The sequence below is a fragment of the Notolepis coatsorum genome, assembly GCF_963971535.1.
Source record: "Notolepis coatsorum genome assembly, chromosome: 10".
NCBI lineage: Eukaryota > Metazoa > Chordata > Actinopteri > Aulopiformes > Paralepididae > Notolepis > Notolepis coatsorum.
The window spans coordinates 5863694-5965612 of NC_140174.1; the positions used below are offsets into that span (position 1 = coordinate 5863694).

Consider the following 101919-nt stretch of genomic DNA (forward strand, 5'->3'; position numbering starts at 1 on the left):
ACGTACCGCTCAACATGTACGAACAAGTCCTAGTTCCGCGTAGGAATCTGGCTACCGCACCACTAACGGTACTATTTGTTCATAGTGCGTATATATACTGCGCTACTAAAGTAGGACTTCCTTTTTAGTCCAGTTTCTTACCCTCCAATAGAGTGACAGACGTAAAGCCTCCCCGCGACGCCACGTGTGGGAGTAAGGCCAAGTTCGGCCTACCATCGGTATTGAGACATCGTGTATATTAATATTTGAATAGTCATATTTGGCACTATATCGTCGAGTTGGACGTAGTCTATTAAGCTAATAATAGTCTATTCATATGTAGTGCTTCGTGCGGTGAGAATACTATCGTAGTCAGTACCCCATCGTTTCGGGCAGAGAACTGGCTGCTTATCCAGGGTGGCCGACCCCATGTGAGGCTGCACCCGAGGAGCCCCAGAGCCGACGAGCGAGTGGACCTGCATACCGGATTATTCTACCGACGACAGCCCGCCTTCCCAGGCACGGATTATGCTTTGTATACAGTGATTATTCTATGGATAAAGACCAACACTGCCGTGTGTTGGAAACCCCCCCCCCGGAGAGGACGACAGGTGAGGAGACGCTCTACACGACGAGGTCGCTTCACGTCTCTCCATCGTGGACCGGAGGAAGCCGGCCCACAGAGAGTCCAACTGCTTTCATCTGTGGATCGAGGATCGCTGAGGCACCGAGCCGCACAACCGTGGGTTCTCCCAGGATACCCTCGGCCAGACGGATACAGCCAGACTCTACCCCCCCCCCCCTTCTCCAGTTGTCTTACAAGCGACCGGAATTCCCCCCTAGTGTATCCAGTTCTATAATCATTAAAGTATCATTGCTATTATTCCTTAAATATTCCAGGTTGTATATTTACCGCCTGCGCCACCAGAGATTGGACGTTCTCTATTGATATACCAACGAATACTCATTTGCCATAAAAGTGCATCCTATTTCAAATCATAAATGTAATTAAGTGATTGCTCTACATACCTTTTGCTATGTATTAATTATTATTAAACGCAGACTTTCGACTTGGTACATTTGTGTTGGATCGTTTCATCTACGTGGGAGTGTTTACCATAATTATTTATGCCTAGTACTGGGTGGCCAGAGTCTAAAGTACAAGAGGTAGTAAGTATCATATCTAACAATACAGTCAGGGAATTGTACCCCTCAGTTACAATTGGTCCTTCGAGCCGGAGGGTAATTAGTGTAATATTAATATAGTGTTATTAATATTGAAATGGCCTATGATGAACACTCCACGAAACGATCCTCCTAACCAACGCCCGCAGCGCGAACGACGGCTCCCTCAGTACTTAGAGGCTTACGCTGTCAGTCAACAACCTAGTCTTCTACTAACAGTAAACGCGGTAAAACTAGAAAGTAAAAGTATGTCTAACCCCAACGCCCAGACTACCCCGACCATAGAGGCCCCTACGGGTTCTAATGTAACTGACCAAGTTCACGGTGGGGACCAGTGGGAACCAGACATGACTTCACACCCCGCCAGTACTGAAGAAGTAGTCCCCGATGAGTCCCGGGAGGAATACAACGCTACCGAGAGAGAACTCGGCACGGAAGAAGACGGGGAGAGCACCGTGGAGATAGAGCTCCAAGGCTCCGCAAGGAGTACCCCGAGGGAAGGCTCCCCTATACAACCGCCTTCTCCCAGCGAGGCAGAGAGGACCCTACAGCAGGCCTTCCTCATCAGCCTGAACGCCGCTGCTGAACGCGACCGACTGCAGATCCAGCAGCGGAGCGAAGAAGAGCATATACGTCTAGAAATAAGACGCATTCAGAGGGAAGAGAATGTGGCCCGAGACCGAGCAGACAGCCAGCGAGCAGCTGCTGGTGCTCTACGGGACGCAGAGCGCGACAGACAGCAAGCGCAACTAATAGAACAGCTGATCAGACGGACAACACCCTCTCCCTCCGCCAGAGGCTCCAGGAACTCGTCTAGACACACCTCCAGGGCGGCATCCCCTAGCCGAGTAAACAACCCTGAACTTGACCAACAGACGAGGTCTATACCCCCCACAGACCACCTCCCCCCACCGGTCCAAGCGAGACCTAGCAACCGGGAAGGAGCAGCATATCCTGTGGAGAGGCTAAACCAGAGACTACAAGCACTGGATGACCTAACTGAAGACGAAGAGGAAGAGGAGGAGAACCACGCCCGACGACAGCACAGTACTCTACCGGACCAGGAGGTCCGGTACAGCCCAGGCTATACTCCCGCGGAGCTGCGCTACAGACCCCCGACTCTATACACGGGTGAGCACGACGCACGACCCGCACCGAGGAACAGCACCTGGACAAGCGGGCCATGGTACACTGCCGGTACCAGCCCATACCAAGGAGCGGGAGGAGACTCGCCTAGGAGGCCTCTCCCCCAACGCTCGCCGATGTATCCACAGTCAGCGTCATACATTGGCACGCCTATGGTACCCGACTTCACCCAAGAGAACCGGGCCCAGTATACAGAACTCCGCATGTGTCTGGAGACCATGTTGGTGGATGTATTGGATGAACGCCATAAATACGCCATCCTACTGAAGCACTTAAAGGTACCCCGCGCACATAATATAGCGCTCGCCTACGCGACTTCCACCACCCCATACACAGCAGCGCTGGTAGCATTGGACCAGAGGTATGGGCGCATATGGGATTACGTGATCCAGGAGATCCGACACATCGACCGCTTACCCCCAGCAATAGACAATCGAGCACTGGACGACCTGTCCATCAGAGTGCAGTCCCTGGTAGGGATGTTGGGAGCGCAGAGAGAGAAGGGGAGGCATGAACTTTACGCCAACTCAAATGTGGAAAGGATCTTGGAGAAGCTGCCGCCCGCTCGACAGGAGCGTTTTAGGCGGCAGAGAGACCACCGAGACCCGAATGGCCCCGAACCGAACCTCCTCGATCTAGCAGACTTCCTGGCGAAAGAAGTCAGCAGCCTACGGCTAGATACATTCGGACGGAGCACCCCTGGCTCCAGAGAAGGAACCAGACGACTAAATGATGGAAGAAGATCGGTGACTGTGATGCACCAGTCGGAGTCAGTACCGAGCAGCAGGAGCCACAGTACCCCCTCCAGAACGGAGAAGTGGAAGATAGTGTGCCCCTACTGTGAGAAAGAACACTGGCTAGCGCAATGTGACTCCTTCCCCAAGCTGAACGCGGAGGAAGCAAGTCAATGGATAAAGTCCAACAAGCGCTGTTTTCGCTGTGCGCGCTCACACATGGCAGCCGAATGCCGCTTAAAGAAAAGGTGCACCAAGTGCGATGGAGCCCATCTGGACATACTTCACGACAGTAACAGACGGCGCCCTTCACTCGCACCATCCAGCAGCAAAGCGAGCGTCATGTACATCGATCCCGCCAGCAGCAGTGGAGCCCGAGTACTCCTAAAAGTAGTGCGTGTGACACTAAGCTACCAGAATAAAGTCCTGGACACCTACGCCGTCCTCGATGACGGGTCAGAGAAGACCCTTCTGCTCGCCTCCGCTGCGGCCCAGCTAGGGCTGCGGGGAAGCGAAACCCAAATGACAATTCGGACAATAAGACGAGATTTGAAGACGATAAAGGGCGAGAATGTCTCATTCTCTATCGCAGCAAGCGGCCAGCCTGAGCGACGGTACCAGATTACAGACGCTTTCACCAGCCAAGAAATAGGACTGTCGCGGTACACATACCCCGTCGCCAAGCTGATGGAGAAATATGCACATCTGCGCAAGTTACCGATCCCGCTCATAGACAATGCTATGCCGACCCTGTTGATAAGCTCCGACCATGCAGACCTCATTGTCCCGATAGACCGGGTTCATACCGGACCCCGAGGCTGTCCTGCAGCAGTCGAGACCCGTTTGGGATGGACTCTCCAAGGCCCGCTCGCCAAATCTCTCAACCGAAGTACAGCCACTAGATGTCTCCACTCCCGAGTCACAGAGGGAGAAACCGCACTCCTGCAACACGTAGAGCGGCTATGGACCTTGGAACAAATGCCCTTTAAGAACGGAAAGAAAGACATTCGCTCTAAAGATGACATTTACGCCATTCACCTCCTCGAGACAGGGACCAAGAGAGTCCCGGTCAACGGCGTGTTGAGATACGCCACGCCACTCCTGCGGCGAGAAGGAATGCCTACTTTCCACGCCAAGACAGACGCCACAGAACGGTACCTGCTGAACACGGAGCGGCGCTTAGCCAAGAACCCCGCCCAAGAGAGTGTATACCGCGCTGAGATTGAGAAGCTCATCACAGCGGGACACGTCACAAAGATGGACATTAAAGAGGCTGACCAGACCACTGAATCGTGGTACGTGCCTCACCACAAGGTCCATCACAACGGTAAAGACCGCATAGTATTTAACTGCAGCTACCAGATCGGATCCCAAAATCTGAATAAAGAGTTACTGCCCGGTCCCACACTCGGCCCCTCCCTACTCGGCGTTCTACTCCGCTTCCGCCAGGAAAAGGTGGCCATCAGCGGGGACATTAAAGGAATGTTCCTGCAGGTGAGATTAGTAGAGGAGGACAAGCCCCTGTTACGGTTCCTATGGAGAGAGAAGCCAGGAGATGAGCACCCAGCCATCTACCAATGGGAAGTCCTCCCCTTCGGAACGACGTGCAGCCCCTGCTGTGCTACATTTGCACTACAGAAACATGTAGCAGAGGACCCAGCAGCGGACGAAGAGGTCCGACACAGCGTAAAGAACAGCTTCTACGTAGACAACTGTCTACAAAGCCTTTCAACCCAGGAAGAAGCCGAGGCTCTCCTGATTAAACTCCGCGCCTCATTGATCAAAGGCGGCTTTGATCTCAGGCAGTGGGCCAGCAGCGATCCGCAAGTACTGCGCAGCCTCTCCTCCGAGGACAAGGCAGCCAGCAGCGAGACCTGGATGGCTACAATCCCGGGAGAAGCCCAGGAGATGACCCTGGGATTGGTGTGGCGATTCAAAACAGATTCGCTTCACTACAGACACAAGCCCCTGACTACGGAGCAGGGAAGGCCGGCGGCGGCGCCGACCACCAGACGGAGTGTGTACACAACACTCGCCCGACAATATGACCCGCTAGGATGTATTCTACCGTACACCACCAGGGCAAAAATGATTGTACGAGCATTGTGGGACAAGGACCAGGGCTGGGACGACCCCATTCCCGCACACCTTGCATCCACCTGGAGAGAGTGGGAGATGGAGCTCCACTCACTCCCAGGCGTTAATATGCGCCGAAGCTACTTCACACCCGCGGTGAGGCCAGAGACATGTAAAATGGACTTACACGTCTTCAGTGACGCCTCAGAGGTCGCATACGGATCAGTAGCCTACTTGCGGGCCCAAGAAGAGGGGGGAGAGATCTACACAGCATTTGTCCTCGCCCGCTCGAGAATAGCCCCACGCAAGCAACAATCTATCCCACGCCTAGAGCTCTGCGCAGCCCTAGTCGGAGCGCACCTAGCCACGCTCATCCAACGTGAGCTCACCATACCGGTGTCTAGAACAATCCTGTGGTCAGATTCCACGACAGTACTCGCCTGGATCAAATCGGACTCATGCAAGTACAAAGTCTTCGTGGGAGTCAGAGTCACCGAGACTCAAGACTTAACCGAAGAGTTAACCGGAGAAACAGAGTGGCGCTACGTTGATACAAAACAGAACCCAGCTGACGTCATCACCCGGGGAACGCCCCTAGATGACCTCACCCGTCGCAATGTCTACAGTGACGGCCCAGCATTCCTAAAGCTCCCGGAAGGAGAGTGGCCCACGCCTATCCCGAGGGAAGCCAGTCAGGAGGAGGCTGAGAATAAGAAGCCTGTGTTCTGTGGATTGAGCACTGTTATCTCCGCAGACCCCAACATAGATGATTGCACTACCATAGAGAGTGCACAACAAAGGACATTCCTACTGCACTACCTACCGTCTCTACAGACCCGCCAGAAGTGGGTAAAGGAGAGAGACAATTTGACAGAAGGAACAGTCGTCATGATTATTGATCAATCACTGCCCAGAGCTATGTGGCCGGCCGGCCGCGTAAGCAAAGTGATCACCGGTGCCGACGGCAAGGTCCGAGCAGCTGAAGTGCTTGTCCAGGGTCGCACTTACACCCGTCCCATGGCGAGGCTCATAGAACTGCCCCGACTCCCAGACACAATCGATGATGACCATGACCCTATAACCCTATGACTTTGTGAAGTTGACTGACCCCTACAGCAAACCCTTATGTGTAAATAGACAACGCGATTAATCTGTCTCTGCTTAACTGATTAGGTCTGGGACCAATCAGGGGGTGGCTGTTGTGAAGGGCCAGATTAAACCGAATATATATATTTATTATATATATATATTTAATTGTATTTGTATATTCTCTAATATTCCTTGATATCCCTTGTATATTCCTTGTACAATATGCATTGAATATCCATTCTAGCCTACTGAACATCCCATAATAGTCTCCATTCTACTATTGGTCGAGACCTTGGTGCCAGGCTGCCATACCCCCCAGACCCAGTTCAAACGTACCGCTCAACATGTACGAACAAGTCCTAGTTCCGCGTAGGAATCTGGCTACCGCACCACTAACGGTACTATTTGTTCATAGTGCGTATATATACTGCGCTACTAAAGTAGGACTTCCTTTTTAGTCCAGTTTCTTACCCTCCAATAGAGTGACAGACGTAAAGCCTCCCCGCGACGCCACGTGTGGGAGTAAGGCCAAGTTCGGCCTACCATCGGTATTGAGACATTGTGTATATTAATATTTGAATAGTCATATTTGGCACTATATCGTCGAGTTGGACGTAGTCTATTAAGGTAATAATAGTCTATTCATATGTAGTGCTTCGTGCGGTGAGAATACTATCGTAGCCAGTACCCCATCGTTTCGGGCAGAGAACTGGCTGCTTATCCAGGGTGGCCGACCCCATGTGAGGCTGCACCCGAGGAGCCCCAGAGCCGACGAGCGAGTGGACCTGCATACCGGATTATTCTACCGACGACAGCCCGCCTTCCCAGGCACGGATTATGCTTTGTATACAGTGATTATTCTATGGATAAAGACCAACACTGCCGTGTGTTGGAAACCCCCCCCCCCGGAGAGGACGACAGGTGAGGAGACGCTCTACACGACGAGGTCGCTTCACGTCTCTCCATCGTGGACCGGAGGAAGCCGGCCCACAGAGAGTCCAACTGCTTTCATCTGTGGATCGAGGATCGCTGAGGCACCGAGCCGCACAACCGTGGGTTCTCCCAGGATACCCTCGGCCAGACGGATACAGCCAGACTCTACCCCCCCCCCCCTTCTCCAGTTGTCTTACAAGCGACCGGAATTCCCCCCTAGTGTATCCAGTTCTATAATCATTAAAGTATCATTGCTATTATTCCTTAAATATTCCAGGTTGTATATTTACCGCCTGCGCCACCAGAGATTGGACGTTCTCTATTGATATACCAACGAATACTCATTTGCCATAAAAGTGCATCCTATTTCAAATCATAAATGTAATTAAGTGATTGCTCTACATACCTTTTGCTATGTATTAATTATTATTAAACGCAGACTTTCGACTTGGTACATTTGTGTTGGATCGTTTCATCTACGTGGGAGTGTTTACCATAATTATTTATGCCTAGTACTGGGTGGCCAGAGTCTAAAGTACAAGAGGTAGTGGTAGTAAGTATCATATCTAACAATACAGTCAGGGAATTGTACCCCTCAGTTACACTTACCAAAAGCACAAGCAGTGAACTCCAAGCCCACATGACTGAACTCAAACTGGAAAGAAACAGACTAAGAAATGACATAAACTCCATGATCAAAACTGCAAAAAAATATTTCATCAATGACAAAACTGAGGAAAACAAAAACAAACCATGTGCACTTTGGAAATTACTCAATAATCAACTAGGCTGCAGTAAAAAACTTAAAACCAGATTCTCAAACATAAACATAAAGACGGACAACACGCTCTTCACAGACAAGCTGGATGTAGCCAATTACTTAAACATTTTCTTCACAAACATAGCCACAACACTGGTCAACAAACTACCCTCCCACTCAGGGCATTATGGGGTAGAACACATAGTAGCATTGTTGTAAATTCCCCACTATTTTTCATACTGTGTATTATTATTTCCATTCAGGCATTACTTTGGACAGCCCAGGGGGTATTCTTGTTCCTAGTCAGGCATCTCTCCAGACAGCCCAAGGGGTTGTGGTTAGGTTTAGGTTTAAGTTTATTAGGTAGGATAGGGAGGTGAGGTTAGGGCTGGGTAGTGTTTGTTTATCCTGGGTTTATGTTTTGATTTGTTTGTTTTGTTATTATTTTCTTTTATTTGCCGGAATCTTGCCTTATTGGCTCAGCGACAGGAGGTGGCGGTATAGGTATAGTTAGGCAGCAATACGCCGGAAGGTGTCTAGACCATAGACTGCCGGAAATCACAAGAAGAAGAAGAAGACAGCCCAAGGGTCCTTAGTCTGTTAATTAAATACAGGTGGTGAATTGCCGGCACCTGTGTTTCCATTTGCAGACTGAGAGTGCGTCCTTGAGGAAGTAAGTTATCACCAGCCTCCAAAATGTAATGCCTGTGGTTTATGCTAGGTAAATGTCATATGCAGCCTGCATTGTGTGTTGTTGGGGCGCTGTGATTTATGTGTATGATTATGGCTTGGGGTTTGCTGCTTTGTGTTGCGTTTGGTCTGTGCCACTAATTGAGCCAGTGCTAGCCAGCTGGCTATGCTATATGGCATATTTCCATTGGCAAAAAACGAAAAAGAAGAAAACTAGAGCCTCGCCCTGGTTAAACTATAATACGGTCAACAAAGAAAAAAGGAAATGTCGTGCAGCAGAGCGAAAATGGAGAAAAACAAAAACCACCATATGCTGTGATATATACAAAGATGCTTTAACTGCTTATAATAAAACCATCCGCTTAGCAAGGAAAGATTACTTCTCTAAAATCATTACAGAAAATGCTGGAAACTCCAGAATCCTCTTTTCCACTATTAATGTACTACTCAACACTGCCCCTACACCTCCTCAGTCATCAACGGTTAAGTGTGAAGAACTTGCACTATTCTTTAACAACAAAATAACCTTGATCAGGGCCAGCATTACTCATGATGGAAATAAAGTTGATTGCGGCAAACCGTGCAATGTAACCATGAGAAGTTTCACATGCATCACATTAGATGTACTCTGCAAAACTGTCTCAGAATGTAACTCCTCCACCTCAGACATTGACCCTATACCTACAGCTTTCTTCAAACGGGTATTTAATAGTGTTTCAAGCCCTGTGCTAGATATCATAAACACTTCCCTTAGGACTGGTATTTTCCCGGATGCCTTTAAAACAGCAGTTGTAAAGCCATTACTAAAAAAACCTAACTTGGATAGTAATGAAATGGCAAATTATCGTCCAATATCCAACCTACCATTCATTAGTAAAGTACTTGAAAAGATAGTTTCAGTTCAAATAAATTCCTTTCTTGAAGAAAACAACATCTTAGAAGAATTTCAGTCAGGATTCAGAAAATATCATAGCACTGAAACTGCCCTCACCAAAATAATCAGTGACCTCAGACTAAACTCTGACGAGAATAAGATCTCCATCCTTATCCTGTTGGATCTCAGTGCAGCATTTGATACAATCGATCATGATATTCTAATCGATCGTCTTGAAAACCATGTCGGTTTCTCAGACCATGTGCTGGGCTGGTTTAAAACATACATCAGAGGGAGGAAATTCTATGTTAAACTAGGAGATCACATGTCTGATATATACGACAACAACTATGGAGTTGCACAAGGGAGTTGCTTAGGTCCTTTACTCTTCTCCCTTTACATGTTACCGCTGGGTGATATCATCAGAGAACATAATGTAGATTTCCATAGCTATGCGGATGATACACAACTGTACATATCTGCTGAACCAAATGATACAGCGATTAGCTCCATTACAGACTGCTTACTGTCAATAAATAAATGGATGAGTAAGAACTTCCTGAAACTAAACGAGAACAAAACTGAAATTCTAATTATCGGCTCCAAAACTAAAAAAGAAACATTAATAAAGAACCTGGGGGGACTAACCCCTTGGATCAAATCTGAGGTCACTAGTCTTGGGGTTATCATAGATTCAGAACTGAACTTCAATTCTCATATTAGCAAAGTGACGAAAACATCGTTCTTCCATCTCAGAAATATAGCAAAAGTACGACCATTTATTAATCAGAACGATGCTGAGAAGCTAATTCATACATTCATATCTAGCCGGTTAGACTACTGTAATGCACTTTTCACAGGTCTCCCTAAGAAAACCACAGAGAGGCTTCAGCTAATCCAAAACTCTGCAGCCCGACTGCTAACTAGAACCAAAAGGAGAGAGCACATTAGTCCAGTCCTAGCCGCTTTACACTGGCTTCCCGTAACATTTAGAATTGACTTTAAGGTCCTTCTCCTTACATACAAAGCTCTAAATGGACAGGGACCTAGCTACATCGCCAACACTCTAATAAATTACACACCAGCAAGAACACTGCGATCATCAGCTGCTGGACTACTAGAGGCTCCCAGAAGCAGTCAAAAGAGGATCGGTAATGCAGCCTTTATCAACTATGCCCCAAAACTATGGAACAAACTACCCCAAAACATCAGGGAAGCCAACTCGCTAGACATCTTTAAAAGACAGCTTAAAACCTCTTTGCTCAGGCATTTCACTGATAATTATCTGCTACCACCTAGTGGCAAGAGGAAACATCAGGGATATCCAGACACAACTTGTATTTATTCTTACCCTGCCTACTCTTTTACACTGCCTATCAAACTCATGTGTCGGTTATTGCACTTTTGACTTCTTACTGATGACTATTTTTAAACTAAATCATTTTAAACTATTCTTATTTATTGCTAGATCCAAATGTGAAACACTGCGGGTTGTGACGCACACACACACAGTCACACACACACAGTCACACACACACACACAATCACACACAAACACACACACACACCGACATACACACATACACACACACACACAGACACACACACCGACATACACACACACACACACACACACACAGTCACACACAGACACACACACACCGAGTTGTAGTAGCGTTGTAGTTGTAGATCTAGGTTAACTGTGTCCTGGTAGAGTAGTAGTAGATCTAGGTTAACTGTGTCCTGGAGTGGTAGTTGTAGAGTAGATCTAGGTTAACTGTGTCCTGGAGTAGAGTAGTAGTAGTTGTAGCGTTGTAGTTGTAGATCTAGGTTAACTGTGTCCTGGTAGTTGTAGAGTAGTAGTAGATCTAGGTTAACTGTGTCCTGGTAGAGTAGTAGTAGTTGTAGCGTTGTAGTTGTAGATCTAGGTTAACTGTGTCCTGGTAGTTGTAGAGTAGTAGTAGCTGTAGTAGTAGTAGATCTAGGTTAACTATGTCCTGGAGTGGTAGTTGTAGAGTAGAGTAGATCTAGGTTAACTGTGTCCTGGAGTGGTAGTTGTAGAGTAGTAGTAGCTGAAGTACAACCACACACACACACACACAACACAATAAACACACATACACACTAAACAACGATGCATACAGGATTATTTATGACTATTTTTAAACTGAATCATTTTATTCTTATTATTTGCTAGATCCAAATGTGAAACACTGTGATTATTTGTTCATGAACTACAGGAGTATTACTGAATAGAGAGCCTATTAAGATGCTAGATCCTAATGTGAAACACTGTGATTTGCCATATCTTGCTATGCTCGCTCATGCCTGTATTTTTTATGTCCGTTCTATTTTATAATTTTTTGACTATTTTTAAACTGAATCATTTTAAACTATTTTTACTATTTGTGTTACTGAAAACTGTAAGCGGAGAGCCTATTGGGATGCTAGATCCTAATGTGAAACACTGTGATTCTACCCGTCTATCTTTTTATGCTCGCTTATGCCTGTATTTTTTACTGTTGTGAAGCACTTTGAACTGCAACCTCTGTATGAAAAGTGCTATACAAATAAAGTTATTATTATTATTATTATTATGTCAGCTCTGGCGCTGGCTCGGTTGGCCGCATGGCACGGGGTAGCGACTAGCCGTGGTCGTGCATATGGGTCACCTACTGTAGCGGCCTAATGCAGGCAGTGGATGGTGCATGATGCATATGACCTTTACCTCTGCTAATTATGTATTGTGTATTATGTATTATAATTCCTTGTTTCTGCTTATGTGTTACAGAAAACCACTCTGAAACACCACCATTTTGAGAGATCACTCTCAACAACGGAATCCTAAAATAAAAATACAAAAGGACTGTTCTCTTGACTCCTGTGTCTGCTCTCTGACCGGGGTACGCTGTTGTGGATGAAGTGGCTCCAGCAAACATTGCAAACAACATTATATCTTCAATAAGCATACTACAAGAACCTAGGGGTCCACAAAGACTACTTAAAACTGGAAATGGTAACAACAGATGAGGTACTCAAAAAACTGAGCGCCCTCCAACCGAACAAGGCCACTGGCCATGACAACATCCCCTCCAAATTCCTCAGACTCAGCAGCCGCCATCACTCCAGTCATCACACACATAATAAACCTCTCCATAAAACACGGACACATCCCCAAGGACTTCAAAATTGCGAGAGTAACACCCCTGCACAAAAAGGGCAGCAAATTAGACCCAAGCAACTACCGCCCTGTTTCTATCCTTACCTCCATCTCGAAAGTCATGGAGAAAATAGTATACGAACAGGTCGAAAAGTACCTTGTGGAAGAAAATCAAATCTATGAATTCCAATCTGGCTTCAGAACATCCCACTCCACTGACGCATGCCTTCTCTATTTGAACGACCACATCAAACAAGAGGTGGACGCGGGCAAATACTGTGGCATGGTCAATGCTGGACCTACAAAAGGCCTTCGACACTGTCAATCACACCATTCTGATTGACAAGCTAAAAGCAATTGGTTTTGATAGTCTATCAGTGAGCTGGATGCAATCCTACCTGGAGGGGAGAGAACAGATGGTGGAGGTAAACGGTACCCTATCCCCCCCCTCCCAGTGAGCTGTGGTGTTCCACAAGCATACTAGGACCTCTACTGTTCCTAATTTATGCAAATGACATGTCGTCAGCTTGTGACTGCAACTAGTTCCTGTTTGCGGACGACTCAGCCCTGCTGGTCTCTGACAAGAACAAGTTACAGGTTGAGAAAACCCTCAGCTCGGAACTAGGCAAAATCTGCATATGGCTCGGTGATAACAAACTATCATTACACATGGGCAAAACGGAGTCCATTCTCTTCGGTTCAAATAAACTCAGCAAGACCGACGGCTTCTCAGTTACAGTGGGTGACAATATTGTCACAAGGAAAGATCAAATTACATACCTAGGTTCCATCCTAGAGGCAAATCTTTCCTGTGACAAAATGGCATCCAATGTAATAAAAAAAAAGTCAACCAACGAACTCGATTCTTGTACCGGATCTGCTCTCTGGTAAACAAGAATACCCTGAAGACTCCGGCAGGAGCACTCATTCAAGGGTACTACGACTATGCTTGCACCTCATGGTACCAAAGCACCTCAAAGGCGCTAAAAACAAAATTACAAACATCTCAAAACAAACTGGTCAGACTTGACCTTACTCCTAGAACCCACCTCACCCCTGCCCACTTTGACAAACTAGGATGGCTTAGAGTAGACGACAGAGTACAGCAACTTGCAATGGGCCTGGTCTACAAGATACACTACACGACCAAGGTACCCATGTACATGTCAAAATACTTCCCAAAGGTCAGTGAATACCACGATCACAACACCAGAGGGAGCTCCACAAATCATGTTAAACCCAGATTCGGCTCAAACAGGGGACTAAACACGTTTAGCAATTATGCCACATTAATGTGGAACGCCCTACCCAAAGCTGTAAAGGAATGTGAATCACTAACCACTTTCAAAACCACTCTCAAAGAACACCTACGGGAGACTGCAATTCGAAACTGGCCCCTGTAAATGTCCTAACCCAACCCCCTCCAATGTACAGTAAATTACCAAGTATGGTTGTCAATATTCCAATGTACAGTTTTGCTTGTACAGTTGTAGTGTCCCCCCCACCTATGTACAGTTTCTACGTCAAATGTATATGCTCTTTTCTGGACCCTTTTTGTATCAAACTACTGTATTTGCAAATCTGGTATGTCATAGATTTATAGATGTAGCAGTACTGCATCTGTATGTCGTGGATGTCATATGTTATGAATTGAAAATGGGGGACCCTGATGTAAACAAGACGGAAGTCTTTCTCTGGTCTGCATCCCCTTAACAATTGTATGTATTGAGCTGTATAAAGAAACTTGTACTGTACTGTACCCATTCTGCAATCTGTTAATAAAGTCAAAACCGCCGAGCTGCTTCTATAGAAAGTAGGTTCGTGGCTGCCACAGGCTTGCCCAGTGAGAGGATTCTCCGGCGCTGCAGCTGGACCCTATTGTGTTTTGTATACTATATAATGTACAACACAAAACTGTTTTAGAAAATGTTTTATTTTTATTTTATTACTATAAAAAATCCAAACATATACTCTAATCCACATAAATGGCATAATCATACTCCCTTATTCAATAACAATGCACTCCTGATTGGAAAACGACCTATAAGATTCCCTAGATGGGAAAAGCAAGGCATACACACATTAAGAGATGTTTTCAACAAACAGGGTTTTTGTAGTTATGATGAAATACACAAAAAATGTAATCTCACCGGTTCCACATATTATTTTTATGCAGTTATTGTTATGTTTGAAGGCTCAGTGTTCCATTAAGGATACCAATTGTACACCACAGATACCACAAATTCTTCTATGAAAGAGAGACATCGAGAGGTTTTGTATCAGATTTTTATCATCAATTACTAACGTCCTCGTATGAAACCCTCCACCTAGACTCAGTCTGGAGGAGGGATATACCAGACCTGGAAAAAGATTTTGATTTGCCCATGGCAAGAAGCCTGGGCAAATGTTCGACTTGCATCAAGGAACCCGGACCATCAACAAATCAATCTTAACTATATTCATAGGACATACTTGACTCCTATAAGACTGAACAGAATGGGTCTTAAACAAGACTCCAAATGCCCCTTATGTACAAATGGGGACGAGGGGACATTTATGCACATGTACTGGGACTGCCCACCAGTTAAGATATTCTGGAAAGAAGTGACCCAGCAATTATCAAATCTCTTAATTCTGAATATACCTGTACACCCCTCTGTATTACTGCTGAATGATGTTTTTGAATATGCAGTACCTATAGAGCTAAAGAGATTGTTTTATCTGGTATCACAGTGGCTAAAAAGCTGATAGCATCACGATGGTTTCAACCGGAAAAAATGTGCCGGAAGGTCTGGATTCTTACATATCTCGATGTGATTTATCTAGAAATATCTACAGCAAGAATTTTGGGTCTCAATGAATCGAAAATGACAATGTGGTTAGAAGTGGTGGAGAGAATAAAAGCTAGCATATAATGGTAGTGTCTGGTTAGGAGCGAATGATAATGGATGGATTATCCAATGGGGGTGCGAGCAAGAGCATGTGTGTAGGGTATTAGATAGCAGGTATTAGGGGTATATCTTGTATAAGACATTTATCTAAATGGTGATTTCATTGGATGTGCACTGTTAATTAATGCTTGTATATCTAATCTTGTGTTGTCATGTTTGTTTATGCGTTCGTTTAAAAAATAATACAAAAATACAAAAAAGAAAAAAATACAAACATGATCAATGAAGCATATAAAACAGTGAAAATGCACCCTCAGATAGCATACATAAACAAAAGAAAACAGAACAGAATTCAATTTTCAAACAATTATTTTCTCCACACACAGGTAATAAACACAGACGCAACTTAGATTCTCAACTGGACATTTTTAACAAAAAAACGAAGTAAAAAAAAAGTAAGTAAGAGTAAGTAAAAAAGTAAGTAAAGAGGAATATACATATATTATACACTACACACACATAGTGAGTGTGTGTGTGAGACACTCAACTGTGCCACTCTGCGAAACAGATGACACAGAGGGCTACGTCACAGCACTTGCATTTCCATGCAGTCGGGCTCCTTTTCCCTCCTAGGTTGCACTGTTGGCAGACCTCTGTGGGCACGGCGACGGGAACAGGCACATGCTCCGTCTTCCTGCCGACGACAGGAACTCCCGCGACGTCCACTCCACACAGCTGGCCCACCAGCTCAGCCAGGAAGTCCTTGTGAGACATCATGTGCTCTTCCTGCTTTGCCTCACTCCTCTCACGGTGCAGGATGTAGGCATTTGTGGTCGCGATTTCCACAAAGTGGTAGAAGATGGCATGATACCAGCGGAGAGTTCCGCGGAGGGTGGAGTGGTACGGGAGCAGCTGGTTGCAGAGGTCGACTCCGCCCACCATGTGCTTATTATAAGCAATGATGGGGGTGGGGCACGGAACCGCCTTCACCGTCCGGCGCCCATCGTCTTCCTTCACTCTCCTCTGGACCGTGTCACCAGGAGTGACCGCTGGGTGGATGGTGGAGCACACCGACACCTCCTGTGTGTCCATCCACTTTACGAATAGCAGGGACTCCTCTCGGATCCATCTAATCGAGCCTCTCTCTGACTTCTTGGTGAGGCCATTTTCTCTCCCCCGGGGACACCCTACTCCGTTGTCCCTGTAGGTACCACAGGCTCCGAACTTCATGCCCATCAAGTCGTGCAACAGCTTGGGACTGGTGTGGAAATCATCTACGTAAATGTGATATCCAGTCCCGAGATATGATGGCTGAATCAAATCAATAACCGCATCATAGCACATCCCGTATTTGGTGGTTTGCTTGTGCGATTTTCTACCGTACACGTTAAAATCAAGCGCGTAGCCGCTATCCGAGTCGGCCAGCACGAACAGCTTTAGCCCCGATGATCGTGTCTCGATTTCGTTGGTTTCAACATTCCTGGCCACCATCGTCTCGGCCACCATCGTCTCGGCCACCGTCCTCTGGGCCACCGACAGGGCCTGCTTCGGGTGATAATGCGCCTGGCAGGCCTCACGGATGTCTTGAATGAGCGGCTTTACGCGGAACAGCTCGTCGTGTTCCGGTGTTCCCCTCCTGGCGTCATTCCGGACGTCCTCCTCGGGATCGCTCGGGTGGAGGTTCCACATGATGGACCTGAATCTGGCCTGCAACATGACCGCGCCAGGTACCGGCACCGAGAGAATGTGTGCGACCTTCCAGTAGTCGCCGAGACACGGCAGCCTGACGAGCTCCGTATACAGTAGTAGACCGATGAACTTGGCCATTTCCTCGGCGTCCACATCCACCCACTTGTACTTCTTCCGCATTTCAATCTTTAGCGCAGCGTGTTTGTTCGTGTTGACACACAGGGTCTCCATGGTATCACTGGTGAAATAGAGCATGAAGAGCTCCTTTGGCGTGTATGCTGCGTGGGCGTCTAGCTGGGGTCCTGGTGGTCTGCGGGGCGTGAACCTGCCGACTTGCGGGGCCGTATCAGGATCCCTTTCGGTCTTCCAGGGTGTCAGACCTTCTGCCTGGGTTGTCCTGGGTTGGACTGTAGCAGGCTGCTCATCATGCCTGCACATAAGTGGCACACGCATTGTACATATAATAAAACACTGCTCATCTATCACACTACAACACACACCGTGTATACGCCCTCAACATTCCATTCTGTATATATTGCACACAAAGTCTGCAAACTGAGGAAGGGGATTGGGAATTGGCATAACGACGGAGGAAAAAAAAAAAAAATAAATAATAATAATAATAAGCCTGTCTCACCTGTCTGAGTCATCTGACCTGGACCTGGCTTGGTTAGCCCGCTGTCCCCTCCTTGCAGGTCTCCTTGCAGGTCTCCCTGTAGCCCCAGGCTGCTCATCATGTCTGTAGTATCAGACGGTATAGATTATAGCATCAGATGGTATAGTATATAGCACATACAGTACAGAGTACAGTACAGTATACAGCACACAGTACATACAGCACAGAGTACAGTACATACAGCACAGCCGTGTAACATTTGTTTAATATTTATAAAATTGGTAAACCTAAGGCCATGTTTAGACAGAAACGTGCACGGGTGAATCCGGAAACACATTTTCTTCGGATGTGCCTTTTGTTCATACGGCAATGGCGTTTTTGCGGGGAGAATCCGCAAAAAAGTTAAACCACCTTCCTGGGTGGAAATCCTAGAAACGATACAGCTTCGCGCTATCATCTGAACAGTCAAACCGCATGAAACTATGACGAAAGGCTCTCGTCGCATACTGCTTACGTCACAGGCATGCGCCAGTAGCCTAGAAGCGTAAACAAAGCGAACAAGCATGTCTGATTCCATCCACGGAGATCACCACAATTTGGCAGTACTTTTAAATACACAAGAGTCAGTCCAGCCAATAGTATGCAACTGCAGAGCCGCAGAGCAGTATTGCGCTGTGCGGGCGTTTATTTAGATCCGCGATGCGTTTATTTATTTTTTATCCACTTTTTCTCCCATTTTCTATATTTTCTCCCATCCCAATTTCGTATCATCCAATTCAACCCTCCCCTGTCACGGACGCCGTTTCTTGCCTCCCACAAGCCGGCTGCAATGTGGACTAAGTCATACATAGCACAAGTCCCCTCCGGTACTTGAGGTAACAGCAGTCGCATCTTTTCACCTGCGCAGCTCGATCTCTCAGTGGCGAGGAGTAACGCGTGGGAGGCTCACGCTGCCCCCGACACTTCCTGATTCTACTGCGCAGGCGCACCAACCGACCTGTAGGAGTCGATGTCCACAACGCCCGATCCCCACCCATCAGTTTCCCACCCCCTAATACGGCCAATGTGTATTAGTACGGACGGCCAGCTAAACTGAAAGCAAATGTGGAGCGCTGGGCTCGAACTGACAAGCCCAGCGTCTCCAGCATTTCGTGGCGAGCGCCTTGCCCACTACGCCACGTAGCCGCCCGCGATGCGTTTATTTAAACTTTATTTAACAGATTGCAGAATGGGTACAATACAGTACAATACACAAAATTGTTAAGGGGATGCAGACCAGAGAAAGACTTTCATCTTGTTTACATCAGGGTCCCCCATTTTCAATTCATAATGACATTTATGACACTCAATGCAGTACTGTTACATTTGTGACATACAGTAAATATATACAAGGGGGAGGGAACTGTACATTTATGATGAATTGAAAATGGGGGACCCTGATGTAAACAAGACGGAAGTCTTTCTCTGGTCTGCATTCCCTTAACACATTCCCTGCCACGCAATTTGAGCATCTTATACCACTCTCTGCCAGCACTGTAAGCCTATGTAATTGGTTCACCTTCTTTGCAGGGCTATAACTTTTTAAATTGTATTGCTAAATTGACATTACTATGGCCCATTCAACATCGATTATCTATCGTTCAGGATGTAGGAACGTTTTACTTTTTCATTCATAGATTCATACAAAAATACCGTCTAGAATATAAATATGTTTTTATCGTTTTCTGCAGTAATTCCTAGAACGGGAGATATAGGCATAAATGCATATATAGATTATCAAATGCCGTTTGTTGGCGATACACGCTATATTAAAAATTTCAACTGTACATGATCCTTATATCATCTCAGAACCATTCATTGGATATACCGAACATTTCCATCTTAGAGGTAGCAGTCACTAGACACTGTTATGGTAAAGGTATAATTTCAATGCTATACGACTTATTTGTATCTGGTTCAGATGAATCATCTGAATCAAAACTGAATCAATGGAACGAAGACATAGAGGAGGAAATATCTTTAGAAGAATGGAGCGTGGCATGTAAAGAGGCACAGAGTCAGACAGTCAGTAGCAACCTAAAACTTATACAATATAAATGGCTGATGCGTACATATATAACTCCTGTTAAATTGCATACGTTTAATGATAATATTCCAGATACTTGTATTAAGTGTAGTGAGGAAAGGGGGACACTGTTCCACTGCATATGGGAATGTGTGAAAGTGAAAACCTTCTGGCAAGATGTTATTGATCTGATCGATCAAATCTTATCAAAGAAGTTGCCATTGAATCCCAAGCTTTTTATTCTTGGTTTATATCCTACCACCCCACATCTACAACGCAAAGAGTTTAGATTTATAGATATGTGCATATTACAAGCAAAACGTGTAATAGCTCTTAATTGGAAAAATGTTGATGGACCAAGAATTGGTATGTGGATTAAAGAAATGGCTTCAAATATGTCAATGGAAAAGATGGTGTATATTGTTAGACGTAAACAAAACATTTTTGATAATGCCTGGGGACCATTTGTGTACTTCTTAAAGCATAATACGAATGTTGGGAACTTGCTTCAACAAGAACGGGATTAGGGGGAGTACTGTGGGACAACTCTTATCATTGTGTAAAAACGACAAGAAACACCCTTTACTTAATGTGTAAAACATTTTGGTTGTATTATTATTTATTTATGTTTATTTTTTATTTAAATCTGTATCCTTCCTATGTGAACCTGTTTTTGAAGTTAATTATTATTTTGTGGGGTGGGGTTAGGGGAGGGAGAACGGGGTGAAAATGTTTGCTGAATACTGCTCTGCTGATATACATGTTGTAATTTGCAAACTAAAACCCAATAAATATATTGTTAAAAAAAAAAAACTGTACATGATCCTAAACGTTATGACTGATAATGCGCGCATGAACGGGGGGGGGGGGGGGGGGGTCGTTTATAATTCCGTGATCGTCAGTAAATGCTTTATGTAGTATGGGTGATATATTGATCAGAGCAGTTTGCAAACTGAGTAATAATAAAAAAGCAATAAACATCCATAATAAGTCCGTCTCACCTGTTTGGGTCATGTGACCTGGACCTGGACCGGGCTTGGCCACCCCCCGCCCCCCTCATTGACCTTGTGGTGGCCCCAGGCAAATCATCGCTGTAGACAATGACATGTAAAAAATTATATATTATTTTCAACTTTTATGAACAGAGTTATAAACTAAACAAAAGCACTAAATGTCCATAATAAGCCTGTCTCGGGCGGCTAGGTGGTGTAGTGGGCAAGGCGCTCGCCACCAATGCAGGAGACGCTGGGTTCGAGCCCAGCTCTCCGCGTTGCTATCAGCTTGGCTGGTCGTTCATACTAACACAATTGGCAGTGTTAGGGGTGGGAACGCTGGTGGGTGGGTCCTGGTCGTTGTAAACAGTGACTCCTACAGTTCGGTCGGGGCGCCTGCTCAGCGAGGATAGGATCTGGGGGGGGGGGGGAGGGGGGGTAGTGTGACCTTCCACACGTTACACCCTCTCAGTGAGAGTCTGCGCTGCCAGGTGAAAAAAAGCGGTTGATTTGGCTACACGTGTGTCGGAGGAAGCACGCGATAGCCTCCACTCTCCCAGACCGACTGTGGGGGGTAGGTGCGCAGCGACCAGGAAGGGGATTGGGAATTGGCATAACGACTAACATTGGGATGGGAGAAAAATGGAGGAAAAAGGAGGGGGAAAAAGATCAATAATTTTTTTTTTATAATAATAATAAGCCTGTCTCACCTGTCTGGGTCATCTGACCTGGACCTGGCTTGGTTAGCCCGCTGTCCCCTCCTTGCAGGTCTCCTTGCAGGTCTCCCTGTAGCCCCAGGCTGCTCATCATGTCTGTAGTATCAGACGGTATAGATTATAGCATCAGATGGTATAGTATATAGCACATACAGTACAGAGTACAGTACAGTATACAGCACACAGTACATACAGCACAGAGTACAGTACATACAGCACAGCCGTGTAACATTTGTTTAATATTTATAAAATTGGTCAACCTAAGGCCATGTTTAGACGGAAACGTGCACGGGTGAATCCGGAAACACATTTTTTCGGATGTGCCTTTTGTTCATACGGCAACAGCGTTTTTGCGGGGAGAATCCGCAAAAAAGTGAAACCACCTTCCTGGGTGGAAATCCTAGAAACGATACAGCTTCGCGCTATCATCTGAACAGTCAAACCGCATGAAACTATGACGAAAGGGTTCTCAAGGCTCTCGTCGCGTACTGCTTACGTCACAGGCATGCGCCAGTAGCCTAGAAGCGTAAACAAAGCGAACAAGCATGTCTGATTCTATCCACGGAGATCACCACAATTTGGCAGTACTTTTAAATACACAAGAGTCAGTCCAGCCAATAGTATGCAACTGCAGAGCCGCAGAGCAGTATTGCACTGTGCGGGCGTTTATTTAGATCCGCGATGCGTTTATTTAACAGATTGCAGAATGGGTACAGTACAGTACAATACACACAATTGTTAAGGGGATGCAGACCAGAGAAAGACTTTCATCTTGTTTACATCAGGGTCCCCCATTTTCAATTCATAATGACATTTATGACACTCAATGCAGTACTGTTACATTTGTGACATACAGTAAATATATACAAGGGGGAGGGAACCGTACATTTATGATGAATTGAAAATGGGGGACCCTGATGTAAACAAGACGGAAGTCTTTCTCTGGTCTGCATCCCCTTAACACATTCCCTGCCACGCAATTTGAGCATCTTATACCACTCTCTGCCACCACTGTAAGCCTATGTAATTGGTTCACCTTCTTTGCAGGGCTATAACTTTTTAAATTGTATTGCTAAATTGACATTACTATGGCCCATTCAACATCGATTATCTATCGTTCAGGATGTAGGAACGTTTTACTTTTTCATTCATAGATTCATACGAAAATACCGTCTAGAATATAAATATGTTTTTATCGTTTTCTGCAGTAATTCCTAGAACGTGAGATATAGGCATAAACGCATATATAGATTATCAAATGGCGTTTGTTGGCGATACACGCTATATAAAAAATTTCAACTGTACATGATCCTAAACGTTATGACTGATCATGCGCACATGAACGGGGGGGGGGGGGGGGGGGGTCGTTTATAATTCCGTGATAGTCAGTAAATGCTTTATGTAGCATGGGTGATATATTGATCAGAGCAGTTTGCAAACCGAGTAATAATAAAAAAGCAATAAACATCCATAATAAGTCTGTCTCACCTGTCTGGGTCATCTGACCTGGACCTGGCTTGGTTAGCCCGCTGTCCCCTCCTTGCAGGTCTCCTTGTAGCCCCAGGCTGCTCATCATGTCTGTAGTATCAGACGGTATAGATTATAGTATCAGATTGTATAGTATATAGCACATACAGTACAGAGTACAGTACAGTATACAGCACACAGTACATACAGCACAGAGTACAGTACATACAGCACAGCCGTGTAACATTTGTTTAGTATTTATAAAATTGGTAAACCTAAGGCCATGTTTAGACGGAAACGCTCATGGGTGAATCCGGAAACAAATTTTTTCGGATGTGCCTTTTGTTCATACGGCAACGGCGTTTTTGCGGGGAGAATCCGCAAAAAAGTGAAACCACCTTCCTGGGTGGAAATCCTAGAAACGATACAGCTTCGCGCTATCATCTGAACAGTCAAACCGCATGAAACTATGACGAAAGGGTTCTCAAGGCTCTCGTCGCGTACTGCTTACGTCACAGGCATGCGCCAGTAGCCTAGAAGCGTAAACAAAGCGAACAAGCATGTCTGATTCTATCCACGGAGATCACCACAATTTGGCAGTACTTTTAAATACACAAGAGTCAGTCCAGCCAATAGTATGCAACTGCAGAGCCGCAGAGCAGTATTGCACTGTGCGGGCGTTTATTTCGATCCGCAATGCGTTTATTTAAACTTTATTTAACAGATTGCAGAATGGGTACAGTACAGTAAAGCTCAATACACACAATTGTTAAGGAGATGCAGACCAGAGAAAGACTTTCATCTTGTTTACATCAGGGTCCCCCATTTTCAATTCATAATGACATTTATGACACTCAATGCAGTACTGTTACATTTGTGACATACAGTAAATATATACAAGGGGGAGGGAACTGTACATTTATGATGAATTGAAAATGGGGGACCCTGATGTAAACAAGACGGAAGTCTTTCTCTGGTCTGCATTCCCTTAACACATTCCCTGCCACGCAATTTGAACATCTTATACCACTCTCTGCCAGCACTGTAAGCCTATGTAATTGGTTCACCTTCTTTGCAGGGCTATAACTTTTTAAATTGTATTGCTAAATTGACATTACTATGGCCCATTCAACATCAATTATCTATCGTTCAGGATGTAGGAACGTTTTACTTTTTCATTCATAGATTCATACAAAAATACCGTCTAGAATATAAATATGTTTTTATCGTTTTCTGCAGTAATTCCTAGAACGTGAGATATAGGCATAAATGCATATATAGATGATCAAATGCCGTTTGTTTGCGATACACGCTATATTAAGAATTTCAACTGTACATGATCCTAAACGTTATGACTGATAATGCGCGCATGAACGGGGGGGGGGGGGGTCGTTTATAATTCCGTGATCGTCAGTAAATGCTTTATGTAGTATGCGTGATATATTGATCAGAGCAGTTTGCAAACTGAGTAATAATAAAAAAGCAATAAACATCCATAATAAGTCTGTCTCACCTGTCTGGGTCATGTGACCTGGACCTGGACCGGGCTTGGCGACCCCCCGCCCCCCTCATTGACCTTGTGGTGGCCCCAGGCAAATCATCGCTGTAGACAATGACATGTAAAAAATTATATATTATTTTCAACTTTTATGAACAGAGTTATAAACTAAACAAAAGCACTAAATGTCCATAATAAGCCTGTCTCGGGCGGCTAGGTGGTGTAGTGGGCAAGGCGCTCGCCACCAATGCAGGAGACGCTGGGTTCGAGCCCAGCTCTCCACGTTGCTATCAGCTTGGCTGGTCGTTCACAGCGTTAGGGGTGGGAAAGCTGGTGGGTGGGTCCTGGTCGTTGTAAACAGTGACTCCTACAGTTCGGTCGGGGCGCCTGCTCAGCGAGGATAGGATCTAAGGGGGGGGGGGGGGGGGGGGTAGTGTGATCCTTCCACACGTTACACCCTCTCAGTGAGAGTCCGCGCTGCCAGGTGAAAAGAAGCGGTTGATTGGCTACACGTGTGTCGGAGGAAGCACGTGATAGCCTCCACTCTCCCAGACCGACTGTGGGGGGTAGGTGCGCAGCGACCAGGAAGGGGATTGGGACTGGTACACTGGCGCTGCTCTGATGGCTGCCTTTCTGATCGCTCCGACGAGACTGTGCTTTATTTTGTTAATTTTTATAGTATTAGGAGTTTTATTTGCACCAACTGTTGGTGCATTATATGTGTATGACCGTCAGTCAATCATTGACATTGGATTAAGAAAAACTTACCGTTTGGATTGCTCTCTGGATCGGATCGCTGAACAGCAGAAATGGCCCGCCGAGATCCTTTGTTATGCCGGCCATGGCCATGACCAGAAACCGCCGCGAAGACGAGGAAAGAGAGCCGGGGTCCGGAACAGACTGAGGTCCAAACGACACAGAACCACATTGCCCAGCATATTGTTGGCCAATGTGCAATCGATAGGAAACAAATTGGACGACATCAGAGCAAGGATCCAATTCCAGAGGGACATTCGGGATTGTAACGTCCTCTGTTTCACAGAAACTTGGCTGAGTCCAGATGTCCCGAATCATGCAATAGAACCGGCAGACCACTTCTTCGTTCTCCGCAAAGATCGGACGGCAGAAGATTCACTAAAGACGAGAGGAGGCGGCATTGCCTTCATGATAAACAAGGAGTGGTGCGATTTAGGCAACACAAAGGAACTGTCTAACCACTGCTCCCCAGACCTGGAGTTTATCACGATAAAATGTCGACCCTTCTTCCTCCCAAGAGAGTTAACGTCCATCATCCTCATCGGAGTGTACATTCCACCACACGCGAACACTGGGGTCGCACTTTCAAAACTTCACGACGAGGTAAACAAACTCCAGGCAGCTAATGTTGACGCTGCCATTTTGGTCTTGGGGGATTTCAACAGCGCGCGTCTTAAAAAGGTGCTGCCGAATTTCTATCAGCATGTGACCTGTCCCACCAGAGGCGAGAACATATTAGACCATGTATACTCGCAATTTAAGAATGGGTACAAGTCACAGGCTCTTAGTCCATTCGGTAAAAGCGATCACGCCGCCATCTTTCTTTTGCCAAAGTACAGACAAAGTCTCAAGCGAACGCCGGTGGTCTCGCGAGAGGTTAAGCGTTGGGCCGTGACGTCAGTGGAGTCACTCCAAGCAGTGCTGGGAAGCACAGAATGGAGTGTATTCCGTGATAACACAGCCAATATTAACGAATACACCGAAACGGTGATTGACTATGTCTGTACTCAGGTAGAAGTAATAATCCCCACCACCAAAATTAATATCTACCCAAATCAAAAGCCCTGGGTAGACAAATCCGTCCGTGAGGCTCTGAAAGTGCGCACATCAGCATACAACACCGGGCTGGTGACAGGCAACATGGAAGAACACAAGATGGCAAGATACAACGTCAGGAGAGCAGTAATAGAGGCAAAACGGCGTTACAGGGATAAAGTTGAACTTCAGTTTGAACAGGCTGACTCTAGAGGCATGTGGCAGGGCCTCAGAACAATGACAGACTACAAAGGAACCCCCCTCAAACTGAACAGTGACATCTCCTTAGCAAATGATCTCAACTCCTTCTATGCGAGGTTTGAGGCTGTGAATAACAACACCAGCCTACAAACCACGGCAATGGGGGGGGGGGGGGTCTGCTGATGGAGACTCAGTGTTCAGGGTAACAGAGCATGAGGTGAGACGGATCTTTAAAAAAGTGGATATCAGGAAGGCAGCAGGACCGGACGGCATCCCCGGCCGCGTCCTAAAAGTCTGTGCCGACCAACTGGCCCCGGTATTCACTGACATCTTCAACCTGTCCTTGGAACAGGCCGTCATCCCCACCTGTCTGAAGAAGTCCACCATCATCCCTGTACCCAAAAAATCTACGCCCGCTTGCCTCAACGACTACCGCCCTGTAGCCCTCACCTCCATAGCCATGAAGTGCTTTGAGAAGCTAGTGAAGGGCTACATCTGTTCCTCCCTCCCCATCAACCTGGACCCTCTGCAATTTGCATATCGCCCCAACAGGTCCACGGAGGACGCCATAGCCCATGTGCTGCACACAGCAGCATCACATCTGGACAAGAGGCAGGGGAACTATGTGAGAATGCTGTTCATCGACTACAGCTCAGCATTCAATACCATAGTCCCCTCCAAACTCATAGCCAAGCTCAGGGACCTGGGCTTGAACTATGACCTGTGCCAGTGGGTCCTGGACTTCCTGACGGGCAGACCCCAGGTGGTAAGAGCCGGCAACTGCACCTCCTCATCCATCACGCTCAACATAGGGGCCCCCCAGGGCTGTGTTCTGAGCCCCCTCCTCTACTCCCTGTACACACATGACTGCGTAGCACAGCGGAACAACAACACCATCATCAAATTTGCTGATGACACAGTAGTGGTGGGCCTGATCTCTGCCAACGACGAAAGGGCCTACCTGGAAGAGGTAGAGAACCTGTCACAGTGGTGTCAGGAGAACTGCCTCTCCCTGAACGTCAGCAAAACAAAAGAGATGATTGTGGACTTCAGGAGGTCGGGGGTCAAGGACTACAGCCCCCTCAGCATCGACGGGGCACCAGTTGAGAGAGTGAACAGTTTCAAGTACCTCGGAGCCCACATATCCGAGGACTTGACATGGACCACACACATTGACAGTGTTGTGAAGAAGGCACGACAACGCCTCTACTTCCTCAGGCGCCTAAGGAAGTTCCAAGTCAGTCAGAAGATCCTTAGGAACTTCTACTCATGTACAATAGAGAGCATCCTGACCGGCAACATCACCTCCTGGTTTGGGAATAGCACTGCACAAGACCGTAGCAGACTACAAAGAGTGACACGTTCAGCCGAACGCACAATTAGAGGGGGGCTTCCCAACCTCCAGAACATTTACAACAAGCGGTGCAAGGGGAAGGCTAAGAGAATTATTAAGGACTCGAGCCACCCGAACAACTGCCTCTTTGAACTGCTGCCGTCAGGCAAGCGATACCGGAGTCTTATGGCGAGCACAGAAAGACTCAGAAGGAGCTTCTATCCCCAGGCCATCAGGCTGCTAAACGAACAATAATCGCTAAACGAACAATAATCACTATGCAACAACCATCAAATGCACACAGCACACACACCCACACGCACACACTCACTCAAACAAACAACACACTGCAGCACCCACTCTCCACACTTTAGATCACACAAACACACTTACACTTTATATTTATTGATAAAGGATTTGCACTACAACTCGTACACCTACTGTGAATTGTACCTAAACTGCACCTCGTCCATTTATGCCTTGCACTATATAGTATTGTATATTAGTACACTGCACAGTATTGAATATTGTATGGTAACTACGTCTACGAACATTGTACATATGTCTAAACTGAACACTGTGACCTCTTTTTTTACTTCTAATTTTTACTATGTTTTTATTTCATACTTATCTTGTCATGCACAGTCTCTGGAGCGCAACAGTAAGAAGCATTTTGTACAAAAGTATTCTGTACTTCTGTATGACAACTATTAAAGAAACTTGAAACTTGAAACTTGAAACTTGGGAATTGGCATAACGACTAACATTGGGATGGGAGAAAAACGGAGGAAAAAGGAGGGGGGAAAAAGATGAATAAATAATAATAATAAGCCTGTCTCACCTGTCTGGGTCATCTGACCTGGACCTGGCTTGGTTAGCCCGCTGTCCCCTCCTTGCAGGTCTCCCTGTAGCCCCAGGCTGCTCATCATGTCTGTAGTATCAGACGGTATAGATTATAGTATCAGATGGTATAGTATATAGCACATACAGTACAGTATACAGCACACAGTACATACAGCACAGAGTACAGTACATACAGCACAGCAGTGTAACATTTGTTTAATATTTATAAAATTGGTAAACCTAAGGCCATGTTTAGACGGAAACGCTCACGGGTGAATCCGGAAACAAATTTTTTCGGATGTGCCTTTTGTTCATACGGCAACGGCGTTTTTGCGGGGAGAATCCGCAAAAAAGTTAAACCACCTTCCTGGGTGGAAATCCTAGAAACTATACAGCTTCGCGCTATCATCTGAACAGTCAAACCGCATGAAACTATGACGAAAGGGTTCTCAAGGCTCTCGTCGCGTACTGCTTACGTCACAGGCATGCGCCAGTAGCCTAGAAGCGTAAACAAAGCGAACAAGCATGTCTGATTCTATCCACGGAGATCACCACAATTTGGCAGTACTTTTAAATACACAAGAGTCAGTCCAGCCAATAGTATGCAACTGCAGAGCCGCAGAGCAGTATTGCACTGTGCGGGCGTTTATTTAGATCCACGATGCGTTTATTTAAACTTTATTTAACAGATTGCAGAATGGGTACAGTACAGCTCAATACACACAATTGTTAAGGGGATGCAGACCAGGGCCCTATTCCCCGTACCTGGTTCAACTAAGTCGATCAAGAGTCCCATTATCCAGATTAAATTAACCCGATGTTTGAATCCGGGATTTTCCTGTTCCTCGAACGCTGATTCAGTCTCGTTCATTCGAACCAGACTTGAGACTCAGGATAATTGCGCGCGCCCGCCTCAGCTGAAAAGACAGCATATTATATTAATACTAATACAAATATAATATTAATCTATTATATTTCTCCCCCGGAGACATTATATGTACTGGTGAGCCCCTGTCAACTCTCTAACGGTTCAAGAGCGCCATCTGGTGGCCGATCGGCAGATCGCCCAGGGCATAAACAGGGAAGTGGACGCTGGTGCTCATTTCAATTTGGTCCGATCACTCGCTATAGGTCCCGGGACTCGAGCTCGACACAATGGATATCGATCCGTTGCCAATAACTCGATAAACATGATTTGGACGTATATACTATTATACAACCTGGAAATGGATCGGGTATTTCTATATCCCATAATAGAAAAAATTCTGTTCCACGCTCATCTCCCAACGGCGCGAGGAAGCTACGGTGAGGTTCAGCGTTATTTTGTAATGTCTTCTATACAAACTGCTCCAATGATCATATCACCCACACTAGATGAATGATATAACGTTGCCCACGGAATTATAAACGACCCCCCGCCCATCATCAGATCATACGTAGTAACTTCTAGAAGTACGTCCATTTGAATTTTTTTATCTCGCGCCGATTGATAAACTGTATACAATCATCAATATAATGCATTTGGGGCTATAAATCACGTTCTGGAGAAAGCTGCAGAAAACGATAAAAACATACTTATACTTTAGACCGTATTTTAGTATGAATATGTGAATGAAAAAGTATAACGTTGCTACACCCTGAACAATAGATATAGGACTATGAATGGGCCATGGTAATGTCAATTTAGCAATACAATTTAAAAAGTTATAGCCCTGCAAAGAAGGGGAACTTCTCCATGTTAAATACGGCTGGCGAGGGATGGTAAATTATGAATTTAACCCCGGCGATCAAAGGGTTAACAGGGACAGCAAACGTATTCAAAACGTATTCAAAACGAAAACAAAAACAGTGTGTGTGTAACAAGGGCCTCAGTCCAGCGGCTATCACAACTAGTGACTGGAGCCACTGTCACTGTGAGTGACTCTGCTTTGGTCCAATCACATTCCCCCCCACCCAGAGTCTGCGAATCAGAGACAGAGTAGGGCGGGTCTTCACAGCAAGATTAGTTGTCTCAACCATAGTTATATGCCGTATTTGCTATCGCGTTCCGCTCTGAGCCGTATGAGATATTCTATCTCCTATGATACCTAATGTATCTCCCTACGAACAAAAAAATACATGCACCACACCTGTATGGGGCTCCGCCCCCATGGTGGCACCGCCCATATAGCAGTGACGGTAGTCACCACACACCCTTCCTCTATTTTCGTCCCAGCGTACTCGGATGCGTGCACCGTACGATAACTAGTAGGATGAAAAGATCAGAGTCATAATGTTGGAAGCTTACCGGAGGTTGCTGGCCCCTGGCATCTTCGACGCATGTTTTCGGCGACACGACGGGCCTGTGTTGATGTTCCTCGTTTGATGACAGCACATCGAGGTTCAGCTGTACAAGGCTGGCTTTCGGGCCAGCTTGTACTCAGGTAGGCCCTGTGTCTTCAGGCATGGGTATTAGTGTTAGTAATGCTGGTTTGTTAACACAACCATGTTGTGTGTTGGCGCCGGGGGCAGGATGGTTTGGTGAACGTTCTCTGCAGGGAACGGTTTCCAAGCTGTCTTGGGCGTGCTGCTAAAACATCTAAAGCTATGCTACATGCTATCGCTAATGCCGCATGCTATTACTACTGCTAATTGCTATGCTGTTTTAATGTCTCCGCCGTGAGATGTTGTCACTCTCCCTCCTCTTGCCCGGTTCATCAATGAAGGTCAGTCGGTAGCTGTAGTGTTTTTTTTTGCTGAGTTCTATTTACCCTTTTCGGGTAAATGGGTTGACAACAGGGTAGGTCGTGGCTAGGTTTCCTAGCCAGGTATTTTACCTTGTGTTCCGGCGGGGTTTGTTGAACGGTGTTCCCATCTGGCTTGGCGTCGGGTAGTGGGGCTATGGGTCCAGCCGACATGGTAAACATGTGGCGTGTCTGTGCACAGGCAATTGTTGTCTTGGGTCCCACATCGCCTGGTGCTAGGCTGCAGTAGTATAAGGGCAGGGCCGCCTGGGAGAAATGTGAGGCCCTGTGCGTTTTTAGACGCGAGGCCCCCCACCTCCTGGGGCGGCCCTGTGTAGGGGGCTATTGTTTCGTTTTGTCACTCTGCTATGAGAAGGCTGTCTTGCTACAGTTTTCTCTCCTCTCAAACCATTCATACTGACGGTCAATCGGTATACTGGGGGAGTAGTGCGGGGGGGGGGGCTTTGTTTACCTTTTTTGGTAAATGGGCTAAACTAGGGCTGGTGTTCTGTTGTGAATATTTTGAATGAAGACTGGTCTGGTCCGTCTCCCCTTAAACTTTGTGTGTATGGGTTTGCTCATTCTACAGTTTTTTGTGGTTTAGCTCTTTTATTCATTTAACCCTTTCATGGTGCACACCACAGTGGAGGGTGCTGTTTGCAATCACTACTGGTGCTCCATGTTAACATCAGTCCTTTGTTTTTGATATATTGAAACAATGCCCCACCCGGCCGACACCATGGGTGGGTCGGCCTGGCGAGTGGCTGGTGGGCTGTTAAGGCTTGTACCGCCACGGTATGGAATTGGCAACGATTAGAACTGTGTTCGAATTGCTGTTTTTTTTCTATTCGAAAAATGGTGTCTGGTGGAGGGGCCTTGAGGGCCAGCCGACGTCGACACATCGCGCGAGGTTGTTGACGTTATTAGCTTTGACCCAGCCGCAAGCTATAACCGCTCAGGGTTCCCCTCTCCGCAGGGGATTTTGGTCTTCTGCTGGAGCGCGGGCGGTATTGTCCTAGGCCCTACACCGCCTCACACCGCGCAGCCAGAAGAAGAGAGAGCACGGCCTCGTCAGCGGCGATGACGGGGCCCTCGACAGGCGGCCATGTTTTTCCCCCGCCAGAGGTATCCTGGGCGTCGATTCGACAGGTGTCCACAAGGCCGACAGCCTTGGCGGCCGAGGGATCGGCCATGTAGGATGGGTTCGGCTTGAACAAACAAGCCGTCACCGTCCTGCCGCGAGCAGCCCGCTCTCCGATCGCTCCCTTCCCCAACACCAGCGGAAGAAGTGGGCTCTGATTGTTTCCTTTGGCTGCGGGCCGCGTGCCTTCGTTGATGCGCGGGCGGCCCCTCTTTTCGCTTCTCATGGGGACAGGGGCTGACACCCAGTTTATGGCTGAGCCTGGGTCTGTCCGTGAGAATGTTGTGCTGTCAAGCGGCTCCCACACCTTGATCTGTGTTGGTTGAGCCTGGTGTTACGTCTGTCAACTTAAGTGTTGTCAGCAGGGGGGCTCGAAACCTTTTGAGGCACACAGTGCGGGCTTCCCCGGCCTCGCCTTCGCCAGGCCTGGTATCATGTTGGTGCCTCCCACTCCTGGAATATTGGCAAGTGGTCGCAGCTCACATGATTTGGGGTGGTAGTAATATCACTGCAGGGCTACGGTGTGTAGGAACCCATGGGGGCCTTACACCTTGCATGTCCGGCTGCAGAACTCCTTCAGCATGTTCTGGAGGGGTGTTCAGTGGGGGGGGGGGGGGTTTTCATCGGAAGCCCCCCGTATCAGACCGGCCCTTTCTGTCGGGGTTCCCCCTTGGGTGCGATTGCCTCGTGGGTGGTGCCAGGGTCAGGTGTTCCGACACGGAACGCGCTCCTCGCACGGTTCCAGGTTTGGCTACGCACAGCGGGGGGACCGGGCCAACTATCTACGGTTCCTAGCGGACCTGCGCCACGTTGGGAGTGTCGTCACATATGACTACGGCAGTATCATATGTCGAGGTGGATGGAGAGAACGCTGAGGCGGGGACTTGTGTTTACACAACCCCACCCGTTTTCAGGTTTGGTACAGACCCTATTGTCGGGGTCTCCAGCTGTGACAGCTCTGGTCAACGAGATCCAATCTCTGTGGACGAAGCAAGCCATCGTCGTGGCGTTCTCCTCCCGGTGTTCTCTGCCCGAGAAGTCGGGAGGGAGGGGTGTAAGACCCAGGCTGGACCTGTCCCATGGGAAGGTTCAGCATTTTTTGGATCGTCTCCTACCTGTTGAACACTGTCAGGTGGGGGTCTGGTTCTCCTCCATAGACCTGTAGGATGCGTATGCGCATCCCCGATCTTCCATCCTACGGCTTACCTACGCTTCCTTTGCAGGGTTAGCGTATGAGTACCAAAGGCTGCCGTTCGGTTTTCTCTGGCTCCCCGCATCTTCACCAAGTGCGTGGAGGCCGCACTGGGGCCTCTGCATCGTCCGGGGTTACGGAGTGTTCTGCCCTGATGACGTTCTGGTCCTTCGCGGTCAAGGTGGATCGTCAGGTCTCGTACCAGGCAGGTCTCTACCAGCCTGGGGTTGCTGTAGACTGGTTGTAGAGTATTCCTCTTCCCAGTCAACGGTTGGAGGGCTATGGGCATCCATCTCAGAGCGTGTTGTCAACACGCTCGGGAGGTTCCGTCCTAGGACGGTTACGGCGCTGTCTCACGTCGCGTTTTCACCGACGCCTCCCTCGCTGGTGATGCGTCGGGCCAACGCAGTAGGGGGCAGCTGGCAAACCATGCTGCCCGGTCTGCGCTACGTTCAATGTGTTGGTGTTGAAAGCGGTCCTTCTGGTCCACAAATGGTGTTGATCAGGACGGACGATACGACGTCAGTGTCGTGTATCGACAGACAGGGAGGAGTACGCAGCAGCTATATCCTCCTATCATGAGGGGTTTGAGGGGATGTCTTGTTCAGCCACCCTCTTGTGAAGCGTTTCCTGCTTGGAGCTTCGCTTACGCGGGCAGATGACGTATGTTCCAAGTGTGGTGTAAGGCGGGGGGCCGGGACTCAGTCTCCTGCCCCCTGGATGCTGTCCTTAGTTACCTCCGGTCTCTCCTTGATAGACTGTCGGCTTCGACGGTGAGGGTATATGCAGCAGCTATATCCTCCTATCATGAGGGGTTTGAGGGGATGTCTTGTTCAGCCACCCTCTTGTGAAGCGTTTCCTGCTTGGCACTCGACGCGTTAAGCCGGTGCAACGCTCCTTGGCTCCGACTTGGGATCTTCAATTGGTCCTCGGTCGGTTGTCCTTGGCCCCGTTTGAGCCGCTCGAGCAGGCGCCGTTGGGACAGCTGTCCTTCAGGACCGCGTTCCTTCTGGCTGTCACTTCCGCTAAACGCGTAGGTGAGCTCTGTGCTCTCTCGGTACGTCCAGAGTGCCTGTCTTTTCGGACCGATTGCGGTGTCACTCTGCGACCTGATCCTGCTTTCGTGCCTAAGAATATCCGGAGTTCCTTCCGCTCCCGGGATATTGTGGTTCAGGCGTTTCGTCCTCCTCCTCACACTAGTGAGTTAGATGCGGGCCTTCACCTGTCATGTCCAGTCCGTGCTTGGGGATTTACCTCAGCCGTACTCAGGATTTCAGGGTTACCGACCAGCTTTTTGTCTGTTACGGTGGGGCTCGTGCTGGTAAGGCACTGTCGGAGCAGCGCCTGTCCCATTGGTTGTGCGAGGGTGTTACCCTCTGCTACACGTTGGCTGGGCAGGATCCCCCTGGGGGCGTCAGGGCGCACTCCACTCGTGGGGTGGCTGCCTCTGCCGCTCTCCTGGGTGGGGCCTCGGTGGAGGCCATCTGTGCTGCAGCTTCATGGTCCTCCCCGGGCTCCTTTGTAAGGTTTTTCCTCATGGACATGACCGGGGGTTCTGTCTCCCAGGCGGTTCTGGGGTCTGTGGCCTTTCAGTGTATGGGTATGGGCCACAGTGTGTTGAGTCACACGTGGTTCCGCCTGTACGGTGTGTTCAAGGGGTTCTAGTTTCCCTCTTGTTCGCATTCAGGTGGAGTTGACTGCGCCCCCCCTTCATTAGGGAGGATGGGGTGACAGGGCTCCCCGCACCCCTTGATGTGGGCTGACGGGTCCTCAGGGGGTACATTTGTCGGGCTTCGCGTCCGCTCTTCCCCATATCTCATACGGCTCAGAGCGGAACGCGATAGCAAATACGGCATATAACGGTAGGTTATGTAGATAACCTAGTTATATTAGTATTGGCTGAGCGTTCCGCTCTGCGCGGCCCTGAGTTCCCTCTTGAGGAATCTTTTCCTGGGACGGGTTTTTTGGCGAGGAAGGGTGTGTGGTGACTACCGTCACTGCTATATGGGCGGTGCCACCATGGGGGCGGAGCCCCATACAGGTGTGGTGCATGTATTTTTTTGTTCGTAGGGAGATACATTAGGTATCATAGGATAGAATATCTCATACGGCTCAGAGCGGAACGCTCAGCCAATACTAATATAACTAGGTTATCTACATAACCTACCGATATCTATAGTACACTAGATAGCTTAAGGCGGAGTCACCAGCGTCACTGAACCGCCGCCATCTTGCTCCAGTTAGCCTTGAGTGAGAGTGAGTGAGCTGCACAGACAAAAATACTCATAACTCGCTGAAATATTGACGGATTTACAAACGGGTTGGTTTGCTATAAACATCAAAGATGTAGTTATGATACTGCATACGTATAAAAAAAAAATAAAGATGTTTTTTTTTACAAACCGCTTGAATCATAGCCACGTTAATAATGCTTGTAATAAACCAAACCGTTTGTAAATCCGTCAATATTTCAGCGAGTTAAGAGTATTTTTGTCTGTGCAGCTCACTCACTCTCACTCAAGGCTAACTGGAGCAAGATGGCGGCGGTTCAGTGACGTCGCTCTCCATTGGCCGGCAGCGCGGGCAAGCTATCTAGTGTTCTATATATATCTATGGTCTCAACTACCTGAGGCAGTGTAGCGGGGCTTTTTGGGCGGGAATTATTCGTGCAGACGAGGCTCACTTTTACAGCCTTGTCTGCACGAATAATTCCCTCCCAAAACACTAGTCTAAACGCAAAATTAAAAGTGAGACCGCAAGACGATTTCTGCGGTTTCTGTTGAGACTCTCTCCGTCTAAACATGGCCTTGTCTTTGTGGTCAGAACTACAACCTATGCCTTTGTGTTTTTTTTTGTGAGATTTTGAAGATGTTGAGAATGTGCTTAGGCTAAGGTGTTTATGTTTTTATAGTTTGTTACTGTAATGTAATGTTGTAGGTTGTGTGTTAGGACCCCAGGAAGAATCCATAAAGGGGACCCATAAATAAACAAAACATACAGCAGAGTACAGTAGAGTTTCAGCGACTTCGGGTTACTGAGAAGCACTTTATAAATGCAATGAATTATTATTATTAGTACATACAGCACAGAGTACAGTACATACAGTACAGTATATACAGCACATACAGCATATGACAATAACACATAAAAAGACAGTTTACAAAGTCTGCAAACTGAGTAATGATACAAAAGCAAGCAACCCTTTTCTTTTTTATCTTACCTGGTCGTCCCGTTGTGGTCGTCAACACAGAGAGAAGTGGTTTGGCCACCCCGACCGCCCGCCATTGTCCTCGTGGTGGTCGATGTCGCAGGCAAATCATCACTGTAAACAACGACATGTAAAAATACATTATTTTCAACTTTTATGAACAGAGTTATAAACTAAACAAAATCACTAAAGTCCGAAATAAGTGTCTTACCTCTCGTTGTCGCGGACAACAAAGAATGGGTCCTGGTCCTCCGACTCCTCCTCATCAGAGGACGACTTTGAGGATGAGGAGTCCCCCGATTCTGTGTCCGACGTCCACTCCGACTCTGCTCTTACCCTGTTTTCGTCTTCGTCTTCATCAAACATACTCTGCCGCATGGACAGCATCATAAAACGGGGGTCATTGACACCTCGCCACATATTCGAACGCAGGGACGTGCACAGGACTTTAGAAAGGCAGGTGCCCGGAATCATAAAAGGGCATTAATTAGTAAATGTAAGGCGAGCGCGCGCAGCGCGCGAGCCCGATTTTTGGGGTTAATACAAGTCTATCATGGTACATTCAGTTTCACCGATAGATGTCACCAAAACTACATAGCTGCGAGAGAGAGAGAGAGAGAGAGAGAGAGAGAGAGAGAGAGAGAGAGAGAGAGAGAGAGAGAGAGAGAGAGAGAGAGAGAGAGATCGCATCATCGCAACTATACCTTGTTAAGTTGAAACGCACAGTGGTCCAGCAGGGCAGAATGGCTTGATAAAGTATATCCACTCCACTCCACTGTCCAGACTGTGTTGATGTCCATTGTCCATGCATGTCCAGTTGTCCACACTGCATCCATATAGCTTGTTGTTAGCCAACAACGGCAACAAGTACTGTGCAGAGCTGTGTCTTTGCCCATTTCCTCATCAAACAGCCTGCAAACTACCTGGCGTTCTATCGCCCTGCTCTAAGACAAACTCTAACCTTAACCAACTTTGAAAGAGTGCCTAAGCTTAGTTAACCGTCGAAAGAACTTGCCTTCACGCTCTAAGACAAATAGCTGCATCTCACAACAACACAGCCAGAAAATGGTGTTGGCCAATCAGAGAGAACGTCTCCGCGAAATACGGCTAAGGAAAAAAATGAGAGAGAGAGAGAGAGAGAGAGAGAGAGAGAGAGTATGCTGCGTAGGCTGGAAGGACCTATTATTTACGAGAGGGGTGGCATTTCTCTCTCTTTCTTTACCTAATATTTAGATTCTATCGTGACATATTTCATTTGGAAGGGCAGGGCAGTATATATATATGTGCAACTGTAAAAAAAAAAAAAAAAAAAGAGGGTGGCATAAAAAGGGCACTTTCTAATGAGAAATGAAAAAGGCAGGTGCCCGGGCACCCCTTCACCCCTATGTATGCACGTGCCTGTTCGAACGTAGAAACGGCTCAAAAAAAAATCCAAAAACTCCAAAAACGATCGTGCTGTTCAAAAAACACGTCTGCTTCTTACCATGAATTCTTCCGAACAGACCACGCTGAAAGAAATCCCTAAAATGGCCGACAATTCCCACGTGAGCGGCAAACAAATGACGTCACTTGATCACGCCGGCGTGATGGGCGACTCCACCTGTGCATCCTGCTCCATGCGAGTGTAACCTACTAACCTCGTTCCCAGCTTTATCTCGATGCTCCATGCGTTGCTGAGAGAGCACCCAAGCTCTGTGAACCTCCCCTCATTAAAAATAAAATGTTTGTCCACAAGGGGGTGGTGCTGGACAGGATGAGGGACCTGCTTGGAGAGAGAGAAAGAGTGAATGAATGAATGAATGAATGAAAACTTTATTTAACAGATTGCAGAATGGGTACAATACACAGTACGGCTCAATACACACAATTGTTAAGGGGATGCAGATCAGAGAAAGACTTTCGTCTTGTTTACATCAGAGTCCCCCATTTTCAATTCATCATAACATTTATGACATATGCCTATACTGTTACATCCAGACATTTATGACATACAAGATATACAAATATGCAGTACTGTTTAAGAGACAGAGTTTCTAAAAGAGAATATACATTTGAGGGGGAAGAGACTGTACATTGGAGGGGGTTGGGGGTTTGGACATTTACCGGGGCCAGTTTCGAATTGTAGCCTCCCATAGGTGCGCTTTGAGAGCGGTTTTGAAGGTGGGTAGGGGTTCACATTATTTTACGGCTGTGGGTAGGGCGTTCCACATTGTTGTGGCATAATGGCGAAACGTGTTTAGTCCCTTCCTTGTTTGAGCAGAATCTGGGTTGAACATGATTTGTGGAACTCCCTCTGGTGTTGTGATCGTGGTATTCACTGACCTTTGGGAAGTATTTCGACATGTACATGGGTATCTTAGTGGTGTAGTGTATCTTGTAGACCAGGTCCATTGCAAGTTGCTGTACTCTCGTCTACTCTAAGCCATCCTAGGTTGTCAAAATGGGCAGGGGTGAGGTGGGTTTTAGGAGTAAGGTCAAGCAGTAATCTGACCATTTTGTTTCGTGATGTTTGTAATCTTGTTTTTAGTGCCTTTGAGGTGCTTTGGTACCATGAGGTGCAAGCATAGTCGTAGTACCCTTGAATGAGTGCTCCTGTTAGTCTTCAGGGTATTCTTGTTTACCCCCTCCAATGTACAGTAAAAATGACCAAGTATGGTCTTGTCAATATTCCAATGTACAGTTGTAGTGTCCCCCCCCCACCCAACCACCTCCAATGTACAGTATCCCCCACCTCCTCCAATGTACAGTTTCGACGTCAAATGTATATACTTTTTTTCTGGACTCTTTTCGTATCACAAACAGTACTGTATTTGCAAATCTGGTATGTCATAAATGTATAGATGTAGCAGTACTGTCTATCTGTATGTCATATATGTCATATATGTTACGATGAATTGAAAATGGGGGACCCTGATGTAAACAAGATGAAAGTCTTTCTCTGGTCTGCATCCCCTTAACAATTGTATGTGTTGAGCTGTACTGTACCCATTCTGCAATCTGTTAATAAAGTTTTCAATCAATCAATCAATCAATCAATCAACCAACCAGAGAGGAGATCCGGTACAAGAATCGTATTCGTTGGATGGTTGATTTTTTTTATTACATTGGTTGCCATTTTGTCACAGGAAAGATTTGCCTCTAGGATGGAACCCAGGGCCCTCATTTATCAATGGTGCGTACGCACAGATATGTGCGTAACCCGTGCGTACAATCATTTCTAAGCAAAGTGTGGGACTCATCAGTTTGAACGTGTGCTTGACTTTGTGCGTATATTTACGCACAGCTCGGACCGTGCGTACCTGGCGCCCAGCGGTAGAATATGGAGACTGCAGACGCGGAAATAAGCTTCCATGCATTAGTTTCAACACTGGCGTGTTCTGTATGACCCGTAATTCATTATAGTTCATTGTAAAATAGCGACAGTAGTGTAATTATAACGGGCTCACGCTCGAACAAGAGGTTGGCCTGCTTGTTTGGCACGGGGGGCAGACGCAGAACACCCACCTCCAAACACGATTACCTCTGCAACAGGTCCTGCATTATTATTATGATTAAACATAGTTTAAAATAAAAAGCGAAATAATATTATTGTGTGTCATGTTTCCAAATAAGATTGGTCACAACGAAATGCTTTCTACTTCATTTTGTTGGTTAGAATAGATGACCTCCGTTGAAAATTCACTGAGACTAAAAGACAGTCTATTTGTGAGCTCCCGCACAGACGTGATAATAATAATAATAATAATAATAATAATAGCTTCATTTTATATAGCGCCTTTCAAGAGACCCAATGTCGCTTTACATAGGGGGAAAAAATAACAAAATACCAAAGTAACAAACATAGTGGACAGACACAACATATAAATATGATGGGATTCAAGTTCGTGTTTTTATTGATCACATAGGCAGCACATAGGCACCGAGGCTGAGCTACCGTATATGAGAGATTGGGGTGACAGCGGCTCAGGAGGTAGAGTGGTCATCTGGTAATCAGAAGGTTCCCTGTTCGATTCCGGCTCCTGGAAGGGTGTCAAAGTGTCCTTGAGCACTTACCCCTGCTCCCGACAAGCTGGTTGGAGCCTTGCATGGCTCCGCCATCCGTGTCTGTGTGTGTGTGAGTGAGTGGGTGAATGTGAGGCACAAATTGTAAAGCACTTTGGATAAAAGTGCTATATAAATGCACCATTTACCATTGTACTGACAACAGTTCACAAGCTTTCAGTTTCAACCACCAAAAAAAGAAAGACATTTGTTAACATGGAGGAAAATTAGAATTTCTTAATTTATTTAAAGTTAGGGTAGCTGTTTACAAACCACAATACTTTCGACATGATGGCATCTTATTTTTTGAAACTATACAAGATCGTCAACAGAACCTGAAGGAAAGAAACATTTATTGGTGCATGTTTGTTTAAATTAACTGTCTGGGTGTATTCATAAAAAAAAAAAAAAAAAAAGCATGAACCAATGAAGTCACAAAACACCATTACCAGTTGCCAAACTTAAGACAATGTATGTACAAAGAAATGTAAAGAAAATGAAGGACATGTACAGTAAAATTCTGATTTTACATTTAATTACAAGAAATTGTAAAATTGTTAAATAAAAGAAAACAAAAAAAAACATGACGTGAAAAGCTTCTTTTTTGTTGTCGTTTTACAATGCAATTATTGCATTACACTGATGCTGTCATAATACCCTGCAACGCTGACAGTTTCTTAGTGTGGTGACAACAGTCCTCGTTCTCTCCGTCTCTCATTGCGTCTCCTCAGTCGACGTCCTCTCCTCAGTGACGTCCTTGCTCTCTCGTCTCCTTAAGACATGTTTTGACATCTGAATCAGTCCAAGAAGAAGATATTGTTGAACTGCGTTGCGCAAAGCCTCTTGACCTCCTCTGCAAGGGGAAAGACAAAAAAAGGTCATTAGGGTCGGGGAAAGATTTAAGTGTTGGAGATGGTCCATTGTGGCAGGAATGGCAACACATTATCCTCATTGCTAGACGGTTGACTCAATTACGTCAGTTAATGTCAGCAGGGAGTGAGACGCACGGATACTAGTATTGGATTTCTGGTCGATACCAGGCTCAAATGTGATATAACTCTGTATGATTGAATGTACAATGACGCTGTATATATCGTGTGTATATATATATATATATATATACCAACATCTGTCTGTACATACCGGCATGTAATCCTTTCTACATATCCATAATCCTTACCCGCATATACATACCTGCATGCATATAATCCTTTCTACATATCCATAATCCTTTTTACATATCTGTAGATACTATATCTATATATATATATATCCCTTACCTACTCTTACTAGTAACACTGCTGGCCAGTATGACTACCATAGTGTCTTTATACCCGTTTCACTGTGCATATTAATACTACAACTCTGTACATGATATATGTGATTAGCACTATACATGAGACATGATACACTATTACTGTTGCACTTTACTGTTCCATTTGCACTCTGGTTGGAATGCGAAACTTATTTTCGTTGTACTGTACTTGTGCTGTATAATGACAACACATTTGAATCGAATCTAAATAGTCCCCCTACTAGGGGTGGGGGAAAATAGATACGTAGTAGTATCGCGATATTTTGCGTGGCGATACTGTATCGATACAGGGACGCCAAGTATCGATATTTAATTATTTATAAAAAATTCAAATACAAATTTGTATTTTTTTGTGTGGATATATATATATATATTTTTTTTGTATAAGGAAGTTGCATTGTTCACTTCAATACCTGTAATAGTACAGTAGTCCACACGCACACGTGTGCATTCAGTTAAGTTGGAATATGACTAATACAAACAGTTCAGTTTGTCAGGTACATGCAACACAGATTACAGTGTTTACATCTGTCTGCTTGAGAAAATACCATGTTCTGCAATAAAAATGATTGAAGTGAGATGAACAAATTAACTTTATTTTATTAGATAAAACATGTTGACAAATTCTACTTTGCAGTTGAAAAAAGCGAATAAATCGCAATATATCGCAATATTAATATCGCAATACTCAGCATATCGCAATATATTTAGTATCGCAATACTATCGTATCGTGACTCGAGTATCGTGATAGTATGGTATCGTGAGGCCTCTGGTGATTCCCACCCCTACCCGCCACCTCTTCTCACTGCTGGTGTTTAGTCCTGAAGTTGTCGGATACCGAACATCAGACTTAGACCATCAGCTGTGTCACTGGACAATATTAATTGAGACGGAATCCATTTTTCACCATTAGATTGATCCATGTGTCAAAAATACAGATACCCATCCCTACATGTTGACCTACTCACCGTTGACCTCGATCAGGTTGGCGTTCTTCTGGTTTAAGATGACGTACAACTCCCTCTGGTCGGACTTCTTACCGACTACCCAGTAGTCCGTCATCGCCTTTACTATGATCTCCTCATCTTCATCCACCCTGAGGAAGACATCGAGACAAGTTGTTTCTTAATTGTGCACTGTTGAGTCTGAGCTCGAGAAAAACAAAAATTGCATTACCTGCAATCAATGCCCCCGTATTGTTGCGTATTTGACGAATAAAGAACTTGAACTTAAAGGCCACAGTCATATTTTGTTGCACAACTCCCGCTTACATTTACATTTACATTTAGTCATTTAGCTGACGCTTTTATCCAAAGCGACTTACAAGTTCTGTACGACAAGCCATCAGGAAGGGCACAACTCTATCAGCTGAGCAACAATGTTCATCAAAGTGTTGATGCCTCAACAGAGCAAAAAAAACATTACGAAGGACAGCTCACACCCTGGCTTCCACCTGTTGGACCTGTTGCCATCGGGCAGGCGCTACAGGTGCATCAGAGCAGAACCAACAGGCTCAGAGACAGTTTCTTCCCGAGAGCCATCACCACCCTGAACCTTTCCCCCTCCTCCCACAGTGCAACATCCTACCCCTCAAGTGCAATACCTACCCACTACCGTCTGACACTGTGATTGTTATTTGTGTAGTTATTTTGTATATTGTAGTACAGTATTGTAACATTGTCTTATTGTATAATATTTCATGTTTCTCTATAGTATTTAATGTTTCTTGTATAGTATTTTATGTTTCTGTACAGTATTTTATCTCTCTCTTTTATTACCTGTGCGATTTTATTACTGCACCTTAAGTTTGAGTGCCAAATCTCGCATGCAAATATAATGACAATAAAGTACAATCTAATCTACTCTAATTCACATACACCACCAGGTAGTAGCCGTGTGATCCTTTTGATCACCTTTTCAAAAAAAGTGCGTTAACCTTAGTGCAGTTGCTTTTCTAGGAAACAGAACTGTAGTCGCTAGACTGAAGAACCACTGAAACCAACATAGAGCAGCTCCATCGCGTACCTTTTTGCATCACAGACAGTCCCAAATGAGTACAAGTACCATCTGGGACAGTGACATGCCGTTAGCATCTAATATATAAGATATATATAGAATATTGAAGGTATGAAAAAGCAAGCCAAAATATCAAGCATATCAAGCAAAGCGTTAAAAAAAAAAAAAAAAATTAACAGTGCTATCTATCCATCCATCTATCGAAGCTAGTCAGATTTTGGCCATTGTTTAAAGATAGTTTTCCTGAACCAATTTCATAGGTTCAATAGCCATAGGTTGACAGCAACTTTTTTTTATTGCAAAAAGGAATGACAATACCAATTTCAATGGCCCAGGCATTACCTAATAAGCATTTGTATAGCAGTGGGATACGGTGAGACACATCCACCTCCTAATCAATTTGTAATTGAAAAGTCAAGGGGAACAGCCTGGAGCACCCAATAAACACAGGTACACACAAGTGTGCACAGGCTGACATGGTGGTTGCATTGTTCACACTGAATAGCTACTACCCGACTACCTCCGATATGGGCAATAGCTTAACGTTACGCTTCAATTTGCATAATAAATACAAAGTCAACAGTTGCCGGCCTGTCCCAGAGTTTCTCTCTCTCTGGGTCGCCAGGTTGCACAAAACGTATTCAGCGTTGTGTAGGAAGGATATTAGATGGTGCGACGTGTCTGTAAAATATATAGTTAATACAGAAAAGAGAGCCTAATGTAAGAGGCTTATGTTCCCCCACAGCCTGTGCGGTTATCAGCTGTGACACATTGATCTAGCGTTGTATTGGCTAGACTTGGCTGGGAAGTGCGTGTTCATATTTGCCTTGGTGGCACCAGTGCGAGTGGGAGAGAAATTACATGGCTCTGCAATCATGTAATCCAACACGTCGGGTCTAGTTAGCACGTCACAGACTCATAGCCCCAGACACTCAACTAACCGCCTCGGCCAGTCCTTCATACCAGCGGCCATCAGGCTCCACAACAGTGGGCAGGGACCGCTGCCAGACATCCAACTACTAGGAACCTAGTAGCTGACTCCCACCTAAAAGGACAATATACCTTATGCATACCACACCTTATGTGTATACTGTATACTTCATCAGAGCATATATTTAGCATTTTTATATATAATAATAACTGGACTTTTGAAGAAGTCTTTAATCATGATGCAGTAACACACACAGATGCAATTTTTCTTTTGGTCGCTAATGAAATCAAGTCTCTGCGCTTGACCCATTTGATTTGATTTGATTTTATTAGGGATCCCCATTCGCTGGTGCGATAGCAACCAGCTAGTCTTCCTGGGGTCCAAAAAAAAAAGAATACAAAAACAATCACTATTGCAAAAACAAAATTATTAAAAGTCAGTACACACAATGCATAATGAAACTACTGTAACAATTAAGATAGCTAAAATTACATTAGTGTAAAACAAAAACAAAAAATTACTTTACAGTGTTAAAAACAATTTAAGATTCTTTTAAAAAGTGAATCTACTGTAAATGCAGCAGAGGTTCCAAGGCAGGCCATTTCAAAGAGTTAATGCTCTAAAAATAAAAGATCTCCCCAAAGCGCTGGTTCTAGGATCTGGCAATTCAAGCTGCCCACTACTGGAACCTCTAGTGTAATGCTCGTGCACAGTATTACTAAAAACAATCTGATTATGTATAAAAACAGGAGTTTTACTGCTCATGACCAACTTGAACAGCACAAGTATATTAAAAAAGACAATCTATTTTCAACGTTAAGCCAAGAGAGGCGGGCATGCATACGGCTCACATTAGACCTTAGTGAGCAGCCCAGTACCAACCGTGCTGCCCTGTTCTGGACCACCTGGAGCTTCCTGAGGTCACCACTGGCAGCAGATGACCACATCGCAGAGCAATAGTCAAGATGACATAAAACTAAACTTTGCACTATCTGACATAAAAGGGGACAGGCAACAAAAGAAGCACATTTCCTGGAAATACCAATTGCTCTTCCCATTTTTAAAACAATATAATTAATATGCTGAGACCAAGACAAGAGTGCAATCCAGCATCACTCCAAGGAGTTTAGTACTTTCAACTTGTTGAACTGCCGAATTACACAAGTTTAAATGAAGCTTTGGATTTGTAGATAACCTATGCCTTGTTCCCAGCACAATACATTTAGTTTGAGATATTAAGGACAAGTCCCCCCCCCCCCCCCAAGGGCAGCCGGGAGCAGATAGGGGCTTCGGCATGGGGCCACGCCCCGGGGACCAATCCAAGTGCTCCTGTCCGTCTTCGTCAGGGAACGCGACATCGATCTGTTGTGCATTCTTTTCCATTGGGTTTATCTTATCGGGGGGGGGGGGGGGAACCCTTGCGAGCACGGGGAGAACATGCAAACTCCACACAGAGAGGCCCGGGAGATACCCCACCTGGGTACCTGGCAACGCGGAAACCTGGTCCCCAAGCAGGAATCGAACCCTTGACCTTCTAGCTGTGACCACTACACCAACGTGCCGCCCTTATATTATATATTAGATCCTATTTAGATTATTGGATTATTAGATTATATATTGTAACTATATTTATTGTAGGGCAAATATAACTGACATCCATACCCTCATCTTGCACCTTGTTGCCCCTAAACGCATGTCCAGAGTTAATTATATTGTTAGATTGTTTACACTGCATTTTTATAAAAAAAATAATTATATATTATTATACTATAATTCTATGTACCATGTCTTCTACTACCTGTACCTCCCCTCCCCTCCCCCATGCTGCCTGAATTTCCCCAAGGGGATCAATAAAGGAATATCTTATCTCATCTTAACTACACAACTAGTCTCAATATCACTGTTGAATTGAACTGTGATAGTCCCTTCCCAGTTGCTTTTGATGTACATCAACAATACTGTATGTCTAACATCAAAGGAATCTGTAACATGTTTTTAATTGTGTTGTTTAACTTCACCAAACACTTGCTTTATTTATACATTTATTTATTTATCCATCGACACTACAGTTAGGCCTGAGGAAAGAAACCCCATCTTTGTCAGCGATGTTACAAGCTACAAGCTTACCAGCTATATGGAGGGCAAGCTAACCACACAAGTTAATGAGTTTGAATATGTTCTGCAGAGAATCTTTTCCAAGTACATCATTTCATTGAGCTGTAATTAACACAAGGATTCAGTGTTGTTTACATTGGCAATGTTGAGAAATCTGATCTATATTCTGATGTATGACGGGTTAAGAAGGAAAAAAAACATTTTCCAACTAATCAAACTCCTCAAGAATGTATGTGAATACATCCCATATGTATATGGTCCAAAAGATGTCCTACTCATTGTTCCTTTTTAGCTTAATTTAAAGGAACACAGCAACATTTGGGGAAATTAGCTTATCGTCTTCTCCAGAGAGAGACAAGAAGATAGATGCCAGTTTGTTTCCTCTCTGTGCGTTCAGTAGAAAGCTATCTGGCTGCACGTTAGCCTAGCTTAGCACAATGAATGGAAGCGGACAGTGCCGGCTAGCCTTCGGGAGAGGTGTTAGTTGGACAATGCCTAGGCTAACCGGCACTGTCCGCTTCCATTCATTGTGCTGAGCTAGGCTAACGTGCAGCCAGATAGCTTTCTACTGAACGCACAGAGAGAAAACTGGTATCTATCTTCTGGTCTCTCTCTCTGGAGAAGACGGTAAGCTAATTTCCTTTAAAGCCAGCAGGTCAAGTGAAGAACAGATACCTGGTGAAGTCACAGTTGATGTCTCCCAGGATCTTCATGAGGTCAGGATGGACGGAGGTCAGGGAGACACTGGCCGTCTTCCTCATGTGGATGGTGCTCTTTTCTGCCAGGTTCATGTGGTTGAAGTAGATGAACTTAAACTGGGGCTCCTTGTCGGGCCTGAGTGGACACGGGATAAAGGACGGATGGGTGAAATACAGTGAGAAGAAAATGCATTCTACAGTGTTGCCGATTCAATACTTAAAATAAATAATAAGAGAAAGCATGTTGACGCAAGAGAAAAACACTATGATATTCAAACGTCGCTTTGAGCAAATCTGACCACGTAAGAGCAACGCCAGGAACCGGCTCACTTCGGCTAAAGACATCCCTTTGTTGACGACAAACGTAGCAGGAAAATGTGTGTGTTTTTTCTTTTAGCCACTTTTTCTCCCATTTTTCGATTTTTCTCCCATCCCAATTTTTCATATCGTCCAATTCAACCCTCCCCTGTCTTTCGAACGTTGTTTCTTGCCTCCCACAAGCCGGCTGCAATGTGGACTAAGTCATACATAGCACGAGTCCCCTCCGATACTCGAGGTAACAGCCGTCGCATCTTTTCACCTGCGCAGCTCGATCTTTCAGCGTCGAGGGGTCTGGGCTTTGGAGGGGCCCCGCCCCCGTCGCTTCTTGATTCTACTGCGCAGGCGCACCAACCGACCTGTAGGAGTCGCTGTCCACAACGCCCGATCCCCACCCTTCAGTTTTCCCTCCCCGTAACACGGCCAATGTGTATTACTGTGGACGACCAGCTAAACTGAAAGCAATGTGGAGAGCGGGGCTCGAACAGGAGGTTCCAGCCTAGTCTCCAGCATTCGTTGCGAGCGCCTTGCCCACTTGCGCCACGTAGCCGCCCAGGAAAATGTTATTTTTAAGTCAGGCCGTCAAATCTAAATTCGCAAGATAGGCCAGTGGCCCCGTTCCCATCGATGGGCAGCTGCTGGTGCCATTAATCAGTATGATTTCCACACTCGTTAAAGAGTAAGGCGAGATGGCCACTCCTCGAGGTGACGGAGATAGCCAGGGGTTAACCGCTAACCGCTAACTGAATTGCTAAGTTTCTCTGGAAGCATGGACATGTGCGCCGCACACTTAAACCCGCCCTCGGCAGGGACGTGCACAGGACTTTAGAGGGGCAGGTGCTCAAAGGCTGAAAAGGGCACAACACTTGTGTGTATATATTAAGCTCGCGCGCGTAGCGGGGGGCCCCCTTTTTATGCTTTTTGGGTTTTTTTTGTGATCAAATATTGAATATTGAACTATAATAATCAGTGCAGGAGCTCACTTACCCTTGAAAGACACTTTTATCACTGACTTAAAAGGCCCATACATCTCCATAAATGTTCAGGGGGGAGGGAATAAGTGCTTACCCTACAGACCCCAAGAAGTGCTGTATATTCTGTATTGTTTAATATAAATGCATTTTTTATTCCAATCCCGATTTGTATTTGAGATTCCCAGATCCCATCGGACTTGACTTCTTCGTGTCCCTCAGTGAGTGTAATACCAGCATTCAACAGCGGTTTCTATCATGATCATCATCACCACCCACGCTATGCATAAAATATATAGGTCCGCGGAGAGGCACGCTGAGGAGGCCGTGCAAACTGCAATGGAATATGGGGCATCTCTCTCTTTACCTAATATTTTTATTCTATCCTGACATTTTTCAGTTATGCGTAACGGTAAAAAAAAAAAAAAAAAGGCTCAAAAAGGCAGGTGCTCAGGCACCCCTTGGCCTCTATGTGTGCACATGCCTGGCCCTCGGTTACTACCGCGCCAGTGGCTATTGGCAGTTCCAGGAGGCTTGCTCGACGACGACGCAGGGCCTATATAGCGCCGGCAGCTGCATGCAGAATTTTGCGCAGCATTACTTATTCAGTCTATTATTCACTAGGATAATTAAGAGGAGCCCGTCGAATTGTCTCGGCAAGAGAGTCCGGTCTTGGGTTACAGGCGGGGGCTTATCTCAAGCGATCTGTTGAGGTTAGCGGAGTGCAGGGCCATGGGTGCCAAGCTCCGCAAGCAACACTGGAGCAGTGCTTGAGTTACCCCTAAGTAGTGTAGGTAATAGCGTCTCGTCTGACATTATTGTCAGCCAATGTACTTTAATACAGTGGAGTGAGTGTGCATATATACCAATGACAAACATCACCGTCTGTATAATGACCAGGGAGAGAAGTGCTTTGTGTGAGAAAGGCAACGGGAGAAAGATATAAGTCTAGGGACGCTGGTGGAACACAGCCCAAACGGTACCATCACAGATGGTAAAGGCAGAACTACCAATGTCTATTTTTACATCCGAATAGGCTCCCTTTTCTTTTTTGCTATTGTGTGGGCCTTTTTTCCCCGTGTACTTAGTCCAGCAAGCCGAGCAAGTCGAGAGCACAAAACCTCCTCTACACGCCACGCGACATATCATGAAGACTTCACACAGTTCAACAGCAAGAGATAGTTTCCCTTTTTTTTTTTGCAGTTTGCTGAAATGTGGTCCGAATGCAATATCGGGAACGACGACGACAAAAAAAAGGCGACATGTTAACGGGCAACGAGTTGTTGGTAGAGGAGTGTTTATAGGGGCGTTGAGAGGTGTTGATGTAAGGCTTGGCCACCGACCCTGATATTCTGCGGTTGATGTTGAACTGTTCGCATATGTCTGAGGCCAGCAGGGTGAGCTGAGGGCCCACCAGACCATCCAGCTGCTCGCAGAACTCCCTCGTCAGCTCCACTGAAGCTGGACCGTGGTGAGAGGGAGGGAGAGAGAGAGAGAGAGAGGGGGAGGTGGATAGAAAGAGAGAGGTGGGTAGAAAGAGAGAGAGGTGGGTAGAAAGAGAGAGAGGTGGGTAGAAAGAAAGGAGAGAGAGAGAGAGAGAGAGATGGATAGAAAGAGAGAGGTGGGTAGAAAGAGAGAGAGGTGGGTAGAGAGAGAGAGAGAGAGAGAGAGAGAGAGAGAGAGAGGTGGATAGAGAGAGAGAGGGGGAGGTGGATAGAGAGAGAGGTGGGTAGAAAGAGAGAGAGAAAGAAAGAGAGAGGAGCGGGGGCAGGAACGAGGAGGACGTTTTTAATTTTAGAAGCAGTGAAATAAGGCAAATTAGAATACATAAGAAAACCGCTAACAAATAAAACTCCAGAAATACAAGTAAGGAAAGCCTTAACCCTTTCACTGCCACACGACAGAAGGTTAACCCTTTACTATCACACAACCGACGGGCGATGCTCCATCATTAGCATCATGAGCTAATGATGGAGCATCGCCGTCGGTTGTGTGATAGTAAAGGGCTAACCTTCTGTATCGTCACCGTGAAGGGGTTAACCCGGCTGTCGTGTGGCAGTGAAAGGGTTAAGTGGGACACAGAGAGAAAAGTGACATCATCACATGACCAGGTGGGGGTGGGGGGGGGGGGGGGGTGGTTACTTACCACTGATCATGAAACAAACGGCGGCGCTCATCGCCTGAAAAAGAGAGAGAGCAGATCCAGTCACAAGGCGAGAGGAGCAACTTGATCATTTTAAAATTCGGGCCATCTAATCCTCCCAAATCCCTATCATTTGATAGGCCCGTGCGACCGTTTTTGGCTTAAGTCTACGGTTCGGCAACAAAAGGTCAAACCCTTCAGTCACACCCAGATTATCAAGAATCATCTATAGCTAAAAATAATACATATTTTGAATAAAGACATAAGAGGACTACCCAGCCCCCCCCCCCCCCCCCCCCCCCCCCCCCCCCCCCCCCCCCCCCCCCCCCCCCACCCCCCCCCCCCCCCCCCCCCCCCCCCCCCCCCACGCTCTAAAGCATTACAAACAAAGCTGAGTGAATCTAGTGATTAAACCTGCGGGTTTCTCACGAACGGAGAGGCTTTAGCTCATAATTAAATTTCACCTTGTAGAACGATCAGGTGCAGCTCCTCGCAGCTCTCCTCCGTGTTCACAAAGATTCGGGGAAATCGGAATTTGGCCTCCGGGTCTTTGAGATTAGCGGGTCCCGTCAGAAACCTGGAGAGCAGAGAGAGAGAGAGGATAACCCAACGTGACCCGGGGGAGAACGCATTAGCTCGGCGTCCGCACGGGTATCCGTCAAGATATGTCTCAGTGTGGGGGGGGGGGGGGGACACACACAACAACAACAGTGTTCTGTAACATGCGAGCACTGTATCCGAGGTACATAATCAACAGAGATAAATCATGTCAAAGATAATGCGCATAGCCGTGTGTACACTCCCTTATTCATAAGCTGCTCTTGGGGGGGGGGGGGGGGGGGGCGACAACACACACACACACACAAGCAAACAAACAAACAATTAATCAAATTCATTTTCTCTGCAGCGCTAATGGAAATAGATCAAAGGTTTCTCCTCCTCTCGTCCGACAGACACGACCGCGACAGATCTAGGTTCAGTGTGATGACGCGCGTAGCCACACCTAACCTTGCACAAAGAAACCACTGTTGGACAAGTGAATTCTTCGGATGCCAAAGATTCCACTGTGCATCGAGATGGAATTATTAGTGTGGAGTCGTGTGTGCATTGTGCGCATGCTTACGTGTGCTTATGTGTGCGTGCACATGCTTACGTGTGCTTATGTGTGCACATGTGTGTGTGTGTGTGCGCTTGTGGCGTGTCGCCCTTTCACCGCTCGCCGAATCACAGTCGTGTCTCGACTCCTGCCGCTGGGGTCGTTGCTAACTAATCTTATCCTGTTACCGCCGTGCGGGCAGGATCCCCCGCGCGGGACGGCCCCGGGCAGGATCCCGCGAGGGACGGGGCAGGACGGAAACAGCAGGAGTCGGCTTAGCGAGCGGTTGGATCAACTCCGAGTTGCCTACAGTAGTCATGACTCACCAGACAGACACGCATGCGTGAGAGAGTCGCACCGATTACGTAACAAAACAAACTGCTGTAACTAGGGATGTCCGATATTATCGGCCTACCGATATTGGCATTAAAATGTGATATCGGAAAATATCGGTATCGGTTTTCATTTAACCTTTATTTACCCAGGCAAGCAAGTAAGAAAAAAAATTCAGATTTTATTTATTGTCAAAAGTATGCATAATGTTGTGTTAATTCCACGACAAGAGATATGTAATGTTAATTAACTGAAATTATTCAGTTTTTTGGGGGGGGGGAAACCCTGCATATATCGGTATCGGAAATTAAGAGTTGGACAATATCGGTATCGGTAAAAAAGCCAATATTGAACATCCCTAGCTGTAACCGATGTTGTGCCTGCGCTTGACCTTTGCGTTAATGGGTGCAGGTGGCATTTAAGATGTCCTGATGTTGTGACTAGGCGGTTTAACAACAGTGGCCTTTCTCAGTGGCAACACAGGTTCCCATGGGGCCCAACCGCTCTCTCTCTCTCTCTCTCTCTCTCTCTCTCTCTCCATTACCCAACTCTCTTTCTTTCCCTGTCTGTCCGTCTCTCCTGCTTTTGTGTGCAAACATTTGAGCCCCTCTCCCTCTCAATCCTCCCATCTTCCTCCTCTCTCTTTCTATCTGATAGTCTCACTTCATTCCAACACTGCCGTCATTCTCTCTCTCTCTCTCTGTAGTTTGAAAGCAGTGGAGTACAGTACCAGCAAAGCTCATTATCGTCCGTGGCCTAAAACCGCATGATGTTGGCACACTCTCACACTCACACTCTCACACGCACGCAAACCTGCCTGATCTGCAATACCCGTGTGGGTAAATAACCATACAGTGCATTATGCTGCAAATCATCATGTTGTCCCACAGATTTGCAAGCCAAGCCCCAAAGCGCCTCAGTTGCCACGCAGATCCTAATACTAATGAAAACGACAGTCCTTTGGAAACGGAACACGTGGAAATTATTCCGCCCCAATTGAATTATTGCGGCCCCAGAGTGAGAACAGCGGAGGACCGGGGCAAACAACAACCACAGGATCTCACAGATCAAAAAGGATTCAATTAACATGTAACTAACTACAGGCTTTTCCTCAGTCAATCAAGCCCCCGGTTTGGTTTGGAGGGGGGGGGGGGGGGGGGGGGTGTTCTACATAACAGGATTTTGTTGTTACAACCATTCTTCATTGCACACTGATGAAGGCCGGACGGTCTAAAACGTTTTGTGCGTATTAAAATAAAACGATATTCCTTGAGTGCGGTCCCCACCCTTTTTTCTACTCTTGGGGGTTCTACATAAGCCACGCCCAGATACAGAGAAGGAGGGCTTCCTCCTTCCAGACGAGAGAGGCTTACCTCCAGGCATGCGTTGTTCATGGGACGGGGTAGCACGGTGTGCAAGCTCACTCGCTATTTGCATATCAATAGCGCCGGTCGTCAGGTGTGTTAAATACGTTCTCAGACACATTCACACCTACCTTGTTGTGAAGACGTGTTACATTCCATTCGTAGAGGCAATTAGGCACTGTCTTTAGTCTGTGCCCAAGCGAGGGGACATTAAATGCGCATTCGCGGGAGCGCGCATGCACGTGGTGCGTGTCACCCCAGATGATTTCAATAACGCACCACTGCTTACCTCCCGTAATGTAGGAGATTCCCTGCCACCTCCGGCCTCAAGGGCGAGTCCCTTCCAGCCAGCTGGAGAGGGAGAGGGAGAGGGAGAGGGAGAGTGAGAGTGTGACTCCAAGAAGTCATTTTAATCGGCACCCCACACCAAATCAAATCATCCCCAATAACCAGCATCACCTTTTCCAGCCAGAACCTCCCCCTCTCACCTGTAATAACTAACCTGGGGCATAAAAATAGACCGCCACCTGACCTTTGACTCATCGGGATCCCTAGCAAGAGCATCCAGAAGCTCCAACACATCCAGAACTGTGCTGCTAGGCTCCTGATGAGAGTGTGGAAATATGATCACATCACACCCATACTCCATTCCCTACACTGGCTCCCCGTCTCCTCCAGGATTGAATACAAGGTCTCCCTCCTCACCCATCAGTGCATCCACAGCAATGCCCCCTCCTATCTAAAAGGAGCTCATCGCTCCCCCACACCTCTGCACCATGGGTGACCGGGCCTTCTGCTCAGCTGCTCCTCGGCTGTGGAATGGAATATATATATATATATATGCCCTCCCCGACCACCTGAGAGCACCACAGTCCGTTGAGGTTTTTAAAAAAAAGGGGCCTAAAAACATTTCTTTTTACCAAGGCATTTGCCTGAATTATTCTTTTACTTCTATTAATTTGATTATTATTATAAATTTTTATTTTTACGTTCTTCCATTTCATTGGTTGTTTTATTCATTTGAATTGTTTTTACTCATTTAACTTTTTATCTTCATCTCCTGTAGCACTTTGAGATTTTCACAAACATAAAGTGCAGTACAAATTGAATTTATTATTATTATTATTATTATTATTATTAACCCTTTCACTGCCACACGACAGAAGGTTAACCCTTTACTATCACACAACCGACGGCGATGCTCCATCATTAGCATCATTAGCTCCGCTCTGTATTGTCACAGTGAAAGGGTTAACCGGCTGTCGTGTGGCAGTGAAAGGGTTAAAGACTCAAATCAAATGACACACTGATAAAAACCAGTTCCTTTCCTTTGCGTTACCGCTAGGTTTTCAAACGAGTGCTTCACAGGTGACCTGTGGTTACACAACACGGCAAGTCTGCTGAGGACCGTTACGGCATGATGGTGTAACAGGGGAGCAGCGTAGCAGAATAGGAATGCACAGTAAACAACCCATACGGTGAGAATAGAGGGAAAGATTATGCAGAAGTTCAAACAGCAACAGTGATGTTCTCTCCTTCTTCTTCTCCTCCTCCTCCATCCCTACCTCCCTCCTTAATCACCCAATCTATCCGCTCATCTTCTCTTTCTCCATGTCATTCTCTCTTCTCTCTCTAAGTATCTCCGTTACTCCAGACCCCCCTCCATCCATCCATCCATCCCTAGTCCCACCCTTTTTCGGCTCAGAGTGCCTGGGGAATAGGGAGTCTCACCTCTGGTTCAGAGTGCCTGGGGAATAAGGAGGTGGTGAGGTACTTGTAGAGAATCCTCATGTCATCCTGTTCCAGTCCACTCCTGCGGACAGAAACCACACACACATCTGTATTTCACGACTTTAACCCTGAAAATGGGTAACACTCCAGGGAACTATTAAAGGCTATTAAAGGGTGGTATTTTGTTCAAATAAGTTATAAATAGCTCTACATTCTGACAGCCATCACTGATATGGAGCGTTTTGGTAATAAGTAACACTTACAGAACCTTTAAGTCTCTCAACACACTGTGTTGCACTGAACACATTCAACATGCATGCAATCTGTTGCAGCCCCTATTGAAAAAACCAAACCTTGACCCCACCCTGCACAGTAATTACAGGCCCATTTCCAACCTTTTCTGTCAAAAATACTCGAAAAAGGTTGTACCGTGCCAATTGTCTCCCTACCTGCACCAGAACAGCATCCTGGAGACATTTCAGTCAGGGTTCAGGACTGGCCATAGCACAGAATCAGCCCTCCTTAAAGTGTCAAATGACCTACTCCTCGCCGCTGACAACCGTGACTGCTCTGTTTGAATGCTGCTTGACCTCAGCGCAGCTTTCGACACTGTTGATCACACCATTCTATTCGATCGTCTCCAACATGGGGTTGGTATCAGTGACACTGCACTAGCATGGTTCTCCTCCTATCTCACAAATAGAATCTTTGCTGTCAACATCGCCAACTGCTCCTCCCCCTCAACCTCCCTCTCCTGTGGGGTCCTGCAAGGGTCCATCCTTGGCCCGATCCTGTTCTCTCTTTACATGCTACCCCTTGGTCCAATCATTCAGAAGCACAACATCTCTTTTCACTGTTATGCTGACGACACACAGCTTTACGTTTCCCTGAAACCTAACAACCAGTCTCTACTTAACAGTCATGTCCTGCCTGGATGACGTTAAATGTTGGATGGCACAAAACATTCTACAACTAAATCAAAACAAATGCGAAATAATCCTCTTCGGTCCCACAGACGCTGTCACCACCCTTACCAACAGCCTTGGCAACCTGTCCTCCCTGGTCAAGCCTTATGTCAAGAACCTAGGTGTCATTTTTGATCCACAATTTAAATTCAACAGACTAGTGAACTCCGTGGTAAAAGCATGTTTTTTTCCAACTACGCACCATTGCCAAACTCAAAGCCCTTCTCTCCCCTGCAGACCTTCAGAGAGTCATACACGCCTTAATTTCATCTAGATTAGACTACTGCAACTCCCTCTATATAGGCATTAACCAGTCTTCCCTGTCCCGCCTACAACTGGTACAAAACGCTGCTGCCAAACCCGCAAGAGAGACCACATCACCCCTGTCCTTGCCTCCCTTCATTGGCTTCCAGTACGCTACAGGATAGATTTTAAGGTTCTCCCATTTGTTTTTAAAGCCCTTAATAGTCACCCCCCCTCCTACATCTCAGACCTCCTGTCCCCCTATTCCAACACCAGGTCCCTCAGGTCAGCCGATCAGAGGCTCCCGACAGTCCGGAGGTCTAACCTCAAGCTCAGGGGGGGCCGTGTCTTTGCTGTCGCAGCCCCTGAACTGTGGAACAGCATCCCCACCTCCATTAGGCTTGCCCCCTCGATAGATGCCTTCAAATCGAGGCTCAAAACCCACTTCTACCTACTAGCCTTTCCCGTTCACTGACTCATGCCCTGTTTTCCTATGTGTTTGCCTGTGTGCCCTCCCATAAAACGGAGTGTGATTGTTGTCAATATGTATCTATGTGTATCTACCCTCTGACAGCACTTTGGTTGACACGTGTCATGTTAAATGTGCTATATAAATAAATCTGATTGATTGATTGATTGAACTCAAACTGTGTGAGAATGTGGTTGTATCTGGAAAGTTCTTCAAATAGCATAATTAAAACTAGTGGTGGGACTAAATTAATTTTTTTATTCAATACTTTATAGTAAATTAATCTAAATTAATCACATTTTAATCGCATATCAATATTTGATGCGAAAAGCAAAAAAATTCAATTCAAATGAATTTTGGTATACGAGTGAATCAATGAATATATATTATACATACGTTTAAGCAGCAAAATCCTGTATTAGCTACTACACAGACCAATGCCATTTTTAACAAAGTGCAGCAATATTAGGAATAATATATAGCGCAAAGGACCTTTTGTAAACTCAAGCACTTTTGAAGTACATTCCAGAACAGTTGACCATTGAAAAAAATAAAAACTCTTGATTGATCTCAATTTCTCTTCTCTTATTTTTTTTTTATGAACAAACCAGACTAAGAAGAAAAGTAATTTGCGATTTATTATACTTTATACTTATAGCACATGCATGAGTCTGGTCTCTTTTGAATATATATATATCCACATTTGTCTGTACATACCTGCATATAGTCCTTTCTACATATCCACAATCCTTTTTACATATCTGTAGATACTATATATATCTGTACATATCCCTTACCTACTCTTAGTAGTTACGCTGCTGGCCAGTATGACTACTACCATAGTGGCTTTATACCTGTATCACTGTTCATATTAAAACTACAACTCTGTACCTACATCTGATAGCACTATACTCAGTAGTACTAAATTTCATGCATCATGGATGAGCACCACACGTACATTTAGCAATGATGCTGATACAGTCCGACTGCACCAATAGCAATAAAAGATGGGATTTGTCCAACAGGAAGTTGGTCTCAATGAAATTAAACACCACTAGACGAGGCCAATTGCAAACCATGTTTGAACTAAATTACTCATCTTCCTGCCTCCGTTGAAGGCTAGTAATGTAGAGGTCCCACAATGCAATCAGAACTGCTCTCGGTCAGTTCATTAGCAATCACATAATCCCCCCACTGCTTACACGTGGAGTGGGCCCGACTGACAATTAAATGCAATTAAAAGGCATGTCCGGATGCCCGTTATCCACAAAAGAGGATTACAGATAGTATTGAATGTCGCCCTGTGTCTCCTCAGCCGGGTGTTATGGGATCAGAGGCTGCAACAATGGCCACCTAGACACACATTATCGGGCCAAAGGACTGAGTAAGGGGCTCATTCTCATCTAATCCAACAACGCAGCAGCAGCTCGCCGCAGGCCCAGGACAGTTTGTCTTAGATATGTCATATTTTCAGAATATGTCATCTTGTCCTTTTCTTTGTAGTCTTTTTTTTTTTTTTTTTTTATCAATCTTGTCAGATACGAAACCTATCTTTGTTTTCATTTGTCATTACAAACTGGTGTAGAGGGAGCTCTCTCTCTCACTTTCTGGTCAGACGCTCGTGTTTCACTCGTCTCCGATTGTAAACTGAGGATACTTTCTGTGGCTAAACTACTATCTGAATTTCTACAGTTCACTGTCTTGGCTCCTATTAAAATATTCCATGAGTGAGTGAGAGTGAGTGAGTGTGAGTGAGTGAGTGAGTGAGTGAGAGTGAGTGAGTGAGAGTGAGTGAGTGAGTGAGTGAGTGAGAGTGAGTGAGTGAGTGAGTGAGAGTGAGTGAGTGAGTGAGTGAGAGTGAGTGAGTGAGTGAGTGAGTGAGTGAGTGAGTGAGTGAGTGAGTGAGAGTGAGTGAGTGAGTGAGTGAGTGAGAGTGAGTGAGTGAGTGAGTGAGTGAGTGAGTGAGTGAGTGAGTGAGTGAGTGAGAGTGAGTGAGTGAGAGAGTGAGAGAGTGTGAGAGTGTGAGAGTGTGAGAGTGTGAGAGTGTGAGAGTGTGAGAGTGTGAGAGTGAGTGAGTGAGTGAGTGAGTGAGTGAGTGAGTGAGTGAGTGAGTGAGTGAGTGAGTGAGTGAGTGAGTGAGTGAGTGAGTGAGTGAGTGAGTGAGTGAGTGAGTGAGTGTACCATATGAGCTGGTCGTTGTAGAGGAACGCGGTGTATTTGACCAGGCTGACGCTCTCCTCCACTCTGTTGACGAACGACTGGATCTTCAGGTAGGTCATCTTATCCAATGGGAAGAAGCTGATGCCGCTGAAGACATCCAGCAAGTCACAGGACTGGAGGTGGAGCGTCTGCAGATACTGGACACCCCAGGCAGAAAGGCGCAGGGGGGGGGGGGGGGGGGAGAGACATGTGCGGGACACACACACACACACAGGAGAGGGAAAGGAGAACGGGGTTAGTTTACCTGCCCACTAGACCAGTGTTTGCTTACAATGCAATAAAGATGAATGGCAGCCGACTGCTGCCGCGCGGTACGACGGGGGCGCTCTCTGGAAACGCAGACGTCACCCTCAGGAAAGAGACGAGAGAGGCTCTGATATCGAACCCGCTGCGACATGTACACCGCCGCGCGGGCTCACTCCGGACCGCTGGCTCTTTGGGTTACGTTTTTTTGGAGAGGGAAGCCGCCGCTGTTAAGTTAAAGAGTACCCGAGGATGTCCCCCTGATTGGAATTGAATTATTCAGGCGCGCGGCGCAGGGGGGTAAAGCGTCTCTGTGGACCTGCCTGAAAGCTGTAGCCTTGCGTTCATCATCGCGGCAGTATAGCGAGATGGCTGCCAGTCACCGCCGCACTGGGGGATCTCTCTACCTAATCAATAACGACGGGAGTTTGATGGGAGATGTGGTCTTCATTGTTATAGACAAACAATGCACCCGCACGTTTCTTTGCTTTTAGCTAGATTGAGAATTCAAATGAGCCTGACTTGATGGTTTGAACGCTACAGGCAGATGGGGGTATGTCACCCAAATCGGAGTTGATGCGTCGCTCAAACGTGTAGCATAGCAACGCTGATACTAACCGTTTCAAGTAAGTGGATTGGAAATGCTAAAAGATGATTTTTAGCGCCACAGGTATAGTTAATTAAATAAAAACACCTAACCTAGTTTGCTAGTTAGTAGATTAGTCAAGCTTTCTAACCAACCATTTGAAAGATTTGGTAGTTTATTCCATTGCAGCAAAAATAATTATTGTGATATAAATAAAATGGTACTTTACAAGCGTGATCTGATCAAGAGTCACATAAGATCAGCCAATCAATCACAGCACGATATTGGAAGTGCGGCAGTTGGTTACACTACGGGCGGATTGGGAATTATTTGGATGCGAAGGGTAAAGGTGATATGACACCATTGACTGGGTTTGAACACTGGTGGAACCATTTGGCATAGTGTACAGTAAGTACACAACTCAACAAAATATATAACATACGGTAGGTCTAGTACGGTAGTTACTAGTTGTTTTTAGACATGCCATGCTAGAATCTGTAATGCTGCAACAGCGATCTCTAGGCAAAAAGTGCACCTCTTTTTAGTTTTGGTCTGACGCGCGTGTTGGAGTCGAGTTGGGATAGCGAGGGGTTGCTATTGCTGGACTCTGACCCAGACCAAAGCCAAAAAACGTAAACAAAGTGCAATACCAAGGGGGGCTGTTTTGTATTAGTTGAACGTGGAGTAAATACAAGGCTAACGCAGGTCAGTAAATAGGACGACCTAAAATGTAGTATCTCATGTATAACCCTAACCGTACCACTGCCCCTACCTTAACCCTAACCTTACCTTACCGCTGCCCCTACCTTAACCCTAACCTTACCGCTGCCACTACCATAACCACTCATTAGATGCAGTGCATGACACAACACATGAAAAGGCCTGTCAGTAAATGGTGGTGTTACAGTGTAGGCTGTACTTAAGTTAAACAAGCTATCATTTGACACACAGTAGCAACCCCTATATCAATATTTACTTCCAAAAGAGTAAACTTCAATTTGACACCACTGAGTGCGTGGACACTAGCAATGCACTGTCAACAGTATTGACGCCGGGCAGGCTTGACAGACTGCGAGAGCCTCCCAGTGTGTGTCTACTACCATTATGTTATCCATTTATATTTACACTTGTCAAAAACCAGCCCAAAGTATACACAAGGCAAAATCAAATAGTCTGTATCCAACAACACATAACAATTATAACTTATCCACCTAGCAACGAGAAACACTTGTCAGTAAACAAACAACAAAATCGACTGTTGCACCTGCTGACTGCCTCCCAATCGCACGCATAATCTCACTCTTCTCTCCTCCCCCTAAGCCCCCTCACCTATACCTCCCTCTCTTCTCTCTCTCTCCCTCTGGTTCTCGCTCTCCCTCTCTCTGGTTCTCGCTCTTCCTTTTTCCCTCTCTCCCTTTCTTATTGTTGTCCTTGTATACTATTGCTACTGTCATTTTGTATTTTATTTACTTTTATGCAAGTACATAACCTTGTTTTTGTTACAGCCTCCCACCACCCCTTCCCACAAAAGGCCTTTGCTTTTTGGACAGGCTGCTTTTGTATATAAGAATTTGTTCTTAATTGCTTGCCTGGATAAATTAAAAAATAAAAAAAAAACATGGGATAGGTTGTGTTGGTTGGTTCTTTTCTGTTTACCCGGTAGAAGAACTTCTCAAGCTTCTGGATGAGCAGCTCCACGCCGCCGACTTCCATCGCTCTGCCAAATGTACCGTTGAAGAGCTAAAAGTGGACCAGAAGAAAATAACCAACATTACAATATGAATCCGTCTCCTCGGAAGCAGAAGCAGTGGATTTTCTCAGAATATAAATACCGTTGTGTGAATCATTACATGCACTATATTACTCGCAGAGAAGGATTTTATGTGCTGCCTGCGGGGCAGATTTGTTTACATTTGGATTACGGATATGGTATAAAAAAAAATTAAAGGGGGAATACCACTAATTTTAAGAATTTACATACATGTTCTTCCTGTGCCCCAGGACAGTTCAGTTAGTATCTGTGAACACGCACCACTCTCTCCTAAAGCTAGACATCAGAGAGAGAACCCTCTAATCGGTGAGGTAACTGGGATGTCAAATCTGGGGCTGCTCCATAGACAATGAATGGGGCTCTGACTTTGTGAGGCCATAAAATGTTTGTGTGAGCTCTTACACCCAAATGAGGTTTTAATTCCTCAGGCTCAGACCTTCTAGCGATGCTAGAACAGACAGCGGTGGGCAACCTTTTTGGGCATGGGATCTACTTTGCCCTCGTCCAAGACTGGAGAGATCTAAGTTACAATCGCCAGGCCAGGCACACGGAGTGACAATAATTCACCACCACTTTCTAAGTCTCAGACATAGCCTGGCTAATTATAATAATTCAAACGTAAAATTGGTCCATACTTACTATCTGGGGAGACAAGCATGTGCACGTTGATATTATGAAACAATACAAATGTATCACGGGAACTTTACCGATTAAATCAATAAGATTATCTATACTTAATATTACAATTCAAGATGAAGGAAACTACCGGTATACAAATGATCAGTGATCAAGAGGTGTATTTTACATTTAAGAATACATTACATTACATTTAAGTCGTACATTGTACAATGCAAAATATTGAAATGTATTCTCTCGTCAGAAGCAAAAATGTGTCCCAAGCATTCGATTCTATGAGAAAATGTCCCTCGGCTCGGCCAGTGGACGTCCTGAGTGATAATGAGGTCAAAACAATAGCGCAGCCAAAGAGCACAGCTGACACTTTGACAGACAAGTCTCATGACATGTCAGATACAGGCGATGCCCGATAGAAGGATGAGTGCCAACTAGGTGTTGTCAAAAATATCGATTTTTCGATACATATCGATTCTGAATATTTAAAACGGTTTCAATACTCATTTCCCGCAATATGGATATTTAATTATTCATAAAAAAAATTAAAATTAAATTTCTTTTTTTTGTATAAGGAAGTTGCATTGTTTATTTCAATACCTGTAATAGTACAGTAGTCCACACACACACACTCAGCTAAGTTGGAATATGACTAATACAAACAGTTCAGTTTGTCAGGTACATGCAACACAGATTACAGTGTTTTAGGGCTGTCCCCGACTAAGGATTTGGATGGTCGACTATGATTGGCCATAATTTGCCGTTAGTCGACTAATTGGTCGAATAAAAAAATAAATAAAAAAAAAAGTATAATATTTTTAAATTTTCATATTTCTTTTTTTTATCATTCCATTTGGGCTGTGGGGGGTGCTTAATGTCTGAAGGAGTCGACTGAAGGCTTCTTATCCTCTGCAAAAGCATGCAATTGGTCCACTGATGGATACATCTTGATATTTGTCTAGTCTAGTGTGTTCATTAGACGGGTGAAATCCTCTTTCAGTGCCTCTGTGCCTGTTTTCGTAGGCAGTTAGGCACGCTTCTAGGCCTCTTTTAATTTGGAAAGAATGATAAAAAATTATAATAATAATATTAGAATATTTTTTTTTTATATATTCGACTAAGAGTCGACTACGGCTCCTTTCGACCGATTAGTCGACTAATCGACTTATAGGGGTCAGCCCTACTGAGTGTTTACATCTGTCTGCTTGAGAAAATACCATGTTCTGCAATAAAAATTATTGAAGTGAGATGAACAGACTGAACGTTATTTTATTAGATAAAACAGACAGTTTTACTTTGCAGTTGAAAAAAGGTAATACATTTTATTTGATAAAAAAAACATGTCTTATGTTATGATGAATTGAAAATGGGGGACCCTGATGTAAACAAGACAAAAGTCTTTCTCTGGTCTGCATCCCCTTAACAATTGTGTGTATTGAGCTGTACTGTATTGTACCCATTCTGCAATCTGTTAATACAAGTTGCAATCAATCAATCTGTTGGTCACGCTGGAGCTTTGAACCCGTCGGCGGACAACAAAAGAATTAGAATCCCTCTTAAATGCTCAAAAAGGACATATTTTCAGAAATCGATAAAAATAGAAAAATGGCCATTTCTAGTGCTTTGACATGTAAGGTATACGTCCCCCAACTTGCTAAACCTAATACGACTTGTAAATACGTTTAATTCTTGCTAGATGGTATGATTGTAATAATCTCCATTTGCGATAAGAACTACATCGCGTCACGAAACGCACATACATGGACGCGCGCACACACAAACAGCGCATAGGTGTTAATCACTGAGTGATCTAATATGCATATTCTTCAGCGCGAGAGGGGGGGGGTTGTGTTTCTCACTGTCTGTCGTTGATAATATAATCTGAAGAGGTCCTGCATTATTATTATTATCATTCTCGAGAATACACGGGACCCGACGGAACGTTAATTTATGTATTAAAAGTAGTCTAACATGCTTTTCATCCTCGCCCATGTATATACCCACGTCGCGCTAAAACAACATAACTACTGTATGGCAGAGACAGAGTGCGTGTGTGTACGAGTTATGAGTTATCTCGCAGTTCATTCAAGCGTGCATCACGGTGATGACAGCTCTCTAGAGTAGAAAGGTGCGCTCACAGGGGCGTAGCTGGAGATTCTGGGCCCCATGAAAGAATCAATTTGTGGGCCCCCAATCTATTAAAAAATGTGGGGCCCCCAATCTATAAAAAAAATTGGGGCATTTGCTGGGCCCTCGGAATCATCCTAACCCCCCCCCCCAGTTACTCCCCTGCACACACACACACACTCTCTCTCTCTCTCAAACAGAGAAATCAAAAGAAATCAGTACAACAGAAGGAATTTCTTATACAGTCTTGTACAGTGGGTGACAATATTGTCACAAGGAAAGATGAAATTACATACCTAGGTTTCATGTCTATCTATATCTCCCTCTCTCCCTCCATCTCTCCTCTGTATCTCCCTCTTTCTTTCTCTTCCTCTATATCCCTCTCTCTCCCCCTCTATCTCTTCTTTCTTTCTTTCTTTCTTTCTCTCTCTTTCTATTATATTACTATTATATATCTATCTAAATATCTAAACCTCTGTCTATCTAGTGTGTGTATGCATGGCATCAAATCAAAGTGTGTGTTGCTGTAGGCCTGCCTGTATTGATCAGTCACACTATACCCCAATTCAGCCGTAATTGTTCCCTGCTGGGCCTTTGTTTCATGGTGTGAATTAGTCATTGACATTGACATTGACATCACATTGCATTCTGGGAAGGAGTGTAGTTCCCTTATCATTAGCTGAATTCACTGAATTATCTTCAGAGGCTCCTGCTGCAAATTGGTAATGACTGTACCAGAATGTTTGATAGGACATTGATTGAAAACTATCGTCTCAAATTTGACAATTGATGGCTTATTTTGAAGGTATGAATCTGTAATTTTACATTATGTAACAAAAAAAAAGAGAATATTCTGAGAAGGTGGAGCTAGAAACTCTAGACCTCAGGGGGTTAACACGCAGTACTATTAACTTTACTTAATTTCTAAGATTATATCATTTAGTTATTTTTATGTGTGATCTAAAGATAAACAAAGGGTTTTAAAAGTGTAATTATCTTCTCTTATAGTACCAGAGAGAAGCTGAGGAAAATCAACCAGCAACAAATTATTATTAAAATATATATATTAATCTTTTTTTTCTTCTTTTTTTTACATTTTAAGATTGAACCTTTTTCCCCGTGGTATCGAAAATGGTATAGAATATCGATACTTTTCAAGGTATCGTATCGAAGTTCGAAATTCCAGTATCGTGACAACACTAGTGCTAACATAACCTTCTCCAGAACAGTGTTTTTTCATGCCTCACAGACTCACACTCCTCCATGAGACGTTAAAAAATTTGACACTCTTGGCCAGCCACGGATATTCCTCCTGACTTTTTATGGCCCAATTGATTTTTTTTTAATCAGGGGGAAACGCAATTTAATTTCTCTGCATGTCTTGCACATTATGAGAAGCGACAATAAAGCTGACTTTGACTTAAATGTCCCTACAAACAATTGTGCAACAGCCAACAAGAGATGCACACACACACGCAAAACAGGGGATCCAGTGAAAGCCCGCGAAAAAAGAAGGCTCTTTAAGAACCAGACTACCAGAAGGGCATGTGGGGACGGTCCACAGTCAACCATACAATCAGTTGAATCTAAAAGCAAACGGATGCTCACCTTGTACATACTGTAGCATTGCCTCAATACTGCGCCGTAAACCGTGTCCTGGACAGGGAAGAAACGTTTAGTGATTCAAATAGAGAACATTACATGTAAAACAACACAGGGGAATATAAGTTTAAGTGTGATTCAAATAGACACCATTACATGTAAAACAACACAGGGGAATATAAGTTTAGTGATTCAAATAGAGAACATTACATGTAAAACAACACAGGGGAATATAAGTTTAGTGATTCAAATAGAGAACATTACATGTAAAACAACACAGGGGAATATAAGTTTAGTGATTCAAATAGACAACATTACATGTAAAACAACACAGGGGAATATAAGTTTAGTGATTCAAATAGAGAACATTACATGTAAAACAACACAGGGGAAGAAACGTTTAGTGATTCAAATAGAGAACATTACATGTAAAACAACACAGGGGAATATAAGTTTAGTGATTCAAATAGACAACATTACATGTAAAACAACACAGGGGAATATAAGTTTAGTGATTCAAATATAGAGAACATTACATGTAAAACAACACAGGGGAATATAAGTTAAGTGTGATTCAAATAGACAACATTACATGTAAAACAACACAGGGGAATATAAGTTTAGTGATTCAAATAGAGAACATTACATGTAAAACAACACAGGGGAATATAAGTTAAGTGATTCAAATAGACAACATTACATGTAAAACAACACGGGGGAATATAAGTTTAGTGATTCAAATAGACAACATTACATGTAAAACAACACAGGGGAATATAAGTTAAGTGATTCAAATAGAGAACATTACATGTAAAACAACACAGGGGAATATAAGTTTAGTGATTCAAATAGATAACATTACATGTAAAACAACACAGGGGAATATAAGTTAAGTGATTCAAATAGAGAACATTACATGTAAAACAACACAGGGGAATATAAGTTTAGTGATTCAAATAGATAACATTACATGTAAAACAACACAGGGGAATATAAGTTAAGTGATTCAAATAGAGAACATTACATGTAAAACAACACAGGGGAATATAAGTTTAGTGATTCAAATAGACAACATTACATGTAAAACAACACAGGGGAATATAAGTTAAGTGATTCAAATAGAGAACATTACATGTAAAACAACACAGGGGAATATAAGTTAAGTGATTCAAATAGAGAACATTACATGTAAAACACAGGGGAATATAAGTTTAGTGATTCAAATAGATAACATTACATGTAAAACAACACAGGGGAATATAAGTTAAGTGATTCAAATAGACAACATTACATGTAAAACACAGGGGAATATAAGTTTAGTGATTCAAATAGATAACATTACATGTAAAACAACACAGGGGAATATAAGTTAAGTGATTCAAATAGAGAACATTACATGTAAAACAACACAGGGGAATATAAGTTTAGTGATTCAAATAGAGAACATTACATGTAAAACAACACAGGGGAATATAAGTTTAGTGATTCAAATAGACAACATTACATGTAAAACAACACAGGGGAATATAAGTTTAGTGTGATTCAAATAGAGAACATTACATGTAAAACAACACAGGGGAATATAAGTTAAGTGATTCAAATAGAGAACATTACATGTAAAACAACACAGGGGAATATAAGTTTAGTGATTCAAATAGAGAACATTACATGTAAAACAACACAGGGGAATATAAGTTTAGTGATTCAAATAGACAACATTACATGTAAAACAACACAGGGGAATATAAGTTTAGTGATTCAAATAGACAACATTACATGTAAAACAACACAGGGGAATATAAGTTTAGTGATTCAAATAGACAACATTACATGTAAAACAACACAGGGGAATATAAGTTTAAGTGTGAAAAGCCTTACGAGTATTTCCTCCTCCTGATATTCGACTGTGGGAGGTTTCCCGTCTTTATTCGGTCTCTCTACCATTGGGTTCCGCACCACCTGAAGAACCCCGTCAAAAGCAGCAACAGTGAGTGAATATATGGGATCTTCTGGTCATTAATTAGTTAATAACATTGAGAGAATGTCAAACACAGTATCAATTTTTACGCAAATGGTTCTTGTATAGTAAATAGATGTATAGCAAGATAGCATTAAGGACACATAGTATACATGTAGATTGTATAGTATAGCATTGTATAGTAGCGTACATAAGACCCAGTGCCTCATCCGTAGCTAATCAGTGTATTGCACTATCGCAGGACCTTAGCATGTCTTACCATGCTTTTTGTAAACTGTATGTACATATACCTGTTATGTCTTATTCTTATTGTTTTATTGCACAAATGTCTCATCCTATTCTTATTACTGTATTATTGCACAATCGCTGCGGGCACGACCCCCCGCATTTCACTGTATGCCGTGACAAATAAAACTCTTGACTTGACTTGAAAATGCAATCGTTCTAAATTCCCCGTTATGCTGGGTTTTATTATTTCCAGTCAGGCACCTTTTTGGATAGCCCAGGGGTCCGTCCTAGTGTGGTGTTGGGTGCATGTGGTTGTCTTGCCAGCACACGTCACAATGCCTTCACATCAGAGAGTATGTTTGTGAAGAACAAACCACTCTCAATAATCCTCATCCGTTTATGTTACTTTTATAAGGATGGATTGTATTGATGCCAACCTGGATTTTATGGTGTTTTTTTTGTTCTGGATCTATTTGTGATGTTTCTTCTCTTGACCTGTAAAGCCCATGGGGGCAATTCCGTGTGATTTCGGGGCAAAACACATAAATATGATTTGATTTGATTAAATACCAAGAACTGTTCTCCGTGTCTGTGTCTACTCTCTGGCCGGAGTTGCCGTTTCTGGATAAAGTGGTTCCAGCACAACACATTACAAACATCATATTTACAATAGCAGTACATTAGCTACAATCTAATTGTGTACCATGACTATCCAGAAACTGTCCTCGGCCTCAAAGAAAAACTGCCTGTTCTTCTGCGTGTGCAAGGATTTAGCCGGCTTTGTTGGACAGAAGGTTCTGGAACACAGAGAACATGGGGGTTAATAAAAAAAAAGCAGTGTTTTCCTCTACGTTCGTTAAGAACATCACTACTGCAGCTGTGAGAACATGGGAAATTAACTCAACCTTTTAAGTCAGTTCAATTTCCCCTCAATTTCCCCTCAGTTAAGTATCAAAATACAAACCGTTTCAGTGCTACGAACTACGACCTGTACTAGAACCGGTCACCGTTGATGAGAGAATGATGGGACATGGGAACACGTGTGTAGGACGACGTTCCACTTGAGTTCCACCGTCAAACATCTCTGCCCGAAGAGGAAGTAAACTAACCGGTGCTACCTATACTTGTATTATTATAAACCCTTAACATAATTGAATAAAGGGGAGGCTGGGTGGCGCAGCGGTCTAAGCGCTCGTCACCAACCCGTGAGACACTAGGGATGGGTACCTTTCACATTTGAACCGATACCGGTACCTGTGAATCGATACCGGTACCCAACGGTACCTTTTTCGGTACTTTAGTCTCAAGAAATGTAATTTACCTACCTCAGTCGTAAAAAGAAAATCCAAACTTCAAATAACTACAATTTCGACAGTTTTCGGCTTGTCATTGCTCCGACTGCTTTGTTGTTGAATAAAGTAAAATCCTAGGTAAGCATATATTGTGCGTGTGAACGTTGACATGAAAAAAAAAAAAAAGTGAAAAAAAAAAAAAATCTGTATCTCACTTGATTCGATACTCTGTAGTACCGACGTGTTTCGGTACCCATCCCTATGAGACACCGGTATCGAATCCGGCTGTCAGCGTTGCCTCCGGCTTGGGCCGGCCGTCATACTGGCTCAATTGGCAGAGTCAGCGGGAGGGGAGTCGATGGGTGGTAATCTGGTCGTTGTAAACAGAGACTCCTACAGGTCGGTCAGGGCGCCTGCACAGCAAGGACAGGAGATGTCGAGGGTAGTGTGAGCCTCCCACACGTTACACCACGCCAATGAGAGTCCGCGCTGGCAGGCGAAAAGAAGTGGCTGGCTGACTCCGCATGTATCGGAGGGGACATGCGATAGATTATTCAACCCTCCCTACGACCGAACAGTGGGGGGCACATGCGAGCAACGATCAAGACAGGGGAGGGGGGAATTGGCACGACTAAATTGGGATGGGAGAAAAACAGAAAAAGGTGGAGAAAGTGGATTAAAAAAAAACATAATTGAATAAATATGATATTACTGTGTCCCCCCCTCCCATTTGTTGTAGTCTCTTTTATAAGTAAGAACTGAAAATGAGTTGAATACTTTAAAATGGCGCCTGTGCAGCCACTGTGTCCATGGAAACGATGATGAACACAAGCCATAAAAGGTACGGTTTCCTTATACGCAGCAAAGAGAAGTCCATTTTGTCCACCACATCACTGTATTACTCGTTAAATGTTCAGACTTATTTTGCGATACTCTGTACACACACCCAATACAAAGTTATATAGCCTCATTTTCTTTCAAACTATTTCGGTTGTGCAGATGTGTCTGGATCGCAATACAGATTTTTGGCTCTCTCTGGCAGAGCTGTTCAGCAGGCTGTGAGAGACAGCTCCGTGTAGGAGTGTGACAGGAACAGTCCCCCCCGCCCGCCCTGTGGCCCTCATTAAACAACTGAAAATACCCAGGAGGCCCTTCGCCACATATCATCCCGTATACACTCTGCGACTGCAACTCTTCCAGCTCCGTATGTAGCTCCTGCGTTTGCATCACCACCTCCTCAAGTGAAACAGTCAATGCTCTTATAAAGACTGTATAGATTTTGTAAATTGTATTCCATATACAGACACTCTCTGCATCCCTGCAGGTGCTCTTTGTATGTTCTCCATTACCGTGTACGTTCTGTACTACGGTTACGACACTTTCTAGATACGATCGCCTCACACTGCCTTTGCACAATACCTCCAACACTTCCTTGTATATTATATACACTTCTACTTTGGTTTTTAATGTTTACTTTTATATACACACACAACCGCTCCCCTTTCTCCACTGAACTCTCACCCAGACAGCAGACCACAGCAAGACATTTCAACAAAGTGCAATACCAAGTGGGGCTTTTTGTATCAGTTTGATGTGGAGTAATACAAGGCTAACGCAGGTCAGTAAATAGGACTCTCCAAAAAAATCTAGTATCTCATATAAACCCACCAATACCATAACCATACCATTTTAACTATAACTTTTGTATTTTTATTGCCATTTTCTGTCACATATACAATTTTTACATTTTAACTTGTACTTATTATGGCCCATTTTCATTATATATATATATATATATAATGTGATGGTAAATGTGGGAAAACAATGAAGATGTGTACATTGACCAGCGCTGTGGTGAATGTGTTCATTAACCAGTTAATGAGCACGGTACACGCCCCGTTGGCTCCGTAACGTGAGAGGGAAAACATGCCAAGGAGCACAGTGCTTTAATTACCTGCCGCGCCCATTGGCATGATAAGTGTGTATTTAGTTTTGATGAATAATTGAAACGGATAAGATATCAACCACCAAGTGTTCGCCGGATTTCAGAAAGTAGTCTCCATTTTAGGTTTGGGTTAGGTGTGACTTCTCCAGTGAGGTTGAGATTAAGGTCAAACCCTTTCACTACAGAAGGTTAACCGTCTGTAGTGTACCGTCTGTAGTGTACCGTCTGTAGTGTGGTAGTGAAAGGTTAACTGTCTAGTGTGGTAAGTATACAGATTGATTGATTGATTGAAAACTTTATTAACAGATTGCAGAATGGGTACAGTACAGTTCAATACATACAATTGTTAAGGGGATGCAGACCAGAGAAAGACTTTCGTCTTGTTTACATCAGGGTCCCCCATTTTCAATTCATCGTAACATATATGACATACATGACATACAGATAGACAGAACTGCTACATCTATACATTTATGACATATCAGAGTGTGTGAAGGTTGGCCTTATCAACATCCGCTCTCTGCCAACCAAAGCTCTTTTGGTAAATGAACTGATAACAGACCATAGTCTCGACCTATTGGGCCTCACTGAGACATGGCTTAAACCTAATGACTTTCTGCCCTTAAACGAGGCCTCACCCCCTAATTTTAGTAGCTCCCACATCGCACGCACCTCCAAGAAAGGAGGCGGAGTTGCTCTAATTTATGACTCTAAGCACAACTTTACATCCGACGCAAACTGTAAGTTTTCCTCGTTTGAGGTGCTCCTGTTGCGTCCCTCTCCACCCAACAGAAAGTGTGGCGGTCTGATTCCTACCTCCACTGCATCCTTTGTAATGGCTGTCGTATACCGCCCCCCAGGCCCTTACACCCTCTTCCTAGATGGATTTTCAACTTTCATCTCTGAGCTTGTTATGCGCTCAGATAACATTTTAATTGTTGGTGATTTTAACATTCATTCCAATAAAACTCTAGATCCCCTAAATAAGGCTTTTACCGACATCATTGACTCTGTCGGTCTCATTCAAATCGTTGACCAACCCACTCACAGTGGTGGGAACACCCTTGACCTAGTCCTAGCCCGCGGTCTCACTGTCAAATTTGACCGTCTCCCCCTATGTTCCTGCTCTCTCAGACCACTACCTCATCAAATTTCAAATTGATCTGACGGTTTCTCGCCCAGACAGTGTAGAATCCTACATGAGCCGTCGTATTAACGCCTCAACTGTCCCAATTCTAGTTAACTGCCTACCAGACACCCTCTCTCCCTTCCTCTCTTACTCTGGCCCCCTTGATCTCTTTACAGACAAACTTAATGCCGCCCTTCGTAGCACGCTCGACATTGTCGCTCCCCTTAAACCTAAAATTAAACGTGCTCCGCAAAAACTAACTCCCTGGTTTACGGAGGAAACGCGCTCCTTTAAAAAGGCTTGTCGCAAACTTGAACATAAATGGCGTTCGACCAAACTCGAAGTATTCCGCCTCGCCTGGAATGATAGTTTACGTAACTACAAAAAGGCACTCTCACTTGCCAAAACCTCTTATTTTTCCAGGCTCATAAATGAAAACAAAAACAACTCAAAGTTTCTGTTTGACACAGTTGCAAAACTTATGCAGAAACAACCAAGTGCCCTAAACCATGCGTTCTCGGCTAACGAATTCATGACATTTTTTACCAAGAAAATTGACCTCATTAGAGATGAAATTGTTGCTTTACTCAACAATCAGAGTCCCTCCCAACCTTTGACGGGCATTCCCCCTGACTTTGATTCCAGTCATACGCTATGCTGCCTTGAAAACGTCTCACTTAGTGCCCTCTCTAAACTGGTTGGCGCGGCTAAACCTTCAACCTGTCTGTTTGATCCTCTCCCAGCAACTCTCATCAAAAAACTCTTCCCAACTCTAGGCCCTGCCCTACTCAATATATTCAACACCTTTGTCTACTGGCGTGGTGCCCCTGGCCTTTAAATCAGCAGTCATTAAACCACTACTTAAAAAACCGAACCTCGACCCTCTAATCTTGAAAAATTACAGACCTATCTCCAATCTTCCATTCCTATCCAAAGTGTTAGAACGGATCATCGCAACACAACTTACTGACCATTTATCAAACAATAATCTTAATGAATCATTTCAATCTGGCTTTAGAGCCTTACACTCCACCGAAACGGCGGTTACCAAAGTCACAAATGACTTACTGCTCTCTCTTAACTCAAACCTCACTTCTGTGCTCTTATTGCTTGATCTCAGTGCAGCCTTTGACACTATCGATCACTCGATTCTTCTAGGTCGGCTTGAGAATCATGTTGGCATTCGGGGTCTCGCACTAGCTTGGTTTAAATCCTATTTAACTGATAGAACACATTGCGTGGTCTATAATGATTTAACATCTGAGACCCTCCCAGTGCAATGTGGTGTCCCACAAGGCTCTGTCCTGGGCCCTTTGCTATTTTCGATTTACATGCTACCCCTCGGCGATATCATACGCAAATTTGGCATAAACTTTAATTTTTACGCTGATGACACCCAATTATATATACCTATTAAGCCAAATGATTCCTCCCAACTACAAAACCTTGAGGCCTGCTTGCTTGACGTCAAAAAATGGATGTCGCAAAACTTTCTACTCCTTAATGCAGATAAAACTGAGATGTTAATTGTTGGCCCCCCAAACCACAGAGGCCTGTTTCAGGACATCTCCCTCAACTTTGATACCCGTCATGTATCCCAGAGCTCCACCATATAAAACCTCTGAGTCATTTTTGATTCCTCCCTCTCATTTAATGCACATATAAAAAATTTCACCAAAATTGCATTCTTCCATCTTCGTAATATCGCAAAAATACGCCCCATTTTAACTCTGGCTGATGCTGAAACCCTGATTCATGCTTTTGTCTCATCACGTCTGGACTACTGTAATGCACTTTTTTCAGGCCTACCTAATTCAAGCATCAAAAATCTTCAACTTGTGCAAAATGCGGCTGCACGGATACTAACTAGAACCAGAAAATTTGATCACATCACACCAGTTTTGTCCGCCCTACACTGGCTTCCTATCCAAGCCCGTTCTGACTTTAAAGTGCTACTCCTCACCTACAAAATTTTAAATGGGCTTGCACCGCTCTATCTATCCGATCTCATCTCCCGATACTCGCCCGCTCGTGCTCTGCGCTCACAAAATGCGGGGCTTCTATCGACCCCTAGGGTTAAAAAGAAATCCACCGGCCACAGAGCCTTTGTCTACCGCGCTCCCTACCTGTGGAACAAATTACCTGCCGTCATCAGGGGCGCCTGCTCTGTCGAAGCTTTTAAATCCCTGCTTAAGACTCATCTTTTCTCTCTCTCCTTCAACCTACCCTGATCTCACCTGGTCGGGGACTGACCTTTAGATTAATCTGTGTAGTTTAGTTAGGGTACAGGGTACTACATGGTACCACAGAGTATTACATGGTACTACATGGCACTACAGGGTACTACATGGCTCTACATGGCTCTACATGGCACTACGTGGCACTACGTTACTATTATTATTTTTTTTTATTTTGATCTTAACTGATCACTATGACTTTATTGCTTTTATCGTTATATATGCCTATAATTGTGTACAGCACTTTGAGCTACATGACATGTATGAAAGGTGCTTTATAAATACTTACTTACTTACTTACTTACTTACTTACTTACTTACTTACATGGCACTACAGGGTACTACATGGCACTACAGGGTACTACAGGGTACTACATGGCACTACAGGGTACTACGGGGTACTACATGGCACTACGGGGTACTACATGGTACTACATGGTACTACATGGCACTACAGGGTACTACATGTCTGCTCCTTTGCAGCACCACAAAAATGTTTGCCCCTAGGCCATGTTAATCTCCAGGGCACTACAGGGTACTACATGGCACTACAGGGTACTACATGGCACTACAGGGTACTACAGGGTACTACATGGCACTACAGGGTACTACATGGTACTACAGGGTACTACAGGGTACTACATGTCTGCTCCTTTGCAGCACCACAAACATGGGAACTCTAACTCTCCTCCCCCCCCCCCCTCCCTCCCCCTTCTCTCCGAGTGCCCGTCTCCTGGCGCTGACTAAGGTGATGGATGCCTCGGGGTCTTGGCCAGGATTGTAGTGACTGCTCTACATGCACCTCCGAGGCCTTGGATCAGTTATTCACCGTCGTCTGTCCGTGGTCCTGTCAACTGATTAACAGTATTAACAGACTGTTAACAGATTAACAGTCAATGCGGTTTCATTGCTGGGTTAAGTACTTCTATTCTATTCACATAATACGCTTACTTCATATATCTACTCCATTCACATATATGCCTACCACTTGTATCTATTGCTATGTCCGCCCACTACAATCTCATGAGCTGTCTAACGCCTGTCCCGTCTCCCTGTCCCCCTATGACTTGCTGTCCTGGAGTGTTGACCGGAGTGTTGGACGTCCCGTGATGAAGGCTGGGAGGTTGCGACCCCCTCTGCGTGCCCCCCTGTCTCCGGAGGTCTCATAGTGGTGACCGGAGTGCCGGATGTCCCGCGATGATGTCGGGGAGTTCGCGACCCTCTCTGCGCCGCCCCCTATCTCCCTGTCTCCGGCTGTCCCTGAGCAATGACCGGAGTGTTGAATGTCCCGTGACAAGACGGGGAGGACGTGACCCTCTTTGCGCCGCCCCTGTGCCTCAAATAGATCCACTATTTCTACTGTTTTTGCACCAGTGATTTCAATTTCAGGTAAAATGTCAACATTATGGAAAATGCACTTAGTCTTCTCCAGTGTCAGACAAGAAGATAGATACCAATATGTTCTCTGTCTGTGTGTTCAGTAGAAAGCTATCCGGCTGCAAGCTATGCATATCTATTTTCTTGCCTGACTCTGGAGAAGACATTTAGCAGATTTCCCATAATGTTGGCGTGTTCCTTTAAGGAAAATGTTTGCCCCTAGGCCATGTTAATATTCTCCTACCCAGGATGCAATGGATGCGACAGTGGCTCATGAGGTAGAGCAGTCGTCTGGTAATCCAGAAGTTCGCGGGCAGCGTGTCGAAGTGTCCTTGAGCAAGACACCTAACCCCTAATTTCTCCAGATGAGCAGGTTGGCACCTTGCATGGTTGCCTCCACCATCGGTGTGTGAATGTGCGAGTGAAAAAATGTGAGGAACAAATTGTAAAGCACTTTGGATAAAAGCGCTATATAGATGCACCATTTATGCAATGTGGTTTTAACATCTAGCTCAGGGTTTCACCAAGATTCAGTGACACAGGGCCATTTAGATGGACTGCATTTATATAATGCTTTTATCCAAAGCGCTTTACCACTTATGCTTCACATTCACCCACTGACAGTGGAGGCGACCATGCAATGTGCCAACCTGCTCATCGGGAGCAGTTAGGGGTTAAGTGTCTTGCTCAAGGTCACTTTGACACGCTGCCCGGGAATTAAACTGGGAACCTTCAGATTACCAGACAAGCACTCTACCTCCTGAGTCAGACAAGAAGATAGATACCAATTTCCCCTCTGTGCGTTCAGTAGAAAGCCATCTGGCTGCACGCTAGCCTAGCTTAGCACAATTAATGGATGCGGATGCGTAGGCTAGCCGATTCTCATCCGCTTCCATTCGTTTGTGCTAAACTAGGCTAACATGCAACCGGATGTCTTTCTACTGAAAGCAGAGAGAGGAAATATGTATCTATCTTCTTGTCTGACTGTGGAGAAGACGGTAAGCACATTTCCTATGTTGGTGTGTTCCTTTAAGCGGTGCTGCTGTGAATTCACACGCACATTGCAGATTCACCATTTCGCGATTTGTTGAGGTTTGTGTTTACTGGCTATATTCTGTTTCTCTTGAAAGACACAGAGTACATAAGATGATAAGACGTCTACCTGGTGAACTGTACAATGGCTTCACAAAGCCCCACATTCCGGATCTTCTCATTCTTCTCCACCTCGCTGGGGTGGTAAAACAAGATCTTCTTCTCCTCCTAAACAAGACGTTTTCCATCAGTCACTTCACAACAATTACTTTAAATGATTGTATTAAAATACTCTTAGCAAACATTTACTATTTACTTGGATAAACATCACTATGGAAACTGCCAAGCAGCAGACCATGGCAGGGCTTAACCGTGTCAAATATGTGTCAAATATAAGCCACCCACCACACAAACAATATGTACAGTCTGCAAGTACTGTACTCACCTCTCCTTCCCGTGGTCCAAACGAAGGGTTATAGACGAAAAAATTAAGTAGAGATGGCGTGTATTGTTTCTCTTGCATTCCTGTGGCCATTCTTGGACTGTAGGGAAAAAACAATAACAAAAGGGACGTGTTTACGAACAAACCAGCTTAGCCTTCTTATTCAGCTAAAGTCTAATTCGAGGTTGTTGTTGTTGTTGCTTGATTACAGTAACATCTACTTTACCTGATCATCAGCATTAGTGTGACGTGTGTCTGGGCCTCCTCTGTTCCAAAGAAAGCTTGGTTAGCATGCCGTGTGCCTACATATTATTTAGATGTAAATAGAAAACGTGTACAGTGAGATATCATTCCAGATCTAAAAGACACAACATTTCCAACTTAAATCTTGATACTTGGGGGTAACATTTAGTTGATGAGGCACCAGCAAGGCAACACATTCGAGAATAATATTTGTAAGTAGTAGGCTAGTTCATAAATCATGATTGATTTGAAAAGTTTATTAACAGATTGCAGAATGGGTACAGTACAGTACAGCTCAATACATACAATTGTTAAGAGGATGCAGACCAGAGAAAGACTTTAGTCTTGTTTACATGATCAGGGTCCCCCATTTTCAATTCATCATAACATATATGACATACATGACATACAGATAGACAGTACTGCTACATCTATACATTTATGACATATCAGATTTGCAAATACAGTACCGTTTGTGATACAAAAGTGTCCAGAAAAAGAGTGTATATACATTTGACGTAGAAACTGTACATCGGAGGAGGTTGGGTGGGTGGGGTGGGGTTGGGTGAGTGGGTGGGGGCTGTACATTGGAGGTGGGGGGGGTTGGGTAGGGGGGGGGGGGGGACACTGTACACTGTACATTGGAATACTGTCATTTGAGACAAAAACCTGCTGACATTTGTTTGGGATTGACATTGTTTGTACTGGTGGTACCTAAGATAGTACAATTGTACTTTCCCGCAGGTTTGTTTAACCAGACAACTCGCCAGACAACTCTGCAAGCAAAAGCAGCTTAAAGGAAAACTCCAACATTTTGGGACATTAGCTTATTTGCCATCTACCCTGGAGTTAGACAAGAAGATACATACATGTTTCTTCTCTGTGCATGCAGTAGGAATAGGAAGGCGTTTGGAACTAGGCTAATGGAGGAACCCACTTCCAGTGACTGACGCTAAGCTAGGCTAACGGTGCATGTCTTCCTACTCCTACTGCATGCACACAGAAGAAGAAAACGGTATGTATCTTCTTGTCCAACTCCAGGGTAGATGGCAAATAAGCTAATTTCCCCAAATGTTGGAGTTTTCCTTTAACGTTAGCCTTCCATACAGCCGGTGAGAGGAGGGCAGAAAACCACGAAAAGAGTCGCATGTAGGGTTCAGTTCTTTGCCCGTCCCGACAAATGCAATACAAAGCATCATCATATAATGTGTGCAAATGTACAAACCAATACAACTAGTTACTTAGCTAGCAATTAGCCAACGTTATGTGCGCAATTCATGGAGCAGCTAGCTAGCTACTAGTTACTAGCTATGCTAGGAGGACAAGTGACAACAAACCGCCGCCAGCAGCCACACAGTTCTGTTCGCAGGGCGCCTCTCGTCGAAACATACGTGGAAATAATGACAGTGTAACACAATTCTCATACTCACCTTTTAGTGCATGGACGTAACATGTGTATAGATAAGTTTGGTCGTTGTTTGGTAAATATAAAAATGAAAGTTTATAAGCTGAGCGGAACGAGAAGAGAAGCCGCTTCACATACTTCCTGCTTTTGACAGCGACGTGTTACAATTGCAACTGCTCGGGTGAATGAGATTTCAGCCACAACAAAGGTTCCACTTTTTAGAAGTCCTAGCTAAAGCTCAGTGACTAAAATGAGGAAGAAGACAGTGAAGTGAATGTGTTTCTTTGTTGCTGGTTATTGCTGCAAATAAATAATACATGCTTATGTTTAATAATAATAATAATAATAATAATAATAATAACTTTATTTGTATAGCACTTTTCATACAGAGGTTGTAGTTCAAAGTGCTTCACAGAAAGAAATACAGGCTTAGGGTAAGGCAAATCACAGTTCTTCAGTAATACAAATAATAAAATAGAATAGACTAGATAGAGTAAAAAAGTGCAGTTTAAAATAGGCTAAAAATAATCAAATAGAACGGACAGTAAAAAAGTGTGATAAGATTTTAGTGCCATCACCCATACCAGTAGGTCTATGGTACAGGGAGATAAGCATGTGTAGCACTCTGTTTTGCAGTGGCTAAATATATTCTGGCAATACATTTTGATAAATTCACCACATGTCATGTATGTAACATGATTATTTGAACTTGAACTTTTTTAATGAATATTGCTGATCCGTCATAGCATAGGTGGTGTGGTGGTAGGACTCCACTCCACATATCTGGACCCCTCCCTCCCTGGATCATACACCACACACTATCTGAACCCTTCTCTTCAACCATATACCCCTTTAAAGTTAAACTTTAAAGACTGAAGCTGAGTCATACTAGACATTTTATTTCTTTGGTTTTTATTTTACACCCTGTGAAAATGTTAAACTTGATGTCAACATTTTTAATTTTTTCAATATACTCACCTTTCTTATTCAAGATAAACAGTTGTGTGTGTTTCATTTCACTACTGTTACTTACCTCTCCTGCCAACCCTGATATCTTCTAATACTGGTATTGTATAACTTATCCTAAGTATTATTGAGCACTTGTTACATGTTGCAGTGTATTTATGTGAAAATACAGCCCTTGAGGGTTTGAAAATTGTTTTGCTGCTGTAAAAAAGAGAGAGAAAAAAAGGGATCTATTGAAATGGGTCGTCTTTACATTTTTGCTGTGGTTGAACTGTTTAATAGATGCTGTTCTGCCCATCTGAATGTCAAAACATGAGAAGTCTACATACATTTCGACGAGATAGACATCTCATGTTTGGAAATTGAGTTTATCTAAACAGAATTTGAAATCTAAACGGCGTCTATTAGACATCTAGGCAAAAATTTGGTTTAAAAAGTGAAAGTTTAGTAGACGTCTATATCATCGCTTAGCCGTTGAAACGTCATTTAAACGTATATATTTAAACATGCAGCATTTCCGTTTCCCGTTGGAGGGCCGACCATTCACAGCATTTGTCGATCACAAACCGCTGACTTTTGCCATGGCCATGGTCCGCTCGCCAGCAACGCCAGTTGTCCTCCATCTCGGAGTTTACAACAGACATCCAACATGTTGCCGGGAAGAACAACCCTGTCGCCGACTGCCTCTCTCGTGCCATCATCAGTATACGGTCCACCTCGGGATTGATTATGCACAGATGGCAGCCGATCAGCTTTCCGACAAGGACGTCCAGGCATGTATAGGACCACCGATACAGGTCTTCAGTTGGTGGACATCTCTTTTAATGACACTGGTTCTATACGTTCCTGTGTGACATCTCACTTGGGCAGCCTCGCCCTGTTGTCCCTGCCGCTTGGAGGAGGCGGGTTTTCGACAACACCCTTCACTGCCTTTCTCACCCGGGCAGGAAACCGTCTCAGCAGTTGGTGGCAGCCAAGTTCGTCTGGCACGGTCTTAAAAAGGATGTTCGAGATTGGGCTAATGCTTGTCAACGGGCCAAGGTGCACCGCCACACCAAGGCCCCACTAACCCCTTTCAATGTGCCTGAAAGGCGGTTTGATCATGTGCACATAGACTTGGTTGGACCACTGCCGCCATCACACGGTTGCACCCACCTCCTTACCATGAGTGACAGGAGGACTCGTTGGCCAGAGGCCGTTCCGCTGTCTTCGACTACATCTGCCGACATTGCACGAGCATTCATCGGCACCTGGGTTGCCCGTTTTGGTGCTCCATCGGACATAACCTCCGACCGAGGGCCTCAGTTCACATCGGAGCTCTGGAATGCTGTGGCCCAGGGTCTCGGGGTGAAGCTGCACCACGGCTTATCACCCTCAAGCCAATGGACTGTGCGAAAGGTTTCATAGGTCAATGAAGGCCGCATTCAGGGCCAGTCTCCGGGACAATGGGTGGGTTGACAGACTTCCGTGGGTCATGCTGCTGGGCCTCCGATCAGCCCCTAAGGAAGATCTTCAGTCCTCCTCACCCGAACTGGTTTATGGGCAGCCATTGCGAGTCCCCAGGGATTTCATCCCAAACACCACAACGCCTTGGTCCACTGGCCAGCAACGGTCTGTTTTCCTGGACAATGCCAAGGTGTTTAGGCCGGTGCCTATACAGTACGTCACAGCACATTGTACCCCAGGCTTATATATTCCACCTGATCTCCATACAGCAGAGTACGTCTTTGTCTGCCATGAGGCCCATCGGTCGCCACTACGGCCACCATATAAGGGGCTTTTTCGTGTTCTGGAAACAGGGGACAAGTCGTTTGCATTCGGAATAGGAGGGAAACAGGACCACATTTCAGCCATCAAAACCTCAGACCACCCTTCGGGGTCAACGGGTTCCACCACGACCACAGGGTTTTCCCCTGGCCGATAAAGTCCTCAGGCCACCCTCTGGGGGTCACTGGTCCCGTCGCTACACAGACTCTGGACACCCCAAAGCCGTTTCGGCAGGATTATACGGGGTCCTCAACGGCTCATGCTGCCAGTTCTTGTGAATTGGCTGGACATGGAAATGGACAATAGAATTCACATTCACATTCGGTCACGTCCACATTCAATGTTGTGCACAGGGTGTGGTTAGAGGGCATTGACGTTGTGTAGTGACACGGGTTGGCGTGATGACGTATTACATTGTATATAGGAAGTGGAAGTAAACATTGCACGTCACGTGTATTGCATCTAACAACCGTCTGGCAGTCCGTTTGTTCCGCACTCCTATACATGTCTACCAAACTTTCCCTTTTGGGCCAAATTTAGCCAGAGTCCTAGACGACTGTGTACCATATAGACATATTTTATTATCTAATATTTTTCTATTTATCTAATATAGACTAATAATAATTGCTCAGTGGGTAGAAGTAGCACTTTCTGGTTTCTTAAAAAATGGGCCTGGACCCAAAATAGGTCACAGGACTTCTTCTTGTGGGTCCCCACATGTCAGTAGACAGTAGTAATGTTGGTGACGTGTTTCACCATAGCGAGGTAAACAAAATGTCATTGAGATTGGAAAGTTTGAGAAAACACGCTGTATTTCATGCAGAAGGTACAAGCACCGCTGTAACTGAGGGGTTACAAAACCCTGACTGTATTAAAGATTGTGATAGATTAAACCACTACTACATATTATTATTACTTGCCAGACAGTACAGTTAAATATGGCAGACACTCAATAGACAGCACGGTGACAAAGAGATAACGTTTACAGTATTTTATTATCAATGTCAAATATACAACTGAGAATTATTTGGTCGCTCTTTTATGGCGAATGATATTAGAATGTCAGAGTATCAAAGTCAGTGGGAATGAATCATTCCTAGGCTAAGGATACTAGACCGGAACGCTGCATGGCGTGAGATGGCGATATAGGGGGGCAAACGAGGGTATAGCTGGAGACTGGTGGTTTCCTCCACGGAGTGGTAAGCTCCAGAGGATTGAAGAATAGGCGGATACTCCGGCTGGTCACTGAAGAAAGGGGGTCTCATACGGATCCGGTCCTTGTAATCCAAGTGATCGATAGCAGGGTAATAGCTCTTAATCCAGTTTCCGACGGCAGTGATGATAGCTAGCTAGCTTCGTCCTCGAAGCTAGCCCGATGCAGATCTTCAGGGTAGTTAAATCCAAACGACAATGGTATTAACGATGCTCTTCTCCACGGTACTACGTTTCCACAAGTCACTATAATCCACCAACAATGGTTCTACAATATCAAGGTCGTATCTAAGGAGCTACTAGTTATCCGTAACGATACACCGCGGGTAGGTTCCACTGCTCCAATAGTTCTGCTGCTAGGTTCACCTCGTGTTCTGATACTAATTACGTTAAGTCCACACACACTTGCTAAGGTTCACACTAGTTGCTAGGTTCACACTTCACTTCACGTTAGGTTAGGTCGAACGAACTGCTGCTGCTTGCGCCTTCCACCATATATACTTAGAGTGGTTTCTAGGGCGCAACCGAATCTCTTGTCCGGAATCAATGCGCTGGCCAAGGGCATGTCTCAACTTGTCCGAACTCGTCTTTGAACTTGTCTGGGGGGCGCGACTGTTGGCGCCGCTAGTGTCAAGGGCGTTGTCCAATGAGGAAAGCGAATAATGCTATGATTCAAACGGAGGCTTAAAGGTATATAGCTTATATATATAAATAATATACAAGTTATATAAAATAATAAAACGTAGATTATCAATGTTAATCTGGCCCTTCACAACAGCCGCCTCCTAATTAGTCCGCACCTAATTAGTAAATAAATGGGCACAGATTAATATTAGTGTCCAGTCAACTTCTCCATACTTTGTTATGAGGAGTTGGAACAATCTACAAAGTCAGTGGGTCATGGTCGTCGTCAGGGGAGTCAGGGATCTCCGGCAGCTCTATTAACTTAGCTACAGGTCGGGTGTAGGTCCGCCCTTGGACGATGACTTCTGCCGCTCTGACCTTCCCATCGGAACCAGTAATCACTCTGCTCACACGGCCGGCCGGCCACGGAGCTCGGGGTAGTGACTGGTCTATTATCATGACGACGGTATCCACTTTCAAGTTGTCCCTGTCTTTTACCCACTTCTGACGGGCTGGAAGGGATGGTAGGTAGCGTAGGAGGAAGCGGGCCCAAGACTGGTCGGCCAGTACTTGGTTGTATCTCCACATCCTCCGTCCGTTCCTCTCGTCCTGTCTGTACACCGTCTGAGGAAGGGCCGGGTCCGGCCGCACCATCAAGAGGTAGTTTGGGGTGATGGGTAGCTTGGAGCGTAGCTGAGGGGCGTGGAGTTCAGAACTCCCTCTTCTTGAGCCCTCAGGTTTGTCACTGTTCCGTGCGCCCACGGTTCTCTCACAGGCATCTTCGTCCGCTTCAAGAGTGGGGTTGCGTGTCTGAACACTCCGTCGACCTTGACTCTCGTAGTCTTCTTTTTTTTTTTTTTTTTAAACTTTATTTTTTAGCGTTTATCGCTTTTCTGGTCAAGCATGACCGACAGTTGTAGGGTGAAACGGGAGAGAGAGCAGGGGGAGACATTCGGCAAATGACGGCGAGTCCGGGAATCGAACTCGGAGTCAACCAGATCCGTGACGCAGCACGGAGTCCCGCGCGAGCGCGGTAACATGGTGTGCTACTGGAGCACCCGACTCTCGTAGTCTTCTGATCTAGTAGAGCGATGGCGTATTTGTCCTCTTTGGGCCGAACCATCTTGCGTTCGGTCTTGAATGGCATCGCGTCTAGTGTCCATAGCCTCTCAACGGGCTGTAAGAGAGTGTTGTCTGTGTCGCTCACCTTGGTGTAAAGGCAGCGGGTGGACGTTGGTTGGCTGGCAGGTCCGTAGAGGGGGCCCTGGAGCGTCCACCCCAGTCGGGTCTTAACCGCGGCTGGGCATCCTTTGGGTCCGATGTGGGCCGCCTTGATTGGGACAATGAGGTCCGCGTGGTCGGAGCCAATGAGTAGGGTCGGTGTAGCTCCGCTGATGAGCGGTATGGGCAGTAGGCGTAGGTGGTCGTACTTCTCCATCAGCTGTGGGATGGGGTAATCGTAGCTTGACAGACCTATGTCGTAGCTCATGAGCGCCTTGTTGATGCTGTACCGCTTCTCAGGGTGGTCGATCGCTGCTATGGTGAATGAGACATTTTCACCTTTTATTGTCTTTAAGTCTCGACTAATGGTACGGAGGGTCATCGTCTCCTCTGGGCCCCGCAGGTCCAACTGGGTCGCGGCGGAGGCGAGGAGGAGTGTCTTCTCCGACCCGTCGTCGAGGACGGCGTAGGTGTCGAGTACCTTGTCTCCGTGGCTGAGGAGTACTCGTACTACCTTGATGAGCACTCTGGGGCTCCCACTATACGCGAGGTCGATGTGGAGCACTTCTGTTGGTGAGTTGCCTTGTAGAGCTAATCTTTGCTTGTGGACCTTGCGCAGTGATTTGCAGTAAGCGGCGTCATGCGTGTTAGCCTTAAGCCGCTGATCCATTTCGGCGGGGGTCAGTTTCTTGTGGTCGTCGCACTGTGACAGCCAGTGTCCGCCGTGGCAGTAAAAACATGTGATCTTCCATTCCTCTTTGGCGGGAGGGTTGTGACTGGTCTGTGGTGACACCGACTCGGCCTGGTACATCACTGTGATGGGCCTACTTTGGTCTCCTGGTGGGCGCTTGTTGCACTCGTGCAGTACTTCGAGGTGGGCGCCGTCACACTTGCCACACCGCTTCTTAAGGCGGCATTCTGCTGCCATGTGGCCGCACGCGCAGCGGAAGCAGCGGCGGTTATCCTTAAGCCACTGACTTATTTCGGCTGTAGTCAGTCCTTTGAAGGCGTCGCACTGTGACAGCCAGTGTTCACTGTCGCAGTATTGACAGGCAGCCTTCCATTTCTCCTTGGCGTGGGGGTTGTGACTCGTCTGCCGTGACACCACCTCGGCCTGGTGCATCACGGTGGTGGGCCTGCTTTGGTCTTTAAACCTTCTCGGTCCCTCTTTAGTGTTAGAGCCGCCCCACGCGAAGGTGTCGATCCGTAGGCTGCTGACCTCTCTGGCTAGGAAGTCAGCAAGGTCTAGGAGTGATTGTTCTGGGCCGTTGGGGTCACGGTGATCCTTTTGTCGCCGAAAACGTTCTTGGCGGGATGGGGGGAGCTTCTCTAATATCCGCTCCACGTTGGAGTTGGCGTACAACTCGTACATCCCCTTCTCCTTTTGTGACCCGAGCATCCCTACCAGGGATTGTACTTTAATGGATAGGTCATCCAGGGCTCGATTGTCTTTAGCTGGGGGGAGACGTTCAATCTCCCGTATCTCCTGAATGACATAGTCCCATGTACGTCCGTAACACGCGTCGAGGGCCACCAGGGCATCAGAGTAGGGAGTCTGTGAGTTAGAGTATGCCAGCGCTATGTTGTGCGCTCTGGTTACTTTGAGGTGCTTGAGGAGGATGGCATATTTGTAGGACTCGTCCTGTACTCCGGACATAATGGTCTCTAAACACATGTGCAGTTCGGTATACTGCGCTCTGTCTTCACGCGTAAAGTCTGGGAATGTGGGTGTCCCAATGTAGGATGCCATGGATGGCTGTGACACTGATGCGCGTAGGGGGAGAGGCCTCCTTGGCGAATCCCCCCGTACGTGGGGTCGTGGGTTCGTGCTGGGTGGGAACCAGAGGCCGGGCCCCCAGGTACTGCTCCTCGGTGCTGTCTGTTGCTCAAACTCACCCCTGGGACGGGTTGGGGGTTCGTAACGCAGCGTGTCGGGGCTGAGATCGGGGCTGCACTGTTCCTCCTGGTCTGAGATGGGTTCGTGCGTGTGGGCTTTATGTCCTCCCTCGTCCTCCGCTAGGCTTTGTAGTCGCTTGGTTAGTTTCTCGGCGACGTAAGCAGGTTCTTCCCGTTGGCTGGGTCCCGTGTAGATTGGTCGGGGAGGGGAAAGTGCCCTCGACCCTTGTCGTGATGATCTCCGGGAGCTCCGGGTGGAGGAGTGGGGAGTCACCCTCTGGAGCGCTTGCTCCATCATTTGCGCCTGCAGACGGTCTCGTTCCGCCTCGCGCTGGGCATTGGCTACGTCGCGCTGTGCCTCGTGTTGCGCATTGGCGCGGTCTCGCTGGATGTTTTCTTCAGCCTGGAGGCGCCTCTCTTCCAGTCTGATATGTTCGCGCTCGCTCTCTCGTTGGGCTTGGAGACGGTCGCGCTCACCCTGGATGCGGTCTCTTTCAGTTGAAGCTGTCAGCGTGGCGATCAGGACTTGCGCTAGCCTCTGGTCGGCCTCGCTTGGGGATGACGCTGATGATGGTGATCTGGAGTTGACAGGGCTTGGCGTTGACCTGTTCTCTTTACGCGCTCCGAGGTCCATCTCGGGGGCGCTGTTTCTTATCTTCTCTCGCGCTCCGAGGTCCATCTCGGAGGCGCGGTACTCTTTTCTTTGGTGCGCGCCGAGGTCCATCTCGGGGGCGCGCTCTTTATCCTCTTGCGCTCCGAGGTCCATCTCGGGGGCGCGTTCTGTACCTTCTTGCGCTCCGAGGTCCATCTCGGAGGCGCGGTCTTTATCTTCTGGCGCTCCGAGGTCTATCTCGGTGGCGCTGTGGTCGTTGGGCATAGTCAAGTCATGTCCCGCTTGTCCCCCCCCCCGTGAGCTAAGTCAGTTTCGCTTAAACCAGCTTGGGTCTCTACTAGTGGGGCCGACAGGTCGATAAGGTTGGGCATACTTAAGCTATTAATTTTATCCGTGCTTAACGTCTTTTTAGATAAGCTAGGAGGTAGAACTACAGCGTAGTCCTCCAAGCGTGGAGGGGGCTGACGCTGGCGCCTAGGGCGATCTAGTTTGGGAGAGCCGTTTGGAGAGTGTCCGCCGCTGGCCATATTACTATTAATATGATTAGTATTACTGATACCCTCCGGCTCGAAGGACCAATTGTAACTGAGGGGTTACAAAACCCTGACTGTATTAAAGATTGTGATAGATTAAACCACTACTACATATTATTATTACTTGCCAGACAGTACAGTTAAATATGGCAGACACTCAATAGACGGCACGGTGACAAAGAGATAACGTTTACAGTATTTTATTATCAATGTCAAATATACAACTGAGAATTATTTGGTCGCTCTTTTATGGCGAATGATATTAGAATGTCAGAGTATCAAAGTCAGTGGGAATGAATAATTCCTAGGCTAAGGATACTAGACCGGAACGCTGCATGGCGTGAGATGGCGATATAGGGGGGCAAACAAGGGTATAGCTGGAGACTGGTGGTTTCCTCCACGGAGTGGTAAGCTCCAGAGGATTGAAGAATAGGCGGATACTCCGGCTGGTCACTGAAGAAAGGGGGTCTCATACGGATCCGGTCCTTGTAATCCAAGTGATCGATAGCAGGGTAATAGTTCTTAATCCAGTGCCCGACGGCAGTGATGATAGCTAGCTAGCTTCGTCCTCGAAGCTAGCCCGATGCAGATCTTCAGGGTAGTTAAATCCAAACGACAATGGTATTAACGATGCTCTTCTCCACGGTACTACGTTTCCACAAGTCACTATAATCCACCAACAATGGTTCTACAATATCAAGGTCGTATCTAAGGAGCTACTAGTTATCCGTAACGATACACCGCGGGTAGGTTCCACTGCTCACATGTCCAATAGTTCTGCTGCTAGGTTCACCTCGTGTTCTGATACTAATTACGTTAAGTCCACACACACTTGCTAAGGTTCACACTAGTTGCTAGGTTCACACTTCACTTCACGTTAGGTTAGGTCGAACGAACTGCTGCTGCTTGCGCCTTCCACCATATATACTTAGAGTGGTTTCTAGGGCGCAACCGAATCTCTTGTCCGGAATCAATGCGCTGGCCAAGGGCATGTCTCAACTTGTCCGAACTCGTCTTTGAACTTGTCTGGGGGGCGCGACTGTTGGCGCCGCTAGTGTCAAGGGCGTTGTCCAATGAGGAAAGCGAATAATGCTATGATTCAAACGGAGGCTTAAAGGTATATAGCTTATATATATAAATAATATACAAGTTATATAAAATAATAAAACGTAGATTCTCAATGTTAATCTGGCCCTTCACAACAACCGCACTGGTGCCAAACTGGGACAGCACGGAGGGACACTGGAGAGGAGTGGTCTAGAGACCCAGTGTGGACAGTCTTGTAGCCTTCTTGTCTCACACTCAGAATTTGACTATCTGTCGGTCTTGGTCTTTGAGATAACTTCTCCTGCCCATACACTAATGTAAAATAAATAGTGACGTTCACAAGCTGCACAATCTCGACATTCTTATTTCTCTGTAATATGGTATCATCCATATTTTTTCATCATCATCATCATCGTCTTTACTCTTTCACTTTCTTACTTTTTTTTTACTGTATGAAGCACAATCTCAGGTCTACATGTACATGTACCTCATATGTGACAAATAAAACGAAACTTGAACTCATCCTGAGCAGCAATATCATATTGAGATTTGTCCTTTATTCCATTATTCTATTATTCTATTATTCTATTATTCCATTATTCCATTATTCCATTATTTCAGTATTGGTTGGAAATAGCTCATATTCTTAGCCCCCCCCCTTCCCTCCCCCCATCTTTGTCTTGCCTTGGACTGTGCATGTGATCCAGTCTGCATTATACTGTACTGTACTGTATAGAAGCAGCAGTAGTAATTAAGGTACACAAACCACTGAACCAATTGAGATGCCCTCGAGATGATGATGATGATGATAGCGGAGATATGGGGGGATGTCATCACATAGTTTACATATTACATTGTTGTGTGATTAATCAATTACATGCCACTTAGAACTAGTAGGGTTGCCGCTGGTCTATAAGCCTCTCTTGACAGTGATGGACAATCAATACTAACATGGGACCCGGCGTATAAGGTATCCTTTACGTCTCAGACGCTGGTCCATTTCACTCAGCAGAAACCTAAGCCGGAGAGACCCCGGTCACTTGTAACTTTAATCTGCTGTTGTATCGCCACCGATTCCAGTTCAGTTCTTCGGTCACGGATGATCAGTCGGACGCATGCGCAGGTAGATGAATAGTGTGAGCAATCCTTTTTGAGATATTGAATCTCCGACCAGTGAAAAGAGAGACGACAATTGAAATGTAAATAAACAATGTATGGACCGATGAACCCATGTCACTCCTTTTTTATTTATCAATACATTTTTTGTCCCCCTTTTATTTGTTTTTTGATATAATTTTTTTAAATAATTTTGTCAGTAACTGTATTGTCTTTGATGTTTAAAAATAGAAAATAAAAATGTAAGTAAAAAAAAAAAAAAAAGACGACTGAAACCCATCAGTTGAAAGGATAATAAAGTAATTTACGTATTAGGGCTCAGCTACTAATTCACCGTTCTTGAAACGAATGGCAATATCATCATCAGTAGGCATCTTTCCCATCAGTTTGTAACCATTATGTACGACCTTTGACCCTCTTGTCTCTGGTAGTGCTCCCCATTTCTCTCCGATGCTTCAGTTGTTGTGTCATGGAAGTGATGCTGTCTTATCCGTACATGCATGCATGACACACTATCGCTGGATCCACTACTAAGGCATTGGTTCTCAAAGTGGGGTCCTTGAGGGGGGTCCCCATAAAAATGGGGAGTATTTCAATTTGACTAATATTCTATTCACTAGAGGTTGAGCACAATGTGTAAGAATGACCATTATGATCAGAGGTTTCACTCTCTCCACCTACAGCATATAGACAGTTATGTAATTCTCTAAAAAAAATCCTATCTAATCTAACAACCGTCTCCTCAGATAGGGGTCCCTGGGGGTCCACAGCTTGGTACATATCAAGTTGGTCATCCTTGACATGAACAGGTTTGATTGAATGCACTAAGGTTATGTATTTTCTTTTATTGGCTGGTAATCAACGCACAAAGGGCAGCGGAAAATCTCCTTAAATAAAAAAAATTCTGTTAATATTAGGTTAATATATAGTTACTTACAAAGTAAGTCTCCTGCTATAGCAAAATGTTTTTCCAAACAGCTGTTGTGGTTTTATCTCTTCAGGGTGTAAGACCTTTTTGGAATATCTTCTCAGAACCTTGTCATTCTAAAGCTCTATTGCCAGTATAGCTATATGGTGACATTCAGTTCAGTTCTCAATCTCTGATGTGAGATCATGCACCGGAAAGGGTTAAAGGAACTGAGGAGAACGAGGCAGATGAGTTTGAATATGTTTATTCAATCATTCATTGTCAGCGTATAGTGTAGTGGTGTGTGTGCGTGTGTGCGTGTGTGTGTGTGTGTGCGTGTGTGTGCGTGTGTGTGTGTGTGTGTGTGCGTGCGTGCATGCGCGCGTGTGCGTGTGTGTGTGTGTGTGACAGAAAACAAGGACTGACACATGGATACAATCACCTAAAACATAATCAAAAGGCAAATGAAAACGGTTTGTCATTGAATGGGCGACGTCACGTGGACTTTGAAAAAGAAATACAACAACAATTCAAGCACAAAGAAGATAAAAACTCCTAGGAATGGAGGTTGTGATCTGGGGGATTCTGGAATGGAGAGAAGGAAGAGAAAAGAGGGACCGAAGACGTGTCTTCATGTTCTGGAGACGTCTCAGGACAGGACCATTGTTTGGAATTCTGGAATGAGATACATAATGGAGTTAGTAACAATTTACATAAGAAACCCACTACAGTATGTGAACACATACATTCCGGTTGTTGTGGTCAATCTCAGCACATTTCACAGCATCGGTTCAACAATACAATACAATCTGTGTGATCAACAATTGTTTTGTTGTTTAATTTTTGTATTCAATTCAGTTTAGTTTCAGTTCGTTTCCAGAGCAGGATGGCTAGTTTCAGTTTAGTTTTTATTGTTTAGAAATGTCTAGTTTTAGTTTAGTTTCAGTACTAGTTTTTTTTACATTTATTATAATGGCGGGTTTGTTAGGTATTTGTTACAATTAAAAGTATTTTTGTATTTATTGGTTTAAAATACAGAGACAGTGCATATTAAGGAACATTTGACTGTAAATATGCCAGTCTAGCCAAGTTGGCTAATTTTCAACTGTAGTCTCTGGGGCAGGTGACATGAGCGCTACAATAATTAAAACATATAGTACAATAATTAAAACACAGTAGGAATCAGTATAGGTTACAATACACTAAAATACATACAAATAAATACATTAAAATTAGGGATGCTCGATATTGGCTTTTTTACCGATACCGATATTCCGATATTGTCCAACTCTTAATTTCCGATACCGATATCAACCGATATCAACCGATACCGATATATGAAGGGTTTCCCCGTCCAAAAAACGTAATAATTTCAGGTAACTAATAATTTCACTGGATATATATATAACAAATATTGTTATTGTTTTTTTTTTTTTTAACCGATACCGATATTTTCCGATATCACATTTTACTGCCGATATCGGCCGATAATATCGGTCGGCCGATAATATCGGACATCCCTAATTAAAATACATTACAATACATCACAACCCCTCAGTTAAAATGGTCGCACAACTTGACCATCTCTCAACCATGATTTTAAGTTAGTTTTAAATTAAATGTAACTTTGATACTCCCTGAGCCGTGTTGGCAGACTGTTCCAGCCAGGTGTGGGCTGCTCTCACGGAAAAGGCTGCCTGACTAAAAGCAGACCTTCTGTTTGGGACTACACTGTCGCTTAGTCGCTATGCCAATTCCCCCCAGGTCATTGTGCTGCCCTACTGTCTATAAGTCTGGGGAGGGTGTAGACGACCACACGCCTCCTCCGATACATGTGGAGTCGCCAGCCGCTTCTTTTCCACCCGACAGCGAGGAGCTTCACTGGGGGAACGTAACGTGTGCAGAGGTTCATGCTATCTCTCCCCAGATCCCCCCTCCCTGCTGAACAGACGCCCGACCAGTAGGAGTCGTTATTGCAAACGGCCAGGACTCACACTTCACACATACCCCACCGACTTCCCACCCGAGAACACTGACACAATTGTATTTGTAGGGATGTCTGACCAAACTGGAGGTTTGAACTCATGTAACCCTAAACTAGAAAATAAATATTACAAGCGACAAGAGTGACTGAGCCAGTGGTCATTGGGCCCAACCCCTTGATCCCTCTTATGCAAGGCATAGATATGGAAGAGGGCATGGGCAATGGGCTCCATTAAGGCATAAAGGAACATCTGGAGGTCTTCTGCTTGCCAAGAAGACCAAATGGATTTCCCATTAATCCCCGTTTGGATCTCCTACTGTCAAAGCCCCTTGGAAAGACAAATAAAAACCACACAATGGCTTGAATGCCACACAGCAAGCAGACAAATCATAAAAAACAACTATTCACCACACATTCTCTCTCTCTCTCTCTCTCTCTCTCTCTCTCTCTCTCTCTCTCTCTCTCTCTCTCTCTCTCTCTCTCTCCTCTCTCTCTCTCTCTCTCTCTCTCTCTCTCTCTCTCTCTCTCTCTCTCTCCCTCTCTCTCTGTTTCACTATGTTGTTAATGTGTCAATGTGCATTTCTGCAGGTGAGGAAGACTGTTTGAACACTTTATACACCTAAAAGCATCAAACAGGAACATAATGTTTGTTTATCAGTCCTCTGGAACATCAATTTCTTTTTTTTGATACACTTTTTCTCCCATTTTCTATTTTTATCCCATCCCAATTTTGTATCGTCCAATTCTACCCTCCCCTGTCTCGAACGCTGTTTCTTGCCTCCCACAAGCCGGCTGCAATGTGGATGAAGCCATACATAGCACGAGTCCCCTCCGATACTCGAGATAGCAGCCGTCGCATCTTTTCACCTGCGCAGCGTGATCTTTCAGCGCCAGGGGTCTGCGCTTTGGAGGGACGCCGCCCCCATCGCTTCTTGATTCTTCTGCGCAGGCGCACCAACCGACCTGTAGGAGTCGCTGTCCACAACGTCCGATCCCCACCCCTCAGTTTTCCCTCCCCCTAATAAATACTGCCAATTGTATTAGTGCGGACGACCAGCCAAACTGAAACCAATGTGGAGAGCTGGGCTCGAACCCAGCGTCTCCAGCATTGGTGGTGAGTGCCTTGCCCACTGCACCACCTAGCCGCCCTGGAACATCAAATTTTCAATAATTTATCTAAATCTGTTCAATTGTAACTAATTAGTATAGAATAATTAATATGGGCTTCTTCTTGTGCACTGTCCACAAAGACACTCCTATCTCAAAATCAAATCAAAAGTAGTAAGTAAACTAAAAATGTATCCCCCCCAGCTAAATTAACCCTGTGTATAACCAGTAGCAGTAGTGCTCTTTCTATTGGCTCTAGTCTAAAATGTGCATTTGTTGGCCAATACTTATTGTCCCTGATGACATCACTGGTGGCCATATATGAAGTTTATTTCGGTCTTGTTTAAACTCATTTACTCTCAATAACTGTCAAACTAAATGGATGCGTGCAAAACTGTATAGAGCTTTTGGATGCGTGTGAAATTATGTGCATAATAAATCAGATTGTTTTTATTTTTTTTGCTGAAGTGCCCCTTTAATCATTTTGAAAATATGCATATACCCCTGGAAAATCCCCACGGTCACTGTATCATCATAGCTAGTGAGTTGCGTGTTGCTGGTGCTCTTGGTGGCATTACAGATTAGAGTCCGCTATAGCCTCAGGAGAGATTTGTTGCACGCTCACACGCACTTCACCAAGATCACAGAATTAACATTGGCAAATGTTTGCGTTAGGTTGGCAGATTTCGCATTTACGGATTGTCCTAATGCCCTCGACTGACTTGCAACATCTGTGACCAAATACATAATTGACTAGGGTATTGCATTAAAAGCCATTTTTTTCAGGCCAGATTATGAATTTAAAGAACATAATCCGGTTCACAATAAGGCCACACACACACAATGCAATTATGCCAGGAGAGATTGAGTGGAGTGACTGTGTTTTCTGAGATGACTGTAATGCTTTTGTTTATTATGGAAACTGACATGTGTGAAAGACAAAGTCACACAGACCCCCAATGCGTACAATTAAACGGGATAAGGTTTACCCAGTACCCTGGCTCATATTGGCATGTCCCAGTGACAGCCTTAACGGGACATTACATTTACATGTGGCACAATTTAGACAGAAGAGCATATAGTATCCTGAGCAATATTGGAATGTTAAAGGAACAGGGCAACATTTTGGGAAATTAGCTTATCGTCTTCTCCAGAGAGAGACCAGAAGATAGATACCAGTTTCCTCTCTGTGCGTTCAGTAGAAAGCTATCTGGCTGCACGTTAGCCTAGCTTAGCACCATGAATGGAAGTGGACAGTGATGGGTAGACTTCGGGAGAGGTGTTAGTTGGACAATGCCTATAGGCTACCCGTCACTGTCTGCTTCCATTCATTGTGCTAAGCTAGGCTAACGTGCAGCCAGATAGCTTTCTACTGAACACACAGAGAGAGGAAACTGGTATCTATCTTCTTGTCTCTCTCTCTGGAGAAGACGATAAGCTAATTTCCCCAAATGTTGGCGTGTTCCAATTTCAGAATTCATACCATGGTCTAAGACACAAAAATATTCTCTCTCACAACTCTCTCCAAAATCCAAAAACTAGAGTGCTAGAACTCAATCTTGTGATGTCATCAAGTATAAAGTCTGAAGCTGCTCCATAGACAATGAATTGGGAAATATTTTATAGGTGACACAGAGAGCACCCAGGGGAATGTTCAGAGTTCATACATATTCTGTTTCAGTACTGAGACCACTACTATAGGAAGAAGCTGATTTCGATATTATAAAAAAGAAGAAAGCAAGTAAGATTTGTCTCCCATTCATTGTCAACGGAGCCGCGCCAGACTTTATACTTGAAGACATTGGTTTCTGGCTTTGGGAGATCTCACGTTCACAAATATTGATTGATCTGTCTTAGGAACTAACATTCGAATTCCCCCATGTAAACACACCCAATTTGTTTGTGATCAAATAACCGACAGCATTCAACTGGTTTGATCGGGGGTATAAAAAAAAAAAAAAAAAAAAAAAACTGTCGCCCCTGTATCTTATATCAATGACACCGTTGAAGTGCCTGTGCTTGCGTGTCTCCAGCCAGCCGTGCCAGCCGTGCCCCCCTTGCCCCCACGCCCCATCCTCAGAGGAGACACTGACCCTCCGCTCCGATCTTGCCATCGTTGTCGTCATCCACCGCCGAGAGCAAGCTCTTGATCTCGGCCTCCGTCAGAGTCCGTGCCCCGGGGACAAACCGCTGCAGGAAGAACCTGCATGCGAGGACGACGGGGGAAAAACAAGAACGTCACTGTGTGATGATGACAGATGTCAGCTCCTGAACAAGGCAACAGTCACAGAGACACACGGACACACACACACGCTCACTCATTCACTCACTCGCTCACTCACACAGTCACGCTCACTCACGCACTTTCCGTGAGCAGCACGTCGCAAGGTTACTCTAAATATTAAATCCGTGACCTAAAATTGCGTGGCTCGAGTCACACGACACCACTCCTCTGTAACTATAAGCTCTCTTTGTGCAATTATATAATGTAGGTGAATTACATAACAACAAATACAATAATAATAATAATAATAATAATAATAATAACACTGAGTCCGTGTTGGATTATTGTAGGTGCCCATTTCATGGCACCGTCCCGCATTTATGCCAAAGGAGTGATCTGACTGTATTAAATCTCTCTTTCTCACCCACATTAAGCTCCTCCACATCACAGATGTGTATGATGATCGTGTTCTGTGGAAATCAACACGTTGGTTGCAGTAAAATCAAAAGTTATATCCAGATGATATAAACTATATAAATATGTGAACAAAGAATAACAAATAAAAATAACCTTCTTACTGCCTTTTTACTATTATGTACCTTACTACTATGATACTATACTTATATACTACTACCTATCATGCTAATATGTCTATACTACTATGATACTATACTTATATACCTATCATGCTAATATGTCTATACTACTATGATACTATATTATACTACTACCTATCATGCTAATATGGCTATACTATGCACTCAGAGTGTAACACTCAACCTTGATGCTATTTGACGAATAATACCACTGACTCTTAGCTGCCAGAGATGTACTCCTCGCGGTCACGTGTTGTTCACAATCTGTAAGTTGCTTTGGATAAAAGCGTCAGCTAAATTACCAAATGTAAATGTTCATGTAAATGTGATGTAAATGTACATGTAAATGTGATGTAAATGTGATGTAAATGTATGTGAATGTAATGTAAATGTGAATGTAAATGTAAATGTAATGTCAATGCAAATGTAATGTAAATGATATGATATAATGATATAATATATATGATATATATATATATAAATAAATAAAAGATAAGCAATTCCCTCCCACTCCCAGGTGCTAAACAGGGCCGCTCTTATACACACACTCACACACCTGGGAGCTGCCCAGTATAAGCGCAGGCCACTGAGCTGCTGTTGGATATTACAGGAACACGGCAACATGAGAAATGCGCTAACCGTCTTCTCCAGTGTCAGACAAGAAGATAGACACCAATTTCCTCTCTGTGCGTTCAGTAGAGAGCTATCCGGCTGCAAGCTAGCATAGCACAAATGAATGGTCTCAGATACGGATCACTAGCCTATACCTTAAAACTCCGGGAGAGGCGTTTTTCGCCAACAGTTAGGCTAGCTGGCCCAATCCGCTTCCATTCATTTGTGCCAAGCTATAGGCTATAGGTTGCAGCCGGATAGCTTTCTACTATCAGAGAGAGGAAGTCGATATCTATTCTCTTGTCTGACTCTGGAGAAGACGATAAGCGCATTTCCCACAATGTTGGCGTGTTTCTTTAAAGGGGAACTATCTTATAAATGGCCTTTTTCAGTGTTTAGCATTGTTTCCTAGCTATGTGGACTTATATTAATATGATCTATGTCTCTAATTCTCATATTGGCGCATTCTTCCAATTCTCCTCTCACAATATTCACCCTCACTGAACTGAGTCATCTGAAAATGTGCTGATTTGTGATGTCAGAGAGACACCGCTGCATGATAATGTGGCCCCATGTGCTGAGACTCGTACCCACTCCACACAGTCAGCTCAAAACGGCTTAAGATCTTGAGGTAGAAAAATGCTGTTTTTGAGGACTTGATTAGAAATACAAAACAATGAATTAAAAAGAATAAAAAATTACAGAGGTGTTCCATAAACTCACAGGAATTGTGTAAAAGTGCCCAAACAGTGAAAGAAATAGTAAAATAGTTCCCCTTTAAGTGCCTTACTCCGGGGCACTCCAACAGTGGGTGTTGAGGGTTGGAGCGAGCGAGTGTTATTCATTCCTGCCTGTCCGGGGCTCAAACCGACAACCTGCCGTCACAAGGCCGCTTCTCTAACCTTTAGGCCTCCTCGCAGATAAGAACCTATAAACATCTTAGACCGAGAGATAATCATTCATATTCCAGGCAGTTCTTATAGAGCAGAGGTTTCACATACTTGAGCTCGGACTCCTCGATGTATCCGCTGTTGTCATCGTCAAGGATTTGGAAGACATCTTTGACCTCCTGGGCCGTCTTTGAGGACAGGCCGCACAACTGGAAGAACTTCTTGTAGCTGAACGACTCTGGAGCTGTGAACACACACACACACACACACACACACACACACACACACACACACACACACACACGCGCACGCACGCACGCACACACACACACACACGCGCACACACACGCACACACACGCACACACGCACGCACGCATGCACAAATGCAAACACAGACACATGTACCCACAAACACACACACAAACACACACACACACACAAGAGGAGAAGAAAGAGTGGGGTTAAAGTTCACACATAGTGTAAAGATGCCAGAGAGGATTAATACGGCGCATGATTTCCGTGCTAGATTTGTACCTATTTAGTTTCTCCTCTGAGCTGATTCCCTCTTAGCGCTGATGAGGGCACTTTAGTTTCCCTGTTCCTACTCACTTGGCTATGGGGGGCTTTTTCAAGTTTCAAGTTCAAGTTTCAAGTTTCTTTAATAGTTGTCATACAGAAGTACAGAATACTTTCATACAAAATGCTTCTTACTGTTACGCTCCAGAGACTGTGCTAGACAAGATAGTATCAAATAACATAGTATAGCATGTAAATTAGAAGTAGAAAATTAGGTCACAGTGTTCAGTATAGACATATGTACAATGTTCGATGCAGAATAGACGTAACTGAGTTACCATATAATATACAATACTATGCAGTGTACTAATGTACAATACTATATAGTGCAAAGCAGAAATGGGATGAGGTACAATTTAGGTACAATTTACAGTAAGGTGTACGAGTTGTAGTGCAATCCTTCATCAATAAATATAAAGTGTGGGGAGTGGGTGCTACAGTGTGTTTGTTTAAAGTGAGTGTGTGCTATAAAGTGTGTGGAGTGGGTGCTACAGTGTGTTTGTTTAAAGTGAGTGTGTGCATGTGGATGTGTGTGCTATGTGCGTTTGATGGTTGTTGTTGTGTAGTGTTCATTGTTCGTTGAGCAGCCTGATGGCCTGTAGTGGGCCATCAGGCCTGTAGTGGGTTACTTGTTTTTTTATTGGACTTTTCCTTTTTAAGTAGCTGCATGGCAACAGAGTTTAGTTTGTAGTATTCTGTGACGACTGTCAAAAGTATTAGTGAGCTCTTTATTAGTGAGCTCTTTATTATTTTGCGTTTTCCCCTGTCCCTTTCTATCACTTGGTGATTTTTGTGGTCACCCCTTGGAGTAACTTTTAAGATTCCCTCTGTCTTTTAAGGTTTGTTTTTTGGCATTTTACTGCTTTATTTCCGACAGGCCCGACCGAGAGGAAGGTTGTGGAGAAGACTTGGGGGAAGACATGCGGCAAACTTCTCCGGGTTCCGGGAGTCGAACCCTGGACGTCCGCGTTGCACTGCAGCGCAGCTACGTGGGTGCGCCACCCTTGGGGCGACAGTGGCTCGGGAGGTCGAGCAGTCGTCTGGCAATCCGGAGGTTCCCGGTTCGATTCCCGCTCCTCCCGGGCAGCGTGTGTCGATGTGTCCTTGAGCAAGACACTTAACCCCTAATGGCTCCCGATGAGCAGGTCGACACCTTGCACGGTCGCCTCCGCCGTCGGTGTGTGAATGTGTGAGTGAATGGGTAACATGTGAGGAACAAATTGTAAAGCGCCTTGGATAAAAGCTGCTATATAAAAAAGCAGCCATTTACAATTTACCCGTTGCCCTTACAGAAGCGGCGCCCACTGACAGGCCATCACCGCACAGCGAGTCGTGTTAGCCTCTCATGAGCAGATCCACCGTAACATCACGGAACAATAGAATTCTTCATGCCAACACGTTAAGAGAAATACCCATTTACAGAAGAAGCCAGAGCCGGCTCCACCTGTACTCCACAAGCACCTCTCGCCAAATCACAGACGGTGGACTGAACCCAAAATGCCGGCACCTGTTCACTATGACGGGGTATCCAGGACAATGTAAAGGGTTTACCACCCGGTGTAGTCTTGTGTTTGAGTCACAACAACCAGGGCTTGACGTTAACTTTTTGGCTCACTAGCCACTGTGGCTAGTGGTTTTCCAAAGTCACTAGCCACTCAGCATTTTCACTAGCCCTGGGCAGGTGGGCAGGTGTCAACGTCAAGCCCTGACAACAACCCTCCATGTTTGGCACAGAAGAACGAGCCTGGTGGATATCATACACAATATCACTTCTCTCGGATAAAGCTCTTTCGTGGGC

At 45.1% G+C, this 101919-nt stretch overlaps 3 protein-coding genes across 6 annotated transcripts; all 3 read right to left on the reverse strand.

Moving 5' to 3' along the window:
* Window positions 1-14550: 14550 nt before the first annotated feature.
* Window positions 14551-38058, reverse strand: LOC311236170 (piggyBac transposable element-derived protein 4-like). 4 transcript variants are annotated; one of them, XM_084323799.1, is made up of 10 exons: window positions 37697-38058; window positions 37204-37361; window positions 37005-37106; window positions 28727-28816; window positions 24576-24665; window positions 23084-23173; window positions 21590-21691; window positions 20889-20978; window positions 17844-17945; window positions 14551-17636 (listed from the first exon to the last, which is right to left on the reverse strand). In XM_084323799.1, exons 1-10 carry the CDS (start codon window positions 37886-37888, stop codon window positions 16061-16063), a joined length of 2592 nt encoding a protein of 863 aa, XP_084179925.1. In that variant the 5' UTR covers window positions 37889-38058; the 3' UTR covers window positions 14551-16060. The 4 variants fall into 4 exon arrangements, with proteins under 4 accessions (XP_084179925.1, XP_084179926.1, XP_084179927.1 ...); XM_084323800.1 differs by lacking the exon at window positions 20889-20978; XM_084323801.1 differs by lacking the exons at window positions 20889-20978; window positions 21590-21691.
* A 3154-nt stretch (window positions 38059-41212) lies between these two features.
* Window positions 41213-80373, reverse strand: ccz1 (CCZ1 homolog, vacuolar protein trafficking and biogenesis associated). The gene is given in 18 exon segments (XM_084323250.1): window positions 41213-41886; window positions 43318-43445; window positions 48087-48245; window positions 50742-50859; window positions 51545-51578; window positions 52006-52011; window positions 52013-52118; window positions 54624-54685; window positions 56066-56147; window positions 59924-60099; window positions 62448-62531; window positions 66928-66975; window positions 68800-68880; window positions 69831-69924; window positions 78270-78367; window positions 78585-78681; window positions 78808-78883; window positions 80255-80373. Coding segments are annotated over 17 exon segments (1443 nt in total). The 5' UTR covers window positions 78822-78883; window positions 80255-80373; the 3' UTR covers window positions 41213-41830.
* A 12038-nt stretch (window positions 80374-92411) lies between these two features.
* Window positions 92412-101437, reverse strand: pvalb9 (parvalbumin 9; the record flags this gene model as incomplete). Its single annotated transcript, XM_084322325.1, has 4 exons — window positions 92412-92806; window positions 97316-97425; window positions 99656-99788; window positions 101431-101437. 4 exons carry the CDS (start codon window positions 101435-101437, stop codon window positions 92781-92783), a joined length of 276 nt encoding a protein of 91 aa, XP_084178451.1. The 3' UTR covers window positions 92412-92780.
* Window positions 101438-101919: the final 482 nt, after the last annotated feature.

Bases quoted from the DNA above. Each gene is read 5' to 3' on its own strand.
- LOC311236170 (XM_084323799.1), bottom strand. From the start codon at position 37,888: ATGGGCAAAGACACAGCTCTGCACAGTACTTGTTGCCGTTGTTGGCTA. The intron at 23,174-24,575 runs GTGAGACAGACT...CTGATACTACAG, and splicing joins AGGTCACATGACCCAGACAG to ACATGATGAGCAGCCTGGGG. The intron at 17,946-20,888 runs GTGAGACGGACT...CTGATACTACAG, and splicing joins AGGTCACATGACCCAAACAG to ACATGATGAGCAGCCTGGGG.